Source organism: Myotis myotis, unplaced genomic scaffold (genome assembly GCF_014108235.1).
Source record: "Myotis myotis isolate mMyoMyo1 unplaced genomic scaffold, mMyoMyo1.p scaffold_m19_p_1, whole genome shotgun sequence".
In the NCBI taxonomy this organism is placed as follows: domain Eukaryota; kingdom Metazoa; phylum Chordata; class Mammalia; order Chiroptera; family Vespertilionidae; genus Myotis; species Myotis myotis.
This window is the reverse complement of record NW_023416313.1, coordinates 14,752,420-14,896,598: the sequence shown is the minus strand read 5'-3', so window position 1 is coordinate 14,896,598 and position 144,179 is coordinate 14,752,420. Positions and strand designations below refer to the sequence as shown.

The 144,179-nt window shown below is 42.6% G+C and overlaps 2 protein-coding genes and 1 long non-coding RNA gene across 12 annotated transcripts; all 3 read right to left on the bottom strand.

The window, feature by feature from the left end:
• Positions 1-38,216: 38,216 nt before the first annotated feature.
• On the bottom strand, positions 38,217-51,234 carry LOC118650708. 2 transcript variants are annotated; one of them, XR_004966042.1, is made up of 5 exons: positions 51,105-51,234; positions 50,237-50,487; positions 42,448-42,579; positions 40,497-40,629; positions 38,217-38,732 (listed from the first exon to the last, which is right to left on the bottom strand). It is a non-coding gene; the product is annotated as an uncharacterized LOC118650708 (long non-coding RNA). The 2 variants fall into 2 exon arrangements; XR_004966041.1 differs by lacking the exon at positions 50,237-50,487 and having other exon boundaries at positions 38,482-38,732.
• A 3,432-nt stretch (positions 51,235-54,666) lies between these two features.
• Positions 54,667-89,217, bottom strand: ANAPC4 (anaphase promoting complex subunit 4). 5 transcript variants are annotated; one of them, XM_036330477.1, is made up of 29 exons: positions 89,092-89,217; positions 88,879-89,017; positions 85,830-85,935; positions 81,365-81,497; positions 79,682-79,756; positions 79,514-79,540; positions 79,375-79,419; positions 78,633-78,717; positions 77,869-77,973; positions 75,842-75,925; positions 73,143-73,229; positions 72,684-72,748; positions 72,009-72,051; positions 71,809-71,885; positions 70,179-70,279; positions 70,047-70,098; positions 68,858-68,913; positions 65,978-66,024; positions 64,849-64,905; positions 64,455-64,511; positions 62,510-62,603; positions 59,572-59,669; positions 59,018-59,079; positions 58,901-58,939; positions 58,702-58,803; positions 57,825-57,899; positions 56,815-56,988; positions 55,771-55,894; positions 54,793-55,020 (listed from the first exon to the last, which is right to left on the bottom strand). In XM_036330477.1, exons 2-29 carry the CDS (start codon positions 89,005-89,007, stop codon positions 54,793-54,795), a joined length of 2,427 nt encoding a protein of 808 aa, XP_036186370.1. In that variant the 5' UTR covers positions 89,008-89,017; positions 89,092-89,217. The 5 variants fall into 5 exon arrangements, with proteins under 5 accessions (XP_036186380.1, XP_036186389.1, XP_036186398.1 ...); XM_036330487.1 differs by lacking the exon at positions 89,092-89,217 and having other exon boundaries at positions 54,667-55,020; positions 88,879-89,007; XM_036330496.1 differs by lacking the exon at positions 79,514-79,540 and having other exon boundaries at positions 54,667-55,020; positions 88,879-89,207.
• Positions 89,218-93,829: 4,612 nt separating this feature from the next.
• ZCCHC4 (zinc finger CCHC-type containing 4) lies at positions 93,830-137,969 on the bottom strand. Of its 5 annotated transcripts, XM_036330425.1 has the most exons (13): positions 137,816-137,969; positions 136,848-136,966; positions 136,051-136,133; positions 127,517-127,792; positions 127,012-127,092; positions 119,449-119,521; positions 116,299-116,449; positions 114,719-114,819; positions 102,865-102,986; positions 102,530-102,605; positions 100,509-100,560; positions 99,849-99,993; positions 93,830-94,514 (listed from the first exon to the last, which is right to left on the bottom strand). In XM_036330425.1, the coding sequence occupies exons 1-13, from the start codon at positions 137,940-137,942 to the stop codon at positions 94,379-94,381; spliced, it is 1,542 nt and encodes a 513-aa protein (XP_036186318.1). In that variant the 5' UTR covers positions 137,943-137,969; the 3' UTR covers positions 93,830-94,378. The 5 variants fall into 5 exon arrangements, with proteins under 5 accessions (XP_036186318.1, XP_036186328.1, XP_036186356.1 ...); XM_036330435.1 differs by lacking the exons at positions 136,848-136,966; positions 137,816-137,969 and adding an exon at positions 131,853-131,967; XM_036330463.1 differs by lacking the exons at positions 93,830-94,514; positions 99,849-99,993; positions 100,509-100,560; positions 102,530-102,605; positions 102,865-102,986 and adding exons at positions 101,913-101,924; positions 110,083-110,088 and having other exon boundaries at positions 114,714-114,819; positions 137,816-137,967.
• Between the last annotated feature and the right edge of the window lie 6,210 nt (positions 137,970-144,179).

The window sequence follows — 144,179 nt, the reverse complement described above, 5'->3', positions numbered from 1 at the left end:
AGGAGGATAATTTTTAGTAATTGTGTGAATATGAAATATTTTTATTTTAATAATTATTAAAATTATAATTTATAAGTTTTAATAATTACTTCAATATGTAAATATCTGGGCACAAGTTTACTAGAAGACAAAAAAGGAGCCATCAGATGTTTGTATCTATTGGTGGAAACACAGTGAATACAACAGCCACAGACACTGGCCAATACACTAGTGACAATAATAATGTTGTATTTGTGATGAAAATACTACAGGAGTCATCATGGTAAGTGAGATACTTTTCTGAAATGTTAACAACCCTCAGATAAGTTCTCAGTGCACCAAAGTGTAATCAACACTCAGTTCCTTCCCATAGTATTCGCTTCTCTAGAAAGCTCAGTGTAAAATGCGTATCGACAACATGCCCAAAGCACTTTCATTATGAAAAAACAGAGCTACGCTCTTGATGCAGTTGTTAGAAGCATCATTCCCCTAGAAAGATGTCTAGGTGGTACACGGGTAGATTATGCAGGACGCGGGAGGGCTCTTTAATGGGCAGAATTGTCCCAAGTATTGTGACGGCAGAATCACTGGCCGCCATCCAATCCATGCCTGAGCCCTCCACAAACTTCCAAACAGCCCAGGGAGTTTGGAAGGGGAAGAGGGGACGGGTGGAAACATGCCTGGTCTCTGTCCCCACCCTTCCTCTCTGAAATCAATAAAAATATATTAAAAAAAAAAAAAAAAAAAGATTGCCCCTTCAAGTTTCTCTAGCGCACTAAGATTACTGGAGGAATTTGCATTCTGGACTGTTCCCCAGCCAGGCAGAAACACTTGCAAAAGCCCACTGTAGCCCAGGACCGGTGGGTGGGTTAACTCTGAGAAGAACAGCAAGCTATTTGGCTACAGATTTAAAGCCATGCTCTTTAATCGCCTTTTCGGTAATTAAGCTGACTTTTTGCTATCGCCTAAACCTCACTTCTTATCTGCTTGAAGGAAGCATTGGGGGAAGAAAAGGGTGTTGTTTATTGCCCTCCACACACACCACAGGTGGAGAAAGGACAGTCATTGTCACTCCTAGGAAGGATGAGACCAGCCAGGTAGAGCGAGTGGAGGGAGATGTGAAGAGGCCAAGTCATAGCCCTGAAGAACCTCAGCGTGTAAGGCTGTGCTTTGCCAACTGTGCTTCTCAGAACCCCAGGGCTGGGGAGGTGCCCCTGGGCTTCTGGAAGAGGCGACAGGACAGGGAAAGTGCTTCTCTAAGAACCACCACCGACCTCGATTTCAGTTGTGATTCTGTTTTTTGGGATTTTTAAAAGAATTTATTATTTCTTTTTGTTGTTTTTAATTTTATTGTTTGTTTTTAATCCTCATCGGGAGACATTTTTCCATTGATTTTTAGAGAGTGGCAGAGAGAGGGAAAGACAGAGAAATAGCGATGTGAGAGAAACACATTGATTCGTTGCCTCCTGCAGGAGCCCTGACCAGGGCCCAGGCCAGGGAGTAGTATGCAACCAAGGCCTGTGCCCTTGACCGGAATCAAACCCGGGACCCTTTGGTCCACAGGCTGATGCTCTATCCACTGAGCCAAATCAGCTAGGGCTGATTCTGGTTTGTATATTGGGCTTGGATGTACATAAAATTTCATTTGTTAAAAAAAAAAAAAGATTCCACTACAAAAAAAAAGTTTGAAAACCACTGATTTACAGGATGGGCAGAGAAAAGAGGAACTCATAAGCAAAATGAGAAGGATCTGCCAAGAGGTAAGAAGAAGGAGGAAGGTTTTCTGACCAGGAAGCTTACGGAGTGAAAATTTTTAGGAGGGAGGGAGTGATCAAAGGCACCAAAGGCCAGAGGGACGTCAGGTAGGAGGAGGACAGAAGAGTGACCTATGGCTCTACTAACATTGTGATCTTGGCAGGAACAGGCTCAGTGCAGGGCCCAGGGCCAAGCCCACATGGCAGTAGATTAAGAGTGGGCTGAATTGAAGTCTTGACTTCACTGCTAGGAAGGTAATGGAGGTTGCAGGGTATCCATTTCCCCCATGTCTCAGGTTGTCCAAAGGATCCACAAACAAAGGAAATTCAATCACTGCCATGTGTTGTTCAATAGAGTATTATTCACAGTAGAAATGGAGAAATCCTTCTTCAAACAGAGCGGCAGGAATAGGAGGAGCAGGGGACAAGGAGAACAGGCACACCTTGGCTTCTTTCCTGGAAGTGCTAGGTGGCTTGGATTTTTTGGATTTTTTTTCATATTGAAGAGAACATGAATCTTTCCAGGAAGTCTGTGCCTCAGATGGGAGCTGCAGTTAGCAATGCCCCCTGTGTTTCTAACATATTAATGGATGTCAGACCAGCAGGAGAGAATGATTCCTCTTTCCCCCATATTCCATATCCTGCTGGGAGCAAGGATATAAATGCTGCTGATTGGCTGCCTAATGGCCCATGGAAGTCAGTGAGGTGACATCTGTTAGTGTTGGAGACTTCAAATGGGCTTCTTCCTTCATTCCTAGAGAAAAATACTGGAAGGCATCAGAAAGTAATAGGTAGACTAAATGAAAACACTTGAAGTTAAGAGAATTTGGGAAAGTTACAGGGGGAAAATTGGGAATCTTAAGTGTCATTTTGCTCAGCGCAGCTCTGGAGTTCCAATTCTGTTTGACCTCTCCACATAAGAGCATGGTGAGGAGTCTGACATTTGCATGGACTTCAGAACCCCATGAGACAAATGACCTACAAGGGGCCATTGGAAGGAACAAAGACCCATGTTCTTCGGGCTCTAGCCCTGATTTTACAAGTGATCCTACTTTCCCCCAGCTACATTTTCTGTCTTCCTCCACTCATCAACAAAGCCAACTTTATAGGCCTCTGTGTGGATAATTCACTGGAGCTCACCATGGTACTCAACCAGTAGAAGAGAGGCGGTCAGGTGGGAAAAAGTGCCCAGCGTATTTCATTAGTTTTAATTCTCGTAACAACCTTGAGAGGCACTGTTACCCACTTTATAGAAGGAAAGCCAGAGGCCAAATAAATGTCCCTCAGCTGATAAGTGGCAGAGTTAAGTCAAGAAAACAGATCTGTCTGGCTTTAAAAAATATGAAATGGTGAATGAATGAGAGATAATTGAATGATAAAAGGCTAATGAGTTAATATTATTATATACTAGAGGCCCAGCACACAAAATCGTGTGTGAGTAGGGTCCCTAGGCCTAGCCTGCAATCAGGGTCATGTCTGCTGCCCTGAGATACTCCGCAAAGCTCTCCACCGCTGGCCTGCGATACCTGCCACCACTCGCCACTAGATGCTCACAGCTGCCAGTCCCGACCCCCCTGCCCCCCCCCCCCCGCCCCACCGCCCCAGCCCCATTCGCCATGGTTCCCTGTTTACCATGCTGCGATCCCAGCCTGCGGGGTGGGAGGGGGAGTGGGGAGGGACCGAGAGGTGGTCAATGCACCTCATGGCGACTGGTCAATTCCAGTCATTATGCTTATGGTCCTGGCCTTTTATTATATAGGATGTAAAGTTCCACTGTGGGACTTTGTTTCTCCCTGTTTACTTTCAGAGTCACTTCTTTGTCCATAAAAGACTGTTAGTCAGACAGTCCTGTTAGTGGTGGGAGATTTAATGCTCAAAAAGTGATAACTACGCAAGTCCTGGCACCTTCTTCCTGTAGCACAATAAACTGTGGAAGATCGGTAAATCTTAAAGTATTCGGACAATCTTAAGTGGAGGTCAGATAAAGGACACCAATTGGTGGTTAAATATATTTTAATAAGTCTGCAAAATGGGATGCAATGCAACCATTAAAATGTGATGTTAAAGAGTTATGAATTTGATATTGTAATGCTAAGTGGGGGAAATGTGTACATGCACAATATTAACAATGACTTGGGGAGATGGGATTATGAATAATTTTTTCTTCCATTTTATACTTTCATCTGTTCCCAAGATTTCCTTCCATTCGAATTCATGATTTTTAGAATTTAAACATATGTCAAACTTCCCCCTGTTGTTGAGTGCTTGCCAGAATGAATCCACCAGCTGAATCTCCTGCAGGGCACAGCGTGCTCAGGTCATCTTTTCCTCTCATGGGTCCACGGACACCTGACCCTCTGGGGATACAATGTCACACCATTTTGCTTGTCCCTTGAATGGACTTTCTAGAGGTCTGAGGCTTCTAGGCAGCACCATCTTGGAAAACAACCTTGCCTTGGTATCTCCCACAGTCAGTGCTTAGAACTAACAAGGAGATGAGGGCTCAGTACACAGAGCCCAGCTAAGACTCTCCCAGGTGTGTTTCTGTGAGGAAGCCCCGAGAGCTGGGTCCATCGTCCTCTAGGACTGTGGTTGGCAAACTATGGCTCACGAGCCACATGCGACTCTTTGGCCCTTTGAGTGTGGCTCTTCCACAAAATACCACATGTGGGCACGCACGTACAGTGCGATTGAAACTTCGTGGCCCATGCACAGAAGTTGGTATTTTGTGGAAGAGCCACACTCAAGGGGCCAAAGAGCCTCATGTGGCTCACGAGCCACAGTTTGCCGAACACTGCTCTAGGGGATCACTGTCTCTCCTGCAGACCCCAGAGAACTGGCATTGGAATCAATATTACCCACTGTTTTATAGTTTCTCCTCCAAGGCTTTTTGGAGCCCCTCAACAACTCTTATCACATTTAATTCAAGAGAAAATTGAGAATCCAGAGGTTACATGGCCTTCCAAAGTCACATGGCAAAAAAAAGAAAAAAAGGACAGAAGTAGAACCTGGATCTCAGATCTTCTGGTTCTCAATCCTTTGTGCCTCCTAGGGCCACCCTCTAGGGTCTGGGGGTGCCTGTCAATCACATCCTGAGGAGCATCATGGGCTTCATAGGAGTCACCCTCTGGTCACAAATAGCCCCTTGGTGACTGACAAGGTGTTAACAAGTGTCCAGTGTTCACTTTCCTTGGAAAGAACCTGAATCTCAGAGTAACAGCCTGTGGAGCTCGCTTTGTTAGCACACATACTAAAATCGAAAGGATACAGAGATTAGCTTGGCCCCTAAGGGAAAACAAAACAAAACAATAGCAGCCTGTACAACTGGCAAAGTTAAATAAGATCACCCATAACCCCAGGAACAATGTCTAAAACTGAATCTATGCCCCTGGAACAGAGGAAAAAGTAACAGTCAAAACCCAACAACTCGGTGTCATTATTCATCAGGGGAATGCAAGTTAAAATTGTTATGAAATAATCCCTACACCTTTACCAAAATGGCTAAGTTATTTTTTTAATTGATTTTAGAGAGAGGAAGAGAAAGAGAGAAACATTGATCGGTTGCCTCCTGTACATGCCCTGACCGGGAATTTAACCCGGCACCTTTTGGTGTACCGGAGAACACGCCAACCAACGGAGCCACACCGGCCAGGGCAGAATGGCTAATATTATAAAGACTTACAGTACCAAGTGCTGTCAGGGAAGTGGAGTGATGGAACTCTCAAACATTGCAGATAAAATGGTAAACTGGTTCAACCATGCGGTAAAACTACTTGGCTAACCTACTAACGACAAACATTTGCCTATCTAAGACCCAGCCAATCCACTCCTTAGTATATGTCTAAGAGAAATGAGGGCATATGTCCACTAAAATACATGTGCATGAATGATCATAGCAGCTTTACTAATTGGTAGGAAAAAACAGGAAATAATCCAATGGCCATTATAAAAAAAAAAAAAGAGTAAGTAAATTTCAGTATATCCACGCAATAGAATGCTACACAGCCATACAAAAAAGAAGACAAACGAGTGAATCACAGAATAACAGACAAAACCCACAGACATTATGTTGATTGAAAGAAAGAAGTCAGACACAAAAGATTAGTACACAGTGAGTGATTCAACTCATAATGGTTCATGAAAAGTTACCGTTATGTTTTCAGCAATTTCGCAAGGCAATTGTTGTTAAATACAGCCTTTGTTAAAAAAAAATAAATTGTGTAAAGTTACAATGAAGTAAATTATATTTAAAACAGGCAAGAAACACTGAAAACTCTTTTCTTTCTAATTCTTGACAACCTTTCTACTATTATCCAAAATTGAGGCTATTCACACCTATTGCATCTGCATGGTGGAAATGCTATACAGCTGTGCTCTACCTTACATCTATTCCTGACTGTGTTCAAAGACCTCACCTCCGTAGCTTCAAATCACTGCTGGTGATTGCCAGGGAAATTGACAAAAGCTACTCATCAGGGCTTTTACTTTTTAATTTTTGGGGAGTCAGGTGTCAAACATTTAACAACACACCACAGTTGTGATCCCATTTTTATGAAGTTCAAGAATAGGCAAAACCACCCGGCCAGAGCGGCTCAGTGACTGAGTGTGGACCTATGAACCAGGAGGTCACGGTTCTTTCCAGGTGAGGGCACATGCCTGGGCTGTGGGCTCCATCCCCAGTGGGGCGGGGCGTGCAGGAGGCAACTGATCAATGATTCTCGTCATTAATGTTTCTCTCTCTTTCTCCCTCTTCCTTCCTCTCTAAAATCAATTTAAAAACATATTTTTTAAAAAAGAATGGGAAATTATTTTTTAAAAATTTTTTTTAAAGAATAGGGAAAACCAGCTCATGCTAACAGAAGTCAGAAAAGCGATGACCTGGAGAGGAGCCTCCCGCCTGGGACACGGTCACGTCCTCATTTCCATCATGGTGGTGGTCCCATGGGTGTAAACATACGTGTGCACTTTACGTAGGTGATACCTCAGTTTAAAAAATATATTTAAAGAAATTTCCGACACAGCTACTGCTCAGGGAGGCCCTGTGCAGGGCGGTGGGAAGGTTGGCACCCCCACGGGATCTCCTGTTCGTCTCCATGGGACAGCCTGCCTTATGAGGGACCCTGGAAGGAGACAGTCTCTAGTAACTATTTCCTGTGCCTTCCAGAGCATAGGACCTGCGTTGGGTTAATCTGTTTCTTGAGCAGTGTTCTGAAACCCTGGGGAGTTTTCACAATTCCCCGTGTTCAGGAAAAAGACGAGGTTAAGGTCTTCAGGTCACACGTGGCAGGTGGTGGAGGCAGGGCTTCCACCCGAGGAGTTGATAAAAGCACCCAGATTACACGGCACGGTGTCCACCCCTGTGTCTCCATCACTACCTGTGAGCAGAGACGGGAGAAGGCCCAAACGTGTGGCCTCAGTGACCTGCTTTCCCGCCCTTTCCCACCGGTCAGGCACATCATGAAACTTCTCTGATGAGAGTTCAACTAAGAGGCAGTAAGCGTGGCCGGTTGTAACTGATCCAAAAAGGGAACCATGACCGGTGGGGGTGCAATCTGGTTAACTGTGCCTGGTGAGGCCACCTGCTCCATCAGGGAAATGGAAACTCAAAGGTTACACATCATCACTACACTTGCCACAGTGAGTCCAGCCTCCCTGGCAAGAGGAACACCCAGATCCTAATGTGTAGCCCGTTGTCGCTGGGAATTCATGATCCTGACCCACCCTGTCTGAGCATGCACCCCTCCTCACACGAATTAATCTGCAGCATGACCCGTGCACTCAGCGCTGACTTCATCTGGGCAATTTCTGGAGTGAGCGGTGGGCAGAGCTGGCAGGTGCCTTAGGAATCATAGAGCCCTTGCTTTCATGAGTGGGAAGAATGAGGTGCAGAGAGGAGCTGTCTAAGGGACCCCATGAAACGGGAGAGAACTCACTCTCTGACCTGCCACTTAGCCCACTGCTGCCCAATGTGTCTGGTGCCAGGAAGCGTTAGTCCGGCATCCCCGGCCCATGCCCTGTGTGTGTTACCACCTCACCGGTGGCTGGCTCACCACCTGCAGTTTATCACCATGATCGCCCAGTTTCAGCGATGATATTCATTGCCTGGCTAGTTTGTGCCAGCCCTGTGCCTGCCTGGCTTGTCGGCTTCTGGATCTTGCCAATAAAATTGCCCTGTGAGTGCCAGTGGCGAAGGGGGCTGTGGGCAGAATATACGGAGGTCCAAAAAATCTAGGAGAGCAACCAGAGCCGGTGGGGTTTGCAGTGTGGCCACAAGGAAGATTGTATGGATCCCGCCCCGGAGCTGAGCCAGAGCTGAGCAGAGGGCAGGCGCACGGAGCCCAGTAGGGTCCTGGCGGGCTGAAGGTCCATCTCCTCCTACCCTTCCTCTGAATCCTCGCGTGACCTTTTATCGTCTTAAATCCTATCTCTTCTCTTCTGCATCTCTCTCCTATTTCCCTCCCTCCTCTTGAGAGAACAGAAATAAATCAGAGTGACATGATGCAAAAGGGCTGAGCTGTGGTGTCACCTACACCTGCAGACATATGCCTAAGTTGTTGACCATCTTACCTATTAGTCTCGAAGTCAGCGGTTCTCAATCTGTGGGTCGCGAACCCTTTGGGGGTCAAATGACCCTTTCACAGGGGTCGCCTAAGACCATCAGAAAACACATATATAATTACATATTGTTTTTGTGATTAATCACGATGCTTTAATTATGTTCAATTTGTAACAATGAAATTGGGGGTCACCACAACATGAGGAACTGTATTAAAGGGTCGCGGCATTAGGAAGGTTGAGAACCACTGCTCTAAGTGGTTCTGATCTGTGAATAGAACATTTCACAGGGCTCTTCAAGGGTTTGAAAGAGATTGTATACGTGTAAGAGCATAGACACACACATATAGTCTTTGTTTTATTGTGATAGGCTCACCAGGAAACAAAATTAAACCTTCCCCTTTGTTATCTTCACTCTCAACCTCCCCAGAAGGAGGCTTTAGACTCTGGAATTTTTGCCCCTGGAAGCAAGGAAAGGGTATTTGGGACTTTCAGGCCTTCGATCTCCCAGCTGTTACATAAGATGGCCTTGGGCCGGGATCTGCTTTCTCTGTCTCCTTCCCTACCTGGTTGATTCCTACTAACACATTAAGACTCTGTTCAAGTGTTACTTCTTCTTAGAAGCCATTCCTTTATCTTCCCAGAGATACCTTCTGCACCCAGGGCCCCTGAGCTGACCTCTTCCTAGTCATGCCCTTAACCCCTAGGACATAGCCGCCATCATAATTGGGAGTTTCTGCTTTGTGGTTCCTTTCCGGACCTGTATCCCCGGGTCTATCAGGGCATCTGGCACAGCGTGGATGCCTGTGAAAGAATACCCTAAAGACAGTAACAGGCCAATAAAATGCACTGATTCAGACTAAAGTGTTAGTGACTTAAAACTGCCTTTTCCAAATGAATTTGCTTAAAGAAGGACCAAGGAAAAGGCAACAGAAAAATAAACTGCTAGTAGCAAAATTTCAAGAGGGTGTCCTTCCTAAGGCCCCCAAGATTAGACACAGATATTTTCCAGCCAAAAGGAACCTGCGAGATCGAGATCGTTAGGTTTGGGTTGTTTTCCAACTGTGCTCCGGGGGTGCTTTGGGGTTCCTGGCAGGTGAGGAGGGAGTGGGGAGAAAAGATAAGGGCTGGGGATGTGGCTCCAGACCCCCACCCCCCGCCCCAGTCAAGAAAGGAGGCTGGGCTGCTCTCTGATTTCCATGTTGGGCTTATGTGCAAGATTTTGCTTGAAGAAAGCGTTCTGCTGTGGGAGAAAGAAATTGGTCCAGCCCAACTCACCCATTTTATAGATGAGGACAATTGATGCCATTTGCCCAAAATAACACCGTGGGTGGCCGGATCTTTGCATTCTCCCACCAGTGTTCCTGTGAGTACCCGCCTGCCTTGGTCTCCAAAGCACCCTGCTCTCAGCTGGCTGCCCGGCATCTTCTCACTCCCCTGCCCCTTCCCATCACCCTCCCTTAGAGGACAGGAGAGCCCATGTGGGGAAATCACTGGGTCAAGCGATCCCCCTTCTAGATGGCAAAGCCAGGGCTCCACGCTGCAGCTTATCCTTGATGGCCCCCAGGCTGATGCAAAGTGAGAGAAAACAGGACGGCCAGAGGGAACTTCAGAATTATAACCGCTCTTTCCTGAGACTGAGAAAGCAGCTCTGTGATCCCGCGCGCTCCTCCTGCCAAGACCGGCTGGAATCCTGTAATTCTCCCCGCAAGTGTTGAGGTCCTTCTGGGTCTTTACATCAAATTAAACGTTGCCGACCGAGCCAAAGAGGCAACACAAATAAAAGGCACAAAGGGTCCTGTCATGCTGGGGGATGTTTTCTTTATAAATCAGCCGGCAGAAGACAACAGTCCTTTAAGGCTCTACCACCAACTGGAACTGCAAATTACTGCAGGTGCCTCTGGAAAGCCCCGGACAAAACGCTCCGCGGGGAGAAAATAAACAAGAGCGATTTCATTTTATGTGGATTCTGCCTCTCAAACTGCCTTTCCCTACCAATAAGGTTTTTGTGCATTCCCCCCCCCCATCCCCCAACCCCACCCCCCACCCCCCATGTTTTCAATTTACCTGCCTTATTGCTGCTGCGGGAAATGCAGTCCTTTGAACTGAGCCTAAATCAGGAGGCAACTGCATCATGCATGAAGAAAATAATAATAGAACAGCTAGGGCTGAATGGCCGGCACATGCCAGATACTCCTCCAACCGGTTTACATGGGAGAATGTACTAATCCACACGTGAACTCCATGGCACAGATACTGTCAATGTAATAGACATCGTCTCCCAGGGGAGGAGAGGAGACTAAGGCATAGAGAGGTAAGCATCGTGCCCAAGGGCACACAGCTGTGATGGGCAGAGGTAGGCTTCAAATCCAGGGAGTCTGGGTCTAAAGCCACAGCTGTAAGACTGGCTAATTAGCCTCAGTGTTTAAGAAGACTACAGACCAAGGGCTCTCTGCTGGAACTCAGCAGAGCACACAAAGTAGCGAGACATCTGGGCATCAGGAACTTGGCTGTCCTGATTGAGAAAGGTGAGCAAACATTCCTTTGGGCAGGGACTTATTTATTCTAAATCACAACACAGAGCCCCTGGGGCGAGTCCGAGACTTAGTGTTGGGAGGATGACAGGGGCCCTGTCACCCAGCCCACTGCCACGTGAGAGCAAGGGGATGAGAGAGGGCAGGACTTCGCTCATCAGTAGACTAGCCCTGTTTCTCTACTCACGGGTCATTAACTTTGGGGAAATTGTGCAATTCTCTGTGTCTAGACTTCCTCGTTTGCAAAACGGGGAAACTACTATTAATCTCAAAGGGCTGCCATGGGAACTAAGAAGACACATGTCAACACCGAGGCACCAGCAGCAAGGCGCTCAGAAAGCTTGGTGGCCTTTCCCTCCCCAGTCATGTGCCCAACACCCATCTCACACCACCCCGAACCAGCGTCATCACCTTCACCTTGAGTAGCCGCAGCTCATCATCATGGTACACTTTGTTCCACTGTCTCTCAGACTTGGCGGGGCTTCATAGAAAAGATACGGACTTTGAAATCGAACCAACATAAATTTGAAACCTGGCTCTGCCATTGACGAGTGTGAGCCAGTGGCATTCTCTCGGGGAGCCTCCCTTTCCTAGCGATGGAAATGGAGATGCCAGTAATGCCTGTTTCTGGAGCCCCTGCTGAGGGTGAAGGAGTGAGCTGCATGAATCTCCCCCCACTCCCGGCCTTCATTAAACTAAAGGCTGCTTCCTAAAGCTCCTACTTATGCCCTGTACTCGTTTGCTAGGGCTGTGACAGAGGACCACAGACTGGTGGCTTAAACCACAGAAGTTTATTGCCTCACAGTTCTGGAGGCTAGAAGTCCAAGGTCAGTTCCTTAGGAGAGTTTTGGGAGAGAATCTGTCCCATGCCTCCTTCCTAGTTTCTGGGTGGCCTCTGGCATTCCTTTAGATGGCCACCTTCTCCCTGTGTCTTCACAGCACCAGGCTGTCTAGCTCAGTGTGTGCATTTTCTTCTTTTATGGGGACACTGGTGATACTGGATCTGGGCTCACCCTAATGACCTCATCTTAACTTGATCATCTTACCTTGATCCAAATAAGGCCATGTTTACAGGTAGCGGAAGTTAGGACTCGAATGTTTTTTGGGGAAAACACAGTTCAGCCTGTACCATGCCCTATGGGACTATAACAATGAAGTCAACTTCCTGCTCCAAACCTCAGTGCCTGGAGCACTGGGACTCAGTATCACGTCCCTTCTCCTGTCTGGAGAGCTCTGTCTTATTGGCCACAATTTCCAGATGGCTCAGGGCCTCTCCTCTGGGCAACCTCAACTTTGGTAGAATCCCTTTTAAACACCATTCCCAGACAAGAATGGGTTTCCCCACAGGCAGCATGTCCGCATGGAACACCATGAATCCACCACTTTCCAAGAAAGAGAAACTCCCACTCAATTATCACAGCCCGTCAAGCTGGTTTCCCTGGCCTGTCTGTGCAAGTGAGTTTTTGAACCTGGGTGAAAGAGTTTGTATTTGAAACTGATTGGTGAGAATCTAATGGTTCCAAATAGTTTTGAATCTGGATTCTTTCATGTTATATCCCCCCCCCTTATTCAATATTGTTTCATCAGCATGCTGCCCTTATCCTTCTAAGTCATCAGTAAGAATACTGAGAGCCTGCATTCTTAAAGAGGGTGACATCATCCCCAAAGGGTCAAAAAACAACAACACCTTACTCTTTATATATAAAGCATAGACATGCATATAATGTGTAAACAGGTATATACTATATCATCTGTGGTGTTAAAGTTTCGTAAGAGGGACAAGTATTTGGGCAAAAGTGTCTAATAAGGCTCCTTAAAGAGACAACAATAAAAAAGATGGTTGAGAAACACTGGTCTAGTGGATAAGGCTCAGAGCAAAACATCACGTGAGTCCCCTGGAGTTCTCCCCAGAGCGGCCAACACCTGTCAGTATGATTAACCGCGTGCGCCAGAGCCCTCCCCCTGGACCCGGGCCGGCTGGCCTTTCCAGAGAGGCAGGAATCCATAAAGGTGTTGATACATTCTAATACATTGCATGGCAATACTTTCAACAACTAACAAAGAGAGCACATGGATTAATAAGTCACTCAGATCTAAATGGTCATTAAGTCACTCATCCATCCATTCAATTGTTTATTCGCTCAACAAATATCCGAGTGCCTACAATATGACGCACAGTGGTCTGGGAGCTGGGGATACAACAATAAACAAAACAGATAAATCTCATTCCTGGAGATTACAATCTAAAGTGGGCTGGGGTGAGGGGAAGACAGACAATAGACAAAAAATAATAATTAAACTATGGAGTATGTCAGATGGAGACGAAGTGGCAGGCAGGGAAAAGCTTCGTCAAGCTCTCATCTGAGGGGCTTCTTAGGGTAATGCAACTATTCTTAGGAAACTGCAAGGGTGGATACATGTCATACCGCATGTGTCAAAACCCATAGCAGTGCACAGCACAACGAGTGAACTTTAAAATATGAATTATAGTTGATAATGTACCAGTATGGCTCATCAGCTGTAACAAATGTACTGCACTACTGCAAAATGTTAATAGTAGGGGCCAGTGTTGGGGTGGAGGTGGGGTGGGTATATTGAACCCTATGTACTTACTATCTGCTCAGTACATCTGTAAATTTAATAGTGTACTAACTAACGCCTGCTAACTGTTTTAAGCTATGGTCTGATCCCACGCAAAAATAGAGAAAAGGAAGAGGGTTGGAACTGGAAAGTTGGCAAGAAGAAAGCGTTGAGAGGAACGTGCCTCTGAGCGAAGTTGACTCTGGTCAGGTAGAAATGAATCCATGTGTCGATAGAATCAGGGGGAAAAGGAAGGAGTAGGAAGAAGCAGGAGGGCATCATCCCAAGAGATGCCATGGACCAAGGAGAGCTGGGGAGCTCAAAGAGGCTGCCCAGCAATTGTGAAAGAGCTTTAATCACAAATAGAAAAGCCACAACAGTACCAGGAGGGGAAGGGCAGGAAGTCACGTTATGATCAATTTTACAGGGAAGTTCAGGCTGAAACAAGGCAGATGGGAATCACTGCACACAGCAGAATTTAGGAATTAGGACTTGGGAGGAAATTATCTGCAAGTTTTAATACTCTTCTCCTAGACACAATTTCCAGAATACAACTAATTAGAATCAGTTTTATGAGTTTTCCCAGCTACACTGAAGTATGAGAAATAATAATGAAGAAAAGGAACACTTTATTAGAGCCAGATTAATTCATCACAGCAGTTGATGTAAGTGTCTCCTGTGAGGACTTTAAAAGCCACACGTTGGCAGTGCATAGGCTTGTGAGGAAAGGAATATACCTAGTTGGTAAGCTGGCAGCAAGGGTGACCTCATCAGCCCGTGAGCTACACAATAAACTGAGTTTCATAGGTACAATGTTGAGTGAAAGAATCCAGATGCAAAAAATCAAAAAGCACAAACTAAAGGATTCCATTTACACAAAGTAAAGAACCAGCAAATTTGATGATAATGGAGGTCAGAAGAGGTTACTTTGAGATATTGACTAGGAAAAGCATAAGAGAACTTTTAGGGACCTAGAAATCATCTATATATGATCTGGGTTGTGGTGACTTGTACAAATGAACTATGTAAAATAAAATAAAAAGTAAAGTATAAAAATTAACCGAATCATGCCCTTGAGATTTTTGCTTCATTTCACTTTAAGCCGTACTTCCACTTGTAAAAGTAAGCAAAATGAAAACGAGGCCTGGCCTTGCCCAGAGTGTATCCTCCAGATGGACAGCAACAATGGCCAAAGGGAGGGAGGTTAGGGATGGATGGGGAGGGGTCTTGGCAGCTGCATGGCTACAAGTCTCAGTCCCATGGAATTGGAAGCCACCCTCCCACCTCCACCCCTAATCCACAGTCAATTCCCTTGTTTTACTAACAGAATTGGGAATTACCACTATTTCTGTTTGCTTATTGGTTTACTATCTATGGTGGCATCTATCAGTGATCCAAGCTCAGCACATGCCTGGCTCACAATAAGCCCGAATTAGTACTTCTTGGATGGATGCATAAACGAATGAAGTTGTGAAGGAAGGCAAGTCTGATACTGTGCTAGAAAACTAGGAATACATAGATTAATAAAAACACATCTCTCTCCCACAGGTGATCGATTATGGCTGCTTCTACTTTTAAAAGGTCCTTAGAAACACTCCACTCTGTCTGACCCTCGTCTTCTTCCTGTCGTTGGGCTCTCCCACCTCCACCCCCAACACACACACACACACACACACACACACACACACACACACAGCCTCTGCTTTGCCACCAACTGACTTACTGGAAACTAATTTTGATCCTCCTGCCCCACGGCTCCAAACCTTCTTCATCTCCGCTCTCCCGTCTGACCTGCTCCAAATGCCACAGGCTGACACCCAGCTACCTGACACTGCTCACCTCCCAGGTCTGAGCAGCTCCCTCTTCATCTTGTCTTCAAGCCTCTCCATTGTTCTCCAGCCTCTCTCACAACACTCAGCCCTCATACCACCCTCTTGTCCTCCTGAATCTTTATCCTCTTTTCAGCCCCCCAATATCCTTGGTGATTCCTCTCTGACCAAGGAGTCTAACCCTGAGGGCTGGAATCATTGGAGCGAGGCTGAAACCAGGGTATGGGGGTTGGAGGGCTCCTCTCAATTGGTTGCATTAACTTTTATTGTTTTCTCCTGACTTTCCTTAAAATATACATGCACATTTAGATTATTGGGGGGGTGGGGGGTGGACAGGAAGGAAGGAAGCAAGGAAGGAAGGGAGGAAGGAAGGAGAAAGGAAAAAAGGGAAGAAGGAAGGAAGGAAGGAAGGAAGGAAGGAAGGAAGGAAGGAAGGAAGGAAGGAAGGAAGGATGGAAGGAAGGAGGGAGGGAGAGAAGGAAGGAAGAGAGGGAGGGAGGGAGGGAAGGAAGGGAAGGAGGGAGGGAAGGAGGGAGGAAGGGAGGGAGGGAGGAAGGGAAGGAGGGAGGGAAGGAGGGAGGGAGGGAGAGAAGGGAGGGAGGGAGGGAAGGAGGGAGGGAGGGAAGGAAGGGAAGGAGGGAGGGAAGGAGGGAGGAAGGGAGGGAGGGAGGGAGGGAAGGAGGGAGGGAAGGAGGGAGGGAGGGAGGGAGGGAGGAAGGGAGGGAGGGAGGGAGGGAGGAGAAAGGAAAGAAGGGAAGAAGGAAGGAGGAAGGAAGGGAGGGAGGAAGGAAGGGAAGGAGGGAGGGAGGAAGGATTGCTTACTAAACATCTTGTCTTGTAAACTGCCTTGTCTCTGAAATGTAAACATGGTCAGTGTTTGACTTGAGGGCAGAGGTGTGTGTAGCTGATGTGCATCCAGCCAGACCTTTGGAACTCACGCCATTAAAAACTACATCTAGATGGAAAGTCCTGCATGAAAATGTGTTTCAGGGATACTTCCAGAAGAACTGGTACTATCTCAAGACAGAGAGAGGAAGGCAAGTTTATTTAGAGCTTTATTCTGTAGTCTTCATTCCTTCAGTATTTGCCCCAAGAGCTGAGTTCAGAGGATCAGGGTAATTAATGTTTTCATTCCATCTCAGTGGAGTATTTGATACTCACCACTGACTGATACAGGGCTGGCACAGAGCAGACATGCAAATAAATGTCAAGTTGAATAGGAACCAGTTAACCTCAACTTCAAACCGAGGGTCCCTAAGCCCTCTGTCCTCCAGCTTTTCAGACTGTCCCTTTCCATTTCCACTCAGTGGCCCAAGCCTTCCCTGTAGCTCTTGCTTTACCTTCTCTGTGTTCCCATCACCTTTGTACAACCTGTTGTGAACCCAAGGAGGAAGGGAGGGAGGGAAGGAGGGAGGGAGGGAGGGAGGGAGGGAGGGAGGGAGGGAGGGAGGGAGGGAGGAAGGGAGGGAGGAAGGGAGGAAGGGAGGAAGGGAGGAAGGGAGGAAGGATTGCTTACTGAACATCTTGTCTTGTAAACTGCCTTGTCTCTGAAATGTAAACATGGTCAGTGTTTGACTTGAGGGCAGAGGTGTGTGTAGCTGATGTGCATCCAGCCAGACCTTTGGAACTCACGCCATTAAAAACTACATCTAGATGGAAAGTCCTGCATGAAAATGTGTTTTCATGCAGAATTCTGTCCCTGCTCTTGCCTGACCTTCGGGCTGTCCAGCCCCAGGTCCACCATGAATGTTATTGTCCCTTAACCTTCTCACACCAAGGAGTTCTTCCCAGCACCCTCTGTGGAAGCTCAGGAGTGCCCCTCCCCCTCCCAATGCAGGTCAAATCCCGTGACCTGATATCCAGAACACGACATTATCTAGATTCAGGACACACCAGTGTTCGAGCCACGGGCCACATGTGGCCACTGAGCACATGGGCTGGTGAATCTGTGGGAGGGAGGGACAGTCACACTAGAGTGAGAAACACTGTTTTCCCATTGAACGCGGCAACTTTATTGTTTTGGAAAAACTACATTTTATTTTAACATCACATAGATGTTATTGTAGTGTGCACGTAGGGTGCAAACAGCAGGTTTCAGGTGTTACATAACACGTCAATTAGTTGCTTCAGTTTAAATGTTTCCTTTTTCTATGCACTTATGTAACACTATCACGTGTTTATTTGAATATTATCTGCAGACACTAAGAGGTACAGAGAGACCTGTGTAAATCATAATTGGTAATTAAATTGAAATACTGTACTTGTTTTAATTATACTATAAATTAAATTTTCTAGTTAATAAAGGTATGGACACATTGAAAATTTTTAATGGAGCTAAACTACTGATGCAGAATCAAGTAGAGATGCAGAAGCTAGTACTATGATCGGCAGAGCAAATCAAGAGAAGATAAAAGTAATTGCAATTTGCCTTAGTAAATTGTTGTGTACAATATTTTTTTCAGATAATGAAGTGGGCAACATTAAGAGGTATTTCCAGCAATTGCACAGTGGATTTGGTAAGCAGTTCCCTTTCAATAGTCAAAAAATAATCCATGAAATTAGTTGCCTGACAAACAGAATTAAACATTTTAAAAAAACTTTTAATTATTGAAAAATATTTTTAAATAAATGTAAATAGGATCTACACTTATAAAGTCAGCCAGCTATAAAAGAGCTTGGATTCTTGCACAAAGGAAAAACCCTTTTAGCTAAAGAAATGGGAAGTAATGAAAATATTTCAAAACTCTGAGGAAAAGACTAGAAAAGTGATTTTACAAAAAGTGAATGCTCTTCAATTGCCACCAAGTAATTGCTCATAAAATACAAGACTTTGCTAACAACAGCAAAGAGTAATGATAAGCCTGAAAATCACCAGTGCTTTCCTTGGCTTCAGATGAGTCATTCGACATAATAGTCACTGCCCTGCCCAAATAATACTTTGGGCACATTTTGTCTCAAAGGACTTCCTATTTACAAAGAGATGTCAATTCACAGCCTAAAACAAAATCGAATGCATGGCAAAGACATTTAAAAATCTTTTCTGTCTGTCAGTGAAGAAGACCAGCTAGACAAGAAAAACTAGTTTCTAGCACCATCGGTAGTAGTTCTGCTTATGCTAAATCAAAAATTTGAATTTATAGAAAGTTTCAAGTAAACTGATATTTCCTTTATTTTTATAAATATATTTTTTATTGATTTCAGAGAGGAAGGGAGAGGGAGAGAGAGATAGAAACAACAATGATGAGAGAGAGTCACTGATCGGCTGCCTCCTGTCTGCCCCCTCCTGGGGATTGAGCCCACAACCCAGGCATGTGCCCTGACCAGGAATCGAACCGTAACCTCATGGTTCATAGGTCTACCCTCAACCACTGAGCCACGTAGGCCAGGCTGATACGGCCTTTATTGTTTATTCATATATGATATATGCTGAAAACATGCATGCTTAGTTTTCTACAGCAGACTCTATGGAAAGCATTATGGGTAGCATTGTTAAAGTTGTTCATGATGTACACTTAAATACTATGAATCATCTCCATAGAAGATGATGAAGGGCATGACCTTGTGTCCTTGGCCTGCCCCTTGAATCAAGGAAGAGTTTTACAAAGATCTACTGTATGTTTAACTCAATTCGAGATTTTCTTGAAACAGCCTTAGCTGGTTTGGCTGAGTGGATAGAGCGTCAGCCTACAGACTGAAGGGTCTCAGGTTCGATTCCAGTGAAGGGCACATGCCCCATTGTAGGGTGTGCAGGAGTCAGCTGATCAGTGATTCTCTCTCATCATTGATGTTTCTATCTCTCGCTCCCCCTCCCTTCCTCTCTGAAACCAATAAAAAATATATATTAAAAAAAATATTTTCTTGAAACAAAGGGAATGCTTGCTGAATATTCAATAATCAAAGACAGAAAATGGCAGTGTGATATGTTTTGTCATCAAAATCATATTGCATATGAATGAGCTAAATTTGAAATTACAAGTAAGAAAATTACTTGTGAAATCGCTAGATAGGTATGAGAATTTATGTTGACACTGATACTTTTATAATACAAATCAACAATAATGATTATACATCTTTTTCTAAGATGACTCAATATTCAAATTACTTTCATCATAATTGATAGGTGTTATGTAAATTGCTTCAAGACTAAAAAAACAGCCCAAGACATTTCATTGTCATTGATCAACTTTGAGTTGCCTTTCAGTTTATACAACCCAACAGTTGGTGAGTTTACCTAACTGCACAGATGTAGTTTTGAAACTGATATGCTTTTGCTCCAAAGTCAAATAAATTCTTATGGAAAAGACAAACAAACTTTGTCAAAATGGATGCAAATATTAAAGAAAAAAATTGGGGGTACTATTTTTGATTAGTTAAAAACTTTCAAGTATGTTTGGGACATAATAGGTATGTGAAACTACTTTTTCAACTATAAAATACATGAAATGTAATACAGAGGAAGTGTAGCCAACAAAAATTTTGTGTTGGAATCAAGATGCACTGTAAGGAAAAACTAAACACTGAATTTCCAAGACTTAGTCTAAAAAAGTAGATAAAACATCTCATTGGTAATTATTTATATTAATCACATGTTGAACTAATATGTTAGATATGTTAGGCTAAATAAAATATTAAAGTTAATTTCACCAATTTCCTTTTGCTTTGTAAAAATGTGGATACTGGAAATTTTGAAGCTAAACATGCGGCTCACATGATATTTCTATTGGCTAACTCTGACCTGGAATATAATTGCCATGATAATAGGACAAAGGTGATATGAGCTTTGCCTTGTTTATTGTTGTATTCCCAGAGCCTAAAACCGGTCCTGGGAATGAATCTAACCATAAGGAAATATTTCACCAGGGCCTGTAGCAGGAAACACATTGAAAGGAAACAAGTTCCAGAGGCAAATTGAAACTCTCCAGTTATTTCAAGCAGAAAGGGATTCGATCTGGGCTATTGAGAATGTATGAAAATCCTGGCGAGAGCTAGAGCAGCAGGTTCTAGACCAAGCTCCCAGGAATGGTGCCCAAGACAGCACTGAGAACCATCCTGACAAGGGAGCTGCTACCATCACAAGGGCAGGACTGAGGAAGCCACTCCCAGAGCTGCTGGCTCCAGAAACATACCTCTTCAAGCTTCACGTGTTAGATTCAGAGCCACACCATGCCGGGGTCCTGCCCCAGCAGGTCCAGGGGTCCCCAAAGGCGTAGACGGAGTCGGCGAAGAAGGAATGACACAGAGACAGCATTCAGTTGATCAGCAGCCTAGCCAGGATCTCTAGCCAGGATCTCCAGCCAAGTTCTGTTCAGGATCTCTGGCGAATTTCTGGTCAGGATCTCCAGCAAAGTTCTGGTTAGGATCTCCAGCCAGGTTCTGTGTCCATGTTCTCTTGCTAGGTTCAGTCACCAGGTTCTAGTTAGGTTCTCTTGCCAATTTCTGTAGTCAGGTTCAGTCCAGGATCTTTTGCCATGTTCTCTCCAGCAAAGTTCTTCTGTCTGTAGATTCTGTGTAGGTTCTGTCTTCTTAGTTCTGTGTTCTGCTCTGGATTCTAAGTTCTGACTCTTGCTGTCTTGTTACATCTGTATTTATACCAGTTGATTCAATCCTATCAATCTCTATTACAAAGGTTAGGGCGTTTCTTATCTCCATTCCAGGGAGTAAAGATTATGTAGCTTAAGCATGATTGTTCGTAGTTAAAGTGATTAATTACCCGCCTGGCACTTAGTTGAGGGGTTTTATTCCCTCCCTAACTTCAGGGGAAAATCCCTACCTGGGGAAACAACCTTTCTCAGAGACCTTGGTTAAAACACATAGTGCCAAGAAGGTGAGCAAACATATTAAGAACAGTATGCCATATATGCCAGGTCCTTTGAAACAGCAAGGATGGACCGGCTCCCGGCAACACCACACCCAAGAGACGTCATTTAACGAAACATAAATGGCCTGCACCCTGCCTCTTGACTCCAGAAGCTGGCCCCTGGATGCTAGAACACATTGCAGAAAAACAGCAATGCTATACTATGCACAACACCAGCAGATGCCTTCCATGCTCATGCAAGGACACTTCATCTATGAACTCTAAGTTACACCCAAAAACCCACTACCAAGAAATCTTTCCTATCTCCCCACTCTTCTTACCAGGTAAATGCCTTCAAATTAAACATCCCTGCCTCCAGGAAGCACTCCCTGACTTCCCCAACCTAATATTAAGTTAGCTTTCCATACACACTCTATGCATTCTTGGCTCACTTCATTAAATTTATTCTAAGTGTTTATTATCTCTCTTCCTGGTAGATCATTAGCTCCGCAGCCAGAGCTCTGTCTGCATATCCACCATTATTTTCTCCCCTCCTAGTGGTAGATGCTAAATTCACATACGGTCAGGGAATGAATGAACACAGCGAGCAAAGCCTCAGGGGTGGGATTTGAAGTCCTCCTTCCCCATGCCATGAACCTTCTCATAGCACATCCATGTGCCCCCACCGATGTCCGGCACCTGCCAGAGTAAGACCGGGGTTGGCACGGGCTTCACCAGGACACACATTTGCTCTTTCGAGGAGGATGGCCTGGGGCTGTTTCTAAGAAGGGCAAGGGACTGTTGTCTGCACAGTGACTTTCAAGAAAATGCCCTGGGGGGTGCTCTCTCCCTTCCAGGAGGGCGGCTGCTGGGCATTTCCCTTTTCCCTCTTCTCCCCACAGGCGGTACCTTTGCCTTTCTCTCTCCTAAGCTCTCGGGCCTTTCTTTTGCCTCTAGGCCAGTGGTTCTCAACCTTCCTCATGCCGCGGCCCTTTAATACAATTCCTCATGTTGTGGTGATCCCCGACCATACAATTACTTTCGTTGCTACTTCATAACTGTAATTTTGCTACTGTTATGAATCCTAATGTAAATATCTGATATGCAGGATGTATTTCCATTGTTACAAATTGAACATAATTAAAGCATAGTGATGAATCACAAAAACAATATGTAATTATATATGTGTTTTCCAATGGTCTTCGGTGACCCCTGTGAAAGAGTCTTTCGACCCCCAAAGGGGTCGCGACCCACAGGTTGAGAACCGCTGCTCTAGAACGTGTTCCCTTAGCCCATTTCTTCTATAGCTCACTTTTACTATCTCTGTAACTTTCTAAGTAAACTGTCCCTTATAATTTGAAGAAGAAAAAAAAAAAAGGGAGAAAGGAAAATGCCATGAGCCATGGAGTGTCCCAAGCCTGGGCTGAAGACCAGCCAAGGGAAGACAGAGACCAGAGGTTATGCTGGGCACCACACAAAACACACCCAGCCATGTCCCTGTCATTGAGAAAGACTGGGGGCATTTAAGTGAGGGACCTGGGAGAGGAATGGGGCCATGCAAGCAAGGACACTCACACAGGAGCACTCTCCCTGCTTCTGAAATGCCTTCCCATGCAGTGGCTCATTCATCTTTATCAGCCCTCCCCTATTTTATAGGTAGGAAACCAAAGCATAGCAAGATTAGCAATTTTCCCAAGGACAAGTGTCAAATCCACATCTTGAGCCCAAGGAACATGGTGCTGTGTTTACAACACATGCTGTAGGACCAGGCAGGGCCAAGTCTGAAGTCATCTTTTGCTACACACCAGCTGGTGCCCTGGGGCAAGTCACTCTCTGAGGCTCCATCCTATATAATAAAAGCCTATAGGCAAATTGTCCCTGCAGACAGTCCTTTGACTGGGAATTCAACCGGGAGACCGGGAGTTCAACTGCTCGCTATGACATGCGCTGACCACCAGGGGGTGGCGTGAAATATGGAGGGCGTCAGTGACACGGTGCTGGCAGCAGGCAGCAGTGGAGGCGCTGCCAGCCCCAATGGGCCCTGACGAGAGCGGGACCATGGCGGTATGGTGGAGCAGGTGAGGGGGTGGTACCAGTCCATAGCGGGGTGCCAGGTGGGGCTGCAGGGCTGTGAGCCTGGGGGCGTGAGCTGGGGCCCAATCCCTGCAGGCCACCCTGAGGGACCCCCCCCCCCCATGCACGAATTCATGCACCGGGCCTCTAATTTGCTCATAAACGTGAAGATGATACCAGCTCACTCACAGGGTTGTTGTGGAAATGAAATGAAATGCTCACACAAAGAACTTTCAGCGCCAGAGTAAGGATTCAGTAATTAGTACCCATTTATTATCACTATTCCAAGTTAAAGACTTTTCCTATTATCTCAGATTGCCTTTTAATTGCACAAATCTTATTGTGATATTAATAATTTTCTTTCAAATACTTCAGCAAAGCCATTGTGATATGAATGAGGCATTCGCAGGGGCATCTTTTCGGCTAGGTTAGGCAGGCACACTCCAGGCCTGGTGAGCTACCCGCTAAACCCTGAAGACCCCACTCAGAGGACATGGGGTCCATAGCACCGCCTCTATTTTCATGTCCAATGTGACACCCAGAGGCCTTGCAAATCCTGGATGAATGTTAGAAATGAGTTTTTAGCAGGATACTTAGTGACTTGTTCGTCACGAAATGGATGTACCAAAAGGGCTCCCTTGATAAAATGAGTGGTATTCAATCTATACAGCATATGAAATTCAACATAAATTATCTTAGAGACACTTTATGCCCTTGATCCTTCTTAATATCAATCAATTCAGAGAAATACCAATTTGATTTAGCTCCAATTCAGAGACTATTTTGGAACCCCAGGTTTCAATCATTTCAGAATATCTACCTAAACTTCTTTCAGCTTCTTTGGGTTGTTTTAATAGGTGAAAACAGTTTGGCCTTGTTTAGCATTCTATAGAAATATAGTTCTGTTCACATTCAATATTACTGATTTGGTTTTAATTTTGACTTTTTGTTTTGTTTGTAAGTAGACTTGGTCTTATAGCCTTGCTCTGGGGGACTTTTTCCAGGCAAGAAAAAGGGGTTCCAAAGATAGGCTAATCACCCCAGACCATCTTCTAAGCATAAAAACTTAAAGGAATGGTCATCTTGAAAGTGTCCATCAGTTTGGTCCAAATACATGAAGTCAACAGTAACCATATTTCATGCTTGTTGGAGTCTCCATAATCCAAGAATGGCAGAACTTCCTGTTGGTTACCTGCCCTCCCCAGACCCCACCACCAGCACCTACAGGAGGGAAATAACATCTGCCCAGCAGTCTGCTTTATAGACTGGCCAAGAGAAGCTCAGGGGAGTTGGTGGCTGGTGTGAGGGAGTCGGCACCACACAGGGTTTGGGGATTGGTGCGTTGTTCTGACCCTGGAAGAGTATGCTGAGCGGAAGTTAGATAAATTCCCCAACAAGGACTGCACCTGGAAGGAAAGTCCACAGTCTAACACTCTCATCCTGTGTGGCAAGCCCTCAAATCACCTCCTCATCGTACATTAGGTTAGGCAACATCCTGCTTCTGCCTTCTTACAGCTTCAGCTCAAAGAGGAATGGTCTCAGACACCTGAGGCAGGTTGTTGGTTGTATGTGTAGATGGATTCGCATGATTTTGGTGGGTGACAACCTGACGTGCCTTTCGACTCATTTCAGGGACACTTTTCTCTGGCGGGTGGGCCAGGCATGGAAAAGGGCATCTGTCTGAGGAGTCAAGCAGGGCCGCCAGCTGCAAAGCCTTCAGGCCCAAAGCATCTGGACCTGGTTGCAGCAGCTGGGCTGCTCCAGACCCAGGGTGGTTCCTTGTCAGTGAGGCCCACCCAGAGCCCTCTGCAGGGAAGTAAGTGGGAGGCAGCCCCAAGCCATCTGGGAGCCTGGGAGGTCAGGGAGAGGACAGAAAGGGACTCTGCTCGGGTCTCACCCCAAGCTCACTGGTTGTGAATCTCAACCTTTCAAGGGAGGGAAGGAGCGGGATAAGGGATGGGGAAGATGTCGAGTTTTTTCTGAAGGATGTTCTAAGCTCTTGTGCCCAGTCCCATGAGGATTAGGTAAGCTTTGGGTGACTCCTATGTGTTCAGGGCATTTAGCTCTTGCCTGGATAGGGCAGATTCCAAAGGCAAAGGGAGATAAGTCAATAAGTTAAGAGAAACCAGCCAGGCTATCACTGCCTCCTCTTCTTCCCTCCATCATATAAACCACCATCCCAAGAGGCACTGCCCAGTCACAGGCGTGCATGCCTTAGAGTCAGCCAGGCCTGAGCCCAAATCCCATGGTGCCACTTGCTGGCTGCATGAACTTGGGCACTTAGTCTTTCTGAGCCTTAGTTTCCTCATCTATAAAATGGGAACAATACTAGCACTAATCTTTCAGAGCTTATTGTAGGATCAAAGTGCCTTCCAATCCCCTAGCACAGTGCCTGGCACATAAGAAGGGCTCCATCAATGATGTGGCTTTACTAAGTAACTATTCTAATAAGGAGCTCCCCTAGCACCGGTGACTAATGTAACTAGATGATTTGACCATGGGATTTAATTAACCAGAGGCAAAATGGCTCTTCTTGAAATACTAACCTTGGAACCACCTCTCAGGCTTTGCTGGAATGCAGCCTGTGGGGATTTCTGGGGATATTGCTTGTTCCTAAAGGGACCTCCGCAGTAGACAATGTATTGAGAAGCCTAAACTTGAGGTGTAGAGGGGAAAGGGAGAATGGTTGTCTTAAATTATTCAATTATGTAGATTAGGAATTACATTTAATCCATGGGCTCCAAAGAGGGAATTAATTGGAATGATAATCCAAACTCAGGATGAAGTTACCTCTGGGTTGGGGGGTGAAGGGAGATCCATTCAGAGCAAGGCACCAGGGACTTCGCTGCCCTGAGAAAACTTGACTTCTTAAGCTGAGTGAAATGTACATCAATGCACACTGTCTGATAGGTCTAAGCTCCTTCATCATAAAATTTCAAAGCTCCCATTGACAGGGCAAGCAGCCAGGTTTGGAATCCACCAGATGGTTTGTAGGGTCTTTTCAACTCTCACATGATCCGACCTAAAGCAGCTGGAATTGGGGCCATTCCTATCGTTCCACTGAGTGCCTTGTCAGTAACCAGACCCAGCTCCCACCAGGTGTCCTAGTCACGCTGTTCAGGCAGCGCCCACCAGCCCCTTCCCTGGGCAGAGTCAAAGGTTTAGCTGATGCCCTAGAGGTGCCAGACCTTCCGCCAGCCAGTCCCCATGACGCCAGCAATTTCAGCAGCTCCAGGACTGCTGGAGCCTCCAAGGGATCCTAGGGACTCCGGCTTGGCCCCAGGTCAAGAAGAGCAGCTGCCGGCAGCCGGGGCCTACGGCATCATGCGCCTCCTACAAACCTGTCTTTAGGTAGTTCTGCTTTAATCAGCTGTTATCACACTTGATTAGAGTGATGGCTGCTTTCAAAACACAGTGTCCCCACTATCTCCCTGGCTTTAAGCTGGGTGGGAGCTGGCGAATGCAAAGCAAGGAGCAAAGTAAGTGGATCCTGAGTAATGAGCAGGCAGGCCCGGCCAGGAGACCAAGATCACGCCGGCCCCAAGTTCAGCCTGACCTGATTACTGTTTACAAGCCGCGAAGCCACAGGCTTGTGTAGAAATGAGAGTGCACGTAACCCAGGTGTGGGGAGACCCACCTAAGTCCTCCAGGCCTTACCAGGTACCTCAGAGTCAGAATATTGAGGGACATGGCATGCTCCTGCCGCTGCCCAGCCAGCAGCCTCCAAAGTGGGGGTGAAGATTGAAGAACCCCAGGGTTCACAAGATAACCCATGAGTGTTAAGGAAAATACAAGACCTCCTATTTCTAGTTATTTATATTGCAATATTAAAATTTCTTTATATTTTATAATATACACTAGAGGCCCAGTGCATGAAAATTCATGCACTCGGGGAGGTCCCTCAGCCTGGCCTGTGCCCTCTCTCAGTCCGGAAGCCCTCAGGGAATGTCCTTCTATGGGGAGCAGGCCTACGCCGGCAGGTGGACATCCTTAACACTGCCGAGGAGGCGGGAGAGGCTCCCACCACCACCACTGCACACACAGCCATCAGCCCAGCTTGTGGCTGAGCAGAACACCTGCCCCCTGGTGGTCAGTGTGCATCATAGCAATTGGTCGTTCCTCCTTTAGAGTCAATATGCATATTACCCTTTTATTATATAGGATATTTGATTGCACAGTAGTCATAATAATGGATTACATTACTGAGCTGTCATTCTATGCCAGGCACTATCCAAAGAGCTTACATGTACCAATTCATTTAACCTCTACAACAACCCTATGAGTAGCTATTATTATTTCCATTTTACAGGCACAGACAGGTGGGCCCTCCAATGTCGCACGGCTGGGTTAGTAAAACCCTCACTCCGCTCTCTCTCGAGGAGGCTTAGTAACAAGTGCTCAGAACCTTGGAATATTTCATTGTTGTCTTCTAGCCACTGGAGTTGCCATGAAGAAGCCTGGTGCCAATCTGATACTTGCTTACCTATAGGAAGATAGCATTTTACCCTTGACGCTTTAAAAATTCTCTCCTACTCTTTGAAATTTTGAAGTTTCACCAAGATAAAATCCATGTAAGTTTTTAAAACTGTAAGTTCTTCAATTCCCCACACTGTTGCCCTCCATTCTTTTTGCTTTAAGATATAAAATCCTCCTAAAAGAAGGTAGTCTGTCCTTATGGATGCAAAGAGAAGATTAATCTATGTTCTAGCCAGCTCCTTGCCACCAGCAGGGTACCTGGCACTTAGCAAACATGAATAGATGTTTGAAGAATTAACAAATGGACTGGATATCCTGAAGCATTCTCTGGCTATTAAAAAAGAAAACTTTAAAATAATAGATATAAAAATTTTAAAGTATTTCAAAATACATGACTGAGATGGAAAGAAAGTAAGGAAGATACCCAGGAGCCAAAAATGAGATGGGAGCCAGAATCCAAATGAGCCAGCAAGAGCTGGAAGTAGGGGCATCTTCTGCAGCCCTGTGACCTAGAGCTTTATCTGGTGTCCTGAGGGAGAGGAGGCAAGACAGCCTTGAGTTCCAATGGCCCTCTACAAATTCCCTTTGTCTTAGTCCTTCCTTATCTCTTCCTAATAATGAGTGACTTTTACTTAGCACTTCACTAGGTATGAAACGTTATGCTGCTCATCCTGATACACACCATCTAGCTAAGCTTTAAACAGCCCTATGAGGGAAAGGTCATGTCCCCATTTTACAGATAAGGAAGTTAAGGCTTATTTTGCTTGATGTCAGAGAATACATCTGACTGATGTATAACCAGTCCAGGGGAGAGTCAAGACGTGTAAGTTTGGGTTGAAGTTGTAATCTAGTCCAAACTCACTTGGAATCAAAGGCAATAAGATTTAATCCCAAAATACAAAGAAAATTCTTTATTTAAAAAGGGAGAGGAACTAGAAAAGAACAGTAGAGAACCAAGAAAAGTAAACAATAGACTACCAGACATGACTTCCGTTTCTGAATAAATGGACTAGACTGTACAAGACCAATCTTCCAACAAAGAATAAGAAAAGCCAAATAAATTATTTTAAATATTTTTAGTTGATTCTTAGAGAGAAAGGAAGGGAAAGAGATAGAAACATCGATGAAAGAGGGACATCATTGATCATCTGCCTCCTGCACGCCCCTTACTGAGGATCGAGCCCACCACCCAAGCATGTGCCCTGATTGGGAATAGAACCAGTGACCTCTTGCGTCTGGGTCAATGCTCAATTGCTGAGCCACACCAGCGAGGCCAAATAAATTTTTTAAAAATATACTTTTATTGATTTCAGAGAGGAAGGGAGAGGGAGAGAGAGATAAAAACATCAATGATGAGAAGGAATCATTGATCAGCTGCCTCCTACACATACCCCTACTGGAGATCAAGTCCACAACCTAGGCACAAGCCCTGACCAGGAATCAAACCATGACCTCCTGGTTCAGAGGTCAACATTCAACCACTGAGCCATGCTGACCAGGCACAAATAAAATTTAAAAAAGAAACCATCTGCTTGAAACATTAGAAGGATATTGAGGAACTAGGACTTGATGGGTAACACTACTGGGAAAAGGGCACTGTGGAAAGGTGAGTTGGCATTCCGCAGTATTTTTTCCCCTCAGCATATTTATCAATTCTAATTATAGGGAAGGAGGCAAAAAATCCAGGTCTCAGAAATCAGAGGACTTCTGTTAAGAGGCAAAGAAAGTAGCAACTCTTTTGACAGTCTGTGGGACTAGAGAGATAAAATTAGAGGCTTCAAAGCCAGAACCCCAGTGAGAAGGAAGGAGCAGAGAACTGAGCCGAACACTACCAGCTTTCCCAGAAGACATCAGCCACATTCTGAAGCTCTCTGAGGTAGAGGCTAAGAAGACCAATAGAAAGTCCCAGAAACTAAAAGCAGGGTTTTGGTTCAACAATAAAAAAATTAAGATAAATTAATAACTTGAGGGTTTGGGCAGTCTCATAGTGGACAGGATGCAAGTATGAGAGTTCAAGACCTAATAAAAGAGAATATCCCCAGCAAATACCTTAGATTCACAATTGGTACACATGGAAAAATGAACCCTAAAAGTGGGGGAAATAGAGTGAAGCAGAGGTTTGTCAAAACTGCAACCAGCCTAAAAATTGGTTGTCTGTCTTAAAACGATCAATCCCCACTCTCCCTGAATAGCTGAGGAAAAGATACCTCCCTCTAGAAGACAACATCATTTAGCCTCAACATTTTTTTCATACACAGTGTCCATCATTCACTTAAAAATTACCAGGCAAACTAAGAGACAAGTCTAAATAACCAAAAACCAAGAGGAGAAAAAGGAGAGTAGAAAAAGACCTATAGATGACTCAAATGGTAGAGGTTTTTTAAAGAGCTAATGTTTTATTTTTCAATAGGAAAAAAACAGTGGATTAAAAAGGTGAAGGATAATTTCACCAGGTAAGCAGAATCTGTAAAAAAATTAAATCAAAATGGTAGGACTGAAAAATACAAGTGAAAATTTGAAATCCAATAGATGGTTTTAAGGGTAGATTGAGACCCAGATTTAGACCTAGATTAGTTTAGTGGAAGACAACAGAAAATATCTAGACTAAGGACAAAGAGAAAAATGGATGGAAAATATAGAACAAAGTGTACAAGACAAATAAGACACAAAGAAAAGGGATAACATATGTGTAATTGGAGCACAGGAAAGAGGAAATAGGGCAGAAGCAATACTTGAAAAGATAATAGACAAGAATTTTCTGAAACTGATGAAATATGGTACAATTTAGATTTAAGAAGTGCATTGAATTGGATCATGATTGGGAAAAAAAACAAACACCACAACACATCAAGGCATATCATAGGAAAACTGCTTTTGAACTGCTAAAAACCAAAGATTAAGGTAAAAGTTTAAAAGTAGAGAAAGCCTTTAATGGAACCACATTAAGACTAAAAGGTGATTTTTAACAGAAAAAAAAATGAAAGTGAGAGGACAAGGTGCTGAAAGAAAACAGCTGCCTATATTGGATCAAACAGTCAATGAAATTACCCTTCAAAACTAAAGGTCAAAGGACAAGCAAAACCAAGAGAATTCTCAGCCAGCAGAACTAAAAGAAACACTGACAGAAGTTCTTCAGTTAGAAGGAGAAGTATTCCCAATAGAAATACAGAAATGCAGAAAGGAAGCAAAACAAAATGAATACTGACTGACAAAACCATAATAGCAATGTCCATGCCTTTGAGCTAGCAATTCCACTTCTAGAAATTCTCATAGATACATATGCTCCACTCTCACCCAGATCCATTTTCTGCTGTTCTCTGCCCAGATCTGGGCCAGGAGAGCAACCACTCTGATCAGCAGGGTCCCTTGCCATCTGGCCTCTGTGGTTGGGTTTAGCTAATGGGAGTTATTGGCAGGAAACTTCCGAGCAAGAAGAGAGTGGGAGATGTATTCTTTTCCCTGTTCCCTCTACCCTTCAATGGTGTGTTTCTGCAAATATACAGCTCCTGCTAGGTGGCCTGCAGTGGCACCATCTTCCCCTTCAGGCCTGGGTCTGGTAATGGCCTCCTATTTTTCTCCATCCCAGGCACCTCAGCTTCCATCGATGGTTCCTTAAACCTGCCCACACCTCGGCAAAGTAGTCCCTTTCACAAGTCTCCTAGTTCGAACCTTCTGAGTTTCAGAACTGCTTGCTTCCAGAACCCTCTCTGATGCAAATTCAGATTTCATTGATTTCATCCAAGTGATGTTTGCAATAGCAAACACTGGAAACAGCCTACCAGCCATCAGTTGGGAGACTGGATACATACATGATGGTACTCATGTAACAGAACACCATTCCAAATTTTAAAAGAATAAAGTGGCTTAATAGAAACTCAGGGGCAATGTTCTCCAAGATGTATTAAGTTAAAAAAAAAAAAAAAAGGCAAGGGAAGAGTTTGTATCACAAATTTTCATTTATGTAACAGAAAGTGTCTATGTAATCTGTACAAATATTAATATCTCTGCAAGAACACATAAAAATGTGACCTTACTGATGGATACTATTTGCCCTATTTGAAGTGTGTTTACACGATGGATGTATTATTTTTTCAAAACCACCTTTTTATTGCTTTGCAAATCAGCTTCCTCTCCCCTTCTCACCTGGCTTCCCTCTCTTCAAAATACACTGTCGGCCAAACCAGACCTCTCACGAAAGTAGTACTTGAAAGAAACTTGAATAAATCAAAGGAAGAGAGACAAACAGAGGGTCCGGATTTCAATGAGTTGTCCCAGATTTTTTAGTAACTTTCCTCCTTAGCAGAGGCGATAAGACTTGGAGAGTGATAAAGGTGCGGGGGGCGGGGAGACAGGACAGGAACCGACTATTTACATTCCTCTCCCCACCCAATTCTGCCCTCGCGTGAGTGTCATGTAGCCTGTCACTAGCTGCTTCTGGTTTGGATAAATTTCTGGTCACCTCCGGTGGTGGATGAGTGAGGCTGCAGACAGACTAAGCTCCCTCCAAAACAGCTAAGGGGTTACCCAGTAGTCACCCCACCTGACAGCATCAAGACCAAAGCAGATGGTTTCAGTGTCATCTTTATCCAAGAAATAGAACCAGGTCCTCTCCTTTTGGAGAAAGTGATATGTCTTTGTCTAATAAAGACTGTAGGTCTCATAACCAGCCCTGTTCCCTCTTCGCCTTGGCTGTCAGGAAGCTCAGACATGAATTTGCTTCCCACCTTGAAAATGTTAGTGCAGCTTTTGTGCCAGGCACATCTGTATACTGATTTCTCTGTGCTTTATCATCCTAGTCCCGTGGTCGGCAAACAAAATACCACGTGCGGGCACGCACGTACAGTGCGATTGAAACTTTGTGGCCCATGTGCAGAAGTCGGTATTTTGTGGAAGAGCCACACTCAAGGGGCCAAAGAGCTGCATGTGGCTTGCGAGCAGCAGTTTGCCGACTACTGTAGTTGATTCTCTTTTCCCTTTAGATTTGATTTATTTCTCTCTCTGTGTGTGTGTGTGTGTGTGTGTGTGTGTGTGTGTGTGTGTTTCTTTATTGATTTCAGAGAGGAAGGGAGAGGGAGAGAGAGAGATAGAAACATCAATGATGAGAGAGAACCATGGATGGGCTGCCTTCTGCACGCCCCCTACTGGGGATCGAGCCCGCAACCCAGGCATGCTCCCTGACAGGGAATCCCTGGTTCATAGGTCGACGCTCAACCACTGAGCCATGCAGGCCGGGCATACTTCTGTTCTTTTTAAATCATTCTGTAGTGTGTATATCTAAAAGAATGTGCCAAGAACTAGGAAGGCAAGTCCCAGAAAGATGTTCCAAGAGTGTTCAGAGTCTCCATAATGGTGTCAAAGCAGCGCCTCTGAAGGGCTCTGAATGCCTGTCTCTGGCATATTTATTAAAATTAAAAAATCTGTTTCATTAACTTATAGCCACCCCTCACAAATATTTAGCAGACATGAAAAGACCTTTGAGTTCATTCAATTATTAAAGCAATAAGCAAAGATGGCAGGCCGCCAGAGACCCAGTCACTTCGCTGGTGTCCTATGAATGCCAATATATTACTGTGCACATGGATCTATTTATCATTGAGAAAGACCAGAGCTCCTGTCCGAGGCATCCTTCGAAAGGAAGAGCCGTGGCCGAACCCATTTATCGTGATTTGTCTGACCGCAGGCTAAACCAATGGTTGGCGTGTTTTTACACGTGAAGTCATCGATCTTGATAAAGCGTGTTTGAGGCATTGGCATTCCCATTGGCGTGCTTTATTTTCACATCTCTTACATTTAAAAAGAAGGACATTTCATTGGAGCAACACTTTCATGTACTGGAACCTGTAATTAGTGCCAGGGATCTTAAGTAATGAATGACTGTCCTTCATGAAGGGACCTCGTACAGTCGAAGGTTAATTTAACTTCCATGACCCTACATGAGCCCGTGTGTGGTGTTTGGTTTAAACTGTATGGGAATTAATAGCAAGCCACGTTAATAAAGGGCGGAAAGCTACTATGATGAACCTTCAAATACACAAATCCTTGTGACTCACCTCCTCATTTTAAGAACTGCTATTTATTGAGTGTCCTTGTGATGGGATAAAATAATGGCCTTCATACTTAATGTCTGTGTGCCAGGCACGATGTTAAGAGTTTTGTGCTTGTGGCTTCATTAGCTCTCCCTGGCAACCCAAAGATTGTTTTTTTATCCCCATTTTGACAGAGGAGAAAATTGAGGCACAGAGAGATCAAGCAATATGATCAAGGTCAGTGAATCTGAGGCCAGGCAGTCTGACTGCCGAGCCCATGTGCTCTAGGTGGGGGTCTGCCCTTCTCTTTTTCAGGGACTCTAGTCTCTCCCTCAATCCTAGCCATCACCACCTTCTCCTCCCCCTCACTAATTACTCCCGGAGCTTTTCCCTTTGTCCATCTTGACTGGCATCTCAAGACACTTTCACCTCAACACAGCCCCAAATGAACACATCCCCCTGGACTCCAGACCTACTGCTCCTCTTTGTCCCATGCACTTGGCATTGTAGCTTATAATCCTCCTCACCCACCCCGAAACCTGGAGGGGCTCTGCTGTCTTTCTGCCCGCCCCCGTCCCCCCATCCCAAGTGATCTTAGGTCACATGGACTCTCCCTCTATTCTTGCAACATTATTCCCATCCACCCTCCTGTCCTCCCCAGCAGTCTCTGTCCATGACCACGGTGATGGCCTGCCAGGAGGTTGCCCCAGGTCCTCTGGGTCCCCACTCCAACTCAGCCTTCATCCCTTGGCCTGGTTAGTTTTTCCCAAACAGAACTCGGATGGGTGAACAGACTAAAACCAGTCTTGTAATTTATGAACTCCTCCAGCGCATAGGACTTCCCAGCTTTCCAGAAGCACCTCGTTCTCCTTCTGTAAAGAAGTCTGGTGCCATCCAGAGGCCACCTTGCTAATGGAAGGAGATTCCCAGACTCCTGCCACTGCGATGCGTGCTGCCTCCTGCCCAGGAAGAGTCCATGTGTCTCCATTGTGTACAGAGGCAAGGAGAAACCCACTCTGGCTTTCGAGGTCCTTGCACAGCTTGGTCCCAACCAGCCTCCCCGATGTCATCTCCCGCTTAGCTCTTGCTCAATGCCCTTCATACAATTTAGGTTAAAAAATAAATAAAAGTGGAGAGAGAGGAGGGAAGTCAAGAGACATTAAGTGTGAAGGCTACTATTTTATCCCAACACAAGGACATTCTAAGTCAAAACTCAGTCATATTTTTCCTCCTAGTGAAGAAATATATCTTATAGGCTATTCTCTCCTGCTCTATAAACAGGTTAAAAAACAGATGCTTCAGCTGTTTCTCTAGTCCCCCTTGTTTTTTTCTAAAATGAGTCCTTAATCCGTCCATTAAGTGAGACATCGCCACGTTCTTTTTAAGAGAAAATGCACAAAAGCTCTCCTCAAGGAGCCCAGAGTGGAAGACTCCAATATGTGTATGATGCTACCCCGGAGCCAGTGTGCGCTCCCTTCGAGGCCCTAAGTGGGGCTCTGGCAAGTGTGAGGTGAGCCAAGCTGTAAGCTCCGCGGTATAGATTCCCAGTTCATTACAGTGAAACATTACCCATTAGCTTTTCAAATGGGTACAAATTCCTCTCACTTCTTTTATTCCTAGAGCATAAATTTCAAATGTTTGTGAAGTGAGGGAATAATTGCATTCCATGCTCAGCCAAAAAAGCAAGCTCGCTATTGTTCCTAAATTGGGCAGCTCTGCCTTTCTGTGTGTGTGTGTGTGTGTGTGTGTGTGTGTGTGTGTTTGTGTGTGTGTCTCCCTCTCTCTCTGCCACAAATCACCTGCTTCGTAATCCTTTCAATAGCTTTGCTGAGCATTGGGCAAAATTTCCTCTATGCATGTTTTTTTTTTTGTTATTGATAATAATAATAGCCACGAATCTCATACCATTTAATTCCCTGGCAACCCAAGGAGAACTATTATAATCCCATTTTACAGTTGAGGAAACTGAAGCCTCAAAGATGGGAGGGAGGCAGCTGCTGAGTGCTGGAGCTGGGGAGGTCTGGCTCTGGGCCCTTACGTCCCCAAGTACTCTTCTTGAAGGGATGTTTGTTTCTTTTTAACCTCAAAGATTTTAAGAGGAAGCACCTCCTATTCACATGAATTAATATCTTGTTGTTCATCTCCAGGACCCAAGCCAGGACATGGTTTGTTAAATGATTAAACTAGGGTTCCTTATAATTGTGTCCAAAATATCTTAAATTCTGCCTGATTCAGAATCCATACCAGAGTCTTATATCATGCCTCTTTACCAATGTTGATTTAAAATACCTGCTATGGACTGAATTATGTTCCTCTAAAATTTATATGCTGAAGTTCTAACCCTAGTGTGTCTGTATTTGGAGTAAAGAAGTAATTAAGGTCAAGTGAGGTCATAAGGGGGAGCCCTGATCCAGTAGGATTAGTGTCCCTTATAAGAAGAAACACCAGAGAGTTCATTCTTTCTCTCTCTCTCTCTCTCTCTCTCTCTCTCTCTCTCTCTCTTTCTGTGTCCCTCGCCCTCTGCCATGTGAAGACACAGGGAGAAGTCAGCCATCTGTAAGTAAGACAAAGCTCACCAGGAACTGAATCAGCAGGCACTTTGATCTTGGACTTCCCAGTCTCCAGAACTATAAGAAACTAGAGGCCCAGTGCACAAAATTTGTGCACTGGAGGGACGGGGTCCCTCAGCCAGGCCTGTGCCCTCTCACAGTCTGGGAGCCCTCAGAGGATGTCCGACTGCCAGCTTAGGCCCACACAGCCGCTGTGCCAGCTGTGAGCCCAGCTTCTGGCTGAGCAGCGCTCCCCCTGTGGTAGTGCACTGACCACCAGGGGGCAGCTCCTGCGTTGAGCGTCTGCCCCCTGGTGATCAGTGCATGTCATAGCAACCAGTCGTTCCACCATTCGGTCAATTTGCATATTAGCCTTTTATTATATAGGATAAGTTTCTGTTGTTTAGCCACCCAGTCTAAACATCATGGCAGTCTGAGCAGACTGAGCAATATCCAAACACTTTGTCTCAATTCTTCTTCTTAAAATGCCATGTCCCCAATCCCAAGCTGTGAGCTCATCACTGTTACAGCAAAGGCCTCCTGAGCCACTCTTAGATGTGGGCACAGAAACAGCCATTTACACAACACAAACTCGGCATAAATCTAGTTCATTGGTCTCTGTTAATAGAATGTGAGCCCATTCAACTGCCTGTTTATGCTCAATGGGTTTTTAATATATTTTCATTCACTCTCAGCTCTCTTCTTCCTTTGAGATGGGTAAATGGTGTTGAGCCATTTGTTTATAGAATGGATTTCCATTGTCTTCCTGCTTCCTTAACCTAGAAATGCTAACTTTAAAAGAATTATTATTGTTGTTTGTTTGCAATGTTTGTGAAATGTTATTTCATACCAGCTATATTTTTCTTTTAAAAATTACTTTTGCATAGTGCGCAGTGGACTGAATAGTGTTCCCCCCAAATTCACATCCATGCAGAGCCTCATAATATGACTTTTTTTTTTTTTTTTTTAGAAATAGAGTCTTTGAAGCTGTAATTAGTAAAGGATCTCGAGATGAAATCATTCCTTTATAAAAAATATATTTTTATTGATTTCAGAGAGGAAGAAGAGATTGAAACATCAATGATGAGAAAGAATTATTGATTGGCTGCCTCCTGCACCCCCTTCCCCCGCCAAACTGGGGATCAAGCCCACACCCCAGGCATGTGCCCTTGACTGGATTCGAACCTGGGACCCTTCAGTTCGCACGATGCTCTACCCACTGAGCAAAACCAGCTAGGGCGAAATCATTCTTGGTTGAAGATGAGCCCTACATCCAATGACTGATGTCTTTATAAAAGGCGAGGACAAAGAAACACAGAGATTGGAGTGATGCCACCTACAAACCAGTAAATGCTAGGAATCTCCAAAAGTCGGAAGAGAGAGAGAGCTCATCAAGGTGGAGGCCAAGCTGGCAGAGGATACTTGTGACCTACACTCACAAAGCCTCCTGGGCATGACACCAGTCAGAGGCAAGAACTCTGCAATACCCCACCTGTCCCACCCTTCCCCAGGCTTCATACCACACCTGGGACTGGCTTTGCAAGAATTTTTCCTCCAACATTCAGATGCCAATTAACATTAAAATTCGTTTGGCTGGAAAAGTCTGGCCAAGTCTTCCTGCCCCAGATTCAGCTGGGTCAGGCAACCCCAGTGTCTCCCTGGGTCTGCCGGGCTCACTCGCAGCCCCTCCGACAGCATCAAATGCAACACAACTCAACAAGCAGGGAAGATGTGCCTGGAGGTCAGTCTTCAAATCAAATTTGTGTTTGATCATTCATCCATCCAACAAGTATTTATCCCAAACCTCAGTGTATAGGGTGTGGCTGGACTAGGGCACAAACAGGCAACAGTCGCTGGGGTTTTCACAAGGGAGTTCCTCTTCCTGGAATGGCCTCAGGGCTCCCACCACCATCACCACCTTCCCACCTGCCCACTCGCAACCCCTTCATCTGGTGAATTTCATCCCTACAGGCAAAGTTCAGGGACATCTCCTCTTGACCACCTCCCCCGCCCCCTTGCTGTGCTCCCACAGGACCCCACCCTGTGATTAGCTCTATCCTGCACTTGACCTGCTGTGTGGTAACCACCTGCCTCTTAGTCTTCCATTTTCTCTACACTGAGACTTTCTCGAGGGCAGGAATTGGCTTTTTCTCTATATATACGTAGTGCCACCCAGTGCCTCCAAATGTCATTGAAGCAACAATATGTGTTGAATGGGTATTTTTTGACCAAACTTCTCCGTTACAGATTCAAAAAGTGCTACATCTGAAAAATTAACCCATAATGCATAGAAAAGAGCTTCTGCTCTCTGTCCTGAAAATACTCAGCCAAAATACTTGTCAAGTCTGTGCATGTAAAATATCCCACAAGGATAAGCAGTGGCAGGAACTGAGTGAACAAAAGCTATTGTGGTATCATTGCTGCTATCATATTGATGATGTTAATGATATTCATTATTTTAAAAAGGAGATAAACCTGAATACAGGAGGGACCAGAGGCCAAGATATCACGACTTACCATGACTCTCAATCCAGCGCTGTGGCCTTGGAGAAATCCTACTGAATCCAGCAGTATCCTCATCTATAAACAGGAAGTGGAGCTCCAGCTCATTTCTGAACTTCTCCCAAGTCCCCCTGAGTCTGTAACAGGTGACACTGTCAGCCTGTAGCCCTCATCACACCACCCTTCCAGGCCCAAGCACCAACTGAACTCAGTGTTGAGCGAGGTCAATAGCAGGCCTCAACCTCAGGCTCTGCAAAGCTGTCGGTGATGACATCTGTTCCTCTTCTGGTGCATGTTGTCCAGACCCTTGTCTGGACCATGCATTTCTCAAGCGCATGGCTAGGGGTGACCCCCTGTGGTTCTTCTGAGAGCCAGCCCGAAAGATCCCTTGGCACCGATTCTTGAATATTTGTTGGCCGTCCTTTGAAGAGCCCCAATCTGGGTCTTAATGAAGAGCTAACTCTGATACTTACATAACACACTTTATGTTAACTATAATTGTTTTTTTAAAAAGGATTATTTTCATGAAATTTCAGAACAAAAGGGTTAAAAAGAAAATTGTAAAAGCATCCCTATTGAGAATATTAGGGAGCAGAGGAGAATTACCCTCACTACCCTTCTTTAGTTCTTATATTTGAACTAGTTATACTAGTAAAGTAATAAAATAGCCCGGCCGGTGTGGCTCAGGGGTTGAGTGTCGACCTATGAACCAGGAGGTCATGGTTCAATTCCAGGTCAGGGCAAATGCCCAGGTTGTGGGTTTGATCCCCAGTAGGGGGTGTGCAAGAGGCAGCCGATTAATGATTCTCTCTCATCATTGATATTTCTATCTCTCCCCTCCTCTATGAAACCAATAAGAATATTTTTTAAAAATAAAGTAATAAAATAGACACAAGACTACCTGAACAGGGGAAAAAACAAGTTAATAGATGCACAAGGAGTAATCACATAGGATGTTCAGATCATGAAATGAGGCTCCAAGAGATGATTGAACCAGGCATATTTATATTTGTTTAAACAAAGAAACAAGAAATACATTTGTGAGAAGCTGACAGGACAAAGAAAGGTAGTGCTCATGGGAAAGGAATCTAAGCAAGGTGTGGGCATTCCCTGGTGAGAAATCTGAACACGGTTGGGGCGTGGGCAGTCAGTTAGTGAAGGTATTATTACAGGGTTTGTTTAGACAAGCTTTTCCGACTCTAGATTTTCTAACTGATAAGGTGTCTCTGGGCCTCCCAGAAGTGGGAGGACACCGATGATGCAGTTATTTCCTGCTTTTAGGAGGACAGAGCAGAGTCCGAGAGGTCCTCCCATTCCCGCTGCTTCCTTGATTTCCTTTTCTTTTTTCTTTTTTAAATATATTTTAAAAATATATATATTGATTTCAGAGAGGAAGGGAGAGGGAGAGAGAGATAGAAGCATCAATGACGAAAGAGAATCATTGATTGGCTTCCTCCTGCACGCTTCCTACCGGAGATCAAGCCCGCAACCCAAGATGTGCCCTTGACCGGAACCCAGGACCCTTCAGTCCGCAGGCCGATGCTCTATCCACTGAGCAAAACTGGCTAGAGCCCTGTAGATTTTAGTTTGAAATAATCTATGTGCCATTGTGGGACTTCATGGGGCAGCTTGCCTTGGGCTTCCATAGGAATCAGAATTGCATGGGGTGCTCAACCAGGAACTGGAAGCTGGAAGTCATTTCCCATCAGAAACGTGAGAGCTGAGCCCTCACATTTCTGATGGGAAATGACTTCTAGTCAAATAATCACAAAGGGAGAGGACGGACAAAAGACAGTTCCAGGCCTGCATGATGCAACCCACCCCTTCCCCTCCCATGCTCACCTCGATTCTGCAGCACAGCTGACCCCTGCCGGCAGTGTCTCAGGTCTCCATGCAGCTGGCTTCCAGCTAGCTCCCTGTCTTCCATCCATTTCCAGCTGGGGTCAGCTCACCTCCCAAAAGGCAAAAATTGGTTCTGTGTGAAAAAAAATCTTATTTTTGTATGTATAAAGCACACTACAAACTACATAAACAGTATATCTGTGGTCTGAAATCGTATGGGGGAGAGGCTATTAGGAAAACAAATGTCTGTAAAGTCTCCTGGGGTAGGGACGATAATCCTTTTAAAAGGCTGAGAAACTCGGGTTTAGTCGATGGAAGACACTGGTAGGAGACTGGGGAGAGAAGCCATTGGAGAAGGAAGCCCTTTCTCCACTCTGCCTCTCTCCTCTCTCTTGGGCAGCATCTAGCAGTGGCCACATCTCTTCCTTAAACCTAGTGTGTGCTTCTGCTACCCAGGCCTGGGCCCCAACTGCACTGCCTCCCATCTGCGGGTTCAGGCTGGGCGTGGCAGCAGCAGCCTGCAGTTGCCTACCTCTGAGTTGCCTCACCATCTTGTTTGGCTTCTTAGCTCTCCCACCACTTACATAATCAACCCCTTGATTAAATTCCTTCTGTTAATTATGGGAGGGACATGAGCCAACCTGTGTAGCTTCATAAGCTATGTACTTCATAGTACTGTACAAAACATTTTTAAACTTTGATTAAAATATTGCAAAGCTTCCAGAAGGAATAGTGGTTCATATTTTAAACTTAAATAATAATAGCAGGCCCCAATCAAAAGGGGCATGAGGCAGAGTGAAGACAGGAATAAGCAATGTTTTCAGTTCTTGAGGACAGACCATGTGTCACTTTGTTGGGTCTCCTGGAGTCCAGCACAGCATCTACAGAGCATGGCAGGAGAGGAGGGGGTGGGGGATTCCTAATGAATGTTGGTGGGTGGGACAAGGTGGTGCAGGGGGGTCCAAGGTCCAGGCTCTGCTGACACAGACCAGTGGCTGCCCGGTAGCAGCATGCTCCCCTGGATCCTCTCCATTTGATTGCCCCAGTGCCCCACCATAGACAAACTGGGTGTGTCCCACCCATGATCCCATCCATTTCCTCCCTGGACAGATGGGAGAAGGTTGTTAAAAGAATCTGAGGGCCTGGTCGGCATGGCACAGTGGTTGAGCATTGACCTATGAACCGGAGGTCACTGTTTGATTCCCATTCAGGGCACAGGCCCAGGTTGCAGGCTCGATCCCCACTGTGGAGTCTGCAGGTGACAGCCGATCTATGATTCTCATCATGGATGTTTCTCTCTCTCTCCTGCTCCCTTCTCTGAAATCAATAATTTAAAAAAGCATCTGAGGTGTCTGTATTCCTGTTTAAGACAATGACAAGAAGCCCCCCTTCTCCTTTTTACTCATAGGGAAATCTCAGAGTTCCATGGGACAACTTGAGCTCACTCTTCATTGAGGAACCCATCCCTGCCTCACAGGATTATTATTCTTTAAGAGGGGGGACAAAGTTCCTTTCAAAATCTATTCTCAGTCCTACAGTGAGTGGCAAGGCTCAGTTTGCCTCCGTCATCTTTCTCAGCCTCTGTCACCATGGCTGGTAAAGGTGGGCATTGTGTGAACAGCACGCAGGGATACCCACGTGTTCCACTGACTCGCCCAACGGCTCCCAGCTCTGTTCAAGACAAACAAGAAGAAAGAAGGAAAACAGAGGGAGAGGGAAGGAAGGAGACAGGCTTAGATCTATGGGCTCGGAAACAGACAGGTGATTGTGGATTGTTTTTCTTTCTTTTTATTTGTATTCATTTATTTGCTTATTTGTGTTTTCTAATTTGGCCCAAAACAGGGAAGAAAAAACTTTGGAGTTTTATTTTATGTCAGACACCAAAGGGGAGAGGGAAACAGCAAAGAAGACACCAGGGAAATTGCAACAAAGACACAAGGGAGATGCCCACCTGTTAAGCCTGCTGCTCACCGGGCGAGCCTGGGGCCATCGCTCTTCTCATTCCTGTCCTCACCCACCTCTTCTACTCTTCCCACAGTGACCATTCTTTCTCTCGCTTTTATAATCATAACAACTAAAATCTCTGTAAACAAAACAAAAACAAGATGTCTTGTTTTTAAAATTTTTTTAAATATATGTTTATTGATTTCAAAGAGGAAGGGAAAGGGAGAGAGAGATAGAAACATCAATGATGAGGGAGAACCATTGATTGGCTGCCTCCTGCACACCCCACCCTGGGGATCGACTCTGCCACCAGGCATGTGCCCTGACCAGGAATCGAACTGTGACCTCCTGGTTCATAGGTCGACACTCAACCACTGAGCCATACTGGCTGGGCTTATCTTGTTTAAAAAAATTTTTTGAAAGACTAAACCATAATAAACAGTGGTTATTTCTGAATGATAAGATCTGGGGCACTTTTTCCTTTTTGCTCATCGCTGATGAAATTTCATGCCCAACTGAGCTGGAATTTGGTTTCATATATATTGAGGCACCTTCCCCATGCTCCCCCTTGGAACAGAGGAAACAGGAAAGGAGACAATGAGAGGAACAGCTCTCCAGACAGATCAGGGGTCCCCTGGCAGGCAATCAAGGTCCTTGAAGCTCTGCCTGGGCCTCCTCTCAGGACCCAAACCTCCTCCTCGCTCCCTTGCACCGACTATCTGGGTTCTCCTAAAGGGCGGTCAGGGCTTTTTCAGGCCTCTGGGCCTTTGCACATGCTGTTCCCTCTGCCTAGAAATCCCTTCCTCTTCTACTTTTTTTTTTTTTTTTTTACTTTTTCCATATTTTATTAAAATGTGTTATATATTTTAGCTATCCACAGTTAGTCAACCAGAAATTTCAAAGAGTCGTTAAGCCCTCCTGGTAGCTCCATTGCCTTACAAAAACAACTTGCTCATCATAGTTTGTAAACGGGATTTGACAGAGGTACAGCAATATCTTGCCTACGTGGCCTCCAGTCCAAATTCTGAGTTTGCTCTCACAGCTTCTTGGCAGAATAAACAAACTAGCATATGTCTGGCCTTCCTGTGCCACCCTCCCCGAACCCCGAGCTGGCACTCTGGATGCCATTCTTCCCTTAATTCTCAAATCCTTTCCAAGGCCTTCGTACTCTATCTCTCAGTGCTTCGTGCCACTAGGACTACATTGGGTCTCTCCTTCTGGTGGTTTGATGCTTGGTGTGGAAATTCACAACAGCCCAGGATTCTCACTCCTCTACCTAGGGTACCATGTATCTTAGTTATCTTCATCCCCTTCTTGTCCATGATGATTACTGACCATTATCCTCCCATAAACCTAGAACCAACCAGCCTTTCTCCAAAATTCAATGATCTTCCCGTTGAAGATCTTAATGGTTTAGAAGCATTAACTCTGGAGTCAGAATGTTGGGCTCAAATCCTAATTTACCACTTAGCTGCCCTATGACTCTGGGCAAATTAGCTTCTCTAGGCTTTCGTTCCTCACTTGTAACTTGGGGATAATAGAAATAATACTGATGTCAAACAGTTGTTTTAAAGATTATGTGATATCATATATGTAAAATACTTAGAATACAGTGCATAGAAGCTCTTAAACATATCTATTACTTTTTCCATTTTCCCCACATTATATATATATATATATATATATATATATATATATATATATATAGATAGATTTCCAACTCGCAACATTACAAGTGGAAGAAATGAAAAAATCAAATAGTCCAGGGCTAAAACTATTCAAATGCCTACAGGGCCAAGACAGGCAATATGATTGATATGATTGAAGCAAGCTTGAGGTATGGGGGATGGGGAGGCAGGTGACCTTGCTAGAGGGACAGCTGCTATTCAGGGGGAAGCATATTTCCCTTCATTTTCTTCACCAGGACATCCTCAACTCATTCTTGAGAACTAAGCTTAAGGGGCTCCCTCCCCCAGGAAGCCTTCCTGGCCCCCACCCAAGTGATTCCACCCTCAGTGTGCCACTGTACTGGCAGTTGGGGCACAGGACTATAACTATCTGCTTGCTTGGGCATCTCCCTGCCAGTCCTGGGGCCAGGGACTCAGTTTCATTGATATATTAGCATTTCCAGTGCCTGACACATAGAAGACCCCCCATACATGTTTGATATCTTCAGTATTTATTGAGCACCTGCTATGCCTGGCACATGCTCACCATGGTTAAACAAAAAAGTCCAGCTCCTTGCCATCATGAAGCCAGGACACAGACAACCAAAAACTTAAATAAGTATATTACAAGTAGACTCACAGTAAGTGCCAAGAAGAGAAACTAAAGCAGGTGACAGGGATGGGGAGTGTGCTGGGAGGGGCGATTGCTGTTTCTCACACAAGCACAGTGGCTAGTACCCAGGAGGTGCTCAACATGGATTGATTGATGGGATAAAAGAATGGATGGATCAATGAATGAATGAATGACTCGCTCCCCAAACAGAATAAAGCTCCCTATGCTGTGTGATTTGTACCTGGCCTGTAGTGAATCCCAAGTGGCCACATGTTGCAGCTATATTTTTTTTTAATTGTGGTAAAATACACATAAAATTTGCCATGCATCAAGATGGAAAATTTCCCCAGGGTGTTGGGAGAATAGATTAAGTGGATTCCTGTTGATAAAGCACTTATGGTCTGATGCACAGGGCACAGGGGCCAGTGGTCAAGGAAGCCACGGAGGGGCGTAGATGGGGTTCCCAAGAGGAGAAGAAAGCCAGCCTTCGCCACCCTCTACATTTGGGCACCTCTCACCCCCTTCCCAGTAACTGCTCCAGTTTAACGCTGTTCCCACTGCGGCCACTAGAGGGAGCCACTTCCTCCCGCGGCTCCCTCTCTCCCTCTCCCTCTCCACCTGACACAGCTTCTTTGGAAAACACCCATCTTTCTTCTATGAAATCCCATAACTTGGATCTTTCTAAAACATTGTTCACCTAGAAACCGAGTCACCTATTGAATCACACAAATTCGAACCAAAGTTTACAAAGTTTGGGCACCCACCTTGCCCAGAGGCCACACTGAGCCAAACCAAGAGCATCTGGACAGGTTAGGCCGTAGGTCCTGTGCCCTCTCTCCTCACTGTCCGCTCTGGGGACCCGGGCCTGACCCCTCCTCTGGGAGGAGAAGACTGGTTGTGGGTCCTGGAGAGGGGGACACTCTCCTGACCTCCTCACCATCTCTTCCTCCTCCCCAGCTGCCTCCCTGGGGCCACATGGTTATTTCCTTCCAGGGGAGCAGAGGCCACGGACAGATTGTCAGGGGCCCAGACTGCACAGCCCGAGGACCTGGGCTCGCTGCTCTGAGATGATTTCCTCCTGAGATCTTCCTGCCTGGGCACCACAGGGAGTCAGCAACCCAGTGAGACCCGTGAGCCCTGAAGAGACGCGTTCTCCCTCACACAGAACCTCCCTGTGCACGGCCCCTCCCCTCGGTCCAGCCCAGCAGGCAACCATCTCTGCTGACGGCCTGTCACTGACCCTGCTGCCTGCTGGGTCCTGTGGGACTGAAGTCTGAAGCGCTGCTCATCCTCTATCCCTGGGTCTGTGTGGCTCCCTGGCTACTTAGAAGAAAAGAGAAACAGGGGGGAGGAGGATACATGAGGAAGATGCGTGAAGAGAGGGAGGGAAGGAGGGGAGGAAAGAAGGGGAGAGGGAGGGAAGGAGGGAAGAAAAGAAGGGGAGAGGGAGGGAAGGAGGGGAGGAAAGAAGGGGAGAGGGAGGGAAGGAGGGAAGAAAAGAAGGGGAGAGGGAGGGAAGGAGGGGAGGAAAAAAGGGGAGAGGGAGGGAAGGAGGGGAGGAAAGAAGGGGAGAGGGAGGGAAGGAGGGGAGGAAAGAAGGGGAGAGGGAGGGAGGGGGAGTCCTACGGGGACTTGCTATGCCATTCGCTTTCTAGAATCATGCATCCATGCTCACTTCTCTAGTATTTCATGAATTTCATTCCGGGGCTCTGGGACTCAATAGTTCGAGTCACCCCTTAATTAACTAACTTCATGTGCATGTCCAACCTGCTCTGAACCCTGCCCGGGCTCTGTGGGGGGGCGGGGGGGCGGGCACTGGCTTCTCACCCACCGCCCTGCGATCTCGGAGGGAGTCCAGCGTTCACTTCAGTATGTTTTCAGAAGCATCCGGCACTCAGGTGCCCTAAGAACACGCCACTTGTTTCTGCGTAATGGCTGGAGAGGCTTCAAGCCCCACAGAAGGAGGAAGGAAAACAGCACGGTCCCATCCGCACCTGGAACACTTCACTCTCAGGTACCAGGAAGCCTGAGGACAGAAGCAAGGCTTTCCTGGTAAGTCCCGCCCAGAGGCCGATTGCCCCACAGCCCTCAGCTTATCTACACGAGGGGGGCGGCGGGGGGGGAGTAGGGGGTGTCTTTGGGGGCTGCTGCTGCCTTTGCCAAAAGCAAAAAACAATTGCAGGGCTTCAAGAATTTCATGATAGGAGCAGAGAGCAATGCCGCTTGAGTTACTTCCGAAATCCACACTACGAAGGTGTTTAAGAACTATACTCAGGTTGGCCATGGGTCCTGACAAGAGAAGCCAAATCGCCTGTCACTTTCCTACATCAGGACCCCACCCCACAGGCAGGCAGTTTCCTGGGGCTCCTCCAGGCCTGGCTGACAGTATGAGAGCACCCTGTGGCCTCAGGGAAGAGTGGACAGCCCTGGGCCTGCTGGAAGGGGCGAGTCTGTCCTGGTCTCACAGCCCCTTATCGCTGAGCTCCATGAGGGCGCCTCTGCGAAGGGTGCCACCCCTGCCTCGCACCCACACCGAGGGGCTGCTCTGTGAGCTGGCCGGGCGGGCAGTGTCCACAGGCTAGAGAAGCCCCGCCTTGCAGAGCTTACATTCTAGTGGGGCAGCCAGGCGATTCACAGGTAAACAAATAGTCGCATCCGATCACTGCAGGGGGAGGCACATTCTAGGCAGAAATGCAAAGTGGGAGAAGGTGTGGCTAGAACAGGGGGAGACCGATGCCTCATCCAGGGGACCGGGAGGCCTCTCTGGGGAGGTGACCTCGGGGCACAGTGAGCATCTGAGCGCAGGGTGGGAGCCAGGCCTGGAAACGCGGGGGGAGAGTGGCTCCAAGGAGGGGGACGCGGGGAGATGAAGGGAGACGCAGGCAACGAGACAACCAGAAGCAGACCTGTCACAGAGCTGAGAGCACAGTCTGGGCTGCTGTTTCAGAGGAGGGTCCAGGAGGTTCCGGGTTTGCCAAGACCACAGGCCTGTATGTGGTAGCCGAAGCCAGACCATCTGACGCCGAGGCACTACGCCCGATGGCTGCTGTCGTAGGACACATGCAGACCCACGACCTTCAACCCAAACCCTGGCCCAGTTGTCCGTCGAAATCCAGAAGTCTCCGGCTTAAGGACATCTGCGCAGTGCATGTGGCGTGGTCTGTGACACCCCAGAGGACCTGGGACAGCACACAGCAGCCAGACATGCTAACACAGCAAGACACAACTATACCCATGTTTCTGCAGCAGAACAGCTCCGTGGGCAAAACAAGGAGCTATTCGTAGCCTCGGTTCAGGTGAGGTTTTGCTACCAAATCGGGTCACATTTTGATACCAAATTAGTTACCAAAATAAACAACAACCAGCTTTCCATTTTCAGAGCCTTTAGGATTTCCACCAAAAGCCTGGGGGGCACATGTTATAGCTTCTGGGAATGACGGCTCTGAAGACAGGGGCAGAGAGGCCGGCTGGTCAGCGCGTTCACAGCTGGGCATGGCCCAGACTCGGGATTCGCAGCCACAGGCCCTGGCGCTGGGGGTACACACTGCTCCTTGGTGAGGCAGCCCAGCAGCTAGAGACAGCTGACAACGTGGGGAAAGCAGTGCCGGAGCCCAAGTCCACGGCCAGGTTAGAAAAGGCCTCAGAGCCCGGCTATAGCAAATACGCCACCGACGCAAGTGTTCCTCTGGGCTCTCACGCTGCCCGTGCTGGGCGGGTTGGCTTTGAAAACGTGGCCAGGGGAGGAGAAGTTAAGATGGGGAAGACAGAAAAACATTCTCCTGTAATTTCTCTTTTTAAATCACCCTAGCATTCTTCCTCTGCTTCAAGTCCTCTAGGGGTGTCCCACCTCATTTAAGATAAAACCCACAGGACTTTCCAAGGCCATATGACCCAGCCCTCCTCGGGGGGCCTGTCCTCCACCCCCACCCCTGCCCACACCTCAGTGCCCAGGCGAACCCGTGAGGGAGGCAGCCAGTGGATGTGTGTCTCTCTGAGATGGATGTTTCTCTCTCTCTTCCTCTCCCTCTCCCCCCGTTCACTCTCTCTAAAAATCAAAACAAAAACAAAAAGAAAGGCAAGAGAAGTAATACAGGCCTCGTGTTTCTTTTAGAGCAACTAGTATGAAATTAAAGCTGCAGCCACGATGGGGGCTTACCCAAACACCATAGAGACCAACCTGATACCCAAGCAAACCTAGGCCTCCCTTCAGTGGTCGGATGGATTTCCGCACTGGCCACTTCCCCGGCTTAGAGACTCTGCCTCCTGCTTTTGCAGCAAGCCAGCCAGGAATCGGAATGTGGTCCTTGGCTTTCCAGAGTCTACTTTCCGTCACTCTTACCTGCTTCCTCCATTGTCCCTGGCCTCTGGCCCCCGAGTCCTACCCTTTGCCAGGCTGCCCTCTCATAGATTTGCATGACCAAATCCATCAAGTCCAAACGTTAATATCAATAATAACTTACATCTGTCCAGCAACAGAAGGTTCACAGTGTGCTTTTGCCTAAATTACCTGATTGAATCCTATCCTTGTGGGATGGATATACCCGTTTTATAGGTGAGCAGGTTGAGTGGCCAAGAGGGAAAGGGCCTTACTCAACATCACACCGTTAGTGAGATGCGGCACTGGGAGCTTTTCCATCCTCACTGCCGCGGACTCGGAAGGGGGGTTTTGTCTGGTTATTACGAAATACAGAGAAGCAGAGAGTGTTGAGTTTCATTATTTTTATGAACATCGCTGGGTGGGAAAGGCACTTCGTAAAGAGGAAAACCCTGCCTCTAACCAGGAGCCCCTCAGGCCCCGGGAACAGGACCATCAGCCATTCCAAGCTAAAACCTGACAGCTGCAGCCAGATCCACTCACGTGGGGTTAGCCCACCAAAACCACACGCATGCTCCCTTGGTCACGGGTCCGAAGGTGAATGTGGGAATGGCTGTTCCCAGGGTCCCGTATGAAATGAAAACCTGGGGCCCCTTTTCAAGAATTCCAAGATGGGACAGCAGTGTGTGAGAGTGCACACAGGCAGGGCCCACGGGCAGACCACGAATAAAAATGGAAGTCTGAACGCAGCCTGCAGCAGCCTGCCCGGGACACCTCCGCCCCACCGCAGGAGCCAGCCTGCTTCGCGTTCAGTCGCTCTGTGGAGAATCAGGCTGCCAACCCCGGTGACAGTCCGGCAACCTCTGTAACAATAGGCCTCCGATGGCCGGACTGGATCGGTAACTCACGGCTTCCCTAGTTTCTGTTCCTGCTTCCAACTCAGGACCCGCCAGAGAAAGCCCAACGTGGGCCCCGAAGCCATCGGAGGGGACGCCCGCCCGGCTCACCCGCCTCCAGCTGCGCGGGCTGCGTTTTAGTGGAATCGCTGAGCTGGTTTACAGGTCTGCTCCTTCGACTTTCATTTCTCAGGTGGAAACTGCTCCATCCCGGGACTGTGCCACCCCGTCAGGGCCCTCTCGCCAACAGGGCAATTGGCAGGTGATGCTCTGAGCGACTGTGTGAAAACGCAGCTGCGACTTACTTTCCCGACGCTGTTATCACGGTTCCCGGCCCACAGTGAACCGGCCACGCGTGCGAACACAGCCTGGGTTCCAGGGAGTCGCGCGGTCATTCTTGCAGTGTTCGCCACGGGGATCGTTTCCTGCTGTGAACTGCAAGTCTGCCCCCTGCGGGGCCCGGGCATCTGTTCTCAAGGTCATTTCTTTGCCTCCCCCCAAGCCCGCCGGCCTTCGATCTTCAGTGGGAGCGTTTACTCACTGGAAGGCTTCAGACCTTAAATAAGCGATCAAATCCTCGTAATGAATTGCGACGCAGAACACCCTCAGCCCCAACACAGCGGGCAGCTTCCCCCGGGACCTTCCTGGGGAAAGAGCTCAGTGCTGTCCTCAGGTGCCCGGGCCACACGCGGCCTCCCCAGGAGGCGATGGCACGTGCCACCGGCTGTGGGCGGTGCTGTCCTGGACAAAACCACGCTGACCCCGGAGGGTCAAATGTAGGGGTGGGTGCAGGGCCCAGCTGCACCACATGCCACTCCCACATGTGCAGAAAGTGTGGCTGCTGAGGGCGACTGTGAGTGACGGAACTCTGTTAAGAATGAAGCGCATCACCTGCCACTGTTGGTGCCCCCCAACCCGGACATTATGGTGGTCACATCACTGCAGGAGGATCGCTGGGGAGCGCGGCCACGGGCAAGGAGGGAGGGCAGGGCAGTGGAATGACGCACACCCCAAAAAGGCAGTGCACCTAGTGGTTAAACACAAGGGTCTTGTACCAGGCTGCCTGGTTATCCATCTGTCCTACCCTTGCTGCCCGTGTACAAGTTAGAAAATTGCCCTGTGCCTCAGTTTCTTCACCTGTGAAATGGGGAGGGTGCTAATAATAGCACTTACCTTATAGGACCCTGGTGAGGCCTAAATGCGTTAACGGTGGGATGTGCTTGGAATGGTGCCCAGCTCCTGCGAGGTACTCAGCAGGACTGCCCTCTGGGGCCAGACTGTCTACTGGGAACCTGTTTAGATGACCTGAGAGATATATATATGCCCAGAGTGGTATTATAAACTCAAGGCTTCACCATAATAGCTTATGACTAGAAACTATTTATATTCAAATGCTCTGACTAAAGACAGAATGTTTTAGCATTTTGCTGAGTATAAAATTTTTATTTTGGAAGAAAATCAAGAACAAAACAACAACAACAAAAAACTAGGAAGCCAGGGAATTAGAAAGACTATTATTGTCATAGTCTTTATTACATCTGGCACAAAAATAAAATGTTATGCAAATTTCTATAAAAAGAACACAATTTATCCTGGAGAAGAGCAGCACAGACCAGTATAGCAAATGCTACTCTTCACCAGGTGTCTCATCTATACCAACCTCAATGCTCTACAAACACTCCTCCACTTGGCCCTCAAACCCCGAGACAGGGACTTCATGACCCCCACTGTACGGAGGTCAGGGACCGGGGTGCACACACTTTGAGTACCAGGGGAAGACCCACTGCCAGGGTCCTCCGCATCCTCTCTTCACTTTTTGTTCACTAAACTCAAAATGCAAACCCAGCAACTGCTGCTAAATATAGTCTCTAATGAGCAAATTGGTTCTAAGTATTAACAGCAAGGTTTCTAATTGTATAGAATCTATATCATATATATATATATATATATACACAATGATAAACAAGATAATTTGCTCTGTATGTATTAAAACTTAAAAAGAGCCCTGGCCGGTGTTTCTCAGTGGTCAGAGCGTCGGCCTGCACACCCAAGGGTAACAAGTTCGATTCCCAGTCAAGGGCACATACCTAGGTTGCAGGTTCATCCCAGGCCCCAGCGTGTGCAGGAGGCAACCAATCCATGTGTCCTTTTCACACTGATGTTTCTCTCTCTCTTTCCCCCACCCCTTGCTCCTTCCCTTCCACTCTAAAAATCAGTGGGGAAAAAAATATTCTTGGGAGAGAATTAACCAAAAAAAAAAATCCTTAAAAAAAGAGAATCAGAAATCAATTTAAACTTTTTCACTTTGACATAAATACAAATCCAGTTCCTAAATATTGGATATATCATATATATTAAAAACATTAGTGAAAAAATGATCCTCCAATAGTTGGGAATGATTCACATTATTAATTTAACTCAATGCTCAGGGAAAGTGAGGTATAAGCCAGGTACATTAATAGAACTATTTCTGAACCCTGGTTCAGGATAAGGGCAGACCTGGAGTCTCGCTTTTTATTTACCCCTGTGCTAGAACTGCAAACAGCAACCACGCACATATCAAAAAACCTTTGTAAATTTAATGCTGGAGCCACATGGGACAGATTACTGTCTAACAAAGAACTGGTTGATTACTGTAAAGTTGGAATTCATTCTAAGAACAAGCTATAGTTACTTGTCTCCCAAACCCATCTAAGTTATTTAAACGTTATGTGGGGAAATCGACCCAAGCCATTATGCTCAATTAGTATTTGACTAAGGAGGCAAAAGCATACAATGGAGCCAAGATAGTCTCTTCAATAAATGGTGTTGGGAAAATTGGACAGATACATGCAAAAAAATGAAACTAGACCACCAACTTACACCATACACAAAAATAAACTCAAAATGGATAAAGGTCTTAAATGTAAGATGGGAAACCATAAAAAATCTTAGAAGAATACATAGGCAGCAAAATATCAGACATTTGTCATAGCAATATCTTTACCAATATAGCTCCTAGGACAATAGAAACTAAGGAGAAAATAAACAAATGGGACTACATCAAAATAAAAAGCTTTGCCATAGCCAGTTTGGCTCAATGGATAGAGTGTCGGCCTGCGGACCGAAGGCTCCCAGGTTCGATTCCAGTCAAAGGTCCGATCCCATTGATGTTTCTCTCTCTCTCTCTCTCTCTCTCTCTCTCTCTCTCTCTCTCTCCCTTCCTCTCTGAAAGCAATAAAATATATATTTAAAAAATAAAAATAATAAAATAAAAAGCTTCTACACAGCAAAAGAAACCAAACAACAAGCAAGCCCACTGCATGGGAGAACGTATTTGCCAATGTTATATTCAATAAGGGTTTAATCTCCAAAATTTATAGGGAACTCATACAACTTAACAAAAGGAAGATAAACAATCCAATCAAAAAAATGGGTAAAGGACCTAAGTAGACACTTTTTGAAAGTGGACATACAGAAGGCCAAGGGACATATGAAAACATGCTCAAAGTCACTAATCATTCAAGAAATGCAAATCAAAATGATAGTGAGGTTCCACCTCACACCTGTCAGAATGGCTATCATCAACAAATCAACAAACAACAAGTGCTAGTGAGGATGCAGAGAAAAAGGAACCCTCCTGCACTGCTGGTGGGAATGCAGACTAGTGCAGCAACTGTGGAGAACAGTATGGAGTTTCCTCAAAAAATTAAAAATGGCCCTAACTGGTTTGGCTCAGTGGATAGAGCATCAGCCTGCGGACTGAAAGGTCCCAGGTTCGATTCCGGTCAAGGGCATGTATGTACCTTGGTTGCGGGCACATACCCAGTGTGTGTGTGTGTGTGGGGGGGTGGTACAGGAGGCAGCTGATACATGTTTCTCTCTCAATAATGTTTCTAACTTTCTATCCCTCTCCCTTCCTCTCTGTAAAAAAATCAATAAAATATATATTTTTTTTAAAAAATTAAAAATGGAATTCCCATTTGACCCAGTAACCCAGGAATATACCCCAAGAAAACAGAAACACCAATTAGAAAGGATATATGCACCCCTATGTTCATAGCAGCACAATTTACAATAGTTAAGATTTGGAAACAGCCTAAGTGCCCTTCAGCAGATGAGTGGATTAGAAAACTGTGGTACATCTACACAATGGAATACTACGCTGCTGTAAAAAAGAAGGAACTCTTACCATTTGCAACAGCATGGATGGATCTGGAGAGCATTATGCTATGTGAAATAAGCCAGTCAGAGAAAGATAAATATCACATGATCTCACTCATTTGTGGAATATAATGAACAACATAAACTGATGAATAAAAATAGATGCAGAGACATAGAACCATGGAACAGATCATCAAACCTCAGAGGGAAGGCAGGGGAGGATGGGAGAAGGGGGGAGAGATCAACCAAAGGATTTGTATGCATGCATATAAGCCTAACCAATGAACACAGACAACGGGGGTGAGGGCATGTTCTGGGGAGTGGTAGTGGCCAGGGAGAAGTCAGTGGGGGGAAAAGGAGACATATGTAATACTTTAAACAATAAAGAATTTAAATTAAAAAGAAAAAACTTCCAGTGAATGACTACTTAATTGTAATTTTTTCCTGATATAGGAATGATTTCCGATACCTACCTTTTTCTTCACAATCTGTTTTCTTTAAGCACTAGTTCAGCACACAGTAATATAAAGGAATTTCAGCAAAAAGAAAGTCTATCACAATGACTATACCACTAAGAGAAGATGAAGCGGAATGAGGATAAAAATTGCTGTTTATTTCTTTGTTACACAAAGAGAATTAAAAGTGGTTCAAGACGTCTGAGCCCGTCTCCTGTGTCCTTTCTGACACAATGAGAACATACGAAAAAATGGCACCGAGACTAGGAGTCCAGCTCTGGGTCCAGTTTCTCCACTTTGATGACTACCTCCGGCGCTGAAGCAGCAGCACCAGCTGGTTGGCTCTCTGCCTCCGACTCGGACAACACTTCTTCCTTGATTTTTACAGGCTTATTGCTGGCCTCCTCGTCGTCGTCTGAAGACTCATCCAGCTCCCATTCATCATCGATGTCCATTTCAAACACTCTCACATGACGGAGATTTGAGCTTAACTGAAGAAAAAAAAGGCCAAATACAGAATTTTAAAATGTATGGCTTAGCTAATTATGCATAAGGAATTAGAAATCAGGAATTCAAAGAATGGTTTTATAGGAAAACTAGAGGCCCGGTGCACCACATTCATGCACTGGAGGGGGGGTGGGAGGGAACGTCCCTCAGCCTGGCCTGCATCCTCTCGCAGTCCGGGACCCCCCAAGGGGAGCGGGCCTAAGCCGGCAGTCGGACATCCCCGGAGGGGTCTTTAGTGTTGCCATGGAGGTGGGAGAGGCTCCCACCACCGCCGCTGCACTTGCCAGCCATGAGCCTGGCTTCTGGCTGAGCGGTGCTCCCCCTGTGGGAGCACACTGACCACCAGGGGCCAGTTCCAGCATTGAGCGTCTGCCCCTAGGTGGTCAGTGAGCATCATAGCAACCGGTCATTCCACCGTTTGGTTGATTTGCATATTAGGGTTTTATTATATAGGATTATTTTCCCATCAATGTTCAACAAAATCACTAAACTGAAGCTTTCATTTTGCACAAAAGAATCTCCACATGCAATAATTAACAATTTCATAATTAAAATCTAGACTTGTTACTGATTACTTAGTAAGCTTTCTCAGAACAAGAGAACTAAATAGCTAAGGTGACTAACAAGCTCATCATCAACAGAAGCAATTTATCCAAAAAGTTTGCCCTGAAAGGACCATATGGATCCAGTCGCTTCCTCCTGTAACTCTTAGTAAGCAATCTGCAAACACTTACCACACAGGACACCTTTCGAAAACCATTCCCAGCAACATACTGCGCTTTCATACTTTCCAGTAATCTCCAATGCTTCTCGAAATGCATGGTACGTGTAGGGATAGCACCACACTGTTCATCTAGCCTAGAGAGCGGGAAAAACAGACCCAGGAGTGAAAAGGGGATCACCTCCTGGTTTACTAGGGGGGGTGTCAGGGTCAACCATGGGCTCGGTTTCTATCAATATTCCCATCTCCAAGATAATTTTACCAGACTTTGTATAAAAACACTGTGTGCTATATTCTACAAAAATACTATAATTACAAATAAGCAAAATATCTTCTAGGTAAGGTTTTTTATTCTCTTTTGAGGAAAATAAATAGACACATTTTTAAATTAGAGAAAGGATCTGCTTTCTTAAATCTCAGCCAGCCAAAGCCATCTCTTGGAAATGGCCATGTCCTCTCCCTGTGGCTACTGAGGCCCTACGTCAGGAAGGGAAACACTGGAGGCAATCTAGGGTAACTAATTCTACTATAAAGTGGGATTAATGATGCTCCTTAAGAAAGAACTCACAGTGCCAGAACCGGTTTGGCTCAGTGGATAGAGCGTCAGCCTGCGGACTCAAGGGTCCCGGGTTCGATTCTGATCAAGGGCATGTACCTTAGTTGCGGGCACATCCCCAGTGGGGGGCGTGCAGGAGGCGGCTGATCGATGTTTCTCTCTCATCGATGTTTCTAACTCTCTATCCCTCTCCCTTCCTCTCCGTAGAAAATCAATAAAACATATTTTAAAAGAAAGAAAGAAAGAACTTACAGAAGTCCCATTCTCCACCCCAAATAACACCCAACCTTGTTCCAGCACATACCTACTGATTTACTAGTAAAGCAAAGGAACAGAAGAGCTGTTAAAGCCAGTATTTTTAAAATAAAAAATATGACTGACTGTATGATTATCCCTGGTTAACTGTTATCTAGCATACATAAAGAACTGGAACATATGACATACATTAAAAACATTGTAACTGTTATATCAGAAAGAGGAACTTACTGATGAGTTAGTTACCTTGTAGAGTAATTCCCAGTGAACTGAAATTCTGCAGAATCTTCACAGTTATACACTGAAGACAATGGCAACTGGACCAAGAGTCTGTCTCTTCCTTCACGTCCTACAGTGTCCTTAAGAACCACCGTCACAGTTTCATCATCATAAAACTGTGCATCTAGACAGCTGTAGGTGCTAGAAGTGAAATACGTTTTGTTACCTGAAAGATGATCATAACTACAGAGACAATATTGGATGCATAACATACTCGTACCAAGCAAAAAAAACCTGACGATAAAAAAAGTCAAGCGACATTCTATACAATAACACTTGAAATATATCATTAGTTTGCACTAAAAACACACTTACTTATATTCAGATTATTCACAAAAATAACTAAGACCTAAAAATAGGTAATCGTGAAAAAATAAAAATCTATAAGGTTGGTTCACAGTTTCAATGGTCAGGACTTAAGCCTGTGGAAATTCCATGAATGATTCCTTATATGTATGTTGAGTTAACCACACTGAAAGTAAAAACAGGATTTACATGTGAAGACACAATAACCTCAAAGGCATTATCGTAAGATGCTTTTATGTGAGGAGCGAGAAAAAGACCGGCCTCTGCGTAGTGTCAATTCTGTCCTCCGCAAAGCCGCAGGGATGACTTAGGTGCTGTTGCCCTTTTGTACCCTAAGAAAATCCCACCGCATGAAGAATAATGTTGGTCGTAACAAGAACCTCAGCCAGGTGCCCCTGCACCACATTACTTTCTTACTAACAGACAGGGAACTAGCTGAGAGGTACTAATTATAGGAAACCGCTACATAAATTCCCGCTGCAGCGTGGTAAGGTTCCAGGGAACCCTCTCTGCAAGTATACAGTGTGTGGCAATCCCTCCCTTGTGCTGCAAGCAAGGAAGGCCTTGTAGGTATATATCACTTAACTGAGTCTAACTATATTCCTATAATTCACAGGACAAAACATATACATACATATTTATATACCATCCAAACAGAATTCAAGATTTACCTTCTCCTCACTTTCTCAGTTGTGGCATATGTGAAGCTCCCAAATTTAATAGCAATTAGTCCATTGCTTACAGATCTTGAAGAAAGAAGAGGGGGAAAGAGAGACTTTGTGGAACAACCCGGATAGCCAATAATCTAAACGCTTGAAAGAACATGATTATCAGTGTTAGTGTATCTACCTAAACCCCAAATCCCAGACCCAAATCCCATTATGCTCACTCTAAAACACTAATAACTAACTTAAACACCTAGAGAGGTAAACCCAACATCAACATTACAACTTGATTTACAACCTTAGGGTCACCAAAGTAGCTGGACACCTTACACAATTAAGGACATCTGGAACAACCAAATGATTTCACACCGTGGTCTCACAATATGTCCTGGAAATTCAGGTTTAAACCCATTTCAGATACTAATGGCATCCTAAGTCTGATCTACCTTTCAGAACTTTCCCTGTGGCTTCTCAAAAGTAGTGTCTGTGGGTGAGGCCTCTTGTTGAATGAAAGGCATCCTTAACCTCAGGTAAAGGCCTTCCTATAAGGAACCCAAAGTACAGTTCTGAACTCCTACAGGTTCATGGGATGTAATCCCGAGTGTTCTGCTCTTGATTTTTCCTAAGCCTAAAAACCATCCTCCATGTAACTGCTAGACACCAATACAAAATCGGATACTCTGGAATCAGAAGGGATCATATAGCCTCCTCATCTGGCACCATCGTCTACCTAGTGACATGAAAACTAAGACTGAGTACAGTTCAGGGACAAGTCATAAGGCAGGTTAAGCAAAACCTGAAATGTAGGGAAGAGGAGCTGTATGTTTTATGATTCAGAATAAAATCTTATCTCTTCTGATTCAAACTTCAGATGAACACTTACTGGGAAATATCAGTATGTCTCCTTAAGATGCACATTTTATAAATTGAATCTTCTAAAATAGTAAAAAGAAGATAATGTAGATTTGAAGTCTTATTATTCCACCTAAGGGAAAAAAATTAATGTCAAACATGCTATGCAGTTTTCAATGCACAGAACAAAACTGTATTGTTCACATGATAGGGAAGAAACACACACTTACAGAAAAGGGAATTTGAACAATCTACGTGTAGAGTCCTCACTAAAACAAAAGGGAAAAAATTAATAAAATTTTAAATTGGCTGCTGAATTATACCACCCAAAAGGCAAATAGAATTACCTTCTAGTATCTTTATATAATGGGATACAGATTGCTTGATTCATTGATTTTCCAATTACATCCTAAATAAAATAAAATTTAAAATATCATCAGAGCAGAAAAACACTGTACAGAAAGTGAATGACCAGCATTGGTTAAGTCTAGTAAAACAATCATCTATATCATCAAACCCTTTACACAAGAAACTTTAATGACAGTCATGACAGTAAGGGAAAGAGAGAGACAATTCTGAGCTGGAAAGCACCTTGGAGATAAGCACGTAGCCCCCTGAGAACCACCCCTGCAGTCTCACAGCATTAATCACCCACCCTTCGGTAGTAAACAAGAGACACAACAGCTCCGTAACTAAAGATGCCAACGCTTTCATCTTTTTGTCTTTAATGTGTGTAAGAAACTCTAAGAGGAAATATTAGGGGGAACCATATAAACCTGCCAGTTTTGTTAGTCAAACGCATTTTCTATGGTTCACCTTAATAACTATGATCATTAACATAAATGAGCCACACACTACAGATGTTCTTGCTCCTACACAAAGGCATGCATTTCGAACTTACTGCTGGCTTTTGCAAACATTGATCAATAATGTTCTCCATCCGCCTTTTCACAAAATGCAATGACTTTCGAGGATAATAGGGAAACAGCAAAGGGCTTTCTGGTTTCAAAGAAAAACAGAAACAAACAAAGCTATAGTCGACCAGATGATTAGAAGGAAATATCTGTCATTAGAGCCAGCCCACACCGCTTAGGTGAGGGTGGGATTCTCCCTGGACACTGCGTCACCCCTTCACACCACCTCACTAAAAACACCCCTGCCTTCTGTCACCCCTGCTGACCGCCCACTGGATACAACCACACTGGCTACAAGCTGAGTCCGAGCAGCCTGTTACTCCACATGCTCTTTTCCCACCGAAATCCAACAGGGCGTTTCTGTTGGCTGTAAGAAGAAAGGGGAGATTTGGGAACCATAAGACATATAATGAAACACAGTCCATTCTTCTCTCTTTTTAGCCACAGTGGTGTGACAACAGCAGTCTGGTGCTGTTTTGGAAGACTGTGATACTAAAAACAGACACAGGAGACAAGAAACCAGTGCAATGAAAATAAGCTCTTTACTTGTAAAAAGGCTACTTTTTCAGTAGAAAGTAATTTCTAATTTAGCATTTACTGACACCAACTATGCTAGGTTCTTTTTATAGCAGTTTTTTTAAAAAAATATATTTTACTAGAGGACTGTTGCACGAAAAAATTCGTGCAATAGGCCTGGGTCCTGGGTGCCGGAGGAAAACCGGTGCCACCTTCACAGCCCTCACTGCTCTGGCCGGAGCCGCCTTCACAGCTCTCACGGCTCTGGCCGGGGCCGCCTTCACAGCCCTCACTGCTCTGGCCGGGGCCGCCTTCACAGCCCTCACTGCTCTGGCCGGGGCCGCCTTCACAGCCCTCACTGCTCTGGCCGGAGCCGCCTTCAGTCTTCGCTCCACCGCTTCACGCCTACATATGCAAATTAACTGCCATCTTTGTTGGTGGTTAATTTGCATATCTCACTGATTAGCCAATGGGAGGCGTAGCAAAGGTATGGTCAATTTCAATCTTTGTCTATTATTAGATAGGATTGGATTTTTACAGAGAGGAAAGGAGAGGGATAGAAAGCTAGAAACATCGATGAGAGAGAAACATCGATCAGCTGCCTCCTGCACACCTTCTTACTGGGGATGTGCCCGCAACCAAGGTACATGCCCCCAACTGAAATCGAACCCGGGACCCTTCAGTCTGCAGGCCAACACTCTATCCACTGAGCCAAACCGGTCAGGGCTATAATTGCTTACAATACTTGTACAAAGAAAGCATCATATTCTCCATTTTACAGATGACAAAAAAAGGCCAAGCCTTGGTCAGAAGTTTGGGACTTTCAGCCCCAACCCCCAACATCTGGGAAGGGAAGAGAAGGTGGAGTTAAGCTCAATCACCAGTGGTCAATGCCTTCATCAGCCATGGCTGCATAATGAAAACTCCGTAAGACCCCTCCACAACGGAGCTTGGAGGGCCTCGGGGAGGTGAGCACCTTGAGGTTCTGGGAGGTGGTGCACTGGGAGAGGGCGCCGTGCCCCCTGCCAATTCCTTGCCCTGTGCATCATTTCTAGTCGGTTGTTCCTTTATAATAAACCAGTGATCATGGTCTTTCTCTGAATTTTGTGGACCATTTTAGCAAATTATCAAACTTGAAGAAGGGGAGTTCTGGGAACCCGCAACTTTGTCGCCAAGTGGGACAGAAACATGGATCACCTGGGGTCCCCACACTTGTGAGTGAAGTCAGAAGTGGGGGCAGCCTGTGGGGCTGAGCCTCTAAACGGCAGCGTCCGGTGCTAATTCACGTAGCTGGTGTCAGGATTAAATTGGAGGACACACACTCGATGTCGCAACTGGTCTCATGAGGAAAAAACCCTCTAATTTGGGTGTCAGATGTGCTTTGTCAGTTGTGAGTATGCAAAACAGAATTTATTCTTGGATTATTTTATTAATTATTGTATTATTTTCCATATGAACAACTGAAAACCTACTTTTGCCCCATCCAGTATTTGTTGCCCTGAAAAAGAATGGACTCCCAGGGTTAAAACACAAGAGCAATAAGCAAAGTTCTGGGCCTCAGAGAGTTCCTCCCGCTTCCTGCTCTCCCTGCCTCCCTCCCTCAGTCACTCATTCGGATAAGCAGCAACCAGATCCAAGTGGCAGAGATTACATCCGAGTCCAGTTAAAAACTCGGCTCTAGTTAGCGGAATCCTAGCTCCATCACTTACTAACTTGTATGTGCCTGGGCCTTCTCTAGCCTTGTTTCCTCATTAGTAAAATGAGGATAACAGGACCTTCCCCACAGGTTCTTCTCAGGACTGAAGGAGATAATACATGTAAGGATCTAAGAAATAGCTAAACTGGTCAGATTACTCTTTCAGAAAGCAAAGAACACTTTTAAAATATTCTCATCTAAAATGGTGATCTTCGGACGTATAGGATGGCTGCTGTTTTGTGTTGCATCCCTGATAATGCTGGGTAGGAAAGGTTTTACCACACCAACATTTTAAGATCCTAGAAAATGGAAGGCGTAACAAGGAAACAGGAAAGCTGCAACCTCAGGAGAATACACGGATGCGTCCACTTTTAGGAGTCAACAAACTGGCACCGGCCAAGCGGACTCCTCTGACTAGCAGGCTCTTTAGTCTTCTTCGCAATATCCTACCTATTTTTTATAAGGTGCCATATAGACAACATCATACTTAAGAATAAGCAATCTTACTACAGCGCAGTTAACAGTGTTTTTGATCATGGTAATGTCATACACTTTGTTTTTTTACTGTTTCTCTAATCAAATAAAATGGACACAGAAGATAAATCTAAAGAACTTAGGTAAGTACTCAGCAAGGGTTCAACAAAACCATGAGTGGGTGCACTGGTCTCAAATAATAAACGCGCTGGCCAACACCTCCTGGGCCCATGCAATACCTTTCAGGTGGCTGCTGTTCTGAAGGAAGTCATACCACTGGTTTCCTTCTGTGTTAGGGGGTGACACCAGGTCATCATCTTCATCTTTTAAATACTACAAACACAGAATTTAAGATCAGGCTTCAAACTGTTTACATTTAACATTCTTCTACGTAATAAGTTAGTCTGTTTTACTGCCAAGTCCTCTTGGAAAGTGCCATGCTGTTATTCTAAGGGAGGTGATCAAAATTTGCTAAATACCAAGCAACTAAAGAAACTGCTAACGACTAAAAGATCAGAATGCTGTAAACGTACAGGCCGTAAATTGAATTTAAATTTTGAGTTCTATTTTCATGAAGCATATTTTAAGCTTATACATGTAAGTCTATAAATTAATTTGAAAAAAGTATCAACTGCCAATCTACTCTGGCAGTAGTTCTCAACCTGTGGCCACGGACGCTTTCAGGGACTCGTGAGGTCGGTACTGTTCTTACAGTGATGCCATGCTGTTGTGTGCCCTTTCGCTGGAATGACACTTGCACTGATGATCAAAAGCTCGGGTGGGAAAATCCCCGGCATCGTCACCAAGCGTCGAGCAGTAGCACCAAACCTTCCTAGCCGCCACTGTCTTCCTCTTTGCCACACACCCCCAGTTTCACCATCTCTGATGAAGCTATTGAAATTATTGATTTCATTAACACTCAACCGTGGAGTACGGTTCTCTTTAATGTCCTGTGTGACAGCACCAGGAAGCATCCATAAGGTACTTCTACTTTTGCACACCAACAGGGAGAGCACTGGACAGCGCAGCTGTGACGTAGCCGGGCACTTTTTTGCTGTTAATGGAATTCCATTTTCATATGAGAGAATGACTGGCAAAAAACCATTATCCATTCTTGGGTACTTGGCAGATATATTTTCTTGAAAATAAAGAAAGTGAGGCTGTCACTTTACACAAAACAACTTGCCAGTATTGGTTGCCAATGATGAGATTTAAACATTTATGCCAAAATTAAAATTCTGAAAATCCTGTATCTGTCACTGTGTAATTGACAGCTTCACGGGACTTAAAGACGGATGAGACCGGTGGTGACAGTAACGAAACCCGACTCTGGGATTCTGTATGAAGAAAGGTGTCGGCATATGGAAGATGTGCAGAACTCAGTGAACCGGTATTTTCCTAGTGGCAATACATGACATTACAAAATCATGCCTGGGGGACAGACCCATTCAAAGTGCCAGGCAGGTGAATGGATCTGTAGTGCATTAGAGAACGAAAAGTCCACTGATGCAATTTAGATTCCACATTGTGATTCCACATTGAAACTAACCTTTAATATACCATCACTTGTCAGGATTTGGTGCAGTATCAGAGAATACCCACAATTATCTAAATCGCTACTAACATGTTTCTCCCTTTCCAAACACACACCTGTACGAAGCCAGATATTCTTTATATAATTAACCAAAACAACATATCACAGCAGATTAAATGCAGAAGCAGATATGATAATCCAGCTGTCTTCTATTAAGCCAGACATCAGAGACTTGTAGAATTATAAAACAATGCCGCTATCTACTAAGTTATATTTTCTAAATGATAGTTGTTTTTCATTGAAATTATTTATATTAACATGTAATGGAACTGTTATTTTTTAATGAATCAAGAAATATTTTATTCTGTTTCATTTCTAATTCCTAATAGTATCTACCATTGATAGATACGCCCCACAAAAAAGCTATTTAGGGTCTAAATAATTTTAAGAATATAAAAGGATTCTGAGACCAAAAAGATTAAAAACTGCTCCTCTTTAGTTACTCCACTAAAAGGGCAGGGCTACTCTATAACTGGCCTTATATTACTTTCCATAAACTCTGGGTAATAAAGACTAACACTGCTAATGTTTTAAAATTAGTTTTTAAAAATTAAAAAAAAACAACACTAAATTAAATGCAAAGTCCATACCTGACCAACTTTTTCAACATTAAAGTATTTTCCTTTTCGATTATAAAGGTCTGGAGCCTAGAAAGGATAAGTACGGTTTAATTAATAAATCAACTCTCTCACACACACACACACAATCTTATATTTAAGCCAAAAACTTTGTTAAGAGAGCTGTTAGTGGCAGTTACTCTTTTCTTTCATGGACTGTAAGACACACAATCAAACAAAAGTTCAACTTACAGACTATATGTGAAATAAATAAACACTGCCATTAATTAGCTCAAGCTTTTTAAAAGCGTAACTGCTAAGGACCTTCAATTAAACTGGATTGAATTTGACCACTTCTTACCATTACCCAGCTCTATTGCAATTATTAAGAAGAAAAACCAGCATTACAGAAATACCAATTTCCTACCTCATTGAAATGTTCAGTAAGAAATTCAGCAACAAAAGTGATATCTTTTTGAGTCATCTATCAAAAACAAAAAGAAAACAAATCAAGATAAAAGAAAGCTTCCCAATAAAGAAATATCATTTAATGATAAATGTGACTTTTTTTTTACTATCTCCTAAAAGCCATAAGACAAATAAACAAAGTTCCATTGAGGAAATATCAATAGAAGCCCAGATTACATCACTCTGAACATGTGAAATCCCCGGGTTCTGAGAAGCCTGTAATTAAACCCTTAAGCCCATTTTCCAATCAGAGACTCCAATAGCCACAGACATTCTCATGGCCAAGGTTGCTTATCGTGCTAGGCCTGTGCTGGGCCCAGTGCAGTCCCTCCTGTGGGGGTGGGGACGGTAAGCCCAGGTAATTCACCTCCAGCTGAGCTAAGGGCTGCACTCCTCAGCACTGCGTGCTTCGCGCTGGCCTCTGCTTCTCGCAACGTCCCTTCCTTCACCTCTCCCAGGTCCTTCAGCCCTCAAAAAGCACACATCTAGGTCCCCCAACAATGAACATGTTTTACCTCCCAATATAAAGGTAAGAGTGATGTCTTAGAAGAGCTAACGGTGAACTTTCCTGGATGACAAGTCCAGGCACCCACAGCACAGAAGATCTACTTTGTGTTAAGCTGCAACCCTTACTTACTTATTCCACCGAGGCTAATTTTACTGCTCTCTGTTTTTTCAGGCTCAAAACTACCTATTCAGATCGGACAGTTTGGGCAGGGGTGAGGATGAGTGAGCTGCACTTTTGGGAACTTTGACCTAATCTGTAAGATCTTCCTGGAAAGAGACCTCACTGCTATTTGTCACAATCCTGATAGTCGAAAGAAAATAAATATGAATATCTAAGTACCAGATTTCCCAGGAAAATAAAAATGTACTTAAGATTTAAGAATGTTAAATCTCCTAAGATTAGCCATAATAAAGGTATTTTGTGAGATAAAAAACAAAGGCTTATTAAGATTTGCCTCATGTCTACAGCCTGACAGCCTATTAAATAATAACTGTATAATAAGAATACCAAGACAACTAGCAAAGCTGAGCTCCACCAGGGCATAAATAACACATTAGAGAAATATACTGTTATATACTACCTTATTCAGCTCTGGAATCACATGGTCTTCTGTCATTCTCAACATTGCTGAAAATATAAATTTAAAAACTACCTTTAAAGAAAAACTACAAACATAATTTTAATTATAGATGCTTTTCCAAGACTAATGTGTTTCACTGGACCAAATTTTCAATTTTCAACACCCTCTTTTCACCAAGAAAAACTTACTTTCTTCTAAAAACTACAGGAAGGGTAAAGGGGGTCAAATATGGTGAAGGAAGACTTTATGCTGCCTGTGCTTTGGCAGTATTTGAATGATCTCCTTGTGTTTGGTCAGGAAAAGGCATGTTGGACATGCTTCTGCAAACCTAGATTATTTTAAAACTATTTTTAGTACAAACTTCTAAATTATTGGTAAAGCCAGCCATACTCTAGTTCTACTCATTCATTCATTTGTCCTTCCCAAAATTATTTATTGAGTGTAGCACAGGTGCTGGGGACACCGCGAATAAAAGAAGTCCCTGCTTTCGCTAGAGTGACATTTTACACAAGAGCAAGCCGAGTTTACAGAGCCGAGGTGGCAGAGCCAGATTCCCATGAGGCCCCAGTGCCCAAACCAGTGTGCTTCCCCCTGCGTCCTGCTCTAACGAGGCCTGACCGGCAATTCACTCCTCTTCTAATCCCGCTTCTTGTTACCATAGAGACATGCAGTAAGAATGTAAGCTGCCGCCCTCGCCGGCTTGGCTCAGTGGATAGAGCATCAGCCTATGGACCGATGGGTCCCAGGTTCAATTCCGGCCAAGGGCACATGCCTGGGTTGCGGGCTCGATCCCCAGCAGGGGGTGTGCAGGAGGCAGCCGATCAATGATTCTCTCTCATCATTGATGTTTCTATCTATCTCTCCTTCTCCCTTCCTCTCTGAAATCAATACATTAAATATATTTTAAAAAAAAAGAATGTAAGCTGCCTAAATTACTCCAAAAATTATAAGTAATAACAAAGTCCTACTTCCGTAAAAGAAAGTTATTTCTAAGTTTTCTGTAATTCATTCTAATTAACAACTCTGATCAAATAACAGGCTGGCCTGAGAAACACTCTGGCTCCCCATCCTGGTTGGCGTTGGTATGATTTTGAGAAAAATATAAGAATTATAAATGTCAACATCTGCAGACCGCATTATTTTATCAAAAGCAATTATATTAGGCTGACAAGTATGAAGTTTGTTTTCAAATATCAGAATTGAAGGTTTGCACAGTTGTTAACAAATAGGGGATAAATTCTATTTATAACTAAACTTTGCATATGTTGGAAGAAAACGTATGCTGGATTACTTCAAAGGTTTTAAGAAGAGGTCACAAAAATAACAGTACAAATGGGCCTCAATAAAATATGCACACGCTGTAAAGTGAACATTAAAATTTTTAATATCAATAAGTATGTTAATTACCTACAAAGACAAAGATCGTGTAGAGATTAAAAAAAAAAAAGGCCACAAGTGTCCACATTCTATTTAGCTACAGCATCACTGTCCAATGGACGTGACGACGGAAATGTTCTAGTTTGTGCTGGCCAACACAGAGCCCCTAACCATGTGGCTTCTGAGCACTTCAGGTGTGTCTAGCACAGCGATGGCGAACCTTCTGAGCTCGGCGTGTCAGCACTTTGAAAAACCCTGACTTAACTCTGGTGGCGTGTCACATATAGACATTTTTTGATATTTGCAACCATAGTAAAACAAAGACTTATATCTTTGATATTTATTTTATATATTTAAATGCCATTTAACAAAGAAAAATCAACCAAAAAAATGAGCTCGCGTGTCACCTCTGACACGCAGTTCGCCATCACTGGTCTAGCATGACGAAGGAACTGAATATAAAATTTTACATAACTTCAGCTAATTTAAATAGCTGCATGTGGCTAGTGGCTACCATATGGACTACATAGATCTAGAGACGGAAAACCAAAGTATAGAACAGGAGATAAGCTACTCGGGGCACAGGCTGTGTCTTATTTTTCTCTCTATTAATTTTAACACCTAACAATGCCTAATACATAACAGAGATTCAAAAAAATTTTTTAATACCTTTTTATTAATTTCACAGAGCAAGGGAGAGGGAGAGAAACATCAATGATGAGAGAGAATCATTGACTGGCTGCTTCCTACATGCCCCCTACTGGTGATTGAGCCTGCAACCTGGGCATGTGCCCTGCTGGGACTCGACCATGAACTCATGGTTCATAGATCAATGCTCAACTACTGAGCCATGCTGGCTGGGCTCAAAAATGTTATTTTAACCTAAGGGGTTAAACAAGGTTAAAAAAAAAAAAAAGCTTAATTAGCCCTGGCTGGTATTGCTCAGTGGGCCGGAGCGTCATCCCATGTATCAAGGGTCACAGATTTGATGCCCAGTCAAGGCACATTCCCAGGTTGTAGGTTTGATCTCCGGTTCAGGTGCATAAGGGAGGCAACTGACTGATGATTGTCTCTCACATGGATGTTTCTCGGTTCCCCTCTCTCTCTCTCTCTCTCTCTCTCTCTCTCTCTCATCGATGTTTCTCTCTCCCACCTTCCCTCTCTCCTCCCCTTCGTGTCTCTCTCTAAAAATCAATAAAAACATATCCTTGAATAAGGTTTAAAAAAATACATTAAACAAAGGCTAATTATCAGTGAGTGACAGAGATAACCAATGCTACAAGTTTCATCTGAGAGGACGTGGGGGTGGATGGATGGATAAAGAAATAAGACTGGCCATGTGATGAAAACAGCTGAAACTGGGTGAAGGGTGAAAGGGGTTCATTTATACTATTCTCTCTACTTTTATAGGTATTTGAAATTTTACTAAAGTAAATATTCTAGATTGATATTGCTGCAGTTTAAAAACAAAAGTGTGAGAATAACAAGAATGCTTTAACTTACCCACATAGAGCCACCGAAAAAATGCTTTGAAGTTTTTCATACTGCTATCTATAACTCTAAAGAGATAAAAATAAATCGAAAATGAAATTATTACATAGGTTCATGTAACATTTTTCACAGTGGCATATAATAATCCTTACTGTCCTGTTATATCCTATCTGATGACAGGTAAGCCTTTAGAACAGATTTTACAAATCACACACACACACACCCCCCTAAAAATAAAATTTCAAAAGAGCAAATCCTGATTCTTTTCAAAAATAAAACAAATAACTCCTATTCTAACTGGTTATAACAGCCTTGCCACAAATGTAATAGTCTCTCCTAGCATTCAGTAAAAGCATGAAATCCTTTTCTAACGTTGCAAATAAAAGAAACAAGAAGAAAAAAATCAGGTTTCAGCATTATTCGTTTAAAAAAATAAATAATGGTCAGAAAGACAAAACATCAACCCAACAGAAAATTATTCTAAATCTGTACTGTCACCACCTCCAATATCACTGAATATTATTTTTGGAAGTTAATATTTTTGTCTTTACAATAACGAATCATAAGAATTGAATTTCCTCGTGCTTAACACAAATGTACCCCTAAATGAACTATGAGAAGTGGAAGTCACCTTCATGTTGATGAAACTGTTTCTGAATATATATCATTTAAAAAATCTCTCTAAGCTTCCACCTATAAGATAATTACTCTAAGCGAATAATACTGCATGTTTCATTCCTAAACCTCAGAAGACCTTCCAAGCCTTAAGTTTCATAACAGTGTTGGAGAGGTGGGTCATTATCATTAACCTTTCCGTAACCAGTAAAACCTATGATCAAAACTCTCCGGCAGCAAAAAGAAAAAAAAGAGAAAAAAAGTTCCTTTGTTAAGGAAAAAAGTTCTCTAACCATCAATACAGTTTAGAAATATGGAGGTAACCTACAGACGAACTAAAAATAGCAGCACTTATAAAGAGCAAAAAGGTCCTGGAGACAGGGCCGGGGTAAGGATAGGGGAACAGGACAATACTGCTTTATGTTATGAGACCACTGTGCTATCGGCTGATTTTAATCAAGGCATAATTTTCACAAAAACTTTAAAACTGGTTTTAAGAAAATCACGACAATTTGCCAGGTTCTTATTTGTAAGCGAAAGGGGAAACAGTGTGAGGTCAGTGATGCAAGGTATCCCCAATACTTACTGCAGAAGTTCATTTGCCTTGAGTATGAAAGAGCCCACGGCAGTAATAGCATCTAAAAGGAAATAAATACATATCATTTGTCAGGTAAGTAAAGTGTGTTTAATGCACTCTGTTGGGAAATGAAATTACTACCTTCAATGCCCGCAGCATCTAATCCAAGAGGTTCATATTTTTGCTTCCACGAAGCCATTCCTTTCAGTTCACTCAGATGGTACAATAAAGACTCCGAGCCGCTAAACGGAGCAGAAATAAATTAGCATCGTTGCCGTCAGCAAGGTGGCAGGCAGTTACTACCTAGCTTGAACGTTCCTGAATATTCAGTAATAAAAACTGGAAGTAACTTAAATTTTTTTTCTAAGAGAAATAATTATTTCTCAAAATTATTGCTAAAAACTGTAGCAGAATCATCTGGTCATCAACTGCCGAGATGAGAACATGACCAAGATGATTAAATTTTGCAAGAAAATCAAATCCTGTTCCACAGTTACTCCTGGCACTTTTAAGACAGTCCTATGATCGTCTTGTTCCTTCAACAGCTCTGTATTTAACATTCAGCAAGCATTTATTAAGCTCCAACCTGATTTAGGACAGGCACTGTGCTAGACTCTGTGGGAACATAATGGCGAAGAAAGCGAAAAGGTCCCCGTGGCACCGACAGTCTAATGGGGAAGATGGCGACTGCCACACAATCAGACATTCCATCATTCCAACCACATAAATGCCTTGAAGGAAATGTACACGGTGCAGTGTAACAGAAGAAACTAATCTGACCTGGGGGATAAGGGTGGGCCTCTCTGAACAAGTGATAGTTGAGCTAAGAGCTAAAGAGTGCCAAGTGAAGAGCAGGCTGGAATGTTCCAGAAAGTGATGCATGAAAGCATTAGGGAGGAGAAAAAAACGTCAAGTTTGAGGCCATCAGTGTGGGTGCAGCAGAGGCAGGTGTGCGAAGGCCTTGGGAATGAGAAGGCACTGGGAGTTTTTAAGCAGGAGTAACATGATCAGGCCCATGTTCCTTGAACGTTTACCTTGCTTGAACATTCCTAAATATTCAGACCCACCACGGGGATACGTTTGAGGGGCACAGTGTGGACTGGAGAAGACCAGTCCAAAGGGTACTTGCAGGGATCCAAGGGAAAGGTGATGAAGGATTAGGGGACTCCGCATAAAGGGGTTTATCAAATTTTAAGTCAAACACTGAGCACATGCATCCACCTGTCCACTGATTTGCTGAGAGGCTGTAGAGAGCAGCAGCAGGGACTCGGAGATCGGGGAGAAAGTCCAGCTCCGACACTTGGTAATGCTGGATCAGCCATGACCATTCTGGTCATGAAATAAGAAGAATTTGTTTCTTCTTATGTAAAACGAGGGTAATCTAATCAACACCTTTCCAAGGTATTAAATGCCAAAGTACATAACATGCTGTGTAAATTTAAAAATGATACACAAACATACTTCAATTCACTGCTCAAAAAGGGGTAAATGCCCTTTTCAAAATATGCCTCATTGTTGGCTGAGGAAACAGCCCAGCCGGGGCCTACCCCGGTGAAAAGATGTTGGAAAACAAGTTCATAAAGCAGAATTACAGGACTGATTTCTTATATCTTGGGTACTCCAAGATTTACCTCAAATACCAATGCAGTAATTTTCACTAGAAAGGGCTCAAAAAAAGAATGACAGATGATGATGAGAAAGAAGACAGAAAGAAGACCAACACCCAGTACATGCAAATACAATACCAAAAAATTCTACAAAACCTTCATACCTCTGTAAGTGACTTATAACCAATTTTTGTATACTGGAATATGAGGACTCTATAGACTGGCCAAGCTTTTTTAAGCCCTAATTAAGAGAAGAAAATATATTTAATATGCAAGCAAGATATGATATGCCATTCTAAAAAAAAAAAAAATTAAGACTGTGTTCATAGCCACTGAAACACTAGGGCACTTTAACCACACACACCTTCACTGTTAACTGGTTCATTAAGAGGGTCTGAAGTTCAGCACTACAATGAAAAAGAAAGTGTTTTTAAGTCTTAAACCTTTTAAATTTAAAATAATAAACAAGATTTTTAAACAAAAAGAAACAGCCCAGCAACAATCAAGCGTCTGTTGTACTGGTAAAAGGAAACAATCAAGTCCAGAAACGGACTGAAGCGTATATGAGGAGGTACTCTATGCTAAAGTGGCATTTCAACGCAGTGAGGAGAATGTATAATATTCATACGTATAAACAAATAAATCACATCTGGGACATGTAAATGAAATAAAAGATAAACCATAAAAAAATGCAGAAGAAAACACAAATCAATCTTTGAATACTCATCAGATGGGAAAAGTCTTTTTAAGAATAATGCTAAGGCAAAACTATTTAAGAAAAAAACTAATTTCGCTATATAAAAATTATTAAATTTTTATACATTTAAAAATACATATGTAATATATATTATACACATACAAAATGATCACATTTACATAAAAATGTACATGTCCATAGAAAAGCCTAGAAAAAGATATATACTATCTTTTGTTCTTGTGTGCCACAATTTTAAAATATTTTTACAATGAATATTTTTTGAAATAAAAAATTACTTTAAAAAGGAAGAAAAAGCAGAAGTACCAAACATGAGTTTATTACCTAGCTTTCCCCCACAACAGCAAGTGCATGAATTCATCTTGCACTGATGTGGTTGTGTTCTTTTCCTAATCGAAATGGATAAAATTATACAAAGGTTTTAAATTATAAGCATATGTATTCAAAATTACAGGAGCATAACTCCCTTCCTTTTCCTCAACCTTCCCTCAAATGGATTATGTACCTGTCAGTTACTGGGAAACAGCCAATCAGCTCTTCCAACAGCTGTCCTTATTCCCCAAGCCCCACCTGGCCCACTTCACCATCCTGTCCCCACCTAAGCTATGCCAATGGGAAGACAGTCCTTTCTCTTTGAGAAAATAGCCTGAGGTTAAACCAAGACATGTGAAAGAAAACCTGATCTTAGCCTTTTTCAAATCAGACCGATCTTTCTCATGCACCTTGTAACGTGAATAAGGACACCAAGCATTCTTCACTCTGTGGGAGGCTCAGGCGCATTACCTGCACAAACTTGGTGAGACGAGAATCCATCTGCATCAGTATTTCTTCCCAGGCTTCACACATACATGTTAGTGACAAATTCACATACTATTCACAAAAAGAAGAAAATGTCAGTATGGTAAAAAGTATTTAACTCAATATGCTAACTAAATAATGTGTGCTTCTTCCTGTCTATTGTCTCAAAGAAATCCAGAGTTTACTTTCAATCACTTTTAACTCAGTTAAGCCAGAGAAAAAGACTGTAGCTAACATTTGGTAATCACTTTACTATCAAACATTCCTACATTAAGTTTTTATATGATAAAACAAACGTCCTCCAGCTTTTGACATGTATGTCTTACATACACAAACTGTCAAAATGCTGGTTTGGTCAGCTATTCAATTTTCAAACAGGATCTTTAAAAAGATTTTGATCTCCCGAAATCTTCGACATCAAGTCAATTAGTGAGTGTGGGAGACTGGAAAAAAAAAAAAAAAAAAAAAAGGCTACAATTCCACGTCGCCCCTCTATCCAGACAGAGTGGATGTCTCTAGCCCTTAAATCTGGCCTTGTACTTTGCTGTGATCAACACAAAGCAGAAGTGACACTGTGGATCTAAGGCCTTAAAAGGCTTTGTACACCTCTTGCATTCTTGACACCCCTGCTTCTGCCACTATTTCATGGACAAGCCTGGCTAGCCCGCTGTGAGATGAGAAGGTGAAGCATAGACAAACCAGCACAGCTCAGAGACACCTAGATCAGCCAGCTGACTACCCAATGCAAGACCAAGCCCAGCCGAAATTAGCTAAACCTGGTCCTGATCAACAGAACCTCCCATCTGAGCCCAGACTGAACTGTCGACTAAGACACCAACCTACAGAATCAGGGGCTATTTATTAAGTACCAAAGCTAACTGATAAGATGACTGTTTTCCATAATACTTTCTTTACAATAAAACTTTAAAAATTCCAAGATATTATTTTATTTCTGGGAATATTTAAAATGATTTAAACTACTTTTTCCTCTTTTTTTTGGAGAAATAGAGATGGATGGGAGATTTTCTATTACATTTCTTTTTCTTGCTTTAATTGACATTGTAAGATTATCTATCAGACTAGATACCTCTATTACAGATAGTTAGCTTTACAAAATAAAATTTTCAAGTTTGTTATTTATAGAACATTAGAAACTTATAATAAACTAGAGGCCCGGTGCACAAAAATCTGTGCACTCGGGGGGGATGGGGGCCCCTCAGCCCAGCCTGTGCCCTCTCACAGTCTGGGACCCCTTGGGAGATAACGACCTGCTGGCTTAGGCCTGCTCCCGGGTGGCAGAGGGCAGGCCCAATCCCTAGGTGCAGCCCCTGGTCGGGCTCAGAGCAGGGCTGATTGGGGAGTTGGGGCGCCGCCCCCTGTCATGCACAGAGCAGGGCGATCGGGAGGTTGTGATGCCACCCTCAGTCGCGCTCAGGGTAGGGCCGATTGGGGGGTTGGGCACCGTCCCGTCACACTCAAGGCAGGGTCGATGGGGAGGTTGCGGCGCCACCCCGTCACTCACAGAGCAGGGCCAATCAGGGGGTTGGGGCACTGCCCCCTGTCACGCACAGAGCAGGGCCCATCAGGGGGTTGGGGCGCCGCCCTCTATCACCCACAGAGCAGGGCTGATCAGGGGGTTGGGGCACCGCCACTCTCACACTCAGGGCAGGGCCAATGGGGAGGTTACGTCTCTACCCCGTCACACACAGAGCAGGGCCTGTGGGGGGCGGGGGTTGGGGCGCCGCACCCTGTCACACACAGAGCCGCAGGGCGATCAGGGGGTTGGGGAGCTCTCCCCTATCAGGCACAGAGCAGGGCTGATCAGGGGGTTGGGGCGCCTTCCCCTGTCACGAACAGAGTAGGGTGGATAGGGAGGTTGTGGCCTCGCCCCCCGTCACACACAGAGCTGCAGGGCGATCAGGGGGTTTGGGCGCTGCCCCGTCACGCTGATCCCGGTGCCGGGAGGCCTCGCGGCTCCGCTGATCCCGGTGCTGGGAGGCATATTACCCTTTTACTATATAGGGTAGAGGCCTGGTGCACGGGTGGGTGCTGGCTGGTTTGCCCTGAAGGGTGTCCTGGATCAGGGTGGGGGTCCCCACTGGGGTGCCTGGACAGCCTGGGTGAGGGGATGATGGCTGTTTGCAGCTGGACACACACCCTTCAGGGTGGGAGTCCCCACTGGGGTGCCTGGCCAGTCTGGGTGAGGGGCTGAGGGCTGTTTTCAGGCTGGGGGTGACTGAAGCTCCCAACCGCTCCTTTTTTACTTTTTTTTTTTATTCTGGGCCAGTTTTAGCTCTGAGGCTTGGCTCCAGCTCTTAGGCCTCCGCTGCTGAAAGTAGGTTTCTGGCCTTTGCTTACAATGTTACGATCCTGCTGGCTGAAGCCCGGCGGACTAAAGCAGGTTTCTGGGGTTTTGTTTAGCTTCTGTATTTGTTACATAGTTGCTTAGAGTTGCAGCTCAGAGGCTTGCAGCGCAGGCGGGGAACGATGGAGTCCTCCGTCACTGAAGCAAGCAAGCCTCATGTTAGTTTCAAGCTGCCTGGCTGCCGGCCACCATCTTGGCTGGCAGTTAATTTGCATATTGCCCTGATTAGCCAATGGGAAGGGTAGCGGTCGTACGCCAATTACCATGTTTCTCTTTTATTAGATAGGATATTCACATAAAACAAGCTATAAATAAATACCTGCAAAAGAGCTGAAATGTGAGTAAACTTTCTGGCCATCCGAGTTACTTCAGGTAAGAAAGAGTACAATAGATTGGTTTCAAGCTGCAAAATCAAAATAATAAAGTGAGTCACAATTAGATGCACTTATTTAAAAAAAAATTTTAAAAACCTTTTAAGTATTTTTTAATTACACTGACTTCAATATTACATTAGTTTCAGATATATAGCATAGTGATTACATATTTATTTATTTATTTAAATATATTTGTATTGATTTCGGAGAGAAAGGGAGAGGGAGAGAGAAATAGAAATAATGATGAGAGAATCATTGATCGGCTGCCTCCTGCACAACTCCTACTGGAGATTGAGCAAACAACCCTGGCATGTGCCCTTGACCGAAATCGAACCCGGGACCCTTCAGTCCAAAGCCAATGCTCTATCCACAGAGCCAAACCAGCTAGGGCTACTTACATATTTACATAACTTACGAAGTAATTACCCAATAAGTCTAGTACCCACCTGACATCATGCAGAGTTACCACAATATGATTGACTATATTCACTATGTTGTACTTTACATCCCCATGACTATTTTTGATGGCCAATTTGTACTTCTTAATCCCTTTACCTTTTTCACACTTACTTCTTTTAAAAAAGATAAATCAGTCCTTCCCTGGTACAAACTTCCAGTTACAAAATGAATAAATCATGGGGACTTAATGCATAGCATTACAAGAAAAATACATATATATTTGTATAACGTTGTATATATAATGGATGATAACCAGACTTATTGTGGTGATCATTTCGCAGTGTGCATAAATACCAAATTATTATGTTGTACGCCTGAAACTAATGTTATATGCCAATTATACCTCATGTAAAAAAAACTTTTTAAAAAATAAAGCAGGCCCTAGCTGGTTTGGCTCAGTGGATAGAGCGTTGGCCTGTGGACTGAAGGGTCCCAGGTTTGATTCCGGTCAAGGGCATGTACCTTGGTTGCGGGCACATCCCCAGTGGGGGGAGTGCAGGAGGCAGCTGATCGATGTTTCTCTCTCATTGATGTTTCTAACTCTCTATCCCTCTCCTTTCCTCTCTGTAAAAAAATCAATAAAATATATTTTAAAAAAATAAAAATAAAAATAAAAATAAATAAAAAATAAAGCAGTACCTCCCAGTTCAAAAAACAAAATCCTATAATTCAGAAGAGTCAAGATCTAACTCTGTATCATCAGAAAGACTATGTCAGAATTCTCCTTTTGAGCCCCAAAATTTTAAGAGTATCAGAACAAAACCTTAGGATTTTCTTTGTTTCTAAATGTTTTTATTAATTTTAAAGTGAGAGAAAGGGGGAGGGGGAGAGAGAGAAACATCAATTGGCTGCCTCCTGCACACCCCTTACTGGGGATCGAGCCCACAACCTGGACATGTGCCCCTAATGGGAATCATACCAGGAACTGAACCAGTGGCCTCAGTGCATGGGATGATGCTCAACCAACTGAGCCACAGCAGCCGGGGCAAAGTTTAGGATTTTCTACTCTGCCGTGTTTAAGTGTGCATTGCTCACTGTCCCTTGGTTAGCAATCCCCTCTACATAGGTTTTTATACTACTACTAGAGGCCCAGTGCGTGGGGTCCCTCGGCCTGGTTTGCAGGGATCAGGCCAAAACTGGCTCTCCGACATCCCCCAAGAGGTCCCAGATTGCGAGAGGACGGTTCTCAGGTGACACACCCTGGAATCAGGCTCCCTCCTCTCTGGTTCCGGGTGCACCACCTGAGAACCACAGCTACCAAGTCACACAGCTTGGCAGCTCCTGCACTGAGCATCTGCCCCCTGGTGGTCAGTGCATGTTATAGCTACTGGCCGGTCGGCAGGTTGCTTAGGCTTTTGTATACTAGTATATAGATTCCACACGTAAGATTTAGAAGCCCCAAGTCAATTGTTTGCTTTTTGTTTTAAGAGCCATTCGGATGATATGAACTATAAAAACCTATAAAATCTTTTAAAAACAGATTTACTCTCTGCTGTCAGGTTTCAATACTCACCTGAAAGTATGAAACTTCTGAAACACCAGTGGCAGAGACCTCTGTGACTACGGATAATGATTTCAAATCACTTGATAAACACAATGCAAGACAAGTACCAACAATCTGTAAGACAGTCAAATCCCCCAGCATACTTAGTATTACTGTTAGACTGCACTGCTTACAAGACAGAAGGCAAACATTCACAGAGGTCTAAACAGCAGAAGCACGCTGCCTGGCTCCTGCCACGCCTGTGTAGCCAGCCAAGGAAGGTATGCATCCACCTAGATGCAAGGACGAGGAAGGACACAACACATGGACACTCGCATACCGTTATCAAGGGTCCCCAAATTTAGTGTTGGAGAACCAACATATTCGACAGGGTCTACAATATTTTCAAGAAGATGATTAAGTTACGAAGGGGGGAAAAGCTACGGGGAAGACGGAGACTTAGCCACCATGGCACCATGGAGACTCAGTACTGAGCTTCTGACAACTTGCATCACATTCCTATCACAAATTGGAGCTCTTAACCACCACAAGGCTAGAACAACATTAAGTCACAATCAAGCGTGTCCTATCAACCTTTCTGTTAAAAAGAAAAACTTGATTAATGCCACCAATAGTTCCATATCTTCACAGACATCATAACACTATTTTGAACTTAGGGGAGTGTCCTATTAACATTTAAGAACAAGTAATTTTGTGTTTTATTCTTTTTCGTAAATCAGTTAGCTGCTATATTCTAAGATAAACATTATAGAAAAAATTAAAGGAAAACTTACCCCTGTGACTCGGGCAATTTTGAACATTCCATAAGCATAAAGTTCAATAAAACCAGAGCTTCCTCCAAGGACAAGAATATTAAGCCTAATTAAAAATAATGCAACAAGCTGAGGACAACAGGGAAGATGCAGTTCTTAAACCAAGATATAAATTGTTCCTGCTCTCATACAATCTGCACGCTAAAGCTCCCCTGTGGGGGAAATGAAACATGAAACAAATTCACTAATACTCAATATTCAATCACATCAGCCTCATTGCATTATTTCAAAAGAACATCAATTTTTTTCTAGCCTAAAAAACATCAGTTTACAGTAAAATAAGCATCAATTATTTTGATGATTACATTTGTATACTCTCAGTAACAAAACAATCCTTTTTCCAGCTAATACAAAGTGCCATCAGTTTTATCATGGCTCTCATGCTATGATACTGAACAAGCTTAAAGAACTTAAATATTTAAATTTAAATTTTAGAAACTCTAGTACCTCAATCCTCTCTTGCTTCTTATTGAAAGAAACAAAGGTACATTATAATATTGTTAAGCTTGTCACAATCAAAGACCACACAATAAAAACAAGTAAACAATACATATTAATGTCTGTATATTGTTCAGAGGTATTTGTCAGCAATAAAATAATCACAAATAAAGGAATTGCCCTTGAAACGCTGAAAACTGCCTCAAATACCAAATGTCAACTTTAATAAATTAGACTTGTTATTTAAGATATGTGCAAAATTTACCTGACATCTCCCAAAAGCTTAATAATTTCATCAGAATTTTCTTCACTAGAATATAAAAACAATTGGGTTATTTTTTCAACTATATCCTTCAGATAATAAAAAGATTCTCTTACTTGAAAACAAAAAAGTCATGCCTTACCTAAATATTTTTGAGGTGTTGCTATAGCTAGAGAAAAACAGAGATTGGGGTAAAAAATACTCTTACTAGAAATATATTTTTTAAAACAAATGAGATAATTGTCACAGTGTTAAAAGTCGACAGAAATCTGTAAGATTAATTCCAATGAAATTAAACTCTGATACTTACTTTTTTGGCAATGTAGGTAATTTAGGTAAGAGAAGATTTGATTCATCTTCAGCATTATAAAAGGATGTTAGAACACTAAAAAACAGAAAAACAAGTATTATAAAAGATTTTACTTCTCTTTCCATTTAAAAATATACTAGTTTTTTAAAATACCCAGTTTGATACATTATGCGTTATACATTTATACATTATACGTTACCAAGTAAATAAATGCCACACATATTTTTACCATTGTAAAAAAGTCATAACAATCACAAACAAGAAGCAGGAGAGCAGAAAATCCGTAGGAAATTCTTCATTTACAAAAGGGTTTATTTCTGCAAAAAAAATCAGTCTGGCCACTTTACATTTAGTGGAACAAATATTAAAAAACAATTATCTCAGCATATAAAATACACTCATACGTGGTTAGTATTAGATACTGACTGAGATGAATGATTCCTTAACTCTCATCTAAGAACCGTCACTAGACCTGAATAGGAGAGTACTTTTAAAGAACACTACAATTATTTTAGCATTTAATTATGAGTCCTATGGCTTATTTACATTTGGAACTTTGACAACCCAGCAGGTATATAAGACGACACGATGCATTTTGAAACAGTCTTTTTTACCTCCCTTTCCCCCTCAATTCTACCCCAAGTAAGGTTGGAAATAAATGAGAAGGTAAAAAAAAAAAAGTGGTGACTTGGGAAGAATTTTTCCCCACTTTAACACAAACTAGGTATCCCAAGAGACCCTGGAATCTCCAGAAAACATATCTAAACTATTTGTAGAAAGTGTGTTAGAAATACACTTAGCAGCTAACTAGTCTGGTGTAGAACTTACATAGTATACTCTGCTCCTCTAACCTTCTGCAAACCCACATGACCCTTAGTCACTCTTGATTATCTGATGACAGATTAATCACTCTGTTTTATCTACATTGAATTTCAAACTCCAGGCTAGATCCTTGGTATCCAATTCTTTACAAGTCTCCCTTAGGAAAGCTGTCAATTAACATTCAGATTTTACAAATTAATTTGATATTAATTTAAAACTTAATTAGAAAGGAAACGCTAATGGAAAGAAAATTATCACATTTACTCAAAAAAGCTTTTATTTTCAGTATTCCCTAAACCCACTGATCCTTTAGGCCATTTTTACTGGTTATTACTGACTACAGAGATTAAGACAAAATTATTTCCATAAAATAAGGAAATTACTGGGGGCCATGGACACAGAAAGAAGCCGTGTAACATCAAACAGAATGCTCCATTCAGCACTTTTCATACTCTGAGACTATTTACTAAGGCACAAAAAAAAACAAAGCTTTCGACAAAATAAATAGTGAAAAGCAAAACAGAACCTCAATGTGCGAACCAGCCATTTTAATTGCTATTACTCGAAAATATAGAGCAGTAATGCAAACTACAAAAATAACTAAAAAGAAAAAGCTTGGACATTCAAACATTCCTGCTCCGTAAAGAACCAGATTTTTTTTAGAAGGAAAAAAAAATCTAACAAAGCATAAAAGAATGTTTATCTTGATAAACTTAAAAATACAAAAGTTAAATTCAATGTACACACATACTTAACATACAGATATCCCTAAGTACCCATTTTAAAAAATGAAAATTTCACGAATTCCATCCTATTGTGACTACTGGGGTTTTTATTTTCTTTCTTTTTGAATTACTTTACCTGCTTTCTGCCGTCACCTCCATCCAATGCATACAAGAAACTGGGGCCTCCACAGAAAAGGAGTGCAAGCTTTCAGGTTTTTCCACATCACACAAAACAATTTTCTTGGTGTCAGCAAGAGCAAAGGCCAAAACTAACAGAAAAAGGTATCATCAGAAAAAATTAGTGTAACATTCAAGAAAAATACATGGGTATTTCACATCCTGCCCAGTTTTATTATCCTATATAATAAAACCCTAATATGCAAATCAACTGAATGATGGAACGACCAGTCGCTATGATGCACACTGACCACCAGGGGGCAGACGTTCAATGCAGGAACTGCCCCCTCGTGGTCAGTGCACTCCCACAGGGGCAGCGCTGCTCAGCCAGAAACCCAGCTCACAGGCTGGCAATGCAGCGGTAGTGGCAGGAGGCTCCCCTGCCTGCCGCAGCACTAAGGACCCCTTGGGAGATGTCCACCTGCTGGCTTAGGCCCGCTCCCCCGAGGGATCCCAGACTGCGAGAAGGCACAGGCTGGGCTACGAGACCCCACCCCAGTGCATGATGTGAGCACTGGGCCTCTAGTCTATAATAATAAAAGCGTTAATATGCTAATTAGACCAATGTCCTTCCGGACAAAGCCAGGGCTGCAAGGGAAGCCCAGGTCCCAGGTAACAGAGGGAAGTCAGGGAAAGGAAGGCCTACTTTTGCACAAATTTCATACAATGGGCCTCTAGTTTTAAATACATTGTGATCACAGAAATCAGTAAACTTAAAAAATCCTTTCTTTAAATAATATTTTAAAACCTAAATTACAGCTTTGCATATAGTTAAGCTGTTATCTAAGCTTACTTTCAAATGCTCAAACTTTCATGAATAATCTACTTCTTCCTCGTGAACTGTACTTAGCATCTTGCACATCAAAGCCTCTAAACTGGAACCCAGCAGCCAAGCAGAAAATACAAACCAGGTCTCAACAGACTAACAATCAATAATATTGTATCACCAAGACATACTGGTCCCGTAAACATGCCTAAAAGGCAAGAAGCAATTCCTTCCATCTGCTTAGTTCTTGGAAAGCATTTTGTTCCCCATTTTTGTTTCTAACCCCTAATGGAAAACAAAGCCATCACTGCGACTGAATTATCAAGTACACTTTCTCTACCTAAGTCATTGGCATCTTCCTAACTTATCAAATTTAAGAATCTGTGAATAGTGGGCTATGGATTTCACTGTATACCAACACATACAACTAGGCTAGATGTGAGGCAATCCCAGTATCCTCCTCTTTAAAATGATTTAAAGCAATCTTGAAATAACCAATACCTAAAAACACAAGACTTTTTTAATGATAAAAATATCATCTACTTAAATACTTTTTAACACACTGGCTTTCATAATTCATTTTTCAGATCTTGGCATTTTTGGATGAATACTCCAAGATATCAAGATGTTACTTACAAAAGTCCTCTAATTTTATATGTATTTTTAAAATATATATATTTTTATTGATTTCAGAGAGGAAGGGAGAGGGAGAGAGAGAAACATCAATGAGGAGAGAGAATCACTGATTGGCTGCCTCCTGCATGCCCCCCACTAGGGATTGAGTCCACAACCTGGGTATATGCCCTGACCGGGAATTGAACCTTGACCTCCTGGTTCATAGGTCAATGCTCACTCAATCACTGAGCCACGCTGGAGGGCTACTTTAAAAAAAAATAAATAAATCAGGAGAACCAAGATGGCGGCATAGGTTAACGCTGGAGTTTGCTGCCTTGAACAACTACTTCAAAAGTGAAACTAAAAAACGGAAGGGACATCACCCAGAACCACAGGAACGCTGGCTGAGTGGAAGTCCTACAACTAGGAGGAAAGAGAAACGCATACGGGCACTCAGAGGAGGCGCAGTGCTGAAGTCAAATTCTGAGGTGCGGAGTGCGCGGAGCGGGCTGGCGGCGGAGGGCGAGGTTGGCGTTTTCAATCGGGAGGGAGTCGCAGACTCTGAGCTCCAGATACAGGCGAGTCTTTAGGGACCCAGACTCAAACGGGAGAAGCGGGACTGTCTGGCTTCGGTCAGAGCGAGTGCAGCTTTCTCTCCGAGGTTTGCAGCGGGTGCTGGGACTCAGAGCGGCAGAGCCCCTGGGGACAGGACTGAGAGCCGCCATAACTGCTCTCTCCAGCCCACCCTGTTGATCCTGTGCGACCCGCCCCGCCCAAGCCCTGCACAGAGGCATTTGCCGGATAGCCTCAGGCAAAGGCTAGATTAGCACCTCCCTAGAGGACAGAAGTTCTCTCACTGCAGACACTGCTGATTCTCATAGCCACTTGGCCTGGAGGTCAAACCCTCCCTGGTATTAGCTCCAACAATCAAGGTTTAACTATAAGACTGCGCACAAAGACCACTAGTTGGCGCACCAAGGAAGCATAACAAAATGCGGAGACAAAGAAACAGGACAAAACTGTCAATGGAAGATATAGAGTTCAGAACCACACTTTTAAGGTCTCTCAAGAACTGTTTAGAAGCCGCCGATAAACTTAATGAGATCTACAAGAAAACTAATGAGACCCTCGATGTTATATTGGGGAACCAACTAGAAATTAAGCATACACGGACTGAAATAACGAATATTATACAGACTCCCGACAGCAGACCAGAGGAGCGCAAGAATCAAGTCAATGATTTGAAATGCAAGGAAGCAAAAAACACCCAACCGGAAAAGAGAAATGAAAAAAGAATCCAAAAATGCGAGGATAGTGTAAGGAGCCTCTGGGACAGCTTCAAGCGTACCAACATCAGAATTATAGGGGTGCCAGAAGATGAGAGAGAGCAAGATATTGAAAACCTATTTGAAGAAATAATGACAGAAAACTTCCCCCACCTGGTGAAAGAAATGGACTTACAGGTCCATGAAGCGCGGAGAACCCCAAACAAAAGGAATCCAAAGAGGACCACACCAAGACACATCATAATTAAAATGCCAAGAGCAAAAGACAAAGAGAGAATCTTAAAAACAGCAAGAGAAAGAAACTCAGTTACCTACAAGGGAATACCCATACGACTGTCAGCTGATTTCTCAACAGAAACTTTGCAGGCCAGAAGGGAGTGGCAAGAAATATTCAAAGTGATGAATACCAAGAACCTACAACCAAGATTACTTTATCCAGCAAAGCTATCATTCAGAATTGAAGGTCAGATAAAGAGCTTCACAGATAAGGAAAAGCTAAAGGAGTTCATCACCACCAAACCAGGATTATATGAAATGCTGAAAGGTATCCTTTAAGAAGAGGAAGAAGAAAAAGGTAAAGATACAAATTATGAACAACAAATATGCATGTATCAACAAGTGAATCTAAGAATCAAGTGAATAAATAATCTGATGAATAGAATGAACCAGTGATTATAATAGAATCAGGGACATAGAAAGGGAATGGACTGACCATTCTTGGGGGGAAAAGGGGTGTGGGAGATGCGGGAAGAGACTGGACAAAAATCGTGCACCTATGGATGAGGACAGTGGGTGGGGAGTGAGGGCGGAAGGTGGGGCGGGAACTGGGAGGAGGGGAGTTATGGGGTGGAAAAAAGAGGAACAAATGTAATAATCTGAACAATAAAGATTTAATTAAAAAAATAAAATAAAATAAAAAATAAAAATAAATAAATAAATAAAATAAAACAACAGCTGAGCTAATGAGTACAGATAAAAATAGTTGTCTGTAAGTAATGGGCTTTCAGGGCATTTTTACATATTTATATTTAGCTAGAAAAAAATTAATGAAGGGTACAAAAGAGTTTACAAAAACAGTTCCGTTTTTTTTCTTAAAGCACCAATGATTACCAATGAACTTTAGGCTATGATTTACAGCATTTTACTGTACTGACTGTATGTGTACAACAGTTTAAATAACAACTGTCATTGTAAACACAACACATGGGAGAGAAGGGTTCCGTCCGCAGAGCCACTGCCAGCTACAATATAACAAACTACAAAATAAAGGACACCTGGAGGAAAAAAATCATACAGAAATAGAATCAATGAAGTCAGAGGTGACAGTCCTTCAGGTGAGGCAAGCATACATGCAGAGAGAATATTGATGAGCCATCCATTTAAGGCTAAGAAACATTTTGGGGGGGAAAGAGCCATGATGGCACTGAACTGACCAGGAAGCGGTAGGTGAAGTTTGGGCCAAATTGTGCAGGACAAGACAACGAAGAGAATAAAACCAAAGTATTTTGTATATTCTACCAAATTTCATTTTAGAGTTACCTTCACCAAGAAGTCAGATTTTATTTTGGAGAAACAAGATGGTAGAATTAATTTAAGTTCTAATAAAACAGTTTAAAACATTCTTAAGAACTAATTTCCCAAACTGGTATTCAAAATTCTAGTATATAATGAGAATAGTAAATTCTTTCAATGTTAAGCTTTCTTTAAAGAATACTCTGCGAATAATAAAAACGTATTTTTTATAACACGATCATTACGTTTGCCATCTGGTCTCCAAGCTAGGCAGGTCACTTCCTTTCCTGTATTTTCATTTGGTGGAAAACTCCAAACTCGATGAAAACTTGCAAGTCGATGAAGTAAAACCTAGGACAAAAGAGACATAATGGCAGAACATAAGAATCCATCTCCAAAAATAAAATAAACCTAGATCCCCACTATTTTTAAATTATCTTGAGTATATTTAGCTACCAGAAGAACGAAGACAACAGTATTTGAACGAACTTAAGGCATTTTCAAAATAGGTGGAACAGGTCTAATTGAACCCTATACTCTGCCCATTTTCCTATCTTTATGTCAACAGAAAACTTGACTTTTGGAAAAGAATAAGGTTGTCCAAGAAGATAATGACCAAAAAAAAAAAAGAATCACAAATAGCTCTAGAAAGGTAGGAGTGATATAAATAACGGCAAACTTGGAATCAGACAACTTGGGATCTAACTTCAGCCTTGTCACTCAACCGGCCATGGATCTTGGGCAAGTCATGTAGCCATTCTATATTTCCTTTTCCATACGAGTAAGTTCCCATCTTGGAGGTCAAGATGATACCCCAGCGTTCCTTGTACTTCAAAAATAAGATGGTCCCTACTCCATCCTCTACACAAACCAAACAACCATTGAGAATAAGGAAGAAAAGGTAGAACTGAGTTCCTGGACCCTGCCACACCTTCTTGGTATCCCACATTCACAGCGTTACCACTCCCTGCCTCATCTCATGGAGTCCCTCAACTCCCAGTTACATCGACCCCTACTGGAAAGCCAAGCCCCCCAAGGAATCGCTCAACCCCCAGACTCAATGCTCTTTCCCGAGCATCTATGCCCTTCCTTACTTCCGAAACCCTTCCTCTGCTCCCTCTGGAATTCGTTCTTTTCTCAAATGTGCTTCTCACCTGAGGACACTGCTTCCCTGCAGGATTCTCAGGTGGCGGCCATTTGACTTCCTGCATCCCCTGTACTACTGCTGGGCTAGGAGACGAAGTAGGTTTCATCCTTGATGCTCAATACCATTTCTGGATGATTTTTCTTCCCTTCACCAAAGTACTCTAACTTTTAATTTTATGCAGTCGGACCAGATCATCCTCTATCCCTCTTTAATTGCAGTCATTTAGAGCAGTGGTGGCCAACCTTTCAGACCTCACGGACCACCAGTGGCCCACGGACCACCGGTTGGCGACCGCTGATCTAGAGACCCCAAGGCATTCCCCTCATTCCTGGAAGGCGTGGACTCCTGCCTGGCTCACTCGTACTTTCCAACACCACTTACTCATCCTCACTGTTAGTAATTTCAATAGCTTTTCAGTTCTCAACTATCTGTGCTACAATGATCACATCTTCCACCTCACCTCAGGAACTCCCAGGGCCACACCTTTGACCCTGTCATTACCAAAAGCTACAAATGCTCCAACAAGCTCAGTTTCAAACCTTCCCCTTTCCATCACTGCCTCTCTCTTTCCAGCTCATCCCTACTTACGCCCAGCTTTGATTCTTCAACCTCACCAAGGCACGCAATCCATGGATTCTACCACCTATTCAGTGTCCCTCACTCCACACATGCGCTCACTTCCCTACTTAATCAGGCTAGAACCCAAGGTTCATCATTACAGTCTTGCATATACTTCACTCTTGCATATACTTCCCTTGTACCTCTCTTGCTTCGTCAGACTTGCAAAACGACATCCCTGGTTAAACCCAACCATGTCTGCACCCCAGTAGCCAAAAGAACAGCAGAGACACACAACCATGCTCACTAGTTTCCCTCCAACTGCAAGACCCTTAGTTTCGTGCGGCTCCGACCAGCAATCCCATTAGGTTTCCCTCATCCACTTGCCTTGTCGGCTTTGTCACACCTCTCTTTTCTCCTCAAACTTCTCACAGTCCATCCTCACTCCTGAACAGCACCCCTTCTTCTCACTGAGACAACAGCAGCAACAAGTGCCCACTAGTACATCTACCCATCTGATTGCACTGGCGTCCCTAAAACCTCTCTCCCCCCTCCTGCTGTGGCTGTACCACCTGCGCTCCTCTCCGGAGCAATGACATCACCACAGCTCCCTGGCGGAGGAGGAAGGTCCTTGAGACATCAGTACCCTGGAGACAAGGGCAGGGCAGTCAACGCAGCGCTGGAGCCCCCAATGCTAAGTCTCCCTGGCTCCTAAGTCCTTCTTACATCCACTTACCAAGCTCGCTGCACACAACGCAAGCCTCACCTGGCCAGGACACCTGCCAAAAGGCCAGAGGACGACGCATACGCAGGTGAAGGTTCCCTTACAACATGGCTGCCAGATAAGGAGCCCTCTCAGCAGAAGGCTGGGTACAACCAGGATGCAGCTCATGAATATCCTGTCAACTAGACATGCTGTTAACACTCACGCACCTCCCACCAGGAATCCAGTGAGACTTCACTCCCTTGTTTTAAGGGTACAGTGGGGCCTTGACTTACGAGTGTCCCGACTAACGAGTTTTTTGAGATACCAGCTGTCTCTCAGCCGATTTTTTGCATTGAGTTGACAGAGTAACTTGAGTTAACGAGCTCCGTCTGGGAACGAATTTAACTCGTAAGTCCAGGCCCCCCTGTATTTCTAACGGGCGGCAGCGATCCAGCACATAATACAAAACGTGGGCAAAAACATAAATGCTTGAACACATCCTCTGGGGCAGGTGCACGCATGCACATCTGCAGCTGAAGTCTGACAATAACGCATCTTCCTTCTGCTACTCAACTGCAAGCGAACTTGGGAAGGGCCTGTGGACCTGCTCCTACGGGTGAGTGGCACATGATGGGCTCCTCAAAAGCCCAGTTCGCAAATACATGACCCAACGAGACGGGCAGGCAGGACTGTGTGATTGTGTGAGAACTTATTTTAGCCACAAAATAGGTAAAATAAGTATATACATTCTCTTTCCCGTACACGGCCCCTTCGACTTTCACCTGAAGTGTACAGCGGCCGGCAAGGGAGAGGGGTGGGCAGGTGGCGCGCCCAGCCCGCGGAGGGGAAACTGAGGCTGGGGCGCCGGCGGCCGCTCACTCACCTCGCCCGCGGTGTTGGCCAGAGCGATGAGGTCCCGCTTGGGGGACCAGACCAGGAACACGACCTCCTGCGGCAGCTGCTTCTCTCCCACCACCCGGAAGGACGGGAAGCAGGTCGGGAAGCGCAGCATGGGGGCGGCTCTGCAACGACACTCGGTCGGAGGCCCGCAGGGGCCCCGCGCCCGCCCTCCCCGGGAGCCCGACCGCGGCGGTACCGGCGAGAAGCCCGGGGCAGCCCAGGAGGCCGGCGGCTTCCCGCTCCCTCGGCCCGCGGCGCGCCGGCGCCTCCGCGCAGCCCCGCCGCCCCGCCGCCGCGCTCTCGGGCACTTCCGGCGCCCGGGCTTCCTCGCGAGAGGAAGAGGGCGGCGTGGGCGCGGGACTGGGCGCGGGGCACAGGGGGCGCCGCTGCGCTGCGAGACGCGGGGCTGGAGCGGGCGGGCGGGAGCGCGCGGGCGCTGGGAGCGGGGTGGGGGCGCGCGGACGGGACCGGACGCGGGGCTGGAGGGGGCGGGCGGGCGCGCGCGGGGAGCGGGGGGCGCGCGGACGGGGCCAGACGCGGAGCTGGAGGGGGCGCGCGGGCGGGCGCGCGCGGGGAGCGGGGTGAGGGCGCGCGAACGGGACCGGACGCGGAGCTGGAGGGGTCGCGCGGGCGGGCGCGCGCGGGGAGCGGGGGGGCGCGCGGACGGGACCGGACGCGGGGCGGGGGCGCGGCGCCGAGACCGCAGGCGCGTCTGTGGGCCAGGCTCGTGTGTGCACGGGTGTGCGCAGGTCTTATCGGTTTTCGGGGAAATTCCTTGCTGTCGGTGAATGGACAGTTACTGGTTTCTGGGTGTGAGGCCTTAGAGACGAAGAGGAGGAGACGGAAAACCACGCAAACTTGAGGTCCTGATCATCTGGCGCCTCCTGCGACCGTTTCTAAACACGTGTTCAGTCCGGTTGCTCCACCTGGTCAGTGGTCGCCAACCTTTCCGACCTCACGGACCACCGGTTGGCGACCCCTGCTCCTGGAGAGTTTGCACACACACACACACCCCCACACCCTCCCGGGCCCAGGCAGCACCCCAGCCCAGTGAAGAGAGAATACGGGATGGGACCCAGTATTTATTAAAACTCTCGGTGTTACCAAGTTGCAGCCAAGGTGGAAGGGCCCGCGTCTGAAATCTCTGACATAGACAACTATCTTGATTACTATCCCATTTAAGCCTCACAACCTATTACTAGTAGGAACCCCACCATGATAAACGTGGGCTGTGGGGCTCGTCCAGGACTTACCCCACAGCCTTTTGAGAATCCACTAAAGATCTGGGCTACAAGGAATGCACACGGGGCACGGGCTCTGCAGAACCCACCTGATGCTTCCTTATACAGGACACATTTAAGTGTTCAAAAGCTCCCCCACTTAAAATTGGGCTAAGAGAAAGTGACAGTGTTATCCTGTGATTCTGGAACTTAAAAATCTATGGTAGAAACCATCTACCTTTTCATTTCTTTTACTGTTGGAAAAGAAATTGGTTTCTTTGCAACATTGGTTGCAAATTGGTTTATTTGTACTTCTGTGGCACGGTATCAAGGGGGAAAGCCCAGGGATCGGTTATCGGTGCTTTTTTAAGGAGGCAATGGCAGGAGATGTTAAAGTGTGGAGGGGGGGAGGAAGGAAGGAAACATAAGAGAAAATACACTTTAAGAATTTCCATGCTCTTCATATCCTCTTAGCTAGTGCTTGAGGAAAAAATGCAAAAACTAGGTTTTTTGAAATAACTTTTTGGTAGCTAGGCTGTTTCTTTGATCACTACATCACTTGGGCTGGCTCATGCTGATGGCATCTTTCCAGGTGTTATAATATGTGGGGTGGAATTTTCAAGGGCCAGGCAGCTCCCAACATGTTCACTGGGGAAGGGGGATGTATTTTGACAGCACTGGTTCTTTGCTTATTCAGGATCTTAATTCTGTGACAAGGGTCATGCTGTATTACAGAGAGGTGAAAAGGTGGCACGAACACAAGCTGGGTGTGGGGAGGAGATCCCAGAGACATTTCTGAGGTAGAAGAACAGGCACTGATTATTGATTAGATTGGGGGAATGAAAGTCAAGACGGGTTGGGATATTTGGGTGCACAGATTCAGGGAACAGAAACTGGTCGTTGTTGGGTTAGGGGTGCGGGTATGAGGGGAAGGAGGAGAAAGTGGACCAGAGCAAAAGAGTTCAGTGAAGACTACATCAGGTGGAGGAGTGGTGTGAAAGTCTGTAGTGGCCAATGGCAGCTGGAAAGGCAGGTTGGAAGGGGAAAGGTCAAGGCCTGAGCAAGATGTGGGAATCACTGAGCAGAGGGATGGAAGATGGAATTGTGTGGGGTGGGGCTAGTGTAGGCCATGTGAAAGCTGTTGTTTTGAGAGGTCTATTTTGAAGTCGTAAAATAAGCAAATTGACAAAACTTGCTGGAAAGAGAAATAAATGTAGGTTAGTGTTACAATCTCTCTGTCCTACAGTTTCATTCATTAGGCAATAAAAAAAAAAAAAAACACACGCAAAAAAAAAAAACCCTGACTCAAAGTGGCACAAGTAATAATGAGAATGTATTGGTACAAATAAATAGCAAGTCCAGCAATAGGGCCAACCGGCTTCAGGCCAGGCTAGATCCAGCAGTTCATACACCAGGGACCCAGCTGAGGGTGTGTGCCATAAGGCTGGTTCCCCCCTGTGGTCCCTTGGAAGACTGCTAACAGCACCTGGAGCTACATGCTTCTTCATTCAGAGGGAGAACAAACACCTCTTCACCAATCACAAGATTAAAGTCCTGGGCCTAGTGATTAGACCAACCCCTGTCACGAGCTTAGCGGGACTCAATCACAAGTAAGGAAGATGGAATTATGCCCAATAAAAAGCCCTCCCCAAGAGCTGGAAAGGATGTCAGTCATCCTTCCCCCAAATCCCATGACAGGCATACAATGGGGAGGGTGGAAGATGCTGCCAAAACAACCAGTCAACAATGTTTAATATGACAGAACTACTCGAAGAGTAGCTTTAAGTATGAAGTGCATTTGGGAGACGTTCCATCCTGGCACAGGGAGTCTAAATGATATCAATTCATGATATTCTGCTTGTCTCCCACAACCCTTTCAGTTGCTGTTCTGGAAAATAAATTCAGAGACCTGCTCATATGACTCCCACCTGGAAAAATAAGTTCTAATAAGAGCTACAGAACCAGTATTTGTATATATAGGAATTTACCCTAAGAAAATAAGACTTGTAAGTATGTGCATCATAGGGTCATTTACAGTAGTGAAAAAATGCAAACAACATAGATGTCCAATCATAGGAAACTGTGGGTTTTTGTTTTTTTAAAAATACAATACATATTAAAGAACATGTTTATGAAAAAAGAGTATCACACAATAATATGCATGTACAATTTCATTGTTGTGGGAGAAATTTTAGAGCACCTGTCTGTATAGCTACTTATACAAGAGTCTATCCCTGGAAGAACATACGCAGAAGCTGTGACAGTGCTGATTTCTGGGTGGCAGGATGAGAGTTGCTTTGCATTTTCTTAGATTTACCTGGCCCATCTATTGCAACGTTAACAGGCAGGAACCTTTGTTTCCTTTGCCCTCTAAGCATGTGGAATGCTTAGGCTGCTATTCTAGCTTTCTCTCACTCCTCACCTCCAATTTGCAAATGAAGAAGCTGGCCTATCTATTCAGGCTGAGACCACCAGATGCTACACTTCCAGTCTGCAGGGCTTTGCAGCAACTAAACAGTGTGAAAATCTCAACTGTCCCACTAATGGGATAAAACTCACCTCTCAGAGCTCTGAGATCTGCTTGCTTACTTTCCCTCAGTTTTGCTGAGTTAACATTTATACTGAATCGCCTGAAATCAAATAGTAGAGATCTTATCTTCACTTTATTGATTGCAATGCCCTTCTTAGCTGACCCCCAAGTAATTTAACCCATGCCCCAATGTTCTAATTAAAACTGTACCAAATCAGTGAAATTGGATTTTCCTTTGCATTTTGTGCAAGCGTTCCTTACCTACGCAGCTCTGAGCATATTAGCTTCTTACTCGTGTAGCAGTTAGGGTTCTGAGGCATAAAGCAGCATATTAAATGGCATTCCTAGTCACTCAATATGTATTTATGAGCAGCTACCAGTTGAAGGGTGAAGAATGTGTTAGCCTGGCCGTATGCCTCCCAAGGCTGTAGGGAGGAATAGAGATCACACGTGCCGCAGTCAGCTGTGTCTGGCATCGCCATATGCACAACACAAGTGATGCCCACAGGCCCCTGCCACCCATGAGCTAAAAGTACAAGGAAAACAAGTACACAAAGCGTTCTAATACAAGGCATGAGCTAAGCACCTCAAAAAAAGCATAAATGGCCCTAGCCAGCTTGGCTCAGTAGATAGAGCGTCAGCCTATCCACTCATGCAAGACTTCCCAGAAGTTTGTCTCAAATTTCTCCCAAGACCTAGTAACGGTGTCTCTTTTTCTTGCTAAGAATCAGTCCTATTTTTCATCTAATTTCTTTACATCACTGAATGTAAACTGCAAAATCTCTGGAGGTAGATTCTCATGTTTATGTCTGAAGTCAACCACTTTTACCAACTTTCCAAAGTATGAGACTGTTACTTTAGATACCCAAGAATCAATGTCCTCAACTGTAAAAAGTGGATATTAGTAATATCTATCTTGAAGGGAAATAAATATGTAAATATATAAATAAAAATAAATAGTGAATAACCTGGCCAAGGATATAATGCCAGGAAGTGTTAGTCAAAAAAGGAATAAGGAGATTGAATCACCAAACTATTCTGCCTTCTGCATTCCTTTTATAAAGAGAGAAACTTACTGCTTAGGTTAAAAGACGAGATGATGGAGCAAGTCCTAATTCTAAATACCTCATTCATTCAACAAACATTTAGGTGCTTCTATTCCATCAAAGGACAATTGCAAAAAGTACTTAAAAATAAATATTTAATAATAATGTAACCATAATTATAATCTTTATATCTTTACACTTCCTTTGTCAAAATTCTTTCCATCATTTTCAGATTCTGTCTGAAAAAAATTGTACTTCTCTTTACAAGTGGGGTTTAAGCCATTGTACAATATGTTAACATTAATTAAAACATTTATCTTAACATATTCTTATGTAATGTAGTAACCAAAACCTCAGATTTTCATTGTCTTCTGATTCTGCAAAAGAATGCTGTACACATGCTTTTCAGATAAAAGAGGCTAAAATAATATGCTTGGAAGGGAGTTAAAGAGAGAAAAAAGACACCGAGAGACAGAGCTGGTAAACCAGCTAAGGATGGAACAATTTACCAGGTCTCCAGAGACACTGCTGTGGGCCTATAAACCAGCAAATACCACCTGCCTATTATCTCGCTTAGAACGGTGCACACCTTTGAAAGTGACGGAATTTAAGTCCAGCATGGCACTTTCAGAAAATGGCATCAAAGGTTGGACTATAAATCTTTCTTATTCTCAAGTCACTGGACATTTAAGAGCAAAGATATTGATGGGCTCTTTCTCTCCTTTTCTTCTTCCTTGTAACAGATGTATGATTCATTGCTTGTCCTTTAGTGGTCTCCATTTTCATCTTATTACTTTTTCTCTGCTTCTGCTTTCTGACAGCTCTGAAAAACAAGGTGCTAAATTATTTTGTAGAATGAGCACAGTGAATAATTAGATTGAAGTTTAATTAACTAGCTAACCAAATAAGAAAACAGACGGGAAAGAACTTACTGTATTATAAGCATAAATCCTCAGAATCGTACACCATAATAATGAGATAGAGGCCTGACCAAGCAAACTATTTGAAAAAATTTCCTTGAAAGATGGTTACTACAGATTTAGAACAATCTATTCAGGACAAACACACAACAGAGGTAAATAGTTAAGCCAATAAGTTGGGAGTTTTTTTGGCTGGGGTTTCTTTTTCATTTTTATATATGTTTTTACAACTGTACTGCTCAACTCAGCACTTCAATCTCCAAATCCCTGAATTACATTTTTTTAAAAAGGACAGATAAATTCTGGCAGTTAGCAGAGGTGAATAAAATGAAATAGCACAACAGAAAAAACTGGCAACAGTTACAGAGGCTCATCTTTAAGTCCTACGGCTAATATCCTTGCCTTGGTAGGTATCTAAAAGTCCTGACAAGTGCCATACAGGATGTCCACATTTGCGGTCTCCGTCTTCTCGAAGACTAACTTCAAAATGAACAAGTTGGAACTCACCCTCTAAAAACACTAAACCACACCAGAAAAAAAAACAGATCCTTTGTTTCTGGTACTCTCTGAACTAACTTACAGGCAATCTATAGCTGAGAAAGATTGCCTCTGTTCATTCTCTTTTTCCAAGCTAGCAGAATCATGCCATTAATCATATCACGAACCACGGAGGAGCTGGGGCTGCCAGCCCTGGCAGACTGAAACCTTCCCATGGCTACGCAGCAACATCAACTGTTAGATTCATCCTCCTAAACTACAACAAACCCCAGGGAGAAGCTTATTCTTGATCTTCCCAGGACCAAAACCTGTAAAAGAAACTTCATGAACTATATATAATTCCCCAATGAACCAAATTCAGGCCTCACTTTTTGTTCATTCAGCATATATGCGAAGTGTTAGGAATACAAAAATGAGTGGGCATAATCTTTGACTTAAAGAAGCTGAGAGAATGGGACAAAGCAGACATCACCCTCCTCTTTCTTTCCCAACTTTTTAGGGTGAGAAATTGAGGCTATGAAATCATCCAGTGAGGAAGTGGCAGAATGAGCTTGATTCTAGAACCTGTGCGCTTAATGACTTTAATATGGCATACTCTACTATAAATTATTTAGGTGTGCAAAAGGCTAAGCATATAGTAATCACTAAATAAATATTAGCTATTATCACTAGCTCCATGACTATTATTCTTGGAATTTTGCTTGACAACTAAGTTTTTCCATATTTATAGATTTTGCACTATGGACTGGGGTATCCTACCAGATTATAAAGCAAATAAAACAATCATTTTTTTTTTTTTACTGTTTTGTGCATGTTATATAAATCTCCTTTCACTCCAGCCATTTTTTAAAAAGTAGGATGATGTCCTGATAAGTGATGATTTTGCAAATTTAATGAAGTATAACCTCTTAATGGCAAAGTCAATGAAGCTATGCATGCCTGTATGTAAAATTTAAACAAATTTTTTTTGGCTGATCCTCCTATAAGAAGAACCAGATTTCACTAAAGAATACAGTAAACAAGAACAGAACGAAAACATTCACTTGTAATATGAATAAGTAAAACTTTCCAGAGATAAATTTTTTCAACAGTGATGAAATGATTAAGCATAAATCAATTAATTATCTTATTTTTCCTTAAAATTAAATTGACCTAGTATTTGTCCTCTAAATTATAGGTATTTATATAACTGATAAAGTGAGCTTTAACCACAAGAGGGAGCCAGCATCATTCTAATTCAAAACCAAAGGAAAATTAGTACTAAAGGAAAGCCAATTAATTTGAGCAGCTATAAAATATGTAAAATGAAAAGATATGCCATTTATGCTAAAAAGGCTATTAAAATTATTTTTTCTATTGCAAAAAAAGGTTTGCATTTTCAATTTCATTATAAAAATTTTTTAAAGCAATACCTTAAGATAACTGTTAACAAGAGTTCAGTTAGCAGTTTTCTCTGAGAGAAGTACTACATCCTAAGGGATTTTCTCTTTGAATTAAACTTGATAAAATGCAATACTAGAAGACACAAGATGGTTTCTCTCAATGAAAACAATGTATTACTACCAAATAGACTAGCCAGGGCTATTTTAGAACCAATGAAGAGCCTGCAATATAGTACCAAAATGCAAATTCAGTTTCCATGGATCCTAAGATCACAGAATCAAAGGCTGAGCATGTTACTAACTACTGTTTGTAACCAGAATTACACTGTAAATAGTGCAACAATCCCAAACCAATAGTTCATTAGGTTGTATTCTATTTTGTAAGGCTCCTAAGAAAAATATTTTGTAAAATTCTTCAGTACACCTATTTAACTAATTTTAAAAATACCACAGCCCTGGCCAGTGTGACTCAGTTAGTTGGAGCATTGTCCCATGTACCGAAAGTTCGAGGATTTGATTTGGAGTCAGGGCACAAACCCAGACTGCAGTTTAATCACAGTTGGGGCACGTAAGGGAGCCAACCAATAGATATTTTTGCCTCTCCCTCTCTCCTCCTCTCTCTAGAATCAATGAAAAGCATATCCACTTAGTGGAAATCATTATTTAAAGTAAATTTGGTAAAGATAAAAAAGGCAGTTTAAATAGTAGGCAGAATTCAAATGGCTGGAAAGTAATGGAACAAAATAATTCCCAATGACAAATCAATAAATAAAACTCTAATCTATATATAAAAAAGGCTAATATGCTGTGTACTTCCGACCATCCAACCAGTCGCTATGATGTGCACTGACCACCAGGGGGCAGACGCTCAACACAGGAGCTGCCGTGACGCACACTGGCCATTTACAAAGAAACGGCACCATGGACCTGGCCTCGACAAAGCAACACTCAGCTTCCCCCAAGTGGGACATAGGCCCGCCAGCACCCCAGAGTGACACCCTACCAAATCACAGCCGATGCTGCTGAGACCCCATGGCGCAAAATTTGGCCCACAACCCAGCCCAGCCAGGAAATGGTGGCTGTGAGCGCCAGGTAATGACCTCACGTAGCAACGCCTGGCTTCCTCTTCCTAGAGACTAGCCTACTTGCAGTTTCTTCAGCCCAGGTACACAACTTGCTTTATAGCCAGGAGCAAACATTTTACACTTTAACCAAATGTCTGTGAAGCCCTTTCCTGTGCCTCATCTCATTTGATCCTCACTGAAGTCCTGAAGTAGGTAGATAGGAGACTCGGTAGAATCCTATTTTCTTTTCGTTAGCCAGAAAACCAAGATTTAGAAAGCTTAGAAACTTGACCCGACTGACAAGAAGAAATGGTGGACCTTGAAAATGACGTCAGGTTTTCTCACTGTGCAGAATATAGTCAAACACTGCTGCAGTTAAATATTTTACCCTTTGTTCTCCCTGTGTTATCTACAATAATCTGCTTTGTGTTGATATTTACTGCTTGTTGCTGACAATTACCTGAAAGAGAAGTTGGGGTGCTTCATTGGGCTGGAAAAAGTTTAGCTAAATCAGAAAGCAGGTCTAATTAAGCAAGTTTATTCTATATATTTAAAAGGCTAAGTTGACTTGTGCATGCGCAATACATATAAAGCTCTCGCTGGTGCCAATCACACGCATGTGTTCCGATCTGTCATTGTCGATCATGAATTTGGTTGACACTTCTATTATAGAGAAAGGGCGAAGAGTGATATTAAAATATTTCTTCTAATTAATTTCCTTTCAATGTGCATGAATCTATGCACCGGGCCACTAGTATAATCATAGGTACCAAAGAACTGGATACTTCTATTACTAATTGATAACTTTTTTCTTTTTTTAATCCTTGCTCAAGGACATGATTTTATTGATTTGATTTTATTATTATTATTTTTTACAATATATTTTTATTGATTTCAGAGAGGAAGGGAGAGGGAGAGTTAGAAACATCAATGATGAGAATCATTGATTGGCTGCCTCCTGCATGCCCCACACGGGATCCAGCCCATAACCCAGGCATGTGCCCTGACCAGGAACTGAATCATGACTTCCTGGTTCATAGGTAGACACGCAACCATTGAGCAACACCAGCTGGGCTATTTTACTGATTTTAGAGAGAGAGGAAGGAATAGAGAGAGGGAAACATTGATGTGAGAGAGAAACGATCAGTTGCCTCCTCCACGTGTCCCGAATGGGGATGGAACCTGCAAACTAGGTATGTGCCCTCACTGGAAATTGAGTCTGCAGTCTTTTGATATATGGGATGATGCTCTAACAAACTGAGCTACATAGCCAGGGTAATAGATATTTTTTTAATCACAAGTCATCTGATAGCTCAAACTTTGATCCTGATCTCAATTTTTGTGTAATGTTAAACTTGGCTATCTGAACTTCTTATCAATAAAACAAGAGGACTCAATACCTATCTATCATCCCTTTTAGTTTAAAAAAAAGTATAATCATTCAAGTTAGCCCAGTTGAAATAGCAATGGTTTTTCTAAGTATACCATTGTCATTGGTATGACTTTGCTCTGCGTTATAACCAACACCAAATATTGGTGAGAGAAGGGAAATTATTAACAGAAGGTAAAAATTAAACTTTAAATATTTAAATATAAAATATGTCTAAATATTTTTTTTGAAGTCTCATCTACTTTAAAGAAATAACTTCAGCTGAAACCGGTTTGGCTCAGTGGATAGAGCGTCGGCCTGTGGACTGAAAGGTCCCAGGTTCGATTCCGGTTAAGGGCATGTACCTTGGTTGTGGGCACATCCCCAGTGGGGAGTGTGCAGGAGGCAGCTGGTCGATGTTTCTCTCTCATCGATGTTTCTAACTCTCTATCTCTCTCCTTTCCTCTCTGTAAAAACGCAATAAAATATATTAAAAAAAAAAAAAAAAAAAAGAAATAACTTCATCTTCCAGTGTGTCCACTGTGGAATCATACATTTCACTGCATCTGAGATTGTGCTCCAGCCTTACCCACTACCATGTGTCTACAGCCAATCTGTCCTGACTTAAATAGCAGATCCTTCAATAAAGCCTGAACTCTCGCCCCACAAATTATAATTTCACACTAACCACAGGAGATAAAGTTAGTCACTTTCTACCTTATATTCTGGTTATTTTCATGTCTTACCTATAAATTTCTAAGCTCTTGGACTCATCTTCATATCCTCCTTCCCCAATCCATGCACACAATACAACAATTACTTCAGCACTTTCGAATCTTCCAATTATTGCACACTTTTGTGGATTACTCTGTATAAATCACACAATGAAATTTTTCTTCTAATAAACAAAATAATTCAACTAACTTGCTAACTCTTGTAGCTGCAGAGATGTTAGGACAGGTACTACGTTTGTGATCTAATTCACCGCAAATGAAGCAGCCGTCTCTAGGGCCCTCGCAAGAATGACCGGGAAGAGCACAGTGATTACAAATGCTACAGTGGATCCAGGCTGTAAAATAAAAATTGAGTTTTAGAAGAGGTTCATTTAAGGTAATTTTTCATTTGATTAACCTTTATGATAGGGAAGCATGAATAATGTTTACTTCAATTACTGTCACAGGTTTGCATAACTGGTTATAATTTCACTAAAGAGCCCAAAGTTAAGAGGCCGGAATCCCTTGTAAATCAGCTAACTTCTGTCTGAGACATAGCAACGAATTTAGTCCTTCTCTAGTGAGCCATGTGATCTTAGGGCCACTGACACACGGGGGCTGGCTGCGTGACACATGCCCTATTAAAACAAGCCAAATCCAATGGCACACAGCAAGAGGTTAGTAGTTATGGCTTTCTATGAAGTAGAGAACATACACTTTGGTAATTATAAAAATTAAAAAGCAAGTAAATTAATACAGGTCTCTATAGTGATTTTTTCTTTTATAAATGCAGTTACATACAAATCCTATCTAGATGAAGAAAAACTCAACTGTTTTCACAGGATTTCAAACACTAAGTCTAAATACTTACAAGGCTTTACACACTTTTTGCAGAGAAAGCAATGGTTCCATTTCCTGCCATCCTACAAAAACAAATTTAAAATTATATTTAATTTGTCATTAAAAATCAAGTCCCACAATTAAAAATTAAAATGTCTTATTAAAATCTGTGTAAATTATTAATTCCTATTTCTCACTTTCCTAAGCTTCAAAATTACATACTTTGATTTTAACATATGCATATCTCCACTCTATTCAATTTCTCGTTGATGTGCCCCAATTTCCTTAACTCTACAACTGGGGGATTTCTCTAAATGATCTTGAAAGTCCACTCCAGATCAAGCAACCCCATCAGCATAAGGAAGGACGCAATGAAAATTTCAAGAGAATTAATGATTCATAATTTTTATGTGTCGAACTGGCATAATCCTTAATAAAATTCGTATCTGAGAACTATATAATTTAGAAAGATAGAGATGATAGATTACTATTTGGGTGATTTTAAAACTGAAATAAAACATACCTAGAAAAGTGCATAAGACACGAATGTCCAGTTTAATGATAATATAAAGTAACCACTTATGAACCCAACAGGTCAGGAAACAGAACGCCATCAGCCTCCTGGACACTTCCCCACGTGCCCCTTGCCAGCCCAGCTTCCTCCTTCCCCAGAGTAGTGACACCTCGTCTGGCTTTTGTGATGGTCACTTCCTTGCTTTTGTTTGTTTACCACTATGTGTGCGTCTCTATAATAAAGTTTTATTTTCCACATTTTGCACTTTTATGCTCTGGGCATCATTTTTTAAGATGAAGAATACAGATAACTTCTAAAAGAATTGAAAATATACGTCATCAGGTATGTTAACAAAATTAAAAACTAGTATAACCAGTAATAAAATTATAAAGTTATGAAAAATGTACTTTCTATTAGTTATAAATATATATCCTCTTTCCTTTGAAGAATAATATGTGCTTATCGGCCAAACTAAACTTCACATGTTCTTTCTGAGTGGACTTATCTATAATAATAAAAGCGTAATACGTTAATTAGACCGAACGACCTTCTGGACGAAGCCTGTGTTGGGAGGGAAGCCCGGGTCCCAGGTGCCTGCCAGCGGCTGGAGGGAAGCCCAGGTCCCAGGTGCCAGAGGGAAGCTGGTGCCAGCAGTCGGGGGAAGGAGGGCCTACTCTTGCACGAATTTCATGCATCGGGCCTCTGTTTAAAATAACAGAGCAACTCAAGGGTGATTCCTAAAAAATAAAGAGGAAGTCTGTCCCATGGAGTCCTTCCTCCAGGACATGTTATTAATTATAACCTCACCAGAACAGTGATGGTATCTAATACTTCAATGCCATATTTGAAACAACGTAATTCTGTATGCTTAACAAAATTCAGTGCCTTATTTTAAACAGTAATAATTTTAGCAGCCACACAGTACCATATAAACTTCAAGTAATCATTATGATGACAAAGTCAACTGTGTGACATGCTGTGGAGTTGGCTCCACTCCTGGCGACCCCATGAATGAGGGATGTCTACAATATCCTGTCCTCAACAGCCCTGCTCACCTCCTAAGGACTCATGCCTATGGCTTACTTTAACTTTAAGGAAACCTTTGGAGCAGCAGTCGCCAACTGGTGATCCGTGGACCACTGGTGGTCCGTGAGGTCCGAAAGGTTGGCGACCGCTGCGTTATGGAGTCCATCTCATGGTTGATCTTCCTCTTTTCCTGATGCCTCATTTTCCCAGCATTATTGTTTTCCCACAGGACCCTGCCTTCCCAGGATGTGCCTGAGGTAAGGCAGCTTCAGTTCTGTCATTTGTGCCTCCAGCAATGTTTCAGGCTTACTCTGCTCTAGGACTCTCTTATTTGTCTAAGTATTTTTTTAAAGCCTGTTGTATTTTATAATTAGAAATAAAATGCTGTATTCAAGTATAATTAATAAATGATATTAACACAAATTACATTAACAAAATAACAAACAAATGTAATGAAAACTATTAAATAAAACTAATAAAGGTGAATAAATGTATTCTAAAAAAACTTATACCTTGGATGTGCACGAATTACAGTGCTCACAGTGTTGATTCTCTAGAGAAACATATCGTTGACACAGAGGGCAAAACCTACAGAGGAAAGAAAGACTTGGAGAAATTAGCTGCATATACTAGCTGCATATACTTATTGAGATTCACAGAGTAGATAAAAGTTTGCAAGGCATTCATTACAAAAACTGGGTGTAATCCAAATTTAATTGAATACAAAATTATGGGCCACAGTTAAAAGTAACAGAACCACATGAGTCAATATTAAAAGCATTTTAATGTTAGATATATGGAACTGATACTCAGTGACATGAATTTCAAGGTCCCACTATGATCTTACCTATACCCTTCTTCTACAGGAAGAATTATTTTGTTGGGTGGAATATTGGTGAAAATACGCACAGGAGATTGTTTCCGACCTGTCTTTCCATGTTTATAAAGTGCATGATTATCATAATCTACCTAGAAAGTTTAAAAAAATGGAAAAAGAAAATTTACTCAAATGAGTCAATATTCCTTAAGATTCTTTAACCAATAAATGAACAAGCTGATGCCAAGATACAGGTTAAACTAAATTATTAATAAGAAATTCTTAAAAGCAAGAGCTTACTTACTAATGAGCAGCTTCAGGAAGGCCTCTATGGCAGTGAAATTTCATTATAACAACAGTAAAATTTGCTATGACAAATTCACATTGCCTAACATTGAGAACAACTCTGATCCTTTATCCAATACAATAGACTTAACAAGAAAGGCTATTATGTAATTAAGAATTTAGATTTTGTAAGAAGTACAAATTGGTAATCACAAAATAGTCATGGGGACATAAAGTACAGCATAGGGAATCTATAATAATAAAAGCATAATATGCTAATTAGACCGGACATCCTTCCAGATGACCTTCCAGACGAAGCTAGGGCTGTAAGGGAAGCCGGTGCCAGCAGCTGGGGGAAGGAAGGCCTACTCTTGCATGAATTTTGTGCATCAGGCCTCTAGTATAGTCAATAATCCCATATAATAAAAGCCTACTATGCTACGTGTCCAGTCATCCGGTCGGCCATTCAACCAATCAGAGTGTAATATGCTAATGATATGCTAAGACCGCTCAACAGCTCGCTATGACGAGCGCTGACACCAGGGGACAGTCAACCGGTTGACCAGTCGCTATGATGTGCACTGACCACCAGGGGACAGACACTCCGACTGGTAGGTTAGCTTTGGGTCCAGCTGATCGAGGCTGAGCGAGATGGGCTGGACATGCCCTGAAGCCATCCTGCGGTCCCTCCCCGGCCCCAATTGTGCACCAGTGGAGTCCCTCGGCCTGGCCTGCGCCCTCTCGCAATCCAGGCTAAGGAACCCCCTCCCCACCCCACCCCCCCGTGAGTGCAAGAATTTCGTGCACCGGGCTCTAGTACTGTAATAACTATGTATAGTGCCAGGTGGGTATGGGAAATATTGGGGGGTGGGGGCACTATGTAAAGTACATGATTGTCTAACCATTATGCTGTACACCTGAGACTAATCCTATATAATAAAAGGCTAATATGCAAATTTTCCCCACAGGCAGGAGTTCTACCAACCAGGAGTTAGACGTGCACTGACCACCAGGGGGCAGTGCAGAGCATGGTGGGCGTCAGTGTCGAAGCACTGACAGCAAGTGGCAGTGGAGGTGCTGCCGGCCCCAATCGGCCCCCGGACAAGAGCGAGACTGTAGCAAGATGGTGGAACAGGTGAGCGGGCGGCACCAGGCCAAGGTGCATGTGAGCAGGGGCCCCAATTGCCCCACCCATCACCCCACAGATCGGCCCTGATCTCCAGCCAGGCCTAGGGACCCTACCCATGCATGAATTTCATGCACTGGGCCTCTAATATAAAATAACATTGAGCCGAAACCGGTTTGGCTCAGTGGATAGAGCGTCGGCCTGCGGACTGAGGGGTCCCAGGTTCGATTCCGGTCAAGGGCATGTACCTGGGTTGCGGGCATATCCCCAGTAGGAGATGTGCAGGAGGCAGCTGATCGATGTTTCTCTCTCATCGATGTTTCTAACTCTCTATCTCTCTCCCTTCCTCTCTGTAAAATATCAATAAAATACAAAAAAAAAAAATAAAATAAAATAAAATAACATTGAATAACTGTAATTACAAAACAATTTTTAAAAAATAATTTCAGCCCTAACCGGTTTGGCTCAGTGGATAGAGCGTCAGCCTGCGGACTCAAGGGTCCCAGGTTCGATTCCAGTCAAGGGCATGTACCTTGGTTGTGGACACAACCCCAGTAGGGAGTGTGCAGGAGGCAGCTGATTGATGTTTCTCTCTCATCGATGTTTCTAACTCTCTATCCCTCTCCCTTCCTCTCTGTAAAAAAATCAATAAAATATATTTTTTAAAAAATAATAATAATTTCATTTTTGGCATTAAAAAAATTCCACCTTTGAAGTGATGTGCCAGCTTGGTTGGGGCTTTTCATTTTGTGTGTGAAGTTCACATGTCCATTTTCAGCTCACCAGTTCTCAGTATGGCCTCAGTGTGGCCCTCCATCACTCTCTGTTTGACAGAGCACAGATCTGGAGGCCAGACAGAGGCTCTGCTGCTCACTTGTTACGTGACCTTAAGCCAGTGTGTGTAATTTTCACCTAAGCCACATTGTGAAAATTAAATGATAATGTATGTAAAACACTGATTTCAGGGCCTCGCATATGGTATAAAGACAGACAGCAACGAAGAGAGAGATTCCTGACTACAGTTTTCCCCATAATAACTATTTCAAACATTTAGCTCTTCTCAAGATCCCTAACTAAATTTCAATTTAAGCTGATTATCTTAAAAGTAAACTGAAACTAACAAATATGATTTCTATTGGCTTCTTGATCCTGTCCCTCCTCCAACCTCTCTGTTATCCACACACATTTTCAGTTTGATTTAAACCTTCTATGGGTCCACCGGGCCACTTAGTCCATCTTTTTTTAGATCAGTAATTTTCAGGGTGGTGTCTGGATGGGCAACATTACCTGGGATCTTAGGAATGCAAATTCTTGCCCCACCTAGGATCTAGTAAAACCCGCAATCTGTACTTTTAACAAGCCCTCCTGCACACTAAAGTTTGAGAACCAGTGCTTTAGAGTATCCACAAGATACCATGAGATTTTTATGAGGTAAACTAGAGGCCCGGTGCACAAAAATTTGTGCACTCAGGGCGGGGGGGGGGAGGGTGGCCTCAGTCCGGCCTATGCCCTCTTGCAGTCTGGGACCCCTCAGAGGATGTCCACCTGCTGGCTTAGGCCCGCTCCCTGGGGGATCGGGCCCAAGCTGGCAGTCAGACATCCCTCTGGCAGCCCGGCAGCCCTTGGGGGATGTCCACTTACCAGCAGGAAGCAGACCTAAGCTGCAGTCGGACATCCTTAGTGCTGCTGAGGAGGCGGGAGAGGCTCCCGCCACCACCGTTGTGCTGGCAGCCCTCAGCCTGGCTTGTGGCTGAGCAGAGCTCCCCCCTGTGGGAGTGCACTGACCACCAGAGGACAGCTCCTGCACTGAGCATCTGCCCCCTGGTGGTCAGTGTGTGTCATAGTGACCAGTCATTCCCACTGGTTCTGCTGTTAGGGTCAGTTTGCATATTAACCTTTTATTATATAGGATAGAGGCATGGTGCATGGGTGGGGGCCGGCTGGTTTGCCCTGAAGGGTGTCCCGGATCAGGGTGGGGGTCCCACTGGGGTGCCTGGCCAGCCTGGGTGAGGGGTTAATGGATGTTTGCAGGCTGGTCACACCCCCTTCAGGGTGGGGGTCCCCACTGGAGTGCCTGGCCAGCCTGGATGAGGGGCTGATGGCTGTTTGCAGGCTGGTCAGGCCCGCCCCCACCCCCAGTGGGGATCCTCAACCCATGGAGGTTTGGCCAACCTGGGTGAGGGACTGATGGCTGTTTTCAGGCTGGCCACACCCCCTTTAGGGTGGGGCGTCCCCATGGAGTGCCTGGTCAGTCTGGATGAGGGGCTGAGGGCCATTTTCAGGCTGTCCAAGCCCCCTGGAGACGGAAGCTCCCAGCCTCTTTTTTTTCTTTTTTTTTTATTCTGGGATTTATTTACCTTCTATAATTGAAACTTTGTAGCCTTCAGTGGAACTCAGAGCCATCCAGGGCGAGCGGGAAGCTTGGCTTCCTCCATCACTGGAGCAACCAAGCCTCCTGCTTGCTTCAGCTCTGTGGCTGCCGGCCGCCATCTTGGTTGGGTTAATTTGCATATAGTCGCTCTGATTGGCTAGTGGGCATGGCAAAGGTATGGTCAATTTGCGTGTTTGTCTTTTATTAGTGTAGATATGGTAGATCACAATTTTCAAATAAGCTGTAATGAATTGTTTAGATTCTAAACAAGAATACACTTACAAATTTACAACAACCCTGGCCAGGTAGTTCAGCTAATTGGAGCACTGTCCCATAAACCAAAAGGCTGAGGGTTTGATTCCCTGTCAGGACACATACCCAGGTTGCAGGTTTCATCCCTGGTCAGGCACATACGGGAGGCAACTGATCGCTGTGTCTCACATCAATATTTCTCTCTCTCTCCCCCTTTCTCTCTCTCTAAAAATCAATCCTGGAGTGAGGATTAAAAATGTATATAAATAAAAATTTTCTTAAGTATTTACCACAAATTGGCATGCAATCTAACTATTTAATAAGCAAATCACAAAACTGTAAGGAACTGATGACAATGGAAAGAGAAACCTTTAAAAGTAGAGTCCTAAGCTTTCTCAGTGGCCCTGCCAATGCCTACGGGACTTACAGGTGGACAAATTTAGGAAGACTGATTAACAAGCTTCAGCAGTGAGGAAGAATAAGTACAGGATGAGGAGGCCCAGCTAAACAAGGGGCAGTATGGAAACAGCCCTGGGGGTTCTGTTAGCTGTCAGTATGATAAGTCCACAGCCCGGCATAACTGGGCAAAAGCTGGCACCAAGCTCGACTGCAAGGATAAGTTAGATCACATCTGAAGCCCCACATTCAGTCACTACATTTTAAGAGAGACATTAGTAAAACCTGCTCATTTCCAATGAAAGTAATGGAAATGAATAGGATTTAGAGTTTAATATATTGGGGGTGTTTGTTCAGAAAAGAGAAGACTGGGAAGATCTGATAGCTACTTTATAACTGAAGGGGTGTCATGTGGAATAGAAATTAGGCTTATCCCTTATTGCTTCTGAGAACAGAAGCAGGACTACTAGTAAGAAGTTAATGGGGAGCATATTTTATCTTAATATGAGAAAATTTTCTAACAATTAGAGCTATTCAATAAATTGAGTTGCCTTACTTGTAAGACTGTAGGACTTTGCTCACTGAATGCATTCAAGTGAGAATAGATGACTACTTGTCATGAATTTAGTGGAGAGGATTATTAAGCTGGGAAGTTAGCCTCCGTTACATCTGTTTCTTTCCAATTTTAAAAGTCTATGAATATATGTTACCTATTAGAGTCTAAGATATAAAAGTAGATTTTACTTCTAAATCACCTTAAAATAGTAACTTCAGTTTTCTTTTTAAATTATTTAAATTCATAATTTTCCCCATTGCACTCCTCTTTGTACTCAATATATGGCACCTTATTAAATTCAACAAAGATATTTTGAACACCAAAAGAAAAACAATTCTTCCCAAGAGAATCTTACGAAGATTTCTAGCAAATGGAATATTCCAGGCAATATAATAGATAACAGATGGGAGAAAAGGGAAAAAAAAGAACAATTTCTTTATAGTTACCCAAGGAGTAGGAGAATATATGTGTCAGGAAGGTGGTTGATTGCTTGATTTTGCATAACCTAATTGAGATTATTATTATTTTTAAATGCGGGTTTGTTGTGCTAATTAACTATAAACATATGGTATGTAAAATGCATGCTGCTAGGATAAATTAATGTACCTCTAACATACATCCATATTTCATAGCTTCATCCACACAAATAAACCTCCTATGGAAGCGCTGTAAAGCAAACACAATTTTGCAAATTGCATATCAGTAGTGGTAGAGCTGATACACCATTTTCCCATCATTATCCCTGACATTTCACTCACAATGATGATGAGAGGCACTTTCAAATAGAAAATTTCTCCCATGGAACTGATTAATGTGATGAAGTACTGTATAGAAATGAGGGAAAGCACAAAATCTCTGCACTTCCTAACTTTTAATTTTATCTCTACACAAATTTCTTCTGTAATGTGAGACTGAAACTAGTTATAGGGAAACCAAGGCATTCAAGTCCACCAACATTTATTTTGAACCTACTATGCTCCACGAATCATGCTGGGAAACAAAGATGAAATAAAACAGAGTACTTGTATGTTCATAACTCCCTAAGGACTATGTTCTGTTTAATTCAGGAAAATTGAAAGGATCCCAAGTGAACTAACTCTTCAGCTCTATCAACCAACTTCAATCATAGCAATAGGTCTTTTACTCATATTCTCCATATCCCAAGTAACCTCATTTAAAATTACTATATAAAGCATGGGGCAAAAATAGGTTTATAATTGCCTGTATGTTAAATAATGCAATCCTATATAATACAAGGCTAATATGCAAATCAACCAAACAGAAGGACCAGTCGCTATGATGCGCACTGACCACCAGGGGGGCAGATGCTCAATGCAGGAGCTGTTCCCTCGCGGTCAGTGCACTCCCTCAGGGGGAGCACCGCTCAGCCAGAAGCCAGGCTCACAGCTGGTGAGCACAGAGGCAGAGGCGGGAGTCTCTCCAGCCTCCACAGCAGCGCTAAGGACCCCCGAGGGCTCCTGGACTGTGTGAGGACACAGGCCAGGCTGAGGGGCCCCCCCACACACACACACTGCACAAATGTTGTGCACCGGGCCTCTAGTAATAAAGAATAACACAAGAATAAACTGTTTCAACAGCATACTCACAACTGTAAACCTACTTCTGCTCACCCTGTGTATATATATTATCCCCTTGCCACTTCAAACCCATTACATGTTTACTGTATATCAAGTCTTAAGAATTTCAGTTGCCATCTTTTAATTTACAATCATACCTCAAAAATTCCTATCAAAATATCTTCATTTCTAAACATGAAACTAGACTTAAAAACACAGTTTTCTATACGGGATGATTTTTTTAAAAGAAAAAAAAGCAAAGAGCTCTACTTTTATCAATCCAGACAAATGTCTCATATTAAGTAGAAATAAGAGACCATGATTCCCCGACACAGTGGGGGTTTGTGTGGGAGGCAACCAATCCATGTGTCTCACATCAATGTTTCTCTCTCTCCCTGTCCTCCTTCCCTTCCACTCTCTAAAAAATCAATGGAAAAAAACTCAAGTGAGGATTAAAAAAAAAAATAGCAAGGATTGGAGGGAGGGGGGGAGGAGGATGGCAGTGGGACAAGAGGTCAGCCAGGTAACAGGATCGATCAAGGAGCCTGCTGTGTGCTAGGCATCTACTGTCCAGGTGGAAGGTAAGTGAGAGGACCTAGTTCAGATATGGTAAATACAAGCCCTGAATGCCATCAGTGCCTGATCCTGACCCTGACCCTGGGAACAGACGTCACTCATCAGCCACACTGCTCTCTGCCAGAAAGTCACTACTAATTAATTTATCAGGATTAGCAATAAAAGTGAAACTTAACTGCCCGCCCCTTACTGGTTCAATCATTTTATTTTATTTTTTTTTATTTATTTTATTTTTTTTAATTTATTTTTTTTAATTTTATTTTATTATTTTATTTTATTTTATTTATTTTATTATTTTATTTTATTATTTTATTTTATTTTATTATTTTATTTTATTTTATTATTTTATTTTATTTCATAGGTAAGGAAACAGAGACCTGGAAAGATAAAGTGACTTCTCCCAAGACTAAACAGCCTCTATTAAGGGAGTGCTAGAACTCAAACTTCTGACTAAATCAGGATTTCTTTTCATTATCACATCCTTCCTCTCTAATCTACCCTTAATAAAGCACTCCGTTTCCTAGGTCTTTGATAACTATTTTATTCTGCACTCATCAAGTGCTTTCTCATAAAAGAGTCTACATAATTTATATTTTATGAAGATGTGCAGCATCTCCGCTTTCCTCTCACCTGATAAGTACCTTAGAAAAAGATGTAGTGATTTTGGGGGTTTTACTGCATTGTGGTTTGAGGGCTTATAGTCATCTCTGGTAACATCAGGAAGAAGGTCTAATCAAGGTCTCTGGGAAAAAGTCTGGGAAGGAGGAGAGGAGACTTCCAAATTTGTAACTGATAAAGGAGGCTAACACAAACGAAAAAGAATTACCACAAAATGAGGTTGAAGGAACGAAAGAAAGAAAAGAAAGTAAAAGGCCCAGAAAGGATGATGATGATGATAATAAGTCCAGATACATTTTCAAAAACAAAGGTAGAAAAATCATGAAAGGGGAGGTACAACAAAATAGGTTAAATCCACCAGGACAGAGATTTTCTTTTTCTTTCTTTTTTTTTTAATCCTCACCCAAGAATATTTTTCCATTGATTTTTAAAGAGAGTGGAAGAGAGAGGGAGAGACAGAGAGAAATATCAATGTGAGAGAAAACAAACAATGGTCACCAGGGAGGAAGGAGCCTGCAACCGAGGTACGTGCCTTTGACCAGAGTCGAACCTGGGACCCTTCAGTCTGCAGGCCGATGCTCTATCCACTGAGTCAACATGGCGAGGCCAGGACAGAGATTTTCAACCACTGTGCCACAAGAATATTTATAACATGCAATACCTGACTATTTAGTAAGGGGCACTGACGTCTTTTCCTTTAGATTATCAATCTGCACTACGAGATATGGTGAAATCAGTTTCTCCAACTGAGCCTGTCAGGGGCAGTAGTCTTATTTTAGTAGACATTATAAAAAATATTTGGTTTTATAAATACTATTCTAAATTTTCTTTTAAAAAGTTGACTTTCTCTTTATTGAAAAGACTGCTTTTCACCCTGTCCAATACACATGACCTAATTAGAACCTATTTCACTAATACAATCTTACCTAATAATAGACAAACATATAAATTGACCGTCCTAAAAAAAAAAATTGACCGTCCTTCCGCTATGCTCACCAGCCAAGCAGGAGAGTATGCAAATTAACCCAACAAAGATGGCAGTTAATTTGCATACGTAGGCATGAAGCGGCGGAACGAAGACGGAAGGCTCTGGCCGGAGGAGCGAAGGCCTAGGTCCCGGGTGCCGGAGAAAACCGGTGCCGGCAGCCAGGAGAAGTGAAGGCCTATTGCATGAATTTCTTCGTGCAACGGGTCTCTAGTGCCGTGGTCGGCAAACTGCGGCTCACGAGTCACATGCAGCTCTTTGGCCCCTTGAGTGTGGCTCTTCCACAAAATACCACGTGCGGGCGCACGTACAGCGCAATTGAAACTTCGTGGCCCATGCGCATTTGTCGGTTTTGGGCCTGGGCAAGTCTATTTTGAAGAAGTACTGTTGATATATGGCTCTGTTGACTAATGAGTTTGCCGACCACTGCTCTAGTGAATTACATAATTATATCCAATATATTTCTCAAAACTAAACTCCAATATTTCCAAAAGATCTTTCCTAGTTACACAGGCTGTCTAAACAACAATAATGGGTTACTGTACATTAACTTTTCTCATCACTTTATTCTGGATCTGCCTTTACCCCCTCATTATTTCAAACTCTTGTCCACAATAGATGGAACAGTTTTCTGAGAAACCTGTATTTTGCAATTTTAATGTCTCAAGGACTGTACAAAAGAGGACCTGAAGAGAGTTTTACCCCCACTTTGGGACTATCTGAGTGATGACAATATAATGCTGGCTACGACAATGACAGTGATGGTTATGACAATGCTGATAGCAATAACCTTTACTCTACATTTGCTCTGTTTTAGGGCCTAGGCCAGTAGTTCTCAACCTTCTTAATACTGCGACCCTTTAATACAGTTCCTCATGTTGTGGTGACCCCCAATTTCATTGTTACAAATTAAACATAATTAAAGCATAGTGATTAATCACAAAAACAATATGTAATTATATATGTGTTTTCCGATGGTCTTAGGCAACCCCTGAAAAGGGTCATTCGACCCCCAAAGGGGTCGCGACCCACAGGTTGAGAACCGCTGGCCTAGGCTAAGCCTTTTTGATGTCTGATCTCATATAATTCATAAGACCTTATGAGACAGATAGAGTATCACTATCCTTATTTATCAGGTAAGATTAGCATCATCAGAGAGTTGGATAACATGCACCTTGCTAGCGACTGGCAGAACCAGGATTAAACTCAGTTCCTTTTCGAATCCAGAGTTTATGCTAACTTTTTAATTCATTTTTTATTCAGCATGTAGGGCACCTACTATGTGCAAGCACTGTACTAGATAATGATTCACTGTGAAAGGCAGCAGGTGTTCCTGGAAATGGGAACTAGTTTATTTAGTTAACATCCTCAGGATACGTCAGCTATCTCTGCATTATAAATGTCAATATTAGAAGCATCCCACAGACAAGAAACAGAAAACTGGGTGCCCTAAAAAGGAAAGAAAACCATCTCTGAGGAGAATTGTGATGTGGATTTTGTCTGTAGCAGAGCTCAAAAAGTCAAGGTTAAAAAGGCTTGTGTTATACAGTTTTGGAAAAGAACCAGTTAATATGGTCCAATAGTCATCAAAATGTCTATTAAATTTAATAATGTAATTTTTAGAATTCCATTTTAGTTTTGGAATTCTAAGGAAGTTATGTAAAATATGGGAGAAAATTATATGAATAAAAGATGTTAATGGCAGGGTTATTTATAGCACCTTAAAAGTGGAAGCAACCTGTAAGTCCAAAAAGAAGAGAATGATAACACAGCCTGTCAATGAAATAATTTCAAGTTATTAAAAGCATAAAAATTATGTAGCTACATTTTAAAATGTACATTTATATAAGACAGTGAAGAAAACAAATTCAAATTCATCTGTTATGATTACAAATATGTAAACTGCTTTTTAAAGAGACTGGAAGTGAATACTTCAAAATTATATTTGCTATTTGGGGTGAAATCACAGGTAGGATCTGTCCCCTCGTTTTTAGTAACACTACACCTTTCAGAACTTCTACATAATTTTTGTAATGGTATGTCTTCAAGACTAGAAAGATTAGAACCTATGCTAGTTTGGAATAACTAGTGAAGACATTTACAATTATAGGATGAAAAGCCTTAATTAGAGGATAGTCAATTGCTCAGAAAACTCAAATAGAAAAATATTATAGCCTACCCAGTGTGTCTCAGTGGTTGAGCATTGACCCATGAACCAGGAGGTAATGGTTCGATTCCCGGTCAGGTCACATGCCTGGGTTGCGGGCTTGATCCCCCAACAGGAGGCAGTTGATCAATGATTCTCTCTCATCATTGACGTTTCTATCTCTCTCTCCCTCTCCCTTCCTCTCTGAAACCAATAAAAATTAAAAAAGAAAAAGATTGTTACAAAAGAGGAAGCAGTGCCCACTAGGTGACCACACATACTAGTGGTGACAATGGGTTCACTTCAGAACTCAAGGACATGAACACAGGAAAATGGACATTAAAGCAGAAGACCAGGTTGAGGGGAGGGTGGAGCTTCCGAGGCCTCTGGCGTCTGTTCTCACCTAAGACAGGTTCCCAGGGCCTTGGGCAGAGATGTGGAGGTCTAATCAAGTCCTCCTTGAATCAACACATTCACTCACAAACAGACCTCAGCATCTCTGCTCTCTGATGCCCCACAACCTCAGGCATACCTCTCCCCTTAGACATCCTGACATCCTCGCAGTTGCACAATAAAGTGTTCATGGCAGACTACAGACCAGAAGAAGCTACTTACTTCTCTATAACCTCTAACCAGAAAAAAGCCACTGCATTATGATGATCATGAGGTGCTATGAAATCTTCCGGTAATGATAAAAGACTAAAACTCAGCTGCACTTCTGAACCACCTGGAAGCTTAGTAAACTGTTTTGTTTGTTGTTGTTTTTTTTGGTGTGTGTGTGTGTTGGGGGGGGGGGGGGGTTTCCACCCTCTTATACTGCTTTAGTAGGTTTATTTTGCTACCTAAAAATCCATATTTTAAATAAGCACCCTAGGGACAACAGACATTGAGATACCACTGGATTTGTTTTTCACCAATGGATAGTCTTATCGGGATATTTATTTAAGCTGAATATACACTCTCCAACCATGCCAGAAGACAGAATAGTTACTATACCTGGTAGTCCAGCATTTGGAAGCTTGGAAAAAACTGACAAATTCGGGATTCAAAAAAATAGGGAAAAATCCAGAAAATGGGTAGTTCTTTGTGATTGTTATCTAATGGATCACAAAAAAAGGAGAAAGAAAATAAGAAACTGATATTAAAGAAAAAAATATAACAGCTATAACTGGAAAGCTTCTGGTATCAGAAGAAACTACAACTTTCAATACATTTAAATCACACAAAAGGAAGGAATGTCTACCAGAGCACCATGTACAGTCAGACCTCTCACAAAGACAATGGAAACGTTCTCCTTTGGGTTTAGATACGTGTATCTAAACACAGCTACACGTATGAAGTAATCCTAACATGCATATCACAATAGTATATGTAAAGGTAGAGATGTTACCAAAAAAGTGGAATATAAAATTGATTTTTATGAGAGGCAGGAATACAGCTGTTACATATAGGCTGAACACAATGCTAGGTACTTTTGATATACTGTCTATGTATAATAACCTCTAGAGTTAGATATTAATAATCCCCATTTTATAGAAGAAGAAAATGAAGCCACAAGATTTAAGTCATTGGTTCAAGTCCACGGAGCTGATAAGTGGCAGAATTGGAATTCAAGCCCACAAAGCTCTTTATTGCTTCCCCAATAATACGGACTTTATACTCTCCGATAAGTGACTTAGGAACTGAAAATAAATGGAATACTTAACACTATGAGTCATATTTTAGATTTCGTTTGCATTCTGTCCCCCAAAGCACACTATTTATGTAGCACAATTGACTGAGAAACTTGATCACAAACTCCTAACGCTCTTACAATTTATCAACTTGTAAGCTGGAAACTAAAAAATTACTGTACAAACTAATTAGATCATTGGATGAAATACTTGGAAGTCCTAAACCACCTGAAACTGAATAATAACCCTCATCCATTCCTCCACCGCTAGGACCTGGTATCTGTGTCACTGATAACCACTGTCTGGCTCCTGGGTGTCTGACTTTCCCCCAAATCCAGGCATGACTTAGCACTCTGGGCCAGAGGTCGGTGCTATCTTCGAGTCCTGGGCAAGACTTTAGGAGCAGGGAATGGAAGGTGCATGAGGGCAGAGCTATGTGGCTGACAATGGTCACTGCTCTATTTCTACCACCTGGTTCATGGCCCTTCAGTAAATACAGGGGTGGGTAAAAGTAGTTGTGAGTACATAAAACACAGTTTATTTTTGTAGTACTACTTATTTATTTTAGCATTATTTTCCATATAAACAACTATAAACCTACTTTTGCCCATACCTGTATTTACTGAAGAAAAAAAAAAAAAGACAATTTACTGCTATTCTTCATGTCCCTTTATGCCCATAAGAACAAAATTATCTACAAGCCATTTTAAAAACACATGATCAGGATAATACAAAGTGTATCATGATGATAAAATATGCCACATTAACAAATAAGCCTGCTTTTAAAAAAGACCAGAAACAAAGGCATATACATTTTAGTGCTCTGATTCACCAAGATCTGATTTGACAGAAAGTAAATGCTCAGATACATGTTTATTTTGAAGTAAGTAATAAATTACACACCTTGACTTTGACCTTTCTTCCACATAGCAATTAGCTTCTTGAATGTAACAGCCAGAGGTTCAACCAAGCCACCAAAAGGAGGGTCTGTCACCATAATGACTCCTTCACCTTTATCTTCCTGTAAAAATGTTCTGCATACTTCAAGGGCAGCCTGGAAAAATACACATTCATTTCTAAATTAGGGAGGCACTTCGTCCTATTTGGAGGAGAATGCACTGGGCTCGGTCTCACCCTTGGTACTGAAATTTCACCCATCTGCCACCCCAGAGTCCCTCACTGGCATCCTCAAGCCTCCCTCATTCAGCCCCTGTGTGATTTTATCTTTGGGTTTCTTGATAAGGAAGTTTTTAAAATTGCAAATTCAAATACCATCACTATCAGAGGACTACACATTTCAAATGGTTAAATTAAAAACCTAAATTTAGTAACCTAAAAGAGAGAAACTCATTACCCATGAAAAACTACCTAAAACTCTACATTCAATTCAATAAACAGAAGCAGGGACTGTGCCAAACACTGGGAACACAAAGACAAGGCACATTTCTTTCCTATCTGGTCTGTCCACCACCACGTGTTCAGTTTAATAAGAGCTACAATTACCAGTTAAACACACAGGGCTTTGAGAACATGCACGGTAAGTAAATAAACGAAGGGTCACAAATAACAACTCGTATCCAGGCCATGAGACCATGCTAGTAACACATTTTCCCAACAAACTGATTCAAGTGTTTTTAGTAATTGCAAACTTAACATAACTACTGTCTAAAATATGTATCTGTTGTTGTTGTTGTTGTTTTGGGAGATGTTAATGAGAGAGACATCTATAATAATAACTCCAGTCAACTGACTTTGTAATAGTTTTCAAGTACGTACTCATCTATAAAAGCAAATCAACACTTAACAATATCCTGAGTGGCATATGATTTTAAAGTTTAGTGGTATGTTAAACTTTAATAAACCTATATGTACTTTAAAATATACAATGTCCTACTACTAAATCCCAACTGATGAGAGGAAAAAGCACCGTATCCTAATCCCTTTCCCTAGGAGAGTCACTATTAACCTTCTACTGGCAGTCCTACAGCAAAGGACAGTGTGTCAAGAAGGTTAATCATTTTTCAAGCGCTGCCTGGTACTTTCTTAACCTGCCAACATGAACAGGACCTAAAGTACAGATGATGTTATTGGAAAATCTTCAAATTCCTTAGTTAAAAGCAGAAAAAAAGAAAACAAACAAGTAAACTAGGCCTAAACTCTTAACCAAATTTTAAAAACATTAAGCATAAACTTCCAGGTAAGAATCTAGGCTGTAATGTCCTGTCAAGAGTTGCTGAGGGCCCTAATGCTGACACCTATGGAAACAGACGCTGGCTTATACCACCAATGTTGACAGGATCCTCTTTTCTTCATCTCAATTATCACTAAAAACTGGCACTTCATATTTTTATTACCCTAGCTGGTCTGGCTCAGTGGATAGAGCGTCGGCCTGGACACTGAAGGGTCCCGGGTTCAATTCCAGTCAAGGGGTTATGGGATCAATTCCCAGTAAGGAACATGCAGGAGGCAGTTGATCAATGATTGTCTCTCATTATTGATGTTTCTATCTCTCGCTCTCTCTCCCTCTCTAAAGTCAATAAAAATATATCTAAAAAATAAATATTTTTTAAAAATGTATATTTTTATTGATTTCAGAGAGGAAAGGAGAGGGAGAGAGAGATAAATAGCTGAAAAATAGATATCCCAATGCCCAACTGATTCTGAAAGAAGGCGTGCGTCACTGGCTATCCTTACTAAATCAGGAGACTCATTTTCAATCCCAACCAACAATTCAGAATCTGTTTTCATTTTCTAAATGCTTGTTTTTTTAGTCTTGCTTGGTTTTCATTCTATCATTAGCTATTATCTTAAAGCACAATAAATACTTTAGCATGGTTCACTATCTTTAAAAAGTCACACACACACACACACACACACACACACACACACACACAGAGATATGTTTCAGGAGATCTTGATAATTCCAATCAAAGCCTCCTGGGAGGTGTGACTACTGGTTGGTTGTGATTTTTATTTTGTAATAAGATTGACAAAGAGCTCAAACTAGGAGTGGAAGTATCAGCTCTGCTGTGTTGTTTATTCACAGTGACGTTATTAACATCATATAAAGAAGCTTCCTTTAAGCCACTATCTTTTTATTAAGACTATTTTTTTAGAGTAGTTTTAGGTTCACAGCAAAATTGAGAAGATGATACAGAGATATCCCACATGGCCCTGGTCTTACACGTACACAGCCTCCCCATTAACACTGCCCACAAGAGGGGTACATTTATTAGAATTAATGAACCTATGTTGACACATCTTTATTAGACACTAGTTTTTAAGGAGTAATCTAATAAAAACATAAATCTCCTTAACTGGGGCATGAAATTTACCAGGGAGACAGATACCAAACAACTAACCACACAACTATCTATAATAAAATCGTAATATGCTAATTAGACCAGGCATCCTTCCGGACATCCTTCCTTCTGGACAAAGCTGCAGTGGGCAGGGGCCCAGGCAGAGGCAGCAGAGGCCTCCAGCCCAGGCGGCAGCCGGGTCAAGGCACTTTCACGAATTTCATGCATTGGGCCTCTGGTTTAATTATAGTATCCTAACTCCACAAAGGAGAACTTGACCTTGTCTGGGGCTCAGGGGAGGCTGGAGAAAATGACTTGGAACAGAGCTCTGAAGAATGAGGTAAAGTTAACGAGGCAAATAGAGAGGAGAAGGCAGAGGGCATGGCAGGGCAAAAGGCCCTGTGATGGGAAGGCCAGTTCCAGATGAGAGTTTGAGATGAACACAAAGAGCAAAGCAGGAGCAGGGAGAGGAGGGGCTGAAGAGTGGCAGGGCTCAGACCACACAAAACCATGTGGGCCTTGGTAAGAAAGTGGATCTTTGCCCAAAAAGTAATGAAAAGTCATGAAAGAGAAATAATGTGATCACTTCTAGATGCTCAATATCTTCTCAGTTAATGAATAAAATATCTCTATGAGTAAATGGTGGAACAGCCACAATTTGATCTTAAGGGACTTTAGAAAAATAACAAAGGAAATACTCTTGAATTTATTCTTCACAAAAGAAGAAAGAGATAATGTTAACAATTCTTACCTCTCCATCAAAGAAGTGATGGTTAAACATGTTATAATGGCAAAAGCTATCTTCCATATAAAACTGCGAATACCTGTAAAATAATTTGCTTATTACTGGAGTTACTTGTCCAGTCATTGTTATACAATAAATAAATATAAACTACATTTTAAAACTGTGAAATCACACCTTTAATAAAGTCAATTTCATCATGCTTCATCTTCTGAAATAAGGAATGCTTTCCCAGCCCTACTGGATTTGGCTCAGTGGATAGAGCATTGGCTTGCGGACCGAAGGGTCCCAGGTTCAATTCTGGTCAAGGGCACATACCTTGGTTGCGGGATCCTCCCTGGCCCAGCCCCGGTGCTGGCTCATGCAGGAGGCAACCAATCTCTATGTGTTTCTCTCACATTGATATTTCTGTCTTTCCCTCTCCCCCTCTCTCTAAAAATCAATGAGAAAATATTCTCAGGTGAGGACTAAAAAATAAAAAAACAAAATTTTTTTAAAAAAATTAGTGTTTTGGTTTTTTTTAAAAATATATATATATTTTTCTATTTCAGAGAGGAAAGGAGAGGGAGAGAGAGAGAAACATCAATGATGAGAGAGAATTATTAATTGGCTGCCTTCTGCATGGGGATTGAGACAGCAATCCGGCATGTGTCCTTGAATGGAATCGAACCCAGTACCCTTCAGTCTGCAGGCTCTCTATCCACTGAGCCAAACCAGCTAGGGCAAAATTTGTGTTTAAGAAAAAAATAAAAAGCTTTCCCCAAATCTTAGTTGGTAACAGTGGCTGATGAATAAAAACCTTAAATTATGTTCCCAAGTTTAATGTATCAGTGATAAAACTATGGAACACTTATAGTTAATAACTTTAAGGAAAATACTGAATCAACCTTTCTGCTCAACAGCTGTTAATTACTGTCTTTTCTTCTGTGATTCACACAAAAAATATTTAATGCAAAGTTTTTCTTGTCTATTGCAGATTAGCTTTATAAAATACTAGAGGCCCAGTGCACAAAATTCAGGGGCAGGTCCCTCAGCCTGGCCTGTGCCCTCTTGCAGTCCAGGGGCCCTGGAGGATATCCAACTGCCGAGGGGGCGGGAGGCTCAGCGCTCAGGGCTTCTGGCTGAGCAGCGTTCCCTTTGTGGGAATGCACTGACCACCGGGGGCAGTTCCTGCATTGAGCGCCTGCCCCCTAGTGGTCAGTGCACGTCATAGCGACCGGTTGTTCGGCTGTTCAGTAGATCTGCATATTAGCCTTTTATTATATAGGATGCTTTTCAATATACAGTGGGGCCTTGACTTACGAGTGTCCCGACTAACGAGTTTTTTGAGATACGAGCCATCTCTCGGCCGATATTTTGCTTTGAGTTGCAAGCTAAAATTCGGGTTATGAGCCAGCTTCAGACACCCCACCACTAGTTGGCACAGCGAACATCACAGTGAACGCCACAACATCAGCCCAGCATCACGTGTCTCACTCGTTCACTTTTGATTTGACATACGAGTCATTTGAGTTACGAGCTCCATCACGGAACGAATTAAACTCGTAAATCAAGGCCCCACTGTATTAAAAAAAGAAGTATGTGCATTTCATATTTACTGAATTAGTGCTGGGAAAGAGGGATATTTATTTATTGGTTGAATCACTCTATTCTTCTAACACTACTTTATTTAAAATTTATTTAATTAAAAAAATTTTTGCAATTACAGTTGACATACAATATTATATTAATTTCAGGTGTAGTAACACACTACTTTAAAATGCCTATCAGCAATGAATGACAGTACCAACTTTGGGTATTAACTTTATAAATTTTTACTAACTTAGTAAGCAAAATCCACACTAACATAATGGTTTACATTTGCATTTATTTGGTTTCTTATAAGATTGAGATTTCCTCATTCTTTAAGTGTATTTGTACTGTCTGTCTCTGTTTTCTCCATTTATGTTTATGGTTCTTAATGTCTTTCATGCTGATTTCTGAGTTTTTCATATACTATAGAAACCTCATTTTTATCTCAATAGGATCTTGAACTTTGACAATTTTGTTATAAACAATTCACATATGAATCACATCATCCTTCTATGGAATGCACAGTGGAAAGACTGAAAAACATCAGGGACACATCCTTACTTCTATGACTTCTTTAGCCAGATCGCGACAGCAGAACAACTTTGTCTACTCTATTCTCAGTTACCCATTACTGTCTACAACTGATTCACCGTCCATGGTATTATAATGGGTAACCCTGCTTATCCTCTTCTTCGTATGCTGTGGTTAAAAGCACAGACTCTTTGGTCAGATGACCTGGTTTCAAACCCTATTGGCAGTGTAACCTTAATAAGTATTTCACCTATCAGAGCCCCAGTTTCTTCGTCTACAAAATGAGAAACATAGTAGTTTCCACATCATAGGCCTTGGTAAGAATAAATGAGATAATGTATGTAAAGTGCTTAACACAGTGCCAGCTAAATAGCATATACTGAAATATTAGGTCTCATTATTTTAATAAACATCAGCTAATATGCTTTAATGTCCCTAATGTTAGGGAATTATGTTTATGTCCAACCAAAATCTCCCTTCCTTTAATCTAATCCATTTCTTCTTGTTCTGTGGAGATGGAGAACAACTGTTCACCATTCTCATTATGTTATCCCTTAATATTATTTACGATACTGTTAGTATATCTGAATCGAAGAAATAAACAAAAGGTTAGGGTAACTGAAAAATATTTAAATTACATACTGTAACTTAATGAACATTCCAAACACTGTGGGGCAATGTCAATTACCACTAATAAAGAAATGACTTCCTATTTAACTAAATTCCAAATAGCTAACAATATATATTATCTGTTATTTAATTAATATATATCTGTCAATACTAGCAGAGCTGTGAGTCAACTATCTTTTGAGAGTTTTCTTCTCTCTTGCATTGCTTTGTGTAAGCAAAAAAAAATACAACCCGTTTAAATATATATTTCTACTGACTCTCCATTTTTTATTGCTTCACAATGACATAATAGTCTTTTTTTTTTTTTCATTAAAAGAGAAAAACTTATTTACATAAAATTCAACACAGCACAGTTGTCCAAAACTTCCTGGGCAGCAGTAAGCAGGGCCAGAGAGAGAAAAAAGCCTAGATTTCAGCTCTAAGTTTCATCGAATACAAACAAGGGAGCATAATTATTCATATTTTAAATTATGAAAAATCACTCAACATTACCCTCTTAAAATGAAATTGGCCACAAAGAATTATTCTCTCCACTGAATAAAGCAAACAAAACCAATCAGAAAGCATGCACTTGAAAACTGCTCAAAAGGACATTCATTTAATTTGGCCATTCATTCTCTTTAAATGAGTCAGTTACCAAGTGTGAAACATACTCTACACACAGGAAATGTAATCAAGAGCTGAATAAAATCAGTTCATAAAATGAACCCAAGAAATCCATTTTTTATATAACTTTATTTGGATGATAGTTTGCCAAATAGAGTTTCACATCTTTCATGCTAAAATTAGAGCATACAGAAATCCATCTTAGCAAATGTTAACTTCACATCTTGGACCCCTGAAAAGGATATTTACAAGCACATCTACATAGAATGCTGGAGTTGAGGCAGCTCTCTGCAGCCTTGGACAGACCTTCTGTAGGGCAACAACAAACCAAAGTCAAAGTGCCAACTGCCACTCCATACCCACAGGGAGTTTTTCCTGACTTAACTCTGAGAAACCCGAACCAACCCACACACTCCATACTGTAAATACAGGCAACAGACTGAATTCGTTCTGGCTACTCCTGGGTTTCAATAGACCAGCTCCCTCTTAACACCCAATGTTGACCTTTTGTAGAATTGACTCAGTAACACAATAAGGGATCAAAGAAACTAAGCTAGGATAACCTTAGCACAACAGAGGTTTATAAACATGAAAAAAAGTATTAATGTATTCCATTAGCTATAAAATAACTTTATCCACATCCCCGTTACCTACTCTAACCAAGAGATTTCAACTTCACGCTCAAGAAAGGTAAAACCATAAGATATGGAATTTAAGGCAAAAGAGTTAAGGGGCCATTTAAATCTTTCAAATTAAAAGCAAATCCAAGTAAGGAGAAAGAATTCTGGAGAATGGTTGCACAATGATGTAAATGTACTTCACTTACTTAACACTACTGAACTATATATTTAAAATGGTTAATATGACAAATTTTATGCTATGTGTACTCTGTCCCAATATTTTATCTTTTTTTTTTTATACTCAGCCAAAGGTATTTTTCCATTGATTTTTAGAGAGAGTGGAAGAGAGAGGGAGAGACAGAGAGAAACATTGATGTGAGAGAAACACACAGATCGGTTGCTGCCTGCATGCGCCTGGACCAGGGCCCAGTCTGGGGAAAAGCCTGAAACCTAGGTACATGCCCTTGACCAGAATCGAACCCAGGACCCTTTGGTCCACAGCCCAACACTCTATCCACGGCCAAACCAGCTAGGGCCACAGTTTGTTTGTTTGTTAAAGTAAATCAGGGCAATAGCAATGAATAATACAAAATGAAATTAAGAAAACAATTTTCAATAGCAACAAAAAGAACAAAACATTTAGGAGTAACTTTAACAGAGGAAGTGCAAGACTTATATGCTGAAAACTAAAAAATATCATTTAAAGAAATGAAAGAAGACCTAAATAAATGGAAAGACTCTTGTGTTTATGAACTAGAAGAAGATTAAGATGGTAATACTCCCCAAATTGATCTACAAATTTAATGCAATCTCTATAAAAAAAAATCACAGCTGATTTTTTTGTAGAAATTTACAAGCTGATCCTAAAATTCATATAAAATGCAAGGAACCCAAAATAGCAAAAAAAAATCTTGAAACAGAATAAAGTTGGAAGACTCACACTTCCTAATTTCAAAACTTACTACAAAACAACAATCAAGATTGTGTGGGACTAGCATAAGGATAGACACAGATTAATGGACCAGAATTTAGAGTCCAAAAATAAACCCATGCATTTATGGTCATTTGGTTTTCAATAAGGTATCAAGATAATTCAAGGGGAGAAGAATAATCATTTCAACAAATGGTGCCAAGGCAACTATGCAAAGAGAATGAAGTTGGATCCCTACCTCACTCCATATAGAAGACTTAACTCAAAATAAGTATAAGAACTAAAATAAAAAGCTCTAAGAAGAAAACAGGTATAAATATTCATGATCTTGTATTAGTCAATAGTGTCTTAGATATGATATCTAAAACATAAGCAATCAAAGAAAAAAGATAATAACTGGACTTCATCAAAAGTAAAAAGACAGGGTGGAGGGTAGGCAATGGGAGGATAAGGACACATATGTAATACTTCAATCAATAAAAAAAAAGTAAAAAGATAACCCACAGAATAGGAAAAATTATTTGCAAATCATATATCTGATAAGAGTCTAGTATCCAGAATATATTAAGAACTTTTTCAATTCAACAATAAAAAGACAACCAATTAAAAATGAGCAAAGGGCCCTAGCCAGTTTGGTTCAGTGGACAGAGCCTCGGCCTGCAAACTGAAAGGTACCAGGCTTGATTCCAGTCAAGGGCACATGCCCAGATTTCGGGCTCAAGCCCCAGTGGGGGACTTGCAGGAGGCAGCTGATCCATGATTCTCACTCATCATGGATGTTTCTATCTCTCTCTCCCTCTTCCTTCCTCTCTGAAATCAATAAAAATATATTTTAAAAAAAATAGGCAAAGGATTGAATAGACATTTCTCCAAATAGAAAAACAACTAGTCCATAAGCACATGAAAAGATGCTCAACATCACTAACCATCAACAAAATGTAGTTACCTGTGTTTTGGCAGTTTGGCAATTCCTCAATAAGTTAAATACAGAGTTATCATATGACGTAGCAATTCTACGCCTAGGTAGATATGGCCTCAACTGTGTCCTCACAAATACCTATGTTAAAGCCCTAACCCCAATACTTCAATTTGTATCTATATTTGGAGGCAGGCCCTTTAAAGAAATGATTAAGTTAAAATGAGGTCCTTAGGGTGGGCCTCAATGATTATGACTGGTGTCCTTACTAGAAGAAGAAATCACACACACAGAGGAAAGACCATTGTGAGAACAGTGAGAAGGCGGCCATCTGCAAGATAAGAAGAGAGGCCTCAGAAGAAACCAAACCCACTGACACTTGATCTTGGACTTCCAGCCTCTAAAACTATGAGAAAATAAGTTTCTGTTGTTTAAACCACCCAACCTACTGTATTCTGTAATGGCAGCCCTAGTAAATTAATACAATAACCAAGAGATATGAAGATATATTCATATAAGAAAATGTCCACAAGTGTTCATAGCAGCATTATTCATAATAACTGAAAAGTGAAAGCAACCCAAATGTCCATCAGCTGATGAATGGATAAACAAAATTTGGTATGTCTATTTAATACAGTATTATTCAACCATAAAGAGGAATGAAGTACTGATCATGCTACAACATGGATGAACCTTGAAAACATTATGCTAAGTGAAAGAAGCCAGACACTAGAGGTCACATATTATATGATTCCATGTATATGAAATCTCAAGAAGAGACAGAAAGTAGACTAGTGATGGCCAAGGGTTAGGGAACGGGGAAATGAAGAGAGACTGCTTATAGGAAAGTGTTTGTTTCAAAGGTGATGGAAATATTCTGGAATTAAACAGTGGTGATGATTGTACAACCTTGTGAATAATACTAAAAATGTATGTGAAATATATTTCAATTTTTTAAAAATATGCCTAAAATACAGCAAGTAGGGGAAAAAAGACTTTAAGTTGTTATTCTACGCTTTAAAAATTTTAAATGGAATCCGGCCAGTGTGGCTCAGTGATTGAGCATCAACCCATGAACCAAGAGGTCCCCAGTAGATTCCTAGTCAGGGCACATGCCTGGGTTGCGGGCATGATCCCCAGTCTCAAATCCATTTGCCCCAACCTATCAGCAACCATTTGACTCTGAAGCCCTCTATTTGCTAATCCTTGGCCTTGGGGTCTGTCTATCCCCCAGGTAGCATGCCCTTCATTTAGGCTACATCCAGTGAAAGATGACAACATGTACATCATCTGGTAAAAATATTAAATAAATGCCTTATCACACTTAAAACAGCATGATGAAACAAAGTCCGGGAGGAAGCTCAGAATTATCTTTGAAAACAAGTATATGAGAAGAAATTTCACTCAGTAGGAATTTATCACTAAATTATAAGCCAAAGACAACGAGGCACATTCATGGACAGAATTTAGGAAGCACACTAGCAAAAAGAGAAATTCCTTTACCAGAAGGAAAGGGGAGAGGCACGGGGAGGCAGGAGAGGGTAAAGTGGGAAAAAGAAAAAAAAAACAAGAGAAATTCACAGCCTCTGTTTGAAATATGGAAGATTACATATGGAGTTTATATGACTGAAAAAGTGCCTTATCACCAATTACTACTTCTAAATGTTAACTAGAATTAGAACAGGTAATAAACAATTAAAGAGAGGAAAAACAATTAAAAGCAGGAGACAATGAATGAGAATAAATATTATACTTTGTAAACCTACCGAAAATCAATATCCAATAACAGGCTTTTAATGTTAGGCTTCTTGTCACCTGATGCTTTCAACCTGATCAGCTCATGCAACCTAAAACAATTAGTGAAAGCAAATTTAATATGAAGTTACAAAGGCCATAGATAATAAACAAATAAACAAAAAAATCAATATTCTCCTGATATTTCTGATTGTTCACTGAAGAGAATGTGGCAGATGTAATCAAAGTTCCAATTTTACAAATATATTTTAAAAGTCAGAACTTCTCTGAAACATAAAAGTCTAAAATTATAAACAGAATTTAAGAACCAAATCAAAAAGAATCTCCTATTATATATCAGAAATCTATAAAGATTTCTCCCAAGTGGATTACAGATTACAAACTCCTTTAGAGGGACCATGCTATATATTTCTTTGTATATTTAAAACTTTATGCTCTATCCTGGAACTTGAGAATTCTTTTCTTACAGTTTAAATAACGGTGCCAGGAAGTTTTTTAAAAAACCACATAACCTACCTTGGTGTTCCAACACACAGCACTCTTCTGAACCCAAGGGTAGAAAGTAGGTCTATCAAGAACTGACAGCTCCTATCAGCAAACAAATACTGCGCGTTTGTCTTCTTGTTTTCCAACGGAGAAAGGAGCTGACTGGGCCTTTTTAACTGGATGACAGAAATATCACCCATGACCTGGTGCTCACGATGCTTCTCCCAGTCATCTGGCAGGAGCAACTGCTGACATCTTTGACAAAACTTTCTCTGAGACAACGGCAACTCAATGAACTTCAAATACCTTCAAAACACAACACAACACAAGGAATGTATTGTAAGTTTGTTGTTTTATAGACAATTTATTTTTGCTATTTTTAGTATGCAAAAGTATTATTTCCTAAAGACTACTGCATAAAGAAGCAAAGGTAAGAAAAATCTGTGGAATGTTGGCTAGAATTTATGTCTGGCTGCAGCTGCATGCCTACAAAGTGGAAAAGAATCAGCAATTTCATAAGAATTGAGATGCTCCAATTCGGTCACTGAATGAAGATCAATATCCATTTAAAATGTGAACATAATATACTACTCAAACAACTTAGTAGTAATGGAGACTACTATCACGTTTAAATTTATTGACAAATCCATGTGCTCTAACTTTGAAATGTTAAATAGTCTGGCTCAGTATGACAGTCATTTTAAAATGAGAAATTAAGATCATTCTTCAAGCTCTTATGGCATATTTAGCAAGAAGAATTGCCTCCTTAAAGAAAAAATGTTCCTACAAAGTTCCTCTGTTCTTAGCAATACTGATGGAGGCAGTTCTGAGAAACTCATCCCCAAAACAGCAAGCTGATATTTGAAGCTTTAAAAAATATATATTAGAATCCCATTTGAAAGATAGAATCCAATCTTTTAAGCCATTCGTATATCTGATTTCAAAGTCACCACCCTGGCCTTTTTTTCTTTTCTTTTGATTTGGGATGAATAAAGAGAGAGAAAAAACTGCTGACTATGTATATGCTACAGCAGCTATGAAATCAGAGTAAGAAAACAAAAGAAAAATAAATAAGCTTATCGAGGCTCATAGAGGTCAGAAATGTCCAAATCTAAGCATGTCAAATAGTGCACTAAAGGATTCTTCTAGTTTGAGAGAAGTCATATGGTTTCAATTGAACTAAACTCTGGAACTGCACTGGAAAAACTGAACATAATTTAAAATCAAAGTGGGCTTAAAACTTTTTATTTCTAAGCAGTTTCACTTCAAAGCACCCAAGGCAGTGACAAATACATATTCTGAATGGCTACAGCAAGAAATAGGCTTATCATGCCAGTAATTTAAATGTTTCTATTTCTATGATAACCGTTCCTGTGACAGCTTTATCCATGACTAGAAAGAAAAAGGACGACCATATTAGAAGAAACTTTTATAGTAATTCAAAGAAAGAATGTCAGTAGAGAACAGGGCCCCTAAGACATGAAGTGCAAGTGGAAAGACCAGTACATTGCAGCCACGGAAGCAGTGAATTCACTATGTTACCTTTCATTATTAAATGTTGTGTCAGCCCTGGTCGGTTTGGCTCACTGGGTAGAGTATCGGCCTGGGGACTGAAGAGTCCCAGGTTTGATTCCGGTCAAGGGCATGTACCTTGCTTGCAGGCACATCCCCAGTAGGGGGTGTGCAGGAGGCAGCTGATCGATGCATCTCTCTCATTGATGTTTCTAACTCTATCCCTCTCCCTTCCTCTCTGTAAAAAATCAATAAAATATATTAAAAAATAAAAATAAAAATAAATGTTGTGTCAAAGTCGCCCACATCGAGCCACGATACAGTAACAGAAACCGGATTTACTATTCTGACCTTCAAAAAATGTTTTAAACAGACAAAATACATGAAACCACAGTTTCAATATATTGGACAACTGGCAGCCCAGTGAATAACAGAAGGAAACAAATGAGTAAGTGGTACAACTGCCCAGCTTGCAGTAGTCTCCCATCCTCCATGGGGGATGCGTTCCAAGACCGTCCCAGTGGATGCATCAAACCCTATATATACTATGTTTTTTTCCTAAATATACATATGTATGATAAAGTTTAATTTCCAAATTAGACAGAGTAAGAGATTAACAACAATAACTATAATAAAATAGAGCAATTATAATATACTGTAATAAATGTCATATAAATGTGGTCTTTTTCTCTCCTGTAATTTTCGTATTTTCAAATTCTATTCCTGAATCTAGACTTATTAAATTGTCTAGAATCCCCCATCAATGTTAAATAGAAATGGTAAAAGTTGACATCCTTGCCATGTCCCAGTCTTAGGAGGAATGCATTCAATCTTTTGTCAGTATGGTATTAGTTATAAGTTTTTCTTAGATGCCCTTTATCAGGTTATGGAAATTTCCATCTATTCCTAGTTTTCTGAGAATCTTTATCGTGAATGAATGTTTGATTCTGGACTTGGAAGAATTCAAGTTATATAGTCCATAACCAGGGTCCCTACCGAAAAGCCTGCTGGACAGCTGTGTGGCAGGTAGAAAGGACAGCTTCCAGGCTGGAGCATTTGTGCAAGCCCTCAAACAGGTTTCTCTAAGATGAAACCAATGATTGTGCTACATGTGAATGTTCTGAAAGGTTCAGACAACCAGCAGAGAGTCTGCAGCTGAATCAGCGATGAGCACATAAATAACTAACAGCAGCTACAACAAAAAATCCAAGACTGTGTGAACTCCAAGGAAAACAAAAAACTGTGTGGAAAAGAACTTACTATGATTTCATGGTTTAGCTATGAGCAGCATTTATATGGTTATAATAATACAAATACTAAATTCTGAATCTAACCAAATTCATGGTATAGCCATGTAAGACTAAGGTGTGAAAAGATATACATTATAGTGGGGGGCAAGAGGGCGGGGTTGGAGAGGAGAGGGCAGAGAGAGGAGGGAAAGATAAATCCTCATCTTCCACATGAAATAAACAGATAATTCCAAACACTGATAAATCAAGAAGTACAAGGCAAGCATGCTCTGTACTCTACAGACAGGAATGTGCCTTCTAGAAGAATTAGCCAGAAGAGCCGAGTAGCTGCTTCTGGGGTGGGGGAAATGCATGGGTGGAGACAAGCATATTGCTCTTTGTACAACCTCACAGAACTACTTGATTCTATTGTCACTGATTTCTTTACTGAAATTAAATTCACAAACCACACAATCACCCTTTTAAAGTGTACGATTCAGTGATTTTAGAACATTCATGAAGTTGTGCAACCATCACAATATAATTCCAGAACATTTTTTTATCACCTCAAAAAGAAATCCCATCCATACCTATCAGTAGTCACTCCACAATTCCTCCTACCCCTGGCCTCTAAAACCACTAATGTACTATCTTTATAGACTTGTCCATTCTGTACATCTCATATAAATGGAATCATATAATAGCCACATATAAAATTTGATTTAAAATATTTATTATTAATAAAAGACATTTACTTAAAAAATAAAAACTGGCCTAGTTGGTGTGGCTCAGTGGTTGAGCATCAACCCATGAACCAAGTGGTCACAAGTTCAATTCCTGGTCAGGGCATATGCCCAGGTTGCGAGCTTGATCCCTAATAGGGGCCATGCAGGAGGCAGCCAATCGATGATTCTTTCTCATCATTGATGTTTCTATCGCTCTCTCCCTCTTCCTTCCTCTCTGAAATCAATAAAAATATATTTTTAAAAAACACAGAGATAACATGATGATGAATTACAACTGACATAGCCAGGGATTGAACCTGCAACCCAGGTACATGCCCCCCATTTTATTTTCCTTTGGGGAATGTGTTTTATTTAACCCGGTATATCCAAAATATTATTTCAACATATAATCAATATAAATATTATTAATGCGATTACTTATATTTTGTTAATTGTTAGTCCAGTCTACAACATCCAGAGTACCACACTGCAAATGGCCAGTGGCTTCTGGCCACTGAACTGGATGGTGCAGGTCGAGGCCTCATTTTACTTTTGTGTAAACACCAAGCCTCTTTGGAATTTTATGTACTTGAATTTTCCAGGAACGCTGCTACTGTGCAAACAGAGGATTGAGGTTTGACTGTACTTTGTTTTTTCCAGGTACATGCCCTTGACCAGGAATCGAACCCACCATCCTTCAGCACTGAGCCAAGCCAGCCAGTGCCCAATCTGTACTTCTTAATCCCTTCATCTTTTTCACCCAATGGCCCAACTCCCCTCCCCTCTGGCAACCATCAGTCAGACACAAGGTTTTTTAACAGCTTGGTAGCAAGAACATGAAACCATGAAGAGTTAAGCATCACTCAGCACTCTTTCCTTATTTATACTTACTACACATACCCCAGGGGGAAAAGAAATTCATTCTGCCACAGGCTCAGCATGATTCAAAAATTGCAGGCTAACATTTTGAAATGTCATTTTTATTGATCTCCATGTGATGTTCCATTTGCCTTTCCTGGAGTAGACAAATAATGTTTATGGCATTTCCCTAATAGCAGACCTTGAAAATCTGAGTTTAAATGAGCTTTGAAAAAAGCATAACCAAATAAAATATCAACTAAATAAAATGATCTGAATGCACATAAATTAATACTGATGCTAGCATTAAAATATATCTTCCCTGAGACTTCATAGGTCACAATAAAGGTGCCAACGTACTACATAATAGAATAGGCACATTTCAACACGTAAGAGGCAGCTAAAACCTATAAGGAAAGTCAAATCTCAGGCATAAAATGTAAATCTGTCACCTGAGCACATGAAATACAAAGGACGGCTCAGAGTGAGATTAGGAAAATGAATATCAAGTCCTATTCTGTAGAGCCTAGGAGTCTGTGTAGCACCTCCAGTTCCGTAATCAAAATCAAGTAACAAGGTCAATTTATCTTGGTAGCTACCATCAATGCTTGCTAGCAATTCCAAAAATAAATCAGTCAATGGAAAACTACTGTTACTCTACAATAACAGATAAAAAGTTTGCTTTACAGAATAGGTATAATGTTTAAATGCATTTTACTACTTTCAAATACAGTTGTTACTTAATCAGATAACATAAATGAGTTGCATAAAGTTAAATTAGAAAGCAATTACAATCTCAAGTAACAAAGCAAGGAAACAAGAACACCTAGATTTTCTTATAGTTTAATTGAATCACCAATGTCCTTATGGGATAACATGAGCAACATGCTTATCAGATAAAAGTAAGTGATAAGGCAGAATATAAAACTATGTATACATTATGACTACAACCTTGTAAAACAAACCTTGGCAGAGGAAAAAAGACGTGGAGGAAATGTAACCAATCGACCAAGGTGATGGGTGCAGAGGGAGAAACCATGGGTGATGTTTTCCTACTTTCTGCATCTTATTCTATTTTATCTCATTATGATATATCTCTAACTCCTCATGTTTTATTTCTTGTATCTCCTTAAATTAAAACACTACACATCACATATTAATTACTATCTGCTTTTATATTTAAAAATACAGCCGTTCTAGCCCAGCCAGTGTAACTCAACGGTTGAGCATCAACCCAGGAACCAGGAGGTTGCCGGTTTGATTCCAGGTCAGGGCACTTGCCCAGGTTGTGCGCTCGATTCCCGGTGGGGGTGAGTGCAGGAGGTAGTGGATCGATGAGATTCCTCTCATCGATGTTTCTATCTCTCTCTCTTTTCCTCTCTATCTAAAAACCAATGAAGAAAGATATTTAAAAAATAATAAAATAAAACAAAAATACAGCCATTCTAGTAGTATGAACTTGAAGTTACTAACTTCTCTAAACCTCAATTTCTCATCTAAGTAAACTAACTCAGCAGGATTAAAAATACCTCATGTAAAACACCTAGCTTAGTGCCTCGCTCACAGTAGTGCTCAATTTATATCACTTCCCTTCTCAACATTTTTTGTTATTGATTGAATTCTTATAAATTAAGTAGACATCACTGATTAAGTACTTTGGTTAAGAGGCAATCCATTTATCTTTAAAAAAGCCTCCTCCATCAAAGGACTTTGAAATCTACTTAGAAGCTTAGGAAGACATTTTTAATAGATCCCAGTAATCCTTTCCATTTAGCCTGGGTAAGACCTCAGAAGCCTTCAAAACAGCAGCCCAGATAACCTGAAGGAGTAGCCATTAGAGTGAAAACCTACTTGTCATCAGCAGCTCGGAACAGGGAATTCTTAGGAGCTTCTCCCAGCACAGAGAGCACACAGGAGAGGGAGAAACTCTTTTCTCGGGTTTGCCAAAGAATTAAATCTATGGCTCAATTCCAGTTCACCCAATCAAACATTTTAACAGTGGAGATATTTAAAAACAGGTGATTACAGCTTTAAAAAAAAAATGGTTCATTTAATATTTCAAAACAGAAACATTACAGGAAATCTTCATGGTTTTGTATTTAGCAATGAATTCTTAGCTTTGCTACCAAAAACACAAGCAACAAAAGAAAAATTTGATGAGTTGGACTTTTTCAAAGTTAAAAACTCTTGTGTATCAAAGGACATCATCAAGAAACTAAAAAGACAATCTAAAGAATGGAAAAAAATATTCACATATCACCTAATAAGAGTGAATGTATAAGCATATAAAGAACTCCTGTGACTCAACAACCAAAAGGAAACCATTTTAAATATTGACAAAAGAATTGAATAGATATTTTTTCTAAGGAAGATAAGCAAATAGCCCCCAAAAAACATATGAAAAGATGACCCACATTAGGAGTATAGCAAAACAAAAAATTAACACCAAAATGACACACCACTTCACATTTGCTGGGATGGCTATAATAAAAGACAAAACAAACAGAAAATAAGTGCTGACAAGGATGTGGAGAAATTGGAACCTTCACATATTGCTGGTGGGAGTGTCAAATGGGAAACAGTTTGGCAGTTCCTCCAAAAACTAAACATAGTATAACCTTACAATTCAGTAGTTCCACTCCTAAGTATATATGCCAAAGACCTGAAAACAGGGATTCAAACAGATATTTATACACCACTGTGCACCAAAGCACTATTTAAAATAGCCAAAATGTGGAAACACCCAAGTGTCCATTGATAGGTGAATAAATAAAATGTGGTATATACATACAATAAAATACTATATATATAAAAGGCTAATATGCTGTGTCTGTCTGATCAGTCACTATGACTTGAACTGACCACCAGGGGGCAGATGCTCAATGCAGGAGCTGCCCTGACGTGCACTAGCCATTTAGAGAAACAGCACCACAGACCTGGTGCCCACAAAGCAACACATGGCTTCTTCCAAGTGGGACACAGGCCCTGCCACAATCCCAAAGACAACCAACCAAATCACAGCCGATGCTGCCAAGACCCCATGGTACAAAATGCAGCCCACAGCCCAGCCCAGCCCAGAAACGGTCACTGTGGGCGCCAGGTAATGACGTCACATAGCAACGCCTGGCTTCCTCTCCCTAGAGACTAGCCTCCTTACAGTTTCTCCAGCCCAGGAACACAACTCGCTTTATAGCCAGGTGCAAACATTTTACACTTTAACCAAATGTCTGTGAAGCATTTTCCCGTGCCTCATCTCATTTGATCCTCACAGAAGTCCTGGAGTAGGTAGATAGGAAACTTGGTAGAATCCTATTTTCTTTTAGTTAGCTGGAAAATGGAGATTTAGAAAGCTTAGAGAAGATTTAGCAAGCTTAGAAACTTGACCCAACTGAAAAGAAGAAATGGTGGACCTTGAAAATGACTTCAGGTTTTCTCACTGTGCAGAATATAGTCAAACACCACTGCAGTTAAATATTTTTTGTTCTCCCTGCGTGATCTACAATAATAATGTGCTTCGTGTTAATATTTACTGCTGTGTTGCTAACAATTAACTGAAAGAGAAGTTGGGGTGCTTCACTGGGCTGGAAAAAGTTTAGCTAAATCAGAAAGTAGTTCTAATTAAGCAAGTTTATGCTAAGTTGACTCACACATGCACGATACATATAAAGCTCTCCCTGGTGCCAATCGCACGCATGTGTTTCAATATGTCATTGTCGATCGTGCATTTGGTTGACATTTCTATTATAGAGAAAGGGCGAATAGTGATATTAAAATATTTATTCTAATTAATTTCCTTTCAATGTGCACGAATTTGTGCACCAAGCCACTAGTTCAGCTATAAAAAGGATGAAATTCTAACACATGCTACAACAAGAATAAGCCTTGACAACATTATGCTAGGTGAAATAAGCCAGACATAAAGGACAAATACTGATGATATCATTCATTTGAGGAACCTAGAATAGTCAAATTCATGGAGACAAATAGATTAGAGGTGACCAGAGATTGGGAGCAGGTAGAATGGAGTTACTGCTTAACAGTGGCAAAGTTTCTATTTGGGGCGATGAAAAGGTTTTGGAAATAGTGGTGATGGTTGCACAACATTATGAATGTACGTAACGCTACTGAATTGGCAAATTTTATGTTACATATATATATTTACCACAATAGAAGTAATTAATTAAACTTAAAGGCACAGGTAAAAAACAAACAGGACAATAAAACGACAGCACATCAGTACCTTTGCACACACTGCATTCGGGAGAGAGGAGGCTGGCATCTTCGGTTATGAGCTTCTCGGGCAGCAAGTCTAGCACCTGACAACTGAGAGTACAAAATCCACTTAATGTGCCATCAAACTTGCTACCATGCTGGAGAAAGTGGGATCACATTCTGACATCAAGAAGCCAGAAATTCAAGGAGCTCAAAGTTGTAAACAAGCATTCATTTTAGGGGGGAGGGAGGAGGGACCACAGCACACCAAAACATTAAACTGGAAAAATTCTAGAGTAGTGTGAAGCAGTAGAGCACAGTGATTAACGCTCATGCGGTGATCTTAGCAGGTCTGCAGAAGAGTCATGTACAAGACTGTTTTCTAAGAAATCTACCAAAGCTGAAAATATTCTACTCAACACTTTCCAAAACTTTAATTGGAGCTGAGTCCAAGAGGACACCCAGCTCATAACTATTTCTCCAAGTGCCTTCATCTGTCATCCAGTAGATGTATAAAGGATGTACAGTGCAAATGTTGAAAAGGGGTGTTTTTCTCAAACACTGTTTGGAATGATCGTGACCTAAACTCTTTAGGGGAGAAATCTGTATTTGCAAACCCAACACCAACACCCCAGACGGTCTTAATGGGAACTAAGTCTTTGAGACAGTCGTTTCAGACATCAGTGAGCCAAGTAAGTTCAGAGTATGAACCTGTCTTACAAACCACACGGTATCTTCAACTCTTTAAGGATTTACCTCATTCATTCTCAAAGATGTCACATACATCAAAAATTAAAAATATAGACATCCACAAAGTTAATGTACCTTTTCATCTTCCCATTGAAAAAAATTACAATCTTTTCTATCTCGACAGGCTGAGCAGGCATAAAACCTCCGCGTGTCTTCCTTCCCTTGGCTCACCTTTACAAACAACAGCGTGGGACCTAGTTCCAGAACAGGAAAAAGAAACATGTCAAACAACAGTCACGTGCGTCAAGTTCCCGGTTGTCACCGCCCTTCACTACACTTGTTTTCATTTTATGCACGGATTTATCATCATTAAATCCACTACTTTAACAATTTACTTAGGAAATCGTTTTTGAAAACCGGTCTCTCCAGGAATAAAATGCCACTGTCAGCAGAGCTGCTGTCTACGTGGCGTATGGCCTGGGCCCTGACATTAGAGCAGTGGTTTGTTATGGGGTGGGGCCACAACATTAGTAACAAAGAAACAGAATTTCCGGAGGATGAGGCCCAGAAATCAGGATTTTAAAACGATTCCCAGGTGATTCTAATGTGCAGCCAAGGTTGAGAGCCACTGCTCTAGAGCAAGGAGGGCGGCCAAGGAACCGAGCACGTGGCCTCCAGCCCCTCAGGGATCTTTTCAGGGGAAATCTGGGCTTCGAGAGCAGGACACACCCCCTCTTCGCAAGAATTCACTCGCTATCATTCCCTTTTCTAACCTTTTTTTTTTTTTAACTGAAAAAGTAGTAAATCAACAAATGAAACCCCAAGTACTTGGTGATGGGAATTACTCGACAGCACGCATCCCCCTTTGCCTCGCCTCTGCCTATTTCCTTAAAATAGAGAGATAACAGCCGTGGAGCCCAAACCACAACGGCGGGACTTGTTATAACGGCCTCTTAGGTTGAAAACCACCACTTCCCGAGAAGGGGTGTTTGCGAGGCATCACACACGGCGCGGGAGAACGGTGGATGGAAACCCGGGGGAAGCTCAGGCTAACGCTCGCCCCGGGCGCCCGGCAGCCGGGCTGAGCCCAAACGCGGACCCACCGTGAGGGCACCGCGGGGCGGGGGTGGCGGGGTCGGAGGAAAGCACCACCTCCACTCCCGAGCTGCCCGGGCTGCTCGCGCTCCCCTCCGCCTCCCCGGCACCCAGCCTGTCCCGGAGGGTCGCCATCTTCCCGCCGCCGTCCCGAGAGCCTCTGTCCAACCAATAAGGAGGCGGAGAAAGAGCGTCGCCACGCCCCGCAGAGACTCACAGCGCCCCCGCGCGCCTGGGAGGCGCTGCGGCCGCGAGGCGAGCCCACTCCATCAAACGCTGTCGCCGCCCGCCCTGGGCTGGCCCGCCCCTAGGCAGTCCTGGGCAGCTAAAGGGACGACTGGCAGGCAACTTGTTGGACCTGTGCAGTAAGTTCCTCTGTTTTCTGCCGAACTTCTTAGCGCCTGCAAGTACCCTCCTTTCACTCAGAAAACAGGCAGGAAATGGAATGACTCTTCAGAGCAAAGGTTTGGTCGGGTTTAAGTCCCAAAGGCAGCATCACGACCAACAGCAGTGGCAATAGAATAGCTAAAGTCTCTCTGCCCTTCGTGAAACCACCCTCTTTTCAAAGTTGGAGGCGCAGTGTCATCTTCCACCTGTTGGACAGTGTTTATAGTTGCACGTTATAGTTGCATATCCATTGACATGTATACACTGAGTGGCCAGATTGTTATGACCACCCCATCGGTACAATGAAGTGAATTAGTTATGCAAATAATAATAATAATAAAACCTTGAGAGTATTTGCTTAGGAAGTTTTCAATATTCAGTATTTTTGGAAGTGTCAATGAAGTACTGATGGAGTGGTCATAATAATCTGGCCAGTCATAATAATCTGGCCACTCAGTGTATATTGTAAAGAAATAAAACGATCCCTATTTGCATCTGACGTGATGGTCTACATACCATCCCAAGGAACCTACAAAAATGACTCTAGTTTAAACTGAGCTCAACAAGGTTGCAGGATACCAGATAAACATACAAAAATCTATTGTACTTCTGTATACTAAAAAAGATCACCAGAACACCAAAATTTAAAACAGAATACCACTTACAACTACTCAAACAAATGAAATAGTTAGGTTTTACATATATCTAACAAAACGTGTACACGGGACTTGCATGCTGAAAACTACAAAATGTTGAGAAAAAAAATCAAAGAAGATCTAAATAAATGTAGAAACCTACTCTGTTCCTAGATTAAAAGACTCAATATAGTAAAGGTGTCAGTTCTCCCCAAGTTTAGGGGAGATACAGGTTTAGTTTCACTTCTATCAAAATCTCAGTCAGACTTTTGTAGCTATAGACCATATTATTCTGAAATTTATATGAAAAGGCAAGGGACCTAGAATAGCTAAAACAATTTTGAATAATAATAATAAAGTGGGAGGAATCAATTTATCCAAACTCAAGACTTCTATAGCTGCAGTAAACACAAGTATGGTTGCAGAGGAAATAAATAAATCTCCTTATAGTAAATAATTGGTTGTACTTTACATATTTAAACTCACACATTTGCAACTATGGTGTATTAATTTAGAAATACTGCTCTTTTCCAAGCACACCTCATGCAACCGCTTCACTCAAATCCTTCACCTGCACCTGTAGCACCTGGTTTTGGCATGACAATTCCCCTTTTTTGTCCAGCACAAGTTATTGGCTTGTCTGTATCTTTAGGATAGGGAACTTTCTTGACCCGTGTCTAAGGATATTTTTGAAAATTTGATCTCAAGACCTAACTACCCTTGGTCATTAGCATTAATACTTCTATTTAAAAATGTTAACCAATAAGTACTGATTTGTAATCTTTAAAAAACTTGTTTAACAAAGCTCGCAATTGAATTCATAAAATCATGCCACCAAAAAATAGTTATTGAATCTAAATTTTCTTATTCTCCTTTTTGTTTTTATTTTATTTTTTCCATCACCATTTATCCCCTCTATGCCCTCTTCCACCTCCACCCAGCTCCCTTCCCCTGCAATGTCTTATTCTCTCTTAAATAATTCTGACTCTGAGATGAACTCTATAAGCAGCTCAAACCAATATGGATTTGCAGACTTTACAGCAGTGGTTCTCAACCTTCCTAATGTCGCGACCCTTTAATACAGTTCCTCATGTTGTGGTGACCCCCAACCATAAAATTATTTTCGTTGCTACTTCATAACTGTAATTTTGCTACTGTTATGAATCCTAATGTAAATATCTGATATGCAGGATGTATTTTCATTGTTACAAATTGAACATAATTAAAGCATAGTGATTAATCACAAAAACAATATGTAATTATATATGTGTTTTCTGATGGTCTTAGGTGACCCCTGTGAAAGGGTCGTTCGACCCCCAAAGGGTCGTGACCCACAGGTTGAGAACCGCTGCTTTACAGTAAAACAAGGGTTTTACAAATAAGGCAAACGAAAGAGCATCTCTTAGTGTGAGAGGCTTGGAAGATTTCAAAAAGAAGGCAGTTCTCTCCTTTCTGAGGGATAATTTGAAGACAAACGAATCTCACCGTATTCAGACATGTGTATGTAGTATATGTTGAATGTTTACTGAAGAGTCTTGAATACTAGCAATACGTTTTAAAGAAAGTTTCTGCAGGAAAATCCTTGAGCAGAGAAAAGCTGAGACAGGATTCTCAAAGGAAACCAGGGGCAGAGCTGAGAATGGGCCCCTTGAGGCCTGAGCACTGAGACCCATTACACTCGCCCTTAATGATCCTGAATACCCCTAAGGCAGACTCAAATTCAGCCACTACCTGACCAGAGGATGTGGACAGACTGGTGAGCTTCCCATAGGGACCAGATGTCTCACTTCTTGACTTTGTTAATAGGATAAAAGCCTTCCAATCCCCAAATCTCCTGCAGAGAACGTGGTTGAAGCCAGAGGAACATTTTGTAGTGGATGCCTGACCGACTTTATCTTCTGTTTCAGAACCCAGGTTATCTTTGGGAAACCAACCCTTGCCAAGTTTAGACCATGTAAATTGCGAGATACAAAGAACCATAGTGACTGGTTTGGGTTTGGGTAGGTGACTTGGGGAATGGCTGGAATGGCTGAAAAAGAAGCTGTAATAATTATATTCTGTCGTCTCTGTGGCATTCATAATATTGATTTATCATGGGCCTGAGGGGGTCAGCTCTTCAGTCTTTTCTGGGTTAGCTCATGCATCTAGTGGGGGTCTGGTCCAGGTTCACCTTGGCTGGGATAACTCAGCTCTGCTCCTTGTGTCTCTCTTCCTCCTTGAAATGGACTGAATGTTTGTGTCACCCTCAGATTCATATGTTGAAATCCCTACTCCCCAAAAATGAGAGTATTAGTAAGTAGAATCTTTGAGAGGTGATTAGAGCCTCCATAAATAGGTTTAGTGTCCTTAAAAGAGGCCCCAGAAAGCTCCCTACTCCCTTCTACGATGTGAGGATACACAGAGAAGTATGTCATCCAATGAGAGCCCTCATCCAACCTTGCTGGCACCCTGATCTTGCACTTCCAGCCTCCAGAACCGTGAGCAATAAATTTCTCTTGTATTTCAGCTCCCCAGTCTGTGATATTTTGTTATAGCAGCCCTAATGAAGTAAAATACTCCTCCTAGAACCAGGGGTCTACCTGGGCACATCTTTCTCATAGAGGTGGTAGGAGCACAGGAGAGCTAGGAGCAACAGGCAAACTTCTGAAGGCCTAGGCTTGGAGCTGCCACTGTCGCTTCTACCTCATTCTTTTGGCTTGAGCAAGTCTCATGGCCACGCACTGCAGTTACATGGCAAAGGGGATAGGTCAGAAAGGGGTGAAGAATCAGAGCCACTGACACAATCTGTCAGAAACATTCTTCACTGGGATAACCAAGTGGCTGGTGGCAGTGTTTCCAGAAACTTCAGGAGCCCCTGCCTTACCAAGGAGTCAATAAGAAAAAGGCAGAACTAGGAGACAGGAATGTGTGATGGTACCATGGGAGTACCTAGATCCGGCCATGCCTCCTGTTTTCAGGTACGAGCCATGGATTCCTTTATCTCCTTAAGCCAGTTTGAGATGGGGTTACTTCTATTGTTATTGGTGGGAGCTTTCCTCGTCCTTATCAGTTGCTGGTGGGAGCGGGCTTCTTGCCATATCATGAGAAAAAGAATTTTCTGAGACTTGCAAGGGAGACCGAGTGATTTTTATTTGCATGGAATTAAATCTCTGGATTTCTAAGGTCCCATTTCCCTTTTGAACCGGGTCCAGCATGGCCAGGGGGAAACCTGAGGAGGGGCGGTGAAGGATTAAAGAAGACAGACAAGAGAATACAGTTGGGACCAGGTGGGTCACTGCCTGGATGAGGAAACAGTGACACAGCCTATAAGCCGAAGCTTTATTTTATAGTCAGATCACACAAAGCAAAACAAGGGGAGTGGTCAACATGTTTACTCAAGCCTTGTTTTGGCAGCACTTGCTGCACCTCCCACAGCCCATTAGCTACCTAGGAACAAGGGAGGACTATAAGGTCAAGCTTAATTGTGCTAGGAGGGCTCTGCCCACCAAGCTGGGATTTGTATGTGGCTCTGCCACAGGTCAGTCCAAGGCTTGACCCTATGCCGCTCCCTTTGTCCCACCATTGGAGAAGTGTGGATGTGACTTCAGCAAAGCTAGGATTAAAGACATTGCCCAGAGTTTCTGTTCCATGTCTGCACAATCTAATCCAGCATCAGGCTGGGTTAGTTTGGATTCCCCATTGCAGTCCATCAGTCCATTGCATGTGGGGTCTACAGGGCTACATGGCTATGGAGAGAACAGGGCCAAATACAAGAAAGCCACAAGAGCTCAGAGCCAAGAGTGCCAAGAGCCCAGAGAGCAAGCTCCTTTGTCTATAGGATTATTCCCCAATTTTCATAGGCTTGCATTAGTCCTGCCCCCTGTAGCCAACCCATGATTACCTGGGCTAGATTGACAGGCAAGTACCTTTCCCACCCTGACTTTACTGCCCATCTTCCCCTTTGTCCAGTCCCTTCCCCCAGTGTTTTGCAGGGAATGGACACGTGGGTCCCTTGGGAGTACAAAGTTGCAGCTTCCTGGTGAAGCTGCCCAAATGACCATGCTTATTTGTCTAGCTTCCCGTTTGCTCCTTTCCTATTATTGGTAATTAGTTAATTACAACAGTATTGCTATCAGTCACAACCAAGAATGGCGACTAATGTTCTATGGATGCAGTCATAATGTTGGATGGATGAAGTCTACTAATATGTCATGAAGCTCTTTCCCAGCTAACCCTTCTCTTTACTATCCCTGCTACAATACCTGTCAATCATCCTGCTATCCCCCCTCCATTTTTTGGAAGTGTGCATTTCCAACCCATTTTGGGCTCTCCTACTGAGACCCTTTAAATTTCACTAGCAAAAGGTAGATTAATAGGAGAGAAAAACAGAAGCTAATTAACTGAAGTATACACACGGAGCATCCAGAGATGAATAACTCAAAGGGGTGATTAGAACTTGGGCTTATACAGCATGTTAATGAAAAAAACACACACAAACCAATAAATGTTTAGAGACATGCTAAGGCAGAGGAGAAGGACTTAAAGATTCGAGGGGTGGCAAATCATGGCAAGGCAAATAATTTATATGGGGAAACTAAAGGTAGGTAAAGGTCAGTTTTAGCAAACTGTGTGTGTAGATGCCTCTGGTCCTCTCTGGACTGATGAGGGTCTAGAATTGTCTCCACTGATTAACTTCTGTCCTTCCTGGCGGAGAGGGGGAGGTGGCAGACATCTTTACAAATCATGTTCTGCTTTTAGGCAAGGAAGCGTTATTTATTTATTTATTTTGCTTTATAAAAAAATTTTATTGTTTGACTTTAGAGAGAGAAAGGGAGGAAGAGAGAAACATTGATTTGTTGTTATGTGTGCATTCGTTGGTTGATTCTTGTATATGTCCTGATTGGGGGGGCGGGGGGGGGGGATCTAACGTGCAACCTTGGTATATTGAGACGATGTCTAACCAACTGAACTCCCTGGCCAGGGCCAGAGAGCTTTTCCTTTACGTGCTTCTGTTCAATTGAATTCTGCTTAAAATAATCCTTATGCCAAAGTGGCATATTTAGGAGTGGCTTTTTCTGCTACCCCTCCTCCATGTCTTCATTCTGAGTCAAAAGCTTTCCTACTGTATTCCTAGATTATACCAAGTTCTGCGTCAGCGGCAACTTGACCTCTCTGAACCACAGACTTTCAAAACTTAAAGGTAATAATATTTCCCCTCAAAACATATTAAGGTGGATGCTGTCCAGTAGATGAGCAGCATTTTAGCTGGAGATTCGGAGAAGTGTGCATTTCCAACTCCTCGCTGACAGCTTGGATAGCAGGTGTAGCCAGATGCCACATTGCTTAGGAACTGCCAGGGCAGTGGTGACCT

Excerpts from the sequence above, each read along its gene's own strand:
- ANAPC4 (XM_036330477.1), bottom strand. The coding sequence starts at position 89,007 with ATGCTGCGCTTCCCGACCTGCTTCCCGTCCTTCCGGGTGGTGGGAGAG. Across the intron at positions 79,541-79,681 it reads TTACCTACATTGCCAAAAAA|CTATAGCAACACCTCAAAAA; the intron begins GTAAGTATCAGA and ends GTTTTTCTCTAG. Across the intron at positions 59,670-62,509 it reads GAACAGCAGCCACCTGAAAG|AAAGCCCTTTGCTGTTTCCC; the intron begins GTATTGCATGGG and ends CTTTGAAACCAG.
- ZCCHC4 (XM_036330425.1), bottom strand. The coding sequence starts at position 137,942 with ATGGCGACCCTCCGGGACAGGCTGGGTGCCGGGGAGGCGGAGGGGAGC. Across the intron at positions 136,134-136,847 it reads TTCAATGGGAAGATGAAAAG|TTGTCAGGTGCTAGACTTGC; the intron begins GTACATTAACTT and ends TTGTACTCTCAG. Across the intron at positions 102,987-114,718 it reads TCCAAATGCTGGACTACCAG|GTAGATTATGATAATCATGC; the intron begins GTATAGTAACTA and ends TAAACTTTCTAG.